This window comes from Rana temporaria, chromosome 13 (assembly GCF_905171775.1).
Source record: "Rana temporaria chromosome 13, aRanTem1.1, whole genome shotgun sequence".
In the NCBI taxonomy this organism is placed as follows: domain Eukaryota; kingdom Metazoa; phylum Chordata; class Amphibia; order Anura; family Ranidae; genus Rana; species Rana temporaria.
In genome coordinates, this window is record NC_053501.1 from 77012168 (window position 1) to 77156346 (window position 144179).

At 44.3% G+C, this 144179-nt stretch overlaps 2 protein-coding genes and 1 long non-coding RNA gene across 4 annotated transcripts in view; 1 reads left to right on the forward strand and 2 right to left on the reverse strand.

Annotated features, from left to right (window-relative positions):
• The first annotated feature begins 2370 nt into the window (after window positions 1-2370).
• VTI1B (vesicle transport through interaction with t-SNAREs 1B) lies at window positions 2371-79957 on the forward strand. Of its 2 annotated transcripts, none has more exons than XM_040333165.1 (6): window positions 2371-2597; window positions 19286-19344; window positions 29680-29868; window positions 56782-56955; window positions 72291-72368; window positions 79723-79811. In XM_040333165.1, exons 1-5 carry the CDS (start codon window positions 2501-2503, stop codon window positions 72354-72356), a joined length of 585 nt encoding a protein of 194 aa, XP_040189099.1. In that variant the 5' UTR covers window positions 2371-2500; the 3' UTR covers window positions 72357-72368; window positions 79723-79811. The 2 variants fall into 2 exon arrangements, with proteins under 2 accessions (XP_040189099.1, XP_040189098.1); XM_040333164.1 differs by having other exon boundaries at window positions 2373-2597; window positions 72291-72352; window positions 79723-79957.
• On the reverse strand, window positions 32389-39267 carry LOC120920828. The gene is made up of 2 exons (XR_005744782.1): window positions 38652-39267; window positions 32389-33798 (listed from the first exon to the last, which is right to left on the reverse strand). It is a non-coding gene; the product is annotated as an uncharacterized LOC120920828 (long non-coding RNA).
• A 21892-nt stretch (window positions 79958-101849) lies between the features above and the next one.
• The window catches only part of ARG2 (arginase 2), a 202217-nt gene continuing 159887 nt past the window's right edge, over window positions 101850-144179 (reverse strand). Inside the window, exons 4-8 of the mRNA XM_040332838.1 lie at window positions 142098-142257; window positions 130832-130926; window positions 126115-126219; window positions 104307-104443; window positions 101850-102239 (exon numbers count right to left, since the gene is read on the reverse strand). Coding sequence (XP_040188772.1) covers window positions 102034-102239; window positions 104307-104443; window positions 126115-126219; window positions 130832-130926; window positions 142098-142257 — 703 coding nt within the window. The 3' untranslated portion in view covers window positions 101850-102033. The remainder of the gene's footprint in view (window positions 102240-104306; window positions 104444-126114; window positions 126220-130831; window positions 130927-142097; window positions 142258-144179) is intronic.

Sequence of the window (144179 nt, forward strand, 5' to 3'; positions counted from 1 at the left end):
ACAACCACTTTAACCACTTAACCCCCGGACCAGAGCACTTTTTGCGATTCGTCACTGCATCGCTTTAACTGACAATTGCACGGTCGTGCGACTTGGCTCCCAAACAAATTGGCGTCCTTTTGGTGGTATTTGATCACCTCTGCGGTTTTTAGTTTTTGCACTATAAACAAAAATAGAGCGACAATTTTGAAAAAAAATAATATTTTTTACTTTTTGCTATAATAAATATCCCCAAAAAATATATATATATATATGTATATATATAAAAAAAAAATCCTCAGTTTAGGCCAATACGTATTCTTCTACCAATTTTTCGTAAAAAAAATCGCAATAAGCGTTTATTGATTGGAAAAGTTATAGCATTTACAAAATAGGGGGTAGTTTTATGGCATTTTTATTAATATTTTTTTTTACTAGTAATGGTGGCGATCAGCGATTTTTTTTCGGTACTGCGACATTGTGACACATTTTTGGGACCATTGGCATTTTTATTGCGATCAGTGCTATAAAAATGCATTGGATTACTATATAAATGCCACTGGCAGGGAAGGGGTTAAGACTAGGGGGCGGGGAAGGGGTTAAGTATGTTCCCTGGGTGTGTTCTAACTGTAGGGGGGGTGGACTCACTAGGGGAAATGACTGATCGCTGTTCATACATTGTATGAACAGACAATCAGGCATTTCTCCCCCTGACAGGACCGGGAGCTGTGTGTTTACACACAAAGCTCCCGGTCCTCGCTCTGTAACGAGCGATCGCAGGTGCTCGGCGGCGATCACGCGCACGGGAGTCGGGGGCGAGCGGGGGGCGCATGCCCCTTATGGCTGCTCGGCGAGATGACGTATAGCTACGTGATCTCGCCCAGCAGAGCCGACCTGCCGCCGTATAACTGCGGCGGCTGGTCGGCAAGCAGTTAACCTACAGGTAGTCCTAGATTAAAGCTTACCTGTAGGTACAAGAAATGTCTCCCAAACCTAAAAGGTTTAGGAGATATTTGCAAAAAATTGCAGCACCGATGTCTGCGGCGAATGCGCCACAGACATCAGGCGCAGGCGCACTGAGCATGCCGCTACTAACATACAAAGGAAAATAGCCGCTGCTCCAGGTGTATGATGATAACCTGAGGTGGAATGTCTCGTAAAGTGCCAGCCCCAGCCCGCCTCCGTGGGAAACTTGTAAGAATAAAAATGGCTGCATATCCAGGAATTCCGATTGCCTTTTATTGTTCAAAGTGATAACACCAAAGACACCAACACGAGGTCACGTAGACGTGTTTCACACAAACATCTTGTGCTTAATCATGCCGTTAGTGGCGGCTCCCGCGCGCATTCGCGGGAGTGACGCCATCGCTGCTCCGGCCAGTCACAGCGCCGGAGCAACGATACCCGGGAGTCACTCAATAATGAGGAGGCGAACAAGGGTTGCTTCGGGGGCTTCGATCTCTGGTAAGTAATTTATAATGAGCTAGTGTGCTATGCATACTAGCTCATTATACCTTTGTCGTGCAGGTTGTCTTTTTTATTTTATTTTTTGACAAGTGGGTTTATTTTCTCTTTAAGTGGTTAAAGTATGAAGCTTGGTACACACTGGTGCGATGCGGGAAACCCTACGATTCAGACTGAGATCTGCGAACCGGATTGGATTGGATTGTAGTGCGAACTGTGAAATGGTGCAGGAATCAGATCGCATAGGTATGAACACCCATGCCATCCGATTCCAGTGTGTACCAAAAAGAGGGTCCTACACCATTTTGGGGCAAATGCGATTTCAGCCATACAATTTGTATGGCTGAAATCGTATCGCATAGACATCGCATGTGATCCGCACAGCAATGCGGTGCACATCCCATGCGATGTCTGGAATTGCACTGGTGTGAACCTAGACTTATGGTACTGAAAACTGAAAACAAAAGCCTGGACAGGAAGGGGGGTTTACATGGCTATCTTCAAGTTTTCAGCCCTAAAATGTCATTATAGTATGTGAGCAAAAAAAATGGGAAAATGTCTCTAGCAGCAGCAGAAGGAATAGAATGCCTGGCATCTTCTTCAAGGGGAGGAACAAAATTGTCATCGTTAGTGATCAGCTGGAGGAAGGAATGCCTGTGATAAGTGGGAAAAAAAAGACCCGGTGTTTGATTTCAGTGGTTGGGGGAAATGTTTGGTATTAGCAGTCAGTAGGAGGATGAAAGGGTTCGGTGTCAGTCATCATCAGGAGGAAGAACATGTCCCGGTGTCAGTGGGACGAACAATATCCCCGGAGTCAGCTGACACACCAAATTGCCGCATTCAGTAATGTAATCAAGCTTCTGACAGAGAGGGGGCGCTGTGTTAAACTGGAGTTCCTAGCGTCTACTCGTTTATCTTACAGAAAAGACGCTAGTGAGCGGTCATGTGGTACAACTGAGGCACTGTCACGTGAGCGCGACATGGTCACGTGAGATTTTCGGATATCGCTGTAAGAACACAAACAAATCGATGTGTTTGATTAGACCCATTTCCTCCAATGTCTTCCGAACACTTTGAGGCCATTCACGATTCTTTTAGGGTTCATTATGAACATTTGCAGAAGTTTCCCGAGAAGCTGAAGAATCTCCATGGAGGTAAATATACATTTATTGGGAGCAATGTGTAAAGATGTCAGAGAAAACATGTCTAGGAAGTGATTGGTTACTCTCTGTGGGTGCAAATGTATTTCATACCATAATGATCGGGCTGATCGGATAGTTTCTGCTTGCTGTTTCCTTGTATTTATACTGTTTTAACATATGTGCTTACTATCTAGTGCTATTACTTCAGTGCCCCTTTATGTATTATCAGCAGGTGTCCTGTGGGTGACACAGACCTGTGATTTTTAGTTCACATGAGCTGCTGACCGCTTGGCATTCTTCCACTGCGTTTGCCTGCACTAGAAGAATGCCAGTCACTGCTAGAATATGCGCCGTTGTTTTCTGTGTGCCCTGTTCCTGCTGCAATGTAGCCCAGAGTTGCAATAATATGCAGACGTGCTACGTTTTATCTAGGGTTGTCCTGATACCACTTTTTTAAGTACTCGCCCATACCAATGCTTTTTTTTTTTTAAATCTCATGTGACAGTGGCACATGTGTCAGTAGTTCTTCCTTCCCTTTTTTTAACAGACCTCTGACCTCTCGCCTTTGAGACAGGGAAAGGGACTAGGGATACAGCTTCCCCAGTTCCTTTCTTAGCTGCGCTGAAAATGAATGGAGAGAAGACAGCGGCTCCTATCCATTCATAAACTGAAACATTGTAAACACAGTTTACAATGTTTCAGTTCTGTGAATTGACAGAGTTAATGATCACTGATTCTGTACATTCTGAACAGTAAAGGAGCCAGATTTACCAGCTCCTACCTCCGCTCTCTATCCTGACATATGGAGGGGGTGGAGGAGGAGCACAGAGGGGGAAACTGAAATCGCACCAAGTAGCTTAGGACTTTTTCAAAATTGCGCTGTGAACAGGGACCGTTGAAAGCATTGTGATTTCCATTGTCATGCAATTGTGTTCAAGTCGCATCTGAAATCTCACTAGTGTAAAACAGACCTGTAGACTCTTTTGGCTGTGAAAATGGGTCAGCATGGACACCCTGACCAGTCTGCAGCTACGCAGCCCTTTACATGACAAACTGCGAGGCCCATTTCTCCTTTCAACACATCAACTTTATAGACAATGGGGTAGATTCACGTGGAATGGCGTATGTTTGTTTGTGCGGGCGTAACGTATCCTATTTACGTTACACCTCCGCAACTTTTACAGGCAAGTGCCGTATTCTCAAAAGAAAGTTGCGGCAGCTTAGCGTAAATAGGCCGGCGTAAGCCCGCCTAATTCAAATTGTGAAGAGGTGGGCGTGTGTTATGTAAATTTACCCTGACCCGACGTGATTGACGTTTTTCACGAATGGCGCATGCGCCGTCCGTGGAATTTCCCAGTGTACATTGCTCCAAAGTACGCTGCAAGGACGTATTGGTTTCGACATGAACGTAAATGACGTCCAGCCCCATTCATGGACGACTTACGCAAACAACGTAAATTTTTCAAATTTTGTCGCGGGAACGACGGCCATACTTAACGTTGGTACGCCGCATATATGCCTCATATAGCAGGGGGAACTTTACGCCGGGAAAAGCCTAACATAAACGGCGTATCTGTACTGTGTCGGCCGGGCGTACGTTTGAATTCGTGTATCTAGCTGTTTTACATATTTCTAGGCGTAAATCGGAGTACACGCCCCTAGCGGCCAGCGTAAATATGCAGTTAAGATCCGACGGCGTAAGAGACCTACGCCGGTCGGATCTAATAGAAATCTATGCATAACTGATGCTAAGAATCGGGCGCATAGATACGACCGGCAGGACTCAGAGATACCATGGCGTATCTGGAGATACGCCATCGTATCTCCTTTGTGAATCTACCCCAATATGTTTACTTGCGTCCTACTGACTTTCAGATGTCATTGTAACAACTTACCGTATTTTCCGGCATGTAAGACAACCCTTTATCTTAAAAAATAGCCCCCAAAAATGGGGGGGCATCTTATACGCTGTTATAAAATGCCGCTGCTGGATGTGCGATAATACTGTATGTAGCTTTGGCTACATACAGTATACCGTGCTGAGCCAATCACGGCGAGCAATGTATTCTATTAATGAATACAAAGCCTGCTTGGCAGATGTTGTAACATCATTAGTCCGCACCTCTGACTCTCAAAGCCAATCCCAGCAGGCTTTGTAATCGTTAACCACTTCCCTACCGTAGGATGTCATATGAAGTCCTGTACTTTAGGGGGACATATCTGAATGATGGCAGGGCTGTGGAGTCGGAGTCGAGGAGTCGGGGGAAATTTTGGGTACCTGGAGTCGGCAAACAATGCACCGACTCCGACTCCGACTCCTACTAAATTTAGATTGTAATTAAGAAAAAAAAAAGCAAGTTTAAATGTCCCAATTCACAAAAAGTTATAATTAATGACTTCTCTACTGTAAGAATAAAGACCAATGCATGCAGTGCCTCACGTAACCGCAAAACGAACACGTTAAGTGACCGTGAAGAAGCATGCTTTTCATGTGCTTCACTATATGGCACGCAACGCACAATTAGGAGCTGCAATACTTATACTTTCCATAGTGTTGTGTTCTGCTTTTACAGGGAACGCATGTTAGAGAACCAGTAAGTGTCCAAATAAAAAAATTCCAACAGGAGTTTTATAAAGCACTAAAAGAAGTTGAAAAGTATGATCGCTCATCAAAACTTACTGTTGAAGAAGCCATCCTTGTTTATCCAGAGATCGTTAGTGATGTGGCCAGAATAGTTACTGCAATGCCACCCACCCAAGTCAGTGTCGAAAGATTATTTTCAGCCCTAAAAATAATAAAGTCTGACTTAAGAGCCTCTATGAAAGAGGATCTGGCAGAGGCAATTCTCTTCCTTAGAACTCTACATTGAATTGATTTGCATTTGCTAAGCCTATAACTACATTTCAAGATTAATATAAACCATTTCTAGGTTTTGCAGATTTTGTTTTTGGTTCATTATAGATAAGCTTTGTTTTTGTTCTAAAACAACCAAATAATGTGGTTTGTATTTTTGAACTGGTAAAGATCCTGTTCCTGATGTTTATGCCTGCTGCTACTATCCAGTCACTTGATTGTTTTCATTGTGTTTGTCTTTTGCTTAAACTGTGCAATACAGTAGACTGTTGGCTTCCCAGCCAGTAGTCCTGTGGTAGGTTGCGTTTCTTTCCCTCAAGGAATGTATGAAATACATTTGCATATTAATACAGAGGAGTCGGAGTCAGGGAGTCGGAAGTACATAAAACTGAGGAGTCGGAGTCGGAACATTTATCTACCGACTTCACAGCCCTGCCTGCAGCTACAGGCATCATTCAGATATCCTTCTTTTCAGGCGGCAATTCTGCGCACCATAAAAACTATCATATTGGCGGCTCCGCAGCTTTATCGTTCTTATAGGCCATCCGATGCGTCTCCGGGCTCTCTCGTGTCATCAAAGGCCAAGAGAACGAATCGGCCGCCACCGGATGAGGAGGATAGAGATTTCCAGTGATTAGATGGTCTCTATGACCGTCGGAGGCCCGGGCGTGACGTTATGACGTCACGCCTGGGTACCCGGAAGTAAACAAAGCTGTAGTCTAGGCTGAAAGCATAAGATCTGTGAATTATTTTTTTCACAATCCCATGCTTTCCAGCCTGGAGGAGAGATGCGGGGTCTTATTGAACCCGCATCTCTCCATAAAGAGGACCTGTCACACACTATTCCTATTACAAGGGATGTTTACATTCTTTGTAATAGGAATAAAAGTGATAAAAATAAATTAAAACACCCCTGTACCCAGTAGCTCATGCTTGGAAGCAAAAGCGCACGTAAGTACCGCCCACATATGTAAACGCCATTGAAACCACACATGTGAGGTATTGCTGCGTGCATTAGAGTGAGAGCAACAATTCTAGCACTAGACCTCCTCTGTAACTCTAAACTGGTAACCTGTAAAAAAAAAAATGAAAGCGTCACCTATGGGGATTTTTAAGTACCGAAGTTTGGCGCCATTCCACGAGTGTGCGTAATTTTAAAGTGTGACAATTTAGGTATCTATTTACTCGGCGTAACATCATCTTTCACATTATACAATTGGGCTAACTTTACTGTTTTGTTATTTTTTAATTCATGAAACCCTTTTTTTTTTTTCAAAATAAAGGCGTTTGAAAAATTATTGAGCAAATACTGTGCGAGATAAAAAGTTGCAATGACCACCACTTTATTCCCTAGAGTGTCTGCTAAAAAAAATATATATAATGTTTGGGGGTTCTGAGTAATTTTCTAGCAAAAAAATTATGATTTTTACATGAAGGAGAGAAGTGGCAGAATAGGCCCGGTATGGAAGCTGTTAATAGAATACATTGCTCGCCGTGATTGGCTCAGCGCGGTATACTGTAAAAAGTATGTTTCCCAATGCGCTGATCGCATCCATCTCGTGTGGACAAAATCATGCCTGTTCCGGCTGTTCTCACCTCCTGTTCCTTCCATGGCCATCTCGCCATCCACCACCGGAGCTTTGGTTTGAAGCACCTGACCCTCCATCTGGCTCTGCACACATTGGTTCTCCCCCTACAGTGGATTTTTTCGGGCACATGAGGTATTTACACAAAGCCGATGATCAAGTTGCACAGACTTATTATTGCTGTTTCAGTATGTTACCGAAGCTACTAGACGGACCAGTCAGAAGGGAGTCGTCTTATACGGCGAGTGTATCCCTAAACCAACATTTTAGCTGGAATGTTAGGGGGTCGTCTTATACGCCCAGTTGCCTTATACACCGGCAAATATGGTAATCAATGTTAATCACCTAACCTGTTAGTGCTCACAGTTGTTTGGTGTGCAGAAAAGCATATGGAGTGTTTTATTTTATTTTTTTAAATGTATTTTGTCTTGTTTACGTGTCTTAAAGCTGAACTCTGACCAAAACCTATGTTTACACAGTTGCACTTTAAAAATAAATGGCTCAGCAGCCCCAACATTTTCAGTAAATGCAAGGTGCCCTGTGATTGGAGGAGGGAAGATTGTGACTTTCAACCATACCTCCTTCAATCACAGAAACGTTTGTGAATGGCGGGGAGGCAAAGTGAGTGACCTGCAATGATCTTTTTCCCTGGTTCCCTGGTTCAGTTCAGTACTGACTGCTCTGTGCTTGGTTAATGAAAGTATGAGTTTTAAACAATGAAGCAGCAGCTAGACCTGGGACGAGCAGCTTTAACCACTTAAGCCCCGGACCAATATGCAGCTTAATGCCCAGAGGTGTTTTTACAATTTGGCACTGCGCTGCTTTAACTGGTAATTGCGCGGTCATGCAATATTGTACCGAAACGAAACTTGCGTCCTTTTCTTCCTACAAATAGAGCTTTCTTTTGATGGTATTTGATTGCCTCTGCGATTTTTATTGTTTGCGATATAAACGGAAAAAGACCGTCAATTTTGAAAAAAATTGATTTTTCTTAAAACAAAAAGTAAAAAATATCGAATAAACAAAATTTTAGTCAAACATTTAGGCCAAAATGTATTCAGCCACATGTCTTTAGTAAAAAAAATCGCAATAAGCGTATATTTATTGGTTTTCGCAAAAGTTATAGAGTCTACAAACTAGGGTACATTTTCTGGAATTTACACAGCTTTTATTTTATGACTGCCCATCTCATTTCTTAAGGTGCTAAAATGGCAGGGCAGTACAAAACCCCCCCAATGACCCCATTTTGGAAAGTAGACACCCCAAGGAAACTGCTGAGAGGCATGTTGAGTCCATTGAATATTTTTTTTTTTTCTCCCAAGTGATTGAATAATGACAAAAAAGTTGTCACTAAATGATATATTGCTCACACATGCCATGGTTATATGTGGAATTGCACCCCAAAATACATTCTGCTGCTTCTCCTGAGTACGGGGATACCACATGTGTGGGACTTTTTGGGAGCCTAGCCACGTACGGGGCCCCAAAAACCAAGCACCGCCTTCAGCATTTCTAAGGGCGCAAATTTTTGATTTCACTCCTCACTACCTATCAAGGTTTCGAAGGCCATAAAATGCCAAAATAGCACAAAACCCCCCCAAATGACCCCATTTTGGAAAGTAGACACCCCAAGCTATTTGCTGAGAGGCATGTCGAGTCCATGGAATATTTTCTATTTCGACACAAGTTGCGAGAATATGACAAACTGATTTTTTTTTGCACAAAGTTGTCACTAAATGATATATTGCTCACACATGCCATGGTTATATGTGGAATTGCACCCCACAATACATTCTGCTGCTTCTCCTGAGTACGGGGATACCACATGTGTGGGACTTTTTGTGAGCCTAGCCGCGTACGGGGCCCCGAAAACCAAGCACCGCCTTCAAGATTTCTAACGGCATACAATTTTGATTTCCCTCCTCACTAGCTATCACTACCTATTACTGTTTTGAAGGCCATAAAATGCCAAGATGGCACACAACCCCCCCAAATGACCCCATTTTGGAAAGAAGACACCCCAAGCTATTTGATGAGAGGCATGTTGAGTAGAGGTCGACCGATATATCGGTCGGCCGATATATCGGCCGATATTTGACCGTTTTTAAGAGATCGGCATCGGCCGATTATTGTAAAAAAATCGGCCGATTTTCGGCTGCCACACTAAGTCCCGCTCCACCTACAGCGGCACAAGAAATGAATCCCTCAGCCACGCTGCTGGTAGTCTGCGCGCCGGCCCCGCCCCCCCTTTACCTCGGCGGGCTGTAGCAGAAAGCAAACATGTCACAAGCCCGAGCAGCTGCAGTAGTTGTCTGTGCGGAGATCACACTTGTAATGCTTCCTGCATGCTGGGACGGTGGCGGGATTACTGAACATGGGCTCTAGGCTACAGCTCCAGCCGTAGCCTAGAGCCCATGTTCAGTAATCTCGCCACCGTCCCAGCATGCAGGAAGCTTTTGTGATCTCTTCGCACAGACAACTACTGCAGCTGCCGAGGTAGGGGGGCGGGGCCGGCGCGCAGGCTGAGGCTACCAGCAGCGTGGCTGAGGGATTCATTTCTCGTGCTGCTGGAGGCTGGCAGCCTGATACTGGGGTAATGTACAGTATTCATATTATCTATGATAGGTGCCTCGGCTCTCTAGTGATAGTACTCTACTCACGTGGGAGCTCACAGGTGTCATCCAATGGGCAGTGCTGGAGGGAACAGTGTGTACATGTCAGAGCACACCCCTCTCCTGTATACAAACTCATATACATACTCCTGTATACACACACATTTTATATATATCCATCCCCCACCCACGGCCAGCTCCATCCATCCATCCCCCTCTACAAAGCATCTCGCACCCACGGCCAGCTCCATCCATCCACCCCCCTCTACAAAGCATCTCCCACCCACGGCCAGCTCCATCCTTCCACCCCCCTCTACAAAGCATCTCCCACCCACGGCCAGCTCCATCCATCCACCCCCCTCTACAAAGCATCTCCCACCCACGGCCAGCTCCATCCATCCACCCCCCTCTACAAAGCATCTCCCACCCACGGCCAGCTCCATCCATCCACCCCCCTCTACAAAGCATCTCCCACCCACGGCCAGCTCCATCCATCCACCCCCCTCTACAAAGCATCTCCCACCCACGGCCAGCTCCATCCATCTCCCCCTCCACAATGCATTCCCCACCCACGGCCAGCTCCATCCATCCATCCCCCTCCACAACGCATCACTCACAGCCAGCTCCATCCATCCACAGCCAGCACCATCCATCCACCCCCCTCCCTCCATCCACAGCCAGCACCATCCATCGACCCCCCTCCCTCCATCCACAGCCAGCACCATCCATCTCTTCCCCTCCACAATGCATCCCCCACCCACGGCCAGCTCCATCCATCCATCCATCCCCCTCCACAATGCATCCCCCACCCACGGCCAGCTCCATCAATCCACCCCCTTCCCTCCATCCACAGCCAGCACCATCCATCTCTTCCCCTCCACGGCCAGCAACATCCAGCCATCCCCCTCCACAACGCATCTCCCACCCACGGCCAGCACCATCCATCTATCCCCCTCCACAACGCATCCCCCACCCACGGCCAGCATCATCCATCCCCCTCCACAACACATCCACCGCCAGCAACATCCAGCCATCCCCCTCCACAATGCATCCCCCACCCACGGCCAGCTCCATCCATCCATCCCCCTCCACAATGCATCCCCCACCCACGGCCAGCTCCATCAATCCACCCCCTTCCCCTTCCCTCCATCCACAGCCAGCACCATCCATCTCTTCCCCTCCACGGCCAGCAACATCCAGCCATCCCCCTCCACAACGCATCTCCCACCCACGGCCAGCACCATCCATCTATCCCCCTCCACAACGCATCCCCCACCCACGGCCAGCATCATCCATCCCCCTCCACAACACATCCACCGCCAGCAACATCCAGCCATCCCCCTCCACAATGCATCCCCCACGCACAGCCAGCACCATCTTTCCCCCTCCACAGCGCATCTCCCACCCACGCCCAGCACCATCCATCCTCCTCCACAATGCATCCCAATCCAAAAATCGGCCCAAAATATCGGCCGCAAAAATCGGCATCATATATCGGCCATCGGCTGCCCCGATTTCGAAATATCGGCATCGGCATCGGCCAGAGAAAAACCCATATCGGTCGACCTCTAATGTTGAGTCCATGGAATATTTAATTTTTGTTGCCCCAAGTAATTGAATAATGACAAAAAAAAATAATATATAAAATATTCCATGGACTCGACATGCCTCTCAGCAAATAGCTTGGGGTGTCTACTTTCCAAAATGGGGTCATTTGGTTTTTTTTTGTGCTATTTTGGCATTTTATGGCCTTCGAAAACTGTGATAGGTAGTGAGGAGTGAAATCAAAAATGTACACCCTTAGAAAGCCTGAAGGCGGTGATTGGTTTTTGGGGTCCCGTACGCGGCTAGGCTCCCAAAAAGTCTCACACATGTGGTATCGCCGTACTCAGGAGAAGCAGCAGAATGTATTTTGGGGTGTAATTTCACATATGCCAATGGCATGTTTGAGCAATATATCATTTAGTGACAACTTTGCGCAAAAAAATAAAATAAAAAAAAAAATATTTATTTTTCCCGCAACTTGGGTCAAAATATAAAATATTCCATGGACTCGCGATGCCTCTCAGCAAATAGCTTGGGGTGTCTACTTTCCAAAATGGGGTCATTGGGGGGGGTTTTGAATTGTCCTGGCATTTTATGCACAACATTTAGAAGCTTATGTCGCACATCACCCACCCTTCTAACCACTTAAAAAAAAAGCCCTTTCTGACACTGTTTGTTTACATAAATTTTTTATTTTTTTTGCAAGAAAGTTAAGTTGAACCCCCAAACATTATATATTTTTTTTAAAGCAAAGGCCCTACAGATTAAAATGGTGGGTGTTGCAATTTTTTTTTCCACACAGTATTTGCGCAGCGTTTTTTCAAACGCATTTTTTTGGGAAAAAATACACTTTTTTTTATTTTAAAGCACTAAAACACTATATTGCCCAAATTATTGATGAAATAAAAATGATGATCTTAGGCCGAGTACATGGATACCAAACACGACATACTTTAAAATTGCGCAGTGGCGACAAACTACATACATTTTTAAAAGCCTTTACAGGTTACCACATTAGATTTACAGAGTAGGTCTACTGCTAAAATGACTGCCCTCGATCTGCCCTTCGCGGTGATACCTCACATGCATGGTGCAATTGATGTTTACATATGACTCCAGACCGACGCTTGCGTTCGCCTTTGCGCAAAAGCAGGGGGGGGACAGGGATGCTTTTTTTTTTTTTTTTAATATAATTATTTCACTTTTTTTTATGTAAATATCCCTTATGATAGCAATAGTTAGTGACAGGTACTCTTTTAAAAAAAAAAAAAAATGGGGTCTATTAGACCCTAGATCTTTCCTCTGCCCTCAAAGCATCTGACCACACCAAGATCGGTGTGATAAAATGCTTTCCCATTTTCCCAATGGCGCTGTTTATATCCGGGGGGGGGGGGACATTCCCTCCCACTGAATGTAAAAGCAGTCTAGAGGCTAATTAGCCGCTAGGACTGCTTTTACATGAAAGCCGACCGCTGGCTGAAAAGAATGATACCAAGATGATGCCTAAACCCGCAGGCATCATTCTGGTATAACCATTCAAAGTCCAGCAACATACCAGTACGTTGATGGTTCTTGTTGGACATGTATTGTAATCTTTTTTTTCATGCAGCCTGTTGGCTGAACGAAAAAAAGATTGATCGGTTGGTATGCCCACCATTAGAATACCTCCCTTCATCCACCCACTTCTAATGATGGGCATACATGCACCATTTATATATGCCGAAGCATGGGGGGCATCCTCCCGCAAAAAAGTTATTGCCGCGTACACACGGTTGGACTTTTCTATGCCGCGTACACACGGTCTGACTTTTCTATGCCGTGTACACATGGTCAGACTTTTCCACGGGAAAGCCTCCGTAGGAATGTCAGCCGTACGTACGCGGCATTAGGAGCAAAATCGCTCCTCCGCCCCTAATGCCCCTATGCTTCGGCATATATGCTCTTTTTTTAACTGGTGGTGAAATCACCTCCTACAGCGTTGCTGTACGCAGCTTTCTATATCGTGGGAGCAAACGCTGTTGCTGTCACGCTAAATAAATCCGCGCTGAAACTGAATGGCGTACCTGCTAAGCAAATGATGGTTAACATTAAAACAAAGTAACATTACAGTATAACAGTAAGATCATACCATACCTGCAAAGCAAATGCCAAAAAAAAACATAGTAAAAAATAAAACATTTAACGCAACCTGTACCTAAAATATATATATATATATATTATATGCCGAAGCATGGGGGCATCCTCCAACAAAAAAGTTATGCCGCGTACACACGGTCGGACTTTTCCACGGGCAAGCCTCCGTCGGAATTTCGATCGTATGTACGCGGCATAAAAAGTTATGCCGCATACACACGGTCAGACTTTTCCACGGGCAAGCCTCCGTAGGAATGTCGACCGTATATACGCGGCATTAGGAGCAAAATCGCTCCTCCGCCCCTAATGCCCCCATGCTTCGGCATATATGCTCTTTTTTTAACTGTGGTGGTGAAATCACCTCCTACAGCACTGGAGTCGCGGCTTTATATATCGTGGGAGCAAACGCTGTTGCTGTCAAGATAAATAAGTCCGCGCAACAGCTGAATGGCGTACCTGAAAACAGTAAAGTAAATGACATACCTGAAAAGCAAGCATGAAAAAACATAACAATACAACTTTGCAGAATAGAATACAGTAAAAAAGAGCAGAACAATAGAGAGAGAATAGAGAGGGAGAGGACAATAAAACGACAACTATTTTTGTGTTGTTTTTATTTTTTACTTTTTTTTTTTTTTAACACTTTTTTTTGTAACTGTAACTGTTGAACTTTCTGGATCCAGGTTTGGGTCTCTCAAAATGCGATGGCATCTTGGGAGACCCTGTGTAAGTGTGCCTAGCCTGTGAAATGTTTTACCCTACGCTAATACTTCACTCGTGTGTGGAAGCGTTCAAAACATTCACCAATACAAAGACCAGGATCGGCAGGACATTGGGGACAAAAATAACGGGTGTCACGCCTAAATCCGCGCTTGGTACAGACACGACATTTTCTTTGGGGGGCTTTTTGGGTAGGGGTACTCCTGAGGGCATATACAAAATGCCTCTCATGCAGTCGGCTTACTGCATTTGGTAGGGGCTGGTGAGGTACAGTACCGCCTGGATAAAGGAGTTCTGTGACGATATCCCTCTGGAATTGAAGGAAGGATCCGTTCTGTCCTGAAGCTTTGTATAAGACAAAAGCATTCAGTAAAGTCAATTGAAATAAATATAGACACTTTTTTGTACCAGCGTCTCGCCTTACGGGCAATAGGATACGGCGCCATCATCTGGTCATTGAGGTCCACCCCTCCCATATTAACATACAAAAACATAGAATATCCAGGCTCAAACTTACCGACCAATCAGCAACCAACCAAATTCCCCTGTCTAACTGGTACGTTAAAAACAGAGGCTTAGTTGCACACATCTGCAAATGCATGTGTAAGCTGCAGGCCCCGTCAAGGCGCTCTGTGTAAACTGCAGTCCTAACTGCAACATTGCATTTTATGTCTCCTCAGTGGGAGCACATGACTGCTGATGGATAGATAAGGGGCAGGTGACTGGAGGAGCCCAGCCCTCAATAAAGGGGCAGGAACACACTGCACACTAAGCACATGGAAGCAAAGGTGCTAGTGCGTTGCCTGACCACAATGACAAAAATTCAACAAACAATAGTCACTGCCCCTACCTATGAATGGTAACCTCCCATATTAAGGTTAAATTCGTGGACACAGAGGGGTTTCTCCACAACACCAGTCGCCGTACGAATTTGTACTGTCGTGCCTGCGTGAAGGGTGGTAAGAACGAAAACATTCCTATTGTCCCGCCACTTCACAGCGAGCAAATTTTTACATCTGTAGCAGGCTCTCGCCCCCAGCCTAAGACGGGCATCTACAAGCCGCTGGGGAAAGCCTCGGCGATTAGGTCGCACGGTGCCACATGCTCCAATCTGATGATCAAACAAGTGACTAAAAAGTGGCACGCTACTGTAAAAATTGTCCACATACAAGTGGTACCCCTTTCCGAATAAGGGTGACACCAAGTCCCACACGATCTTGCCAGCGCTCCCCATGTAATCTGGGCATCCTTCCGGCTCTACCTCACTATCTTTGCCCTCATAAACCCTAAAGCTCCATGTGTAGCCTGTTGCCTGTCACAGAGCTTATAGAGCTTGACCCCGTATCTGGCACGCTTGCTGGGAAGGAACTGTTTGAAAGACAAGCGGCCAGAAAATTGAATCAGGGACTCATCAACGCATACAACCTGCTGGGGATTAAACAAGGCTGCATAACGTTCGTTGAAATGGTTTATAAGGGGCCGAATTTTGTAGAGCCGGTCATATTCAGGGTCTCCACGAGGACGACAAAGTGCATTGTCACTGAAATGCAGGAACCGCAGGATCGCCTCGTATCGTTTCCTGGCCATGTGAGCAGAGAACACGGGCATATTGTCGATGGGATGTGTGGACCAATACATCCGCAACTTCGGAAATGGGTGTATGCCCATGTTAAGGGTAAGGCCCAGAAAGGTCTTAAATTCGGAAACCTCAAGAGGTTTCCATTCTTTGGCAAGGAGAGACTGGGGATTAGCGGCGATGTAAGTACCAGCATATAAATTAGTCTGGTCCACAATTGATCTATAGAGATCTTCCGTGAAATACAGCGAATAGAAATCAAGTGGCATAAAATTCGCTGTATCCACCTGAATACTGGGTTGGCCAGTGAATGGGGGAAGTACGGGTGCTGCAGAAGTGTTGGGGACCCAATCAGGATAGGCGAATTCTGCAGGAAGGGCACTATGGGCATGACGGACCTGTCTCTGTCTTCTTCTTGGCGGCAGCGGGACACTACTTGTGCTTGCCACTTCGTCAGCTTGAACTGCACTTATGGGACTCGCCACGTCACCACGTCTTACTGCAGTGCTGGATGAACGTCCAGGGTGTACTAGGCCGCTGGTGCTTGCCAATCCACCAGAAGGAATAGCGGCGCTAGTACTTCTCTGCTCCATACAAGGGTCCTGCGGTTCTTGCTGCTCAACAACATCAGAATGGGGTCGGGTACGCCTGGCCTTAGCAGGGACCTCAACTTCGTCATCAGAGCTATCTGACATGGAGCCGCTGTCGTAAACTGGTTCATATTCTGAGCCAGATTCTGACAGATGCGTGACCTCCTCTTCACTATCCGTCAAGCTCATGAACAAGTAGGCCTGTTCATCAGTGTACGTTTGCTTTGCCATTTTGGACTCTAAATTTAGTCGTACACTGGTGATGATTCACAGGTAAAAAAAAGCACCTGACTATTGAAAAGCAAATGTAGAAAACGCTTCCAAAAAAAACTGTTGGCGATCGCAGGGATCAGGCCTGTCTCTGCGAACGCTGCAGTTATGTGTCTTGTGTTTTTGAAGTGACAGTGATCGATCGTTACTGCACTTGGGTGGGTTGGGCTGGGCAGAGGGGGAAAACGCAGTTGCTAGCAGGTATCTGGGCTGATTCCGCTTACAATGCGTTTTTGGGTACCCTAAACTGCTGGGTACGCTAGTATAGATCGGATCAGATCAAGTATCGATCCGTTCAGATACTATACCACTAAGGGGGGTGTATGCTTTGCGAGTGGGTGTAAGCGGTACTGGCACTAACCGAACGCTGCCTGGGGCGACGCAGACCCTGACTGACGCTAAAATGTAATTTATATCACCCGCCGGGCGATCAGGGGATTAAACCTTTATTGGGTTATATACGGCGGGTGCCCTGATGCTATAAACAGCAAACTAACAAACCAGCGTCAACCGTAACACTTATACGGTGATCACTGGTGAAAGGGTTAACTAGGGGGCAATCAGGGGGTTAAAACCTTTATTAGGTAATATATGGGGGTACCTGACGCTTTCTAAAAACCTGGCGGCGAACCTAAAATAACTAAATAACTAACTGGCTAACCGCGTCACCAGTGACACTTATACGGTGATCACTGGTGAAAGGGTTAACTCTAGGAGCAATCAGGGGTTAAAACCTTTATTTATGGGGGTACCTAACGCTATATAAACCTGGCAAAAAAAACTAGCTACCTAGCGGCAAAAGTGACACTAATACAGCGATCAGAAAACCGATCGCTTAGTGACACTGGCAATAGGGGGTGGAAGGGTTAATTAGGGTGGTGATCAAGGGGTTAAACCTTTATTAGGGGGGGTAGGGGGCCTAAAGTGACACTAATTGCAGTGATCAGAAAATAAATGATCACTGCAATAGTGACACTTGGATGGGGGGGGGGGGGGGGGGTGATCAGCGGTGACTGGGGGGGGGGGGGGGGGGGGGGGTTGTGTGCCTATGTGTAACGTGTCAGTGTTGTGTTTGGTGCAACTCACGTTACAGAAGTCCTCTCTCCTCCGGATCCAGACGAAAAAGACCCACACGAGGAGAGAGGACTTCACTTCCCCTTCCTGTGTTTACACTTAACACAGGAAGGGGCTGAGCAGGACGCTCATTGGCTAGGAGCAATTGAGAGGAGGCGGCTGGAATCGAATAGCCGGCCCCTCATCCCGGGACGCTCGTAACCACTTACCGACCGCCGCGGGGGGGGGGTCCCGATCGGACCCCCGACCCACGAATAGGCAGGGACGTATATATACGCCCATCTGCCTGTCCGTGCCATTCTGCGGACGTATATAGTCGTGCGGCGGGCGTTAAGTGGTTAAGGGTTATTTATTTTTAAAGTGCAAATGTATAAAAATAGGTTTTAAAGCAGAGGTTCACACAAAAAGTGAACTTCCGCTTTTTGGACCCCCCCCTACGGTGACACATTTGGCACCTTTCAGGGGAAGGGGGTGCAGATACCTGTCTGAGACAGGTATTTGCACCACTTCCGTGTTCTGATCCCCACGGGGAATCCAGCCTGTCACGTCAACCCCCCCCCCCCCCCCCCGCTGTCTTCTGGGAAACACTGTTCCCAGGAGAGAGCGGGGACCAGTCACGGCGCGCCGCGATCCTCACGCATGCGCAGTATGGAATAGTGCAGTGAAGCCGTAAGGCTTCACTGCCTGATTCCCTCACCGAGGATGGCCACGGACGCAGCCGAGGACCCGAGCGATTGCTCAGCCTCGGCTGCTGACATCCTGGGCGCGCTGGACAGTAAGTGTCCATTTTTTAAAAGTCAGCGGCTGCCGTATTCTCAGAGCCTCCTTTTTTTTTTTTTTTTTTTTTTTTCTAAACCATAAAGAAGCATGGGGGAGAAAGATGTGTCCTCAGTCCCTCTCTTTGTCTCCAAAAGTGAGATTTCAGGGGTCTGATATTTCACAAAAGTCCACCCTCCAACAGCGTTGTGGAAAAAGAATGTTAAAGTGGAGGTTTACCCAAAAAAATTATTTTTAACATTGCATTCAGCCGAGTTGTCCTAATGACAATCGGCTGTTTTTTTGGGGGGGTTTTTTCCGTACATACTGACTTTCACCGCCGCTTCCGGGTATGTCTTGTGCGAGACTGGGCGTTCCTATCGGATTGACAGGCTTCCGACCGTCGCATACTGCGCGTCACGAGTTGCCGAAAGAAGCCGAACGTCGGTGCGAAGGTGCCGTATAGAGCCGCACCGACGTTCGGCTTCTTTCGGCAACCCGTGACGCGCTGTATGCGACGGTCGGAAGCCTGTCAATCAGATAGGAATGCCCAGTCCCAAAGACGACATACCCGGAAGCGGCGGTGAAAGTCGGTATGTATGGAAAAAAAAACAGCCGATTGTCATTAGGACAACTCGGCTGAATGTAATGTTAACATTTTTTTTTGGGTGAACTCCCGCTTTAATAATTTAAAAAATTGTGAATATCTAATTTCCTTTTGTACAGGAAAGTGCCATTTAGAGAATGCTTTGCGGTTTCTGAATGAATGCAAAGCTTTTCTTAATTAGACGATGTGGAGAGTGTAACGCCACTGCCTCGCATCTCCACCTCGTCTAATAAGTTTCAATTATTTTTGAAGAGTAAGGATACTGTTTTTTAGTGAAATTTTAACTCCTGTCCAAACAAAATTGGCTATGTTAAAATGCAATTGATTTGTATCTTTTTTATATAAAACTTGACTTTATTTTTATTTTTTCCCTCTAGAGGAAAGAAAAAAGCTTCTTCAAGACTTTGATGAAAAACAATTGGAAGCAAATGAAATGGTAACTATCACAATGTGAATCCTGTTTACATTTTCTTATAGATATATAGAATCCTTTCTTTGGTTGTGGACAGTCCATGTAACTTGCACCTGCTCATTGAGGAACAAGTTTACAGCATCCTCCTTCTGCTACTGTCAGCTCACACAACTCCCGTGCGAGTTTGGTCCGAATGCGATGCAAATTCATCCATACTATCTATATGGCTGAAATCGCATTGTACAGGGATTGAATGTGATTTGCTTTGCAGTGCGGTGCGAATCACATTCGATCTCAGACATCGCACCAGTGGGAGATGTTTGGCCAACGTTTGTTTGGCTGTATTTCTCCTATGGATCACAGGAGTGCAGCTCGTTCTGCACTCCTGTGACCCGCTGTTGGCTGATGTCCCAGATCCGCCCACATGCCTGGACCAGCACCCAGCTCAGCCCAGCACTCCTAGCTCCTATTCTAACCATCCTTAATGGGGAATCTATCATCTTCGTGTTTTTTTTTTTTCCCCTGTAAACTAGACTCCTTTTAATGCCTCCTGTGGTTACATGAGCTGGTATGGGTCAATCGGAACAGGCGGTCAAGTTGGGTTTCTGAAAAATTGTGTTACAGGTCTCTCTCCCACTCTCAAAATATATAGGGCTTCACAATAGGATCCTGTGACTAAAGCAGTTTATACATTACTGTAATTGAGCAAGGTATCATGTCTCTCCCTATACAAAGTCAAAATCAAACTGAGTCCATGTAGAGCAGTGGTTCTCAACCTCTCTAGTGCCGTGACCCATTGATAAAATTTCCCAGTAAAATTATTTTCGTAGCGTGGGTTGTCGGCACCCAAGGCAAGACAAGAAATCTGCGCCCCTAACCCACGGACATTTAGCGCTCCCTAAATCTCTTCCACTCGTACAGTATTAAAACCCCTTATGGTATATTTTGGGATGTACCACTCTCTCTTGTTTCTCCTTTCTTTCCCTTTTATCTCTCTCTATCCTCATTTCTTGTTTTTGTTTCCCCCCCCCCCATCCCTCTCTCTAGCTGGTTTTCTTGTTCTTTCTCTCTCTTTTTTCTTTGTTCCTCCCCCTCTTTTCCTCTCCCTTTCATGTAGTCTCTCTATTTTTATTCCTTCTTTTACTCCTTGGTGGGGGTAATGGGATGAGTGGCAGTGCTGGCAGGAAGTTGGGATGAGTGGCAGTGCTGCTGGGGTGTGGGATCAGAGGCATGTGCTCTTTATCAAGGTCATCTGCTTATCTGAGAACTGTAGTTGGGACTTTTAATGGCAACTCTAATCACAGGTAGCGTTACTCACAGTGTCTCCAGCTTCACTGTGTCTCCAGCTTTGTGGTGTCTTGTAGCAGTGACACCTATGCCGAAATCAGGAGATAGGGTCTCATCCAGCCCCTCCCACTACACATTCCTCACAAGTCAGCTGACCTCACGTCTCTGCCCCCCACCCATGCCGTGAACTGAATGGGCGGCTGCGGGCTCCAGGGACAGCAATGCTGGGCTTCCACAAAAAGTCTGTGAGAGGGCTTCAGGAACAGCCCAGGATTCGATGAATCCTGGCAAATTGCCATTCAACCCCCGAGGGGGTTCCGACCCACAGGTTGAGAACCACTGGTGTAGAGAGGGTGGGCAAATCTTAGGGGACTGAAGCTGCACCAAGTGATGAAGCTGTATATACCTCCAAGTGTCTAGAATAAAGCGCTATCTCAGGGATTCCATGGAAAGAAGACCTTGCTCCTGAATAAATCTACCGCATCTTACCTCCCCATCAGTCTCCCAAGTTCTAAAAAGGATAAACATTCCCCTGGCTCAAACCATGGAAATCCTCCCAGGTGCCAGGGGAGAAATTTGTGCTGGGAAAAAGTCCCTGTCTATTAATGTCGTCCCACAGATGTAGAGCATGGAGGGAGGTGGGGGAGGCAGACTTGGAGAGCACTCTATGCTGTCGAGAAAGCCATGGAGACAAGTTACATCCCGCCAGAAATTTCTCCAAAAAGGCCTAAATTTAAATTTTAATATGATGATTCCAATCTAAAATTCTCTGCAATGCTACGGATTCATAATATCTGCGTATGGTCGGAATATCCAGGCCACCTAACTATTTGGGGCGCAGCAGAATGCATAGAGCCAGATGCGCCTGTTGATCTTTCCAGACGAACCATGTGAAAATGTTGTTGAGGCTCAAAGAAGGACCGGGGCAACAAAATGGGTACCATTTAAAAATAAAAAAGGATCCTGGGCAAGATAGGCAGTTATTCTTAGGATATTTACACGGCCTATCCACAAAAAAATGGGTTTGTTCCGTTAAAAAGTCCTTCCGTATGGCGTTGAGCAATGGGGTATAATTACAGGCCTATAAATTAGAACAATGTTCAGGGAGATCTACGCCCAAATATTTCAGAGGACTGGCACCATGAGAAGGAGAATGAAGTTTGCAACTGTGTACGCATTCCAGACGGGACATTGAGCACTAGAATATCTGATTTATTGTAGTTAATCTGGAAGTTAGAGAGCTGGTGGAACTCTTTCAGCTCAGCCATAATGTTAGGCAAGGATACTAGAGGGTTGGGCACGTAGAATAAGACATTGTCCATGTAGGCGGAGGGGTAAAGGGACAGCCCTGACTTGTTCATTCCTAATAGGGAATGGCCGTGAGAGGGTTCCATCAATCTTTGATGCATAGCCTGTGACCGGGCCCAGTGGATATTTTGTATCGCCTTGTTAGAATTTTCCCTGGCCTCCATTCCTACGATGAAACCCGTCTGCTCAGGGTGAACCACCTCCGGTAAAACAGGCTTCAAGTGGAATTTGTGTGAAACATGTCGTAGGCACGCTTGGAAACGTGCCTCTAAAACACTGGAGAGCTCAGAGCGAAGGGATTGAAGCATGGCCAAAGCCTTAGGGGTCGGCTTATGCTTGTGACTACTTTTTGCCTGATGGAGCCTGGATAAAAGAAGTTGGAGCTTGCTAGTGCATTCCCGTTTCAAACGAGTGCTCTGGGAGATAAGTTTTCCGCTAACGAGTGCTTTGTGACCCTTCCAAATGGGGAGGGCGGTCCCACCTCTCCCGGCGTATTCTCAACAAAATAGTACGAATTGGTGTTTGAGACCTTTTGAAACTTGACCGCAACATCTAGTACAATTGCTTTTCAGCGCCATGTCCATTGCCTAGCTTCAGGTGAGAATGGCGCCAGGGAAATAGGCGCATGGTCGGAAAGCGTAAGGGAGCCTATTGTCGCACCCCAGAGTGATTCCAAAAAATTATAATTAAAAGTATAAAAATGCATGTGTCAACATTATGAGTAGCTGTAGTCTCTTGCAGTGGGGTGCAAAACCCTCCAGCAATCTATAAGGTGGTGTGCATGTAAGGATTTCTGAAAGTGTTTCAAGAAAGAAAGAGTGAAACCGAGCGACCAGAGGAGGTGTCTATTTAAGGGTTTGGGCTCACATTGAAATCGCCTCCTAAAACCAATTGTCCTTCACGAAAGGAAGATAGGGATTCCAACATGGAAACAGGATCTGGAAAGGTCAGCTGTACTGTGTTCGGGGCGTACACAGTTGCTAGAGTAAGCTTACGATCATATACGATCATATAAGGTGCCTTCGAGAAAAAAGAACCTCCCATGTGCGTCTGCGTAATGGTCTACTGGAACAAAAGGGCAACTTTTGTGGATGGCAATAGCAACTCTGCGAATTTGGTGCGAGGGGAGTTGCTTAGAAACCGCTGACTGTATAAGTGTGTGGGTAAATTAGGAGATGGCTTTGGCTACTGCGGCGGTGGTGATAGCTGGTCTGCAAGCGCCTCCTGCCGTGGAGTAAGCCTTTTTTAATTCAAGATAGATTTTGCGATCAAGTACGTCCCAGGAAGGTAACTGCGTCTTCGATTGGGAGAGTAACGTGTCTGGCAAGTCGCATTAAAGATGAATCCACTGTCGGTGCATTAATCGGGGAATTGATTTTAGACTCTTAACGGATACAATTTTGCAAGCTTGTTGCTAAGACTAGGTCGCTTATCTGATCTCTCCCATTCATCTTTTATGAGGTCCTCCAGTTCCTCTATGAAGGGGAATGATTCAGGGTCCCTCTTTGGTTCTAGAAAATATTTCCGAACTTTCTGAGGTTCTGTTTTATCTTCCTTCCAGCCAATTGCTTCTTTGACTGACTGAGCGAGCGAACGGTTCAACTAAGCAGAAGTGGAACCCTGACGTCGCCTCGCGTTCTTCGTTTTCAGAGAGATTTTCAGAAGCCTGTGTGTAGTGACAGGGTATTGGTGATGTGCTTGGGGTAGGATCGTTCGTCAACGGAGCCGTAGTTCCCAAAATTTACTCTCGTGGCGACTCTCTTATGAGCTCTGTCGCTACTCTGACGTCCGGCTCCTTCTCTTTGGTTGCTTCGTTGAAGCAAGAACGGCAAGCCAATTTTCCTGGCAAGGCTGGATCACCGAATACCCAGCAAGCGTTTGCCGCGGGACGGGTATGGTACCTGAGAGGATGGTGATCGTCTGCGGTGAGACCGACTATGATGGGAGCGGCTGTGACGCGAGCGGCTACGTCTTGAGCGATCATAGCGGGAGGGTGACCTTGAGCGACTTCTGCGTGACCTTCTGCTTGACGCATGGCTTGATCTCCCTGTGCCGCAAACTTGCGTCTCTTGACCTGTTAGGGCTGCCAGAAACGCAGCATTAGTGGTCAGGCTCTCTTTTTCCTCTTCTCTACTTACCCATTATGGACAGCCTCTTACCTCGTTTGCTGTTGGTGGTCTGCGTGGGCAGTAGCCTCCATGAAAGGTGCAGGAGAGACAGCCTTGAAGATAATTTGGGAAAGAGAAAGGAAAATAAATGTAAAGCGTTTCCCCCCTTTTTTTTTTGTTTAATAGGAATACCTGGAGTAGAAGCAAGACTTGGGGGTCACCTACCTTAGTGCCTGATAAATTTCGCTAAGACGCTTAGCAGAGCAGTAGCCTTAAGCCCACGATGATGCGCAGAAGCGTTCTGCTCCGCCGCCGCCATTTTGGAAGAGGGCGGAGGGAACATCGGCGTCATTACACTGCTGCGCGCAGAGCGGCAAGAGGGACGCGGCGCTGCTGGGGATCACATTATGAAGCTGCCTGGAGAAGTAGAAAGCTCAGAACGAGCTACAAAATTATAAGGTACCCATTCACAGTTATATAATGTAAAATACTTTAGAGAGCAAGTAAAAGTGAGGAATGAAAAGGTGGAGGCCACTGCAAAAATTGAAGCTTCTTTAAAGCTTACTAAACAATGCCAGTTATTCCTTGTGCCCCTGAGACCACCAAAACGGGGTTCCCTTCATAGAAACTCTATTAGAGACTGTACAGGAGGGACTTCCAAACAGGAGAGGCTTGAACCTGCTAGGGCGATTTGCGGTAAGAGGTATTGCTGCATCCGTCCAATCTGTCAGGTGAGGATAAAAAAAAAGAATGGTACAGGGCGTCTCCCCTTCAAATTTATAGCTAACCAATCCTGTCAGGTTGTGGGGACGAAGTCACAACCCAGTGTGTTGCCATGAATACGTCAGGAAAGGTTTCTTCACAGTAAGAGCTGTGAAAATGTGGAATAGACTCCCTCCAGAGGTGGTTCTGGCCAGCTCAGTAAAGTGCTTTAAGAAAGGCCTGGATTCTTTCCTAAATGTACATAATATAACTGGGTACTAAGATTTATAGGTAAAGTTGATCCGGGGAAAATCCGATTGCCTCTCAGGGGATCAGGAAGGATTTTTTTCCCCTGCTGTAGCAAATTTGATCATGCTTTTCTGTTTTTTTTTTTTTTTTTTGCCTTCCTCTGGATCAACAGTGGGTATAGAATTGGGTATATGTGATTGTATATTATTATTATTATTATTATTATTATTATTATTATTGTTATTTTATTTTATTTCTTATGGTTGAACTTGGTGGACTTGTGTCTTTTTTTTTTTTCAACCGGACTATGTAACTTTGTAAACTCCAAAAATAAAAATTAAATTTTTTGTGACGACCTACTATGAAGCGTGAACTGCTGCAGCCTATAAATCTTGAAAATGTGGATTGGGTAGAAAGGTGCTGTTCGTAAAAATCAGAATTTAAAAATAAAATATTTGACAAAGCAAATGTCATATGAAAAGCGATAAAGTGCTGGTGCAAAACAAAGAAAATGTACTATTCACATAAATCAATTGTGTATATCATACTCCTGTGATAAACCCAGGAAACGTATAAGATGACCTTACAGAAAGAAATAAAGTGCTATTGGTGTAAAAATGGTGTACTGTCTCTTTAAATATAAATGACATGCACCTGTAATCAACAGTTAATACAATGTCTTGTACAAACACAAATGCTTGCGTCTTTTGGGATTGGAGGATATTACAAGACGCCAGTTTTGGAGAAACGTGTCAGGTGGCAACGCCGTGTGACGTCATTGCAACTGGTTGATGGACGATTCTACAGCCAGCTTGTTTAAAACTGAATATTTCTACCTCGTTTGTAAGTGCATCTTTTATTGTTCTGAATAAATATACTTTACTGATTCACACTATGAGGCTTCTCCCTATTTCTTATTTGTTGCCGAGTGATTCTTTCCTTGAGTGCCGGTTCACACATATGTCAGACATCACATGTGATTTGCACCACACTGCTGTGGAGATCACATGCAATATCTGTATGATGAAAATTCAGATTGTATGGCTGAATTTGCATCCCATTCGGATCAAAATCGTGCAGGACCATTTTTTTATTTTTGACCGCACCAGAATTGGGTCGAATGGGTGTGCAAACCTATGCAAGGCGATTTTCCTGTCCAAATTTACAGCTGGCGTTGCGATTGGCGAACCGATCTGGAGGTGTCAACTGCCGGCAAGTTGTATGCGATGCAGGAATGGGTACTGGTTTTACGCTGGTTGCCACATGTGCGAACCGGCAGAGTGATTTTTGTAAGGAGACATGCTTTTTGTGAAAGTTCAACATGGGCGGTTTTTGATCTCTGTAACTAAGATCCATTTGTTCTGGTAAGAGACCATCTGACTACATTTAGGAGCACTTTTACTTCACTGGAGCACCTGTGGGGTGATTTCATGGTGTACAGTACTGGACACTTTGGGCCAGATTCAGAAAAGAGATACGACGGCGTATCTCCTGATACGACAGGGTATCTCCTGATACGCCGCCGTATCTCTGAGATCCGACGGTCGTATCTATGCGCCTGATTCATAGAATCAGGTTACGCATAGATCTCCCTAAGATCCGACAGGTGTAAGTGACTTACACCGTCGGATCTTAGGCTGCAATTCTAGGCCGGCCGCTAGGTGTCGATTCCATTGCGGTCGGCGTAGAATATGCAAATGAGTCGTTACGCCGATTCACGAACGTACGCTTGCCCGTCGCAGTAAATTTACGCCGTTTCCATAAGAGATATGCGGCGTAAAGATAAAGCTGCCCCCTAGGTGGTCTAGCCAATGTTAAGTATGGCCGTCGTTCCCGCGTTGAAATTTAACGTTGTTTTCGTAAGTCGTTTTTGAATGACGCTGGACGCCATTTACGTTAACGGCGAAACCAATCCTTGCGACGTCATTTAGCACAATGCACGTCGGGAAGTTTAGGGACGGAGCATGCGCAGTACGTTCGGCGCGGGAACGCGCCTAATTTAAATGATACATGCTCCATTTGAATTAGGCGGGCTTGCGCCGGGCATATTTGCGCTACGCCGCCGCAACTTTACAGGCAAGTGCTCTGTGAATGAAGCACTTGCCCGTAAAACTTGCGGCGGTGTAACGTAAATGTGATGCGTTACGCCGCCGCAGATTTATGCGAAAATACTAGAATCTGGCTCTTTGAAATTGGCAACTCTTCCATGGATTTTTTTATTTATTTAATCTATGAATTATATGTGTATTTTGAATGTCTACACTTTTTGCACTATCAGCACTAGCACTTTCATTTGTGTTTGTGTAAGACATTGTATTTGTTGATTTATTACAGGTGCGTGCAATTTATATTTAAAGAGACAGCAAACAATTTTTACACTAGCACGTTATTGCTTTTTGTAAGGTCCTCTCCTATGTTTCCTTGTTTATTACAGGAATATGATATACTGTCAGTGTTGTCAACTGTCCGTATTTTTACGGACAGTTCGTAAAAATGGGCCCTTTTTTTCCCGTTCGTAATGTCCGTGGTTGCGGAAATGTGCCAGTAAAAAATAGCCGAGATTGGTTCGGCTTGGAACTGTGCATGGAGATTGGAGCCAGGGGGTAATTGGAGGCAGGGGGAGATTGGTGGCACCGCAGAGGGTGGGTGATGGAGACAGGCATTGTTGGTGGCACCGCAGAGGGGGATGGAGGCAGGGGACAATGGAGGCAGGGGGTGATTGGAGGCAGGGGGCCTGGGGGAGATTGGAGGCAGGGGGTGTTGGTGGCAGGGGGTGATTGGAGGCACCGCAGAGGGGGATGGTGGCATCGCAGAGGGTGGGGGTTGGAGGCAGGGGGCCTGGGGGAGATTGGAGGCAGGGGGAGATTGTAGCACCACAGAGGGGGGGGTGAAGCCAGGGAGTGTTGGTGGCAGAGGGGGGTGGAGGCAGGGCGTGATGTGACTAAATAATTTGCCCTTATTATATCTAAAATAACAAAAATATGTGTTTTTACCTTCATGTCTACCTTAAATCACATTGCTATTTGCCTAGCGTATTTGTTTGTAGCCTAAATACTGAAATTTGCACCTAAACATGTAATTTAGTAACTTTTGTGAAATGCCAGTAAAAACGTGGCTGCGCCAGTAAATTCCGGGTGTCGTGCCAGTAAATTGTAATCTGGTAGGTTGGCAACACTGTATACTGTACACAATTGATAGTGCGATTTTAAATTTTAACGCACTTTATCGCTTTCCATATGACATTTTGCTTTGTCAAATATTTTAGTTTTTTTAATTTAGATTTCTAGGAACAGCGCACCCTTTTTTTTTTTTTTTTTGCACCATTGCATAAACTCACCAATTTTTTTACAAAATTTGGACGGCATAGATAGACTCCTGGGGTACTTGATCTAGGATTCATCTTGCCAAGTATGGTGTTTTGTTTTATTTTTGTACATCTCCCATTGTGTAATGGTTTCCCCTCTCCCATTACTTCCCCTGCTACTTTCTTTATCACTTCTCTTCCCTTCTCCCTCTTCTCTTCTCTTCTCCCTGTCCTCTTATTATTCTCTTCTATCCTGGAACTATACCAATACCACCCCTTGATTTTGCTATATGTGTTACCTACTGGCGATTGCATACCTCTTGCTTTTTTTGTCTTTTTCCACCATGTGTACTGATGTCGTAGTGTCTGACCCAACACACTGTACTGATTATGGTATTTTGTTGTACATTGCTGTTCTTTGTGCCAGCTGCACCCGTTTGTATTTTTTTTTCTACCTCGATAAACCATATTTCTGAAAAAAACGTTTCAAACTAGCCACTAAAACCCCATTCCACCAGTACAAGACTCCCCGGTGGAACAGGAATGTGGCAGGGGGTCGCCCTTTTGCCACATGTAAAAGCAATCCAGCGGCTACTTGGCTACTGGGATTGCTTTTACATTATCCAGCATCACCAGCTGAAAAAAAAGATACCAGGGGCATGACTGCAGCTGAAATTATTTAATCTGGCAGATCTACTTAAACCAGTGGTCATATGGAAATGTCCATCTGGGGCCAGTGTTTAAGGTATGAAACATTAAATGAACTAAAGCACAAAATACAGCTGGGAGACCTACTAGGAAGGCCTAAACTTGGGCTTTATTCTAGATTGATGTAATTTTACTAATGGTGTGTGACAAGGCAGTTGCTTCTACCAGAGCAACTACAACTGTAAAAATAGCTTTGAAAAACGATGTAGAAGTTTTTTTACTGAGGTCCTGTTTACATCTAAACAATACAGAATTATGCGATTCTGCTAGTAATTCTAGATCGCACTAAAATCATGACAAAATGTGTTTGGGGTGCTATTCATTCTTGATGGCACCCCAAATATCGTTAGCAGACATGCGCTTTGGTGCATGACAAATGCGCAGTAAGAAAATGCAAGATGTTTCACGTCCAAAAAAGTGCGAGAGCTTTCTTGAATTGCCCTATACGCAACATGCGGGAAGGCGCTAAGATTGCGCAAAAAAAGCGAGAGGGAATGCACGTTGGACAAAGTGGGAATGGGGCCTTGGAGATTATGGACTTTGTGTAAATTTAGGTGCATAAAAGTCCAGTGAAGTCTATTTAATTTTATATATGTAGGTCAAAAAAATATGGAAAAATCTGTAGATGGACTCTTATTCAGAGCCCTGCATATGTTTTAATAATCTTGATTTACAATTTTGTTTTTTTTATAGCTTGTACAAATGGAAAAGGAATTAAAATGTGCTCCACCATCTTTTCAAAACGAGATGATAAGCAAGCTGCGTGTGTATAGACGAGTCCTTGTTAAATTTCAGACAGACACAAGAGACATCTATAGAGGTACTGGACCGCCTCATGAGAACATCAGGAAAGGATTTGCACGTGTGGAAGATGATCAAAATGTAAGTTATTTTCATATTGTATGCATCACATCTTTTGCTGCTTTTTTTTTTTTTTGTTGTACCACATACTGTATATTACTAATATAACACCTTCATCGTCTCTTTACCCTGTTTGGTGTTGCGCTGGGGGGCGCATGCGCGGCATGATGTGAATGATGTCATACGACGTCCAGTCAGAACGGCAAAGTCCCCTCCCGGCTGCCAATCTGCTATAGGCCAGGCGGCGACTTTGCCGTTCTGACTGGATGCATATAATGTTCCTCAAATCACGTTGCTCATGCCCCCCCCCCCCCCCAGTCCAACACCAATCAGGGTAAAGAGACAATGACATAGGCTCTTTACCATGTGATCAGCTGTGGCCAATCACATTTCGGTTATCAGCATTTCCTTTTGTCAGCACTTTCCAGTTACAGGGGACAATCAATCGGCTTTTCAATTTACAGGTGACATTTACTATTTACTTTACTATTTACTATACTATTACTATTTACTATTTATTATTACTATTAATTAATAATGCAGCCTCATCAGCAAAGAAGAAAAATTACTTATTTGCAAAATTGTATAACAGAAACAAAGAAAGGGGTTTTCTTTTTCCCCCCAAAATGTTCTGTCTTTTCTCAAAGGTTTAGCAAAAAAATAAAATGCCATAGAAAAATCTATATTTGATTTAAAAAATGATAAAGATTTCATATGGGTACAGTGTTGCATGATTGTTATTTAAAGTGCGACAGCGCTGAAAGCTAAAAATTGTCCCTTACATATATCTATTGATTTAGCCATAGGTGATACACAGAGATGAAAGTCCAGAATTTCTGATTGGAGGAAAGGGATACACACCCCTTCACACAGCACAGATCTAATGCTGTCAATCACAGGCTTGTGTGTTGGAGCTCTCGCCCTTCACCTTTTTTTTCTCTTGGCGTAGGGAAAACTTGTCAGAAGTTACTCAATCTGATAGCAGAGGAACAAGACCGCAGACAGAAATGAAACTTGGTGCTCTGGATTGAGGCAAGTACACACCACAGAGGGATATGCTTTGAGTTTTGCAAGCATTTTTGGCTGAGGCCATACACAGCCATATCCAGATCTGAAGCATGGGGTTGGTTTACCCCACATATAATGGGCCAGATTCACAAAGAGATACGACGGTGTATCTCCTGATACACCATCGTATCTCTGACTTACATTGGTCTTATCTATGCGCCTGATTCATAGAATCAGTTGCGCATAGATATGGCTAAGATCCGACAGGTGTAACTGTGTTACACCGTCGGATCTTATTTTCAATTTGAAAATGGCTCGGGGGGGCGTTCCCGCTGATTTACACTGAATAATATGTAAATCAGCGAGATACGCAAATTCACGAACGTACGCGGACCCAACGCAGTTTCTTACGACGTTTCCGTAGCGGTTTTCCCGGCGTATACTTACCCCTGCTTCTATGAGGCACAGCCAATGTTAAGTATAGCCGTCGTTCCCGCGTCGATTTTGAATTTTTTTATGTCATTTGCGTACGCCGATTCAGAAACCAGTGCGTCGCAAGTTACGCTCACGTCGAAACCACTGACGTCCTAGTGACGTCAGTGGGAGCAATGCACGCCGGGAAATTTCGCGGACGGCGCATGCTCATTTAAATCGGCGCGGGAACGCGCCTGATTTAAATAGTACACTCCCCCTAGCCGCGTAATTTGAATTCCGCCGGGGGATTTGCGAGACGCCGCCGCAAGTTTGGAGGTAAGTGGTTTGTGAATTACCCACTTGCCTCTCAAACTTGCGGCAGGGTATCTTAAATCAGATAGATCACGCGGATCTAAATATCCGCTGATCTACCTGAATCTGGCCCTATATGTGCATTTCAAATGTGAATTTAGCTGCTCACATATGGTTCCATCTCATAATGATAGGATTTATACGGCGCCGAATACGCCCCCTTAGGAGTGCGTAAAATGAATAAATTTAAACATTTAAAAATGTTTTACATGCAAGTCAGATTATGGACAATGGACCCTCATATGGGATTTTTTAGGACAAAGACACAGATGGGTTTAAAAATTAAAACACTGTTTTTATTAACATATATTCATGTACAAAAGACGTAGATACATCATAATTCTTGTGCGGTTTAACATAATGGTGTGGATGTGCAAACAGGGATACCCATTTTCAACTGTCAAAGATGTATAGGACATTTTTGAAATTTTAAATAATCTCGTCTTCAGGTGGCTATAGTGTGAGACTTTTCTCCCCCCCCCCCCCCGCCACTACTCGTGTCCTCCTTGTGACCATTATTCAAGGTAACATAATCTTGGGTAATGGACGAGTGGGGGACAGGGGACAAAGGGAGGGGAGGTGGGAAAAAGGTAAATATTAAACTTTTTTCATTGTATACCTAAATGCTTGTGTTATGTTACCCAATGTTTAATGATAGAGAGGGACTATACAGAAGATAGGACCTGGATAGTATTGTTAAATCCAATTTGGGGGGTCTTAATTAAGACGATCAGATAAGATGGTAGATAAAGATAATAAGGTGCTTTAATTAAGACATTGCAATGGAGAAAGACAACACAGATCTCGGCTACTATAAGCAAGTGAAAGTGTTTCTGAGCTTACAACTACAGGGGAAAACAATTTATACGTATGAATATTCATAAGATATGGGTATGTATTAACTGTATTCTAGGCATGATAAAGGTGTGATCGTATAGTTTTAGTCCAATCAAAGTCCATATCTTCTTTATAGCATGGGAACAGTTAAATGGGGGGTTACATCACGTGACTGGGAGAAAAACCTTATCCATGAGTCTTTGGTCAGTTCAAACTGGTTTAATAGAAAGTCTATTTTCAACTGGTCTTATCAGTCTTCTGTCTGATTCCCAAGGACAAAACGAAGAAGCTGTGAACATCTGTGAAAAAGCAAACAAAAGTGCATTATCAATCCTTAAAGTGAACGTCTATATTATATATCTATATCTATATTATCAGACCCCTATATTTTACTCATTTCCCTCCTCTTGACCCCCATGGCGGGGTCACTACCATATCTTCTCTACCTAGTATGACACCAAAGGGTCCACAGTACTACTTCACATCTATGTGGAGTAAAGCTCTTCTTAGGGTGTATGTGGATACATATCTTTACTCATTCGTATCACCCAACTTGGTATCATACAAATTTGCTAATCTGACAATCTGATAACACTCTATTTCTTCCTTGGGGGGTCATCTCCCTCAGATCTAACTGTCATTGTATTTCACATTTAGCGCACCTGAAAAAAACAAATAAACAAGCAATCCTATAACGATAATTACTATGAGGACAAAAACATATCTGTTGAATCCATGAAAATTTACCATATCTAAACAAAGTGTCATCTGAGTTTTTCATATTTCCTATCATAATGTCACATTGTATACCTCTTTTCCTTACTAAACAAGGAGGTATTCCAAAAGGCCTCAAGTTATATTTAGCATAAAATGTATTTTCACAATAATACAACATTTGTGATATTCTTGACATACTAGTTTGGGCAGCCTTGTATTGCTTAAACTCAAAATGAAAGTAAACGAGTACTAGGTGTGTGCCTTTTTTTTTTTCTTTCTTTTCTTCAACTGTCTAGCCTATGTGAACATATCTAGCAATTACTCAAATGGCTCCTTATGCCTGTTATCATGTGTAATTTGTACTGGTGATTTTCCTCTATAGCCTTGACTAAGATCAAGCAAAGGCATAACAGTAGTTTACTCATCTTTTGAAATTGTACTTTCTTGCAATGGCTGGCATGTATGCACATCACTTTACAGCTGTAGCAGTTGTCAGGAACACTTGGTAGGGTCCTTCAAACTTTGGTCTCAAAGGTACTTTCACATGTTCTTGTACTAGGACCCAATCATCTGGCTGTAAATCATGTGTTCCAATTTCTTGATCTATAATTGAATCAAAAACAACTTGTGCATCGCAGTTAGTTGCTTGTATTAGACAATTACATAACACAACAAAATCATTATACATTACAGCAGTCTGATGTAGAAAATACAACCCTGTCTTAGGTGGGCCCCCAAATAAAATCTCATAAGGGCTCAAATTTTCTGACCTATAAGTAGGGGTAATCCTGATGTTGTAAAGAACCAAAGGCAACAATTCTGGTCATTGTTTCCTTACTGACCTGTCTTTCCTTTCCCTGCATTAATTTGGCTAGCCTGTCTTTAATGATTCCTATATTTTTCTACCTTTCCTGAACTCTGAGGATTATAGAGGCATGAAAGGCCTGCTCAATTGCCAAGTCCCTGCATGTAATTTGCATGATCTGTCCAGTGAAATGTGTTCCTCTGTCATTCTCTAGGATTTCAGGGACTTCAAGCGGCATATTACTTCGGAAAGGAGTTTCCTTGCTGTTGTCTTGGCATTTGCTTTAGCCACCAGTCAGGCTTCTATTCAGCTTGAAAACATGTCTACGCACAACAAAACATATTGATATTGGCCTGATTTGGGCAATTAGATTTAATCAATCTGAAGTCTTTGGAAAAGGAATAGTGACTTGGCCAAATGTCTTTGTGTTACTCTGGTTGGTTTTCCTGGGTTATTTTTAGCACAGATAATGCATCCCTCAACAAAGTCTTGATATGCATTTCTGGAATATCGAATAAACCATCCAGCCTTGCTTATGTCTCTCTCCATTCCCTTAGGGCATACATGACTCTATGAGCTAGTGGCATGATCATCTTCTCCGTTTGAGACGGGACATATATTCCTTTTGCCTTGCACAAGTCCATCTTGATCCTTCTTTGTTCCGTCCCTTTACATGATTTTATTCCAATCGTCAGGTGCAGATTCTTGCAATTTCTTAATCAGTTCCTTTACTTTCAGTATTTGTTCTTTTCTTTTCCTTCAATCTGTTACGGGCTTCTTCTTATTCCTTTGCAAAATCATTGATTAGGGTCACGATTGCTTCCATTGGTGTTTCGCAAGTCTTCCTGGCAGTATGATCAGACAACTGTTTCCTTTTTCTTCCATGGGTTGTCCTTCAGTATGTGCGTTGACCTTCGGGGTGGCTACTTTCTTTGGGAGGGTGACTGGTTCAAAAATTTCTTGAACATAATTTCAGTTTTGAATTGGTTCTCTTGCAGCAGTTGTGAGTCTTCTGTTCTTCCTTATGGGTCCATAATCATGGATTACTTTGACAGCATGCTTGCTATCAGTGTAGATGTTGGCTGTTTGATCCTTTGCAGTCTCACTAGCTCTTGTGAGTGCTACCACTTTGGCAACCTGCGCTGAAAGTGATGAAGGGAGTAGTTGGATCTCAATCACTTCCTCCAATGTTGTCACCGCATATTCCATTCTTGGGACTCCAACTTGTGTACAGGCATGTACCGTCCACAAACAGGATCAGATGGATGAGGATTTTTAAGAGTAGTGTCCTTTACTGGGGAAATTTGCTGCATTTCTTCTTCCATGAGTTTTAAGCAGATCTGGTCACCCTCCTCTTTGAGGTCTTCTTCTCTCTCTAGGAAAAAGCTGGCAAGCTTGATTGTAGTACATCTTTTCACTTCCATTTCTTCTAATTTAAGCGGTATTGCTTCATAACATCCATTCCAAAGCATGTCTTCTCTTTTGTACAGCACCACTGTCACAGGTTGCAGCTGCAGTTTTCTTTTTGTGTTCTTCCCACAGCATGGATCTTGGTGCATCCACCAGCCAAATCTATTTTATACATGGCTTGAAAGGGTTTGCAGTCAACAGGGCAGGATGAAAAGGTTTTACACCATTTAAGAATGCAGGATACAGAAAACGTGACAACAATCTTCTGGAAAGTCAACCTTCAGAGAAAGACTGTTCAGACAAATTGGACATCTCTTAGTTGAACTTAATTCTAAAGTACTGGCACCAGTCCCATCTTTGCCTTCGTCACCATCTTTTTCTTCATGTTGCTGGTCTTTCAGATGAGCATAAACGCTTGCTCCTCATCCTTCCCACTAAACCTAATAATGTCATTTATCTCAGCAGGATCAGAAATTTATGCAACCATAAAATCACCATCCAAACAAAGGCTATTGTAGCTTTGATTCCTCAACTGCAATTCTGTTATTCCATCATAACGTTAGTTGAAGTGGAAAGCGTAATGTTACAAAACATTCTTTACCATCCGTCTCAGACATGCACAAATTAACTTCTGTGTGCTCAGAAAGTTCATACTGCTTTACTATTCATTCATCATCTCTCTCTTTCTTCTACTTGCGTCTGTCAGGCAATCTGCATTTTCTAGCCAATCCGGCCACAATTCTAGCATTTCCTGGTTTCTTTTTGAGAAACAGCGCCTTGACCATCATATTGGGCTACAAAAGCATTCAGCCTTTTCTCACATCCAGCAATCCTCATTAATAATTCTACAACATTCTGTCCACTTTCTTCATAATGCAATTCACTTTAATGTTCCTTTAAACCTTTTCCTCTTAGGCCCTTTTCACACTACAAAATAAATCCGTTTTAATAATCCGTTTTAAAATCCGTCAGATAATGTTAAAAAACGGAAGTTATACGTCCTTTATAAAATATCATTAAAGACCTTTCCTCTTCTTGGTCTTCCCCAGTGATGTAGCAGAGGTACGTCAGAGGGGGCAGGGTCACGTGACGGGTGGCTCTGCCTCCTCTATATAAGAAATGTCACAGCTTCAGCCGCTCATTCGCTGGGCTGTGCCCAGCGGTGAGAGGAGGTCCGGGATGCTGCTGCGCCGGATGGATGGATCTTCACATCGCTGGAGCGGAGATCACCCGACGCTGGATCTTCTCATCGCGGGAGATCACCCGCAGCCGTCGCAGGATCAGGACAACGCAGGAAGCCGGGAACGAGTGGATTTTTCAGCGCTGGAGTTTTTTATTCTTTTGTGTCAGTGTGTTTTTTTTACAATACTTTTTACTTCCTTCGTGAAATGGTAGAGGTGAAGTGTACCCCATTACCATTTCACACAGGGGGGGGGGTCAGGATCTGGGGGTCCCCTTTGTTAAAGGGGTCTTCCAGATTCTGATAAACCTCCCGCCCGCATACCCCCACAACCACCGGGCAAGGGTTGTGGGGATGAGACCCTTGTCCCCATCAACATGGGGACATCCTCCCCATGTTGAGGGCATGTGGCCTGGTGCGGTTCAGGAGAGAGGGGGGGCCGCACTCTGTCCCCCCCCTCTTTTCTGCGGCCGGCCAGGTCAACGTGCTCGGATAATGGGTCTGGTTATGGATATTTAGGGGGAACCGCACGTCATTTTTGTTTTAAATTGACGGCGGGGTTCCCCTGAATATCCATACCAGACCTGAAGGGTCTGGTTATGGATATTTACCGGGAACCGCACGTCATTTTTGTTTTAAATTGACGGCGGGGTTCCCCTGAATATCCATACGACTTCTGGAGCTGGACTTCAAGAAAGGGTGAAATGTTTTTTATTAACGGACGTTAGAAAGGAATGATATAACGGATGTATACGGATATATACGGATAAACATTATCCGTTTTCAATAAAGGAAGAATGGTAAAATATTTATCCGTATGTATCCGTTATTAAATCCGTTAATAAACGTCCGTTAATAGGTGTAATACGGATATTATAAAACGGACATACAATCCATAGTGTGAAAGAAGCCTTATAGATAAACTTGCCTTTCTCCACTTTCATGTTTACTAGCTTAGAATGGAGAGCTAAACATTTAAATATTTATCATAATCATGGATACCTTTTCTTTCTTTGTTTAAAATGAATCCAAGAGTTACATAACAAAAACTAACAATTTTAACTAGGATTCCACATTGCCACATAATTAAACATTTCTTAGATATTCAGAACTATCTGGCTCCTTTACACCAGGTATTTGAAGGGGGGAGCATCTCACTCTTTTCTTCACACACTAACCCAAGCACAAAGGAGGGGGGAGGAAACTGCAAAAAGCAGCAGGCTGGTCTCATCATTATCTTACAATCATCCAAAAGTAGCATTGATTTTCTGCTTCTCAAACATTTATATAACAATGGCATTGCCTGGTCTAATTCTCTAACTTTGACAGGCTCATAATTAGTTAGTTTTATCATGTTGCATACTTTCAAAAATACACATTGTACATTTTTAATTACCTTATTCAACGCTGTCATAAAATTAACATACACAGAAACCCAAGTTGATTATAACTCCTTCTGGTACTAGATCAGCTCTGTTTTGGTCCAGCCTATAATAGTCTTGGTGTCATCTTAACCACTGTCCACATCTGTCTGTCATGTCAGTCATAGGACTTACTTGTGCCACTTCTACCTTTCCCGGTTTGAAAGGTCCATGGGAGCACCGTACTCCCAATCTAGAGAACTCACTCTCGAGTCTCTACTTAAAAATGTATGGGTCGTCACCCAAAATTTCTCCTGGGCTACACACAGTAGCCATCAAATGGCACTTCTTTTACACTTGGCCACACAGGCCTTACTCGCCACACAGGCTCACTACTACAGTCCTCTGGTCAGACCTTTTCACAAGTCTCATAAAACTATTGACACCCCAAGCATATAAACAAAAACATTAGCGATCCACCAACAATGATTACTATAGACTCTATTATTTCTGCAACAAGTGAAGTAGAGGAGTTATTTGGGTCAAACAGTGTAGCATTAACATTACTCTGGTTTCCATTCATTTTATCTCACCATCTCATCAAAGAAAACAAACACATCAGATGTCAGCCAATAGACTTCAGACACCAACTGGTACTTGCCGTGGTGGGCAGAAAGAGTAAGAATAAAGGTTTTCTTACCGTGGCCACTGGTTCTGCCCACCATGGGTTTCCCGTCTCTTTGGTCGGAAGTCCAACGGAACTGAATCCGAGTCACAGGCACCAGCTGTTAAATCCAATTTGGGGGTCTTAATTAAGACGATCAGATTAGATGGTAGATAAAGATAATAAGGTTCTTTAATTAAGACATTGCAATGGAGAAAGACAACACAGATCTCGGCTACTATAAGCGAGTAAAAGTGAAAGTGTTTCTGAGCTTACAACTACAGGGGAAAACAATTTATACGTATGAATATTCATAAGATATGGGTATGTATCAACTGTATTCTAGGCGTGATAAAGGTGTGATCGTATAGTTTTAGTCCAATCAAAGTCCATATCTTCTTTATAGCATGGGAACAGTTAAATGGGGGGTTACATCACGTGACTGGCAGAAAAACCTTATCCATGAGTCTTTGGTCAGTTCAAACTGGTTTAATAGAAAGTCTATTTTCAACTGGTCTTATCAGTCTTCTGTCTGATTCCCAAGGACAAAACGAAGAAGCTGTGAACATTTGTGAAAAAGCAAACAAAAGTGCATTATCAATCCTTAAAGTGAACGTCTATATTATATATCTATATTATCAGACCCCTATATTTTACTTAGTATCCAGTAATAAACAAATTTACTGCTCAATAATGTTAAAAAATATAATAAGGCGACGTGTAAAATCTTGATTGGCCATAGATCGGACAACAGCATCTCTGGACCTCCCCTAATAGGGATCTTACTATAAGTAAGACAGACTTTAACCACTTAAGAACCGCCTCCTGCACATATACGTCGGCAGAATGGCACGGCTGGGCACATCCACGTACGGTGGATCGGTCCCCGGAGCTGTAAACACGTTCTTCACTGTGGCGGCTGCATCGATCGTGTCATCCCTTTTTTTTATAGGGGGAAACAATCAATGACGTCATACCTACAGCCACACCCCCCTACAGTTGTTAACACACTTCATGTCACACATAACCCCATCAGCGCCCCCTGTGGTTAACTTCCAAACTGCAATTGTAATTTTCACAATAAAAAATGCATTTTAAATGCATTTTTTGCTGTGAAAATGACAATGGTCCCAAAAATGTGTCAAAATTGTCCGAAGTGTCAGCCATAATGTCGCAGTCACGAAAACAAATCGCTGATCGCTGCCATTGGTAGTAAAAAAAAAAGAAGAAAAAAAATAATAAAAATGCAATAAAACTATCCCCTATTTTGTAAACGCTATAAATTTTGCGCTAACCAACCGATAAACGCTTATTGCGATTTTTTTACCAAAAATAGGTAGAAGACTAGGTATCGGCCTAAACTGAGGGAATTTTTTTTTTTTTTATATATTTTTGGGGGATATTTATTAAAGTAAAAAATATTGCATTTTTTTCAAAATTGTCGCTCTATTTTTGTTTATAGCGCAAAAAATAACAACCGCAGAGGTGATAAAATACCACCAAAAGAAAGCTCTATTTGTGGGGAAAAAAGGATGCCAATTTTGTTTGGGAGCCACGTCGCACGACCGCGCAATTGTCAGTTAAAGCGACGCAGTGCCGAATCGCAAAAAGGGGCCTGGTCTTTCACCTGCATTTTGGTCTGGGTCTTAAGTGGTTAAAGAAGTCAATTTATTTTTTTGTAGTGTGAGAGTAAGCTAGTTAGTTAGTGTTTTTTTTTTTTTTTTTTTTTTTTTTTGTGAATTGTGTTTTTTTTTCTCTCTTTTCCTCTCTAGTTATGGATAAGGTGAAATTGTGTTCCTTTTAATGCCAGAGGCCTGGATTCTCCCTCTAAAAAAACACAAATATATTTCATAAACAAAAGATTTGTATTATTTTGTGTCAAACACACTTTCGTTCAGATCACATCCCTAAAATAAATAATAGAAATTATCCAACATGGGTTCATAATTCATTTTTATACTCTAAATCACGAGGAGTATCTATTGCGATCCAAAAAGACAAACCCCATCAAATAACACAAACCTGGAAGGGGAAAAATGTCAGGTCTTTAATTATAAAGGTTTTACTATATGGGAAGATATTTACACTTATTCATTTTAATTTACCAAATTATGAACAAATTAAGAATGGGATAAAAGTATTTTTGGACACAATGGATAAAACAGAAGGAACGATAATAGGAGGAGATGTTAATTTCATAATGGATCCAAAGATTGACACCACTGCAACCCAATCATATAGAAATAGCCAACTAGAAGAATTTAAATATTTATTGGGAAAATATCAAATGATATATGGAGGGCTCAACATCAGACAGAAATATTCATATCATAGAATAGATTACTTTTTTATTTATTTAAACAGGTCTGATGATGATTCCCTCCATGGATATTGGAAATTTTCTCTGGTCAGATCATGCCCCGATCTATATGGATTTAGAGGTAATAGAGTATAAGAAGTCAAGAGGGATATGGCGATTGAATAATAATCTGATTAAAGATAAGACAATTGAAAAAGGAAACAGACAAACAAAGGAATACAGAATCATGAAACAGAGGAAACTTCAATCCCCATACAATGGGAGACATTAAAATCTGTAGTACGAGGACAGTTCATCAAGAATGGAGCAAGAAGGAAAAAGAACAAAAAATATCCCAACTATTGGGAGAAATTTCATTACTAGAAAATACTCATAAGCGAAGTTTTAATTCGGCGGAGGGAATAATATTAAAAGGATAAACAAAAAGAAACCACAAACCTTGCTTGATGAACAGTCCCTGCAATGGAGGGATAAAAATAGAGCTCAACAATATCACTATGGAAATAAAACTGGGAAAGTATTAGCTAGAATATTAAAACAACAATAACCCCTGACCTCTAATGACCTATGATCCTAAAGAAATAGCTGATACATTCCATACATACTACTCTTACGTTTTATACAATATATAAAGACAACAAGAAAGGGAAGAAAATGTTGAAGAAATATGGCAGTATATCAAGAAAGCAGTTACCCACTTTCTAAAAAGAAACAAAGAAAGAAACAATAGAGATTTGGCAAGAGAAATCTCACTAGAAGAGATACAACAAACCATATCTGCACTGGTCCCGGGCAAAAGCCCAGGCCCAAATGGATATACGCAGAGATTCTATAAAACATTCCAAGATATAATTACACCTATCTTAAAGACATATAATGCCATTTCGGCATTTCAAACGTTTACACTACAAAATATGGAAGCACATATTACATTAATTCCCAAACCAGAAAAAGATCATACATTATGTAGTTATTACCGTCCAATTTCCCTTACTAATATAGATATATGATTATATTCTAAAACGATTGCCAACAGATTAATGCTGCGTACACACGATAGGTTAGTCTGATGAAAACGATCTGATGGACCGTTTTCATCAGACCAAACCGATCATGTGTGGGCCCAATCGGTTATTTATCCATAGGTTATAAAAATAGGAACTTGTTTTAAAATTATCTGGTGGATAAAAAAACCTATAGAAAAAAACGATCGCCTGTGGGTATGTCCATCGGTTAAAAATCCACGCATGCTCAGAATCAAGTCGACGCATGCTTGGAAGCATTGAACTTCATTTTTTTCAGCACGTTGTTGTGTTTTACGTCACCGCGTTCTGACACGATCGTTTTTTTAACTGATGGTGTGTAGGCACAACTGATCATCAGTCAGTCAGCTTCATCGAATTTACTGATGGAAAAATTCATCAGACCGTTTTCATCAGACCAACCTATCGTGTGTACAGGGCATAACACCTATTTTGCCTAAACATATAAACTTGGATCAAACAGGATTTACTAAAGGTAGAGAGGAGAGATAACATAATAAAAACTTGTACATTGATGGCGTATGCCCAAAGAACCGTCATCCCAGCATGTCTTCTGTCAATAGATGCTGAGAAAGCATTTGATAGGGTGGGATGGCTGTTTCTGGAAGAAACTCTTAATTCGGGATGGGGATAGGACCCAGGGTGTTGAGTAGGATCATGGCGTTATACCTGAGTCCTAGAGAAAAAGTAACAACAAATTGGAATGTATTCCGAATACATAGAGATCTCAAACGGTACTCGACAGGGATGTCCCTTATCTCCACTATTAAATGTAGTTGTGATGGAATATCTCACTACAGCTATACGGGAGAATAAGAACATCCAGGGGATTAATATTAAAGGAAAAGAATATAAAATGGCAGTATATGCAGATGATTTGTTAATGTATATTACTAACCCAATTATATCAATACCAAACTTAATACAGGAACTCAAACGTTTTGGAAGATTATGTAATTTTAAAGTGAACTATGTTGAATATATCAATAACAGAAAAGCTACAGACACTTCTTCAAAAAGATTTTTCTTTCAAATGGCAAAAAGAGGCAATCAAGTAACTAATTTTAATAAGCTACAAGAAGTGAATTATTATACCTCAATAATAAGGGAAACTACAAAATCATTTCAAAAATATGATAAAACAATTCACTCATGGATGGGTAGAATTAACGTAGTGAAAATGGATATACTGCCAAAACTATTATATATATTCCAAGCCATACCTTTAATTCCTTCAAAATAAAATAATGCAATTGCGAAAAGCTATGGGAAGTTTTATCTGGGCACAAAAAACTCCACGAATAAAAAGAGAAACTTTGATTAGAACAAAACAAACGGAAGCCTTTGCGCCTCCTGACTTCTCTAAATATTTACAAGCTGCATCACTTATTAGAATAATAGATTGGTATCTTAATACAGAAAATAAGCAATGGGTCAATATAGAAGAAAATGTCATAGGAATACAACTTAAAATCCTTCCATGAATAAAACCTCAGTTCCGACCCGAGAAAAAAGGATTTAACGACTTTTGTTTCTGATACCCTTAATATATGGGATACAATAATAGAGTGGGGTTATTTACGATGGTTGGCCCAATGACTCCATTGTTCTCTAATCCTGAATTCCCTCCAGCAGAAAGGGCTAAAAAAAATTACCAATAAAATCACATCTCCTTCACCATATGATAATAGCCCATAGATGGAAGAAGACCGAAACCCCAACAATAATGGAAATGTGAAATGAACGAAATACAACATTTGGAGAGACATAAGAGGGGAAGGATTTTATAAAAAAAATTAATTGCCAAAAATGTGGCAGCAATGGGATGAATTTCGGTCCTCAGCAAACTTAAAGCATCTATAGAGGGGAAAATTAAATTTTAAATTATTACTCTTTTTTTTTTTCTCTGTGTCTGGTCAAATGAATGAATGAGAAATTTTGCTATTTTTTAAAGGGATCCTAACAATCTGATAAGGTAAAGAATAAAGAGGAATGTGAGGGATATTGGTCCAATATAAAATACGGTCCCATGTCAGCTGAATAGGATAATTGTATAGATATTGAGGAAATTGTTTGTATTTGTTTTGTGTAATATGTTTATAAAACCAATACAAATATATTGAAAACAGTTAGACAAAAAAGTAAATATAAAGGAAAAAAAAACACGCAATACAAAAAAAAAAAAAAAAATGTGTGTGTGTGTGTGTGTGTGTGTATATATATATTTAGGAAAAAACTGCTGTTTAACTTAAATGTGTAGCAAGCTGTGACTCAAAAGTGATATACACACCAACAGAATACGTAATAATAAAAAAGCTAAGCTAATATCAAATCAAATGTGTTAACCAGTGACATAAACAACTAAATAATAATGTAATTACTAAATGCAAGGTGATAAACACACCAAAGGAAATTAGGTGAAAAATTGGCAAAAAGATCATATACTGAAACCCCATATGACAGGTCCTCAATAAACCATAGTATTAAGTGACATTAAACCATATATTGATATAATAAACAAATAGCATAAAAAGTCTCTTTCATGGATGTGCAAGAAGAGTATATGCTGCAACACCCTGTGACAAGTCTTCAATAGACACTGTGAATTGGAGATCTGACAGGTCCCTTTCCGTACAGTGTGCAGAGACGGACTAGTCATCTGCCGGCTCAGCTGGGATCAACGGAGCGATCTCCGCTGAGCAAGCGGATGTCTAAAAACGGATCCGCCCGTGTGAAAGCGCCCCAATGGGAACTACCCTCATTCAGGGCCCAGCAGATAGTCAGACTGAAGCAGGGAAAAAAGCCACAGGAAACAGCCTGTATAGTCCTGACACTGAATGGTTTAAAATGTGTCTGAAAAAAAGGTAATGTATCAAATAGCTTGGCTTAAATGGTACATTTACACCAGACAAAACCAAACTGTATCTGGATCACTGACGCACGTGTGGTCCCATGGCATCCGGGACGCTGCCCGGCATGGCTGAACATGTGTGCCGGGTGGGAGAGAGTGGTTGGGCAGAGAATGTGACACCGCCTGGTAGAGGATCAAAGGAGCATGCAGAAACAACACAGAAATTATTAGTGTTCAACAATGGCAGGAATAAAGCGCACAATGTTTTGCAATGATCGTGTTAGGCCCCGTACTCACGACCAAACATGTCTGCTGAAACTGGTCCGCAGACCAGTTTCAGCAGACATGTTTGGCCGTGTGTTGGCCCGAGCGGACCATTTTCGGGCCGATCGGACAGGTTTCCAGCGGACAACTGTTTCCTGGACTTGCTTTAAAACAGTCCGCTGGAAACCTGTCTGCCCGGACATGTACGGTCGTCTGTACAGACCTACCGTACATGTCCTGCCGCCCGCCATCCCTCGCATGCGTCGAATGACTTCGACGCATGCGTGGAAGCATTTTAAAGGCGGGCCGCCCACGTCGCCGCGTCATTGTCGCGGCGACACCGCGTCATCGACGCGGCGACACCGCGGACACTCCCCGCGTATTGTTTACGCGCGGACTTCTGTTCGATGGTGTGTATAGCCATCGAACAGAAGTCCCCGGGCAGTCATGTCCGATGGAAACGGTCTGCAGACCGTTTTCATCGGACATGTCCTGCCGTGAGTACAAGGCCTTAGAGTTCATATAACATTCGGTACATTGTATATAGATAACCAAATGGATTATTGGTAAACTTTAATGAAGAAGATCAAAATACAATATTATCCCTTGCATCACAAGCACTACCGTATTAATAATATCAAAAAAGTAATAGAAGAAGCCCAAAGAGGGGCTAGAGTTAGAAAACACTTTTATGTGGGGCCATCTACACTATCATAGCAGTCCATATAGATAAAAAATTGGGGGTACTAATCTAATTCTGGGCCCCCTGATACAAAACCCTCTAGAAAGGGTTTGTATGATGTTGATTTATTGAGTCCTGGTGCATATGTTGCATTGAGCCTAAATATCCATCTTTGTTCCCGTTGTAGTAAGATTTTATTCCAATCCTCCCCACGCATCCCAGGGTGCACTCGATTTTAAGATCAAGAAAGTAATTTTGGGGAATACGTCCCCATGTACAGTGTGATAACATGTCTTCCCAAGGGGAGATTTGGACTACACGATTGCATACTCAGTATGTGATGGTATGCTCGTTGCCAGAACTCCATTTTCGTTTTCCCACATAAAAGCAGGAACAATCACAACGAAGGAGGTATAACACCCCCTTTGTTTTTCAATTAGCAAAATGTTGCTGTACAGATTTCTCCCCATTTGGTAGTATGATGATGTTTGACATATCCATGTACTCACAGTAATTGTAACCACCACATTTAAAGGTCCCTAGTCTCTTACAGGGATTACTATTGGCTCCACCTTTATATTTACTTGAAACCAATTTATCTCTTAGAGACCTAGTTCGTCTGAATGTGAATGCTGGACACTTGGGTGCTAAGGGGTCAGCTATGGGATCCATGGTTGGCACGTGCCAGTTCTTCTCAACAATTCGTCTAACAGTTGGATGTTGTCTCGAAAAATGGGTAATAATGCGTAGGGGGTTGCTTTTTGCTTGTGGGGCAGGTAGTTTATACAGCAAGTCATGATGTTTCCTAATGATGGCTCTCTTATAGCCTTTTTCAGGCACATACAGGTGTAACCACGAGAGAGGAGTTTGCCTCATTTTTTCTGCTCCCTTTTTAAAGGTATCATATGCAGTTTCATCGAATTCTAAGGTATTGACTGAACGGTATTGATCTGATAAGGGGCTGGGGGTGGAAACTACTGGTGTGTGTATAAGGTAATTGTGTGCGCATCATGTAACATATTAAAACTAAGATTGAAGGTACTGTTGATGTGTTGGATGAAGGTTTGTAGGAGGTCACTAGGGCCATCCCACACCATAAAGATATCACCAATGTATCAAAAACAGAGCACTGCATGCTCCAATAAAGAAGCTAGGTCCTCTGATGTATTGATCATGCGCTCTCATTCCCCTAGGTACGCAAAAAATGCCCAGTCATTAACCACTTGGTATCCCGGCCATAGGCAAAAGACGGCCACAAGGTGACTCTCAATTGCCGGGAGGATGTCTATAGACGTTCTCGGCTCCTCCGGCCACTGGGGGGCGAGCGAGCGCCCGCCGCATCTCTGCGGTGCCTGGTGGCCGCGATGTCCACCAGGTACCCGCGATCGGCTGTTACATAGTCAGGGACGTGGATCTGTGTGTGTGTGTAAACACACAGATCCATGTCCTGTCAGGGAGAGGAGACCGATGCTGTGTCCCTTGTACATAGGGACACAGATCGGTCACCTCCCCCAATCAGTCCTCTTCCCCCACAGTTAGAAACACTATTCAGGGCACACATTTAACCCCTTCATCGCCCCTAGTGTTAACCTCTTCCCTGCCAGTCACATTTATACAGTAATCAGTGCATATTTATAGCACTGATCGCTATATGAATGTGAATGGTCCCAAAAATGTGTCAAAAGTGTCCGCCATAATGTCGCAGTCCCAATAAAAATCGCAGATCGCCGCCATTACTAGTTTAAAAAAATCATAATTCTGTCCCCTATTTTGTAGGCGCTATAACTTTTGCGCAAACCAGTCGCTTACTGCGATATTTTTGGTAAAAAAATTTAAAATATTGTGTTTTTTTTCAAAATTGATGCCCTTTTTTTTTGTTTTATAGCGCAAAAAATAAAAACCGCAGAGGTGATCAAATACCACCAAAAGAGAGCTCTGTTTGTGGGGGAAAAAAGGACGTCAATTTGTTTGGGAGCCATGTTGCACGACCGCGCAATTGTCAGTTAAAGCGACACAAAGCCGGAAGCTGAAATTTCGCCTGGGCAGGAAGGGGGTGTATGTGCCCAGTAAGCAAGTGGTTAAGCAGACAAATCTTCCAGTGCTGAAGTGGTTAAAGTATGTCCATGGGATTGGTATATTATTTGATTTATTTTTACAGTATTTTAGGTAATGTTATAATTTTTACCAAGTTTACTTGCCAGATCCAGGAAATTGGTCTAGTTGATACACTTTCATTCAGGAGTGATATATAATTCATTTGATAAAATTGTTCCTGATATCTGAAACTGGTCTCCCGGCATAGATGTGTTGTGAGTTGTAGTCTGTGATGTCCTCATAATTTGATTCAAGGTCTATCAGCACCTACCCAGAATGTCCTGAGGAAGCTACAAAATTGCGAAACGCGTTGACAAGTAATGTGTGGAGGAGTGGTTGGATCATAATTTATTACACAGATTTATATATACATATTTAATTCTCTATCCACCCAAGATCCAAACCTTCACAATTGTTGTATTGTGTATCTTTTGACCTTGTCTAACAATAGGGTTTTGGTTAAGTGTTTTATTTAATAAAATAATTTTTATAATAATTATTTGCCTCATGATATGCCCACAAAGTCCGTCTTTTTCTTTAGGTAACATTCTCAATCCTTACATAATTCCAACAGTCTGTGCTCTGCAAAGATATAATTGATTCTAGGGTTGTCGCGTGTACAGGGGAAAAAAAATCAAATGTTTTTGGGTGTTGCACCCTCCATATATCTACTATTTGGATCCTACGTATCTGTTGGTTCTTCATCCATACACACGACATACTATCTATACTTGGGTTCACACAAGAATTAAAGTCTCCTGCCAAAATTGCATATCCGTCTTTGAATTCTATTAGTTTTCTGATGGTTTCTTCTAGGTATCTTATTGGGTTTTTATTTGGCCAGTATATATTTGCCAATGTACACTCTATATTATATAATTTTGCATTTCATGAGCAAGAATCTTCCCTCTTGGTCCACTAGTCTTTCTCGTAACGTAAATTGTGTATCCCCTGTCATCCCTATCGCCACTCCCTTTGCTTTTTTTGTTATTGTAGCCCAGTAGAACCATGTTGGATGCTCTTTTGAATATAACTTTATCTTGGACTCCTAAGTAATATGTGTTTCCTGTAGGAATATTATTCATTCTGCATATTGATTGACTTATTTTCGCCGGCGTATTCAAACCCCTAACATTATATGTAAGAAAATGTTATACCCGTTGTGACAGACTCACCCGGGACAGAGGCTTTTGGAGGGGACTGAATTGCTAGCCTCTTGCTTTGCGATTATGGGCCCTGGCATTTGGGGGAACGGTGCTCTTTGTGAGCTGTATGCCTGGGGACCCTGTATATGCCATATTAGAGTGACTGATTCATACTGTTGGGACATACAGTGTAAGTAGATGCTAATGCCGTCACCTTCAGCCATCTGTCTGTTCTCTGTGCTAATTGACCCTGCTATTGTGTGAAGATGTCCTGTGTTTACACGTATGATACTGTGTATTGTATAGCAGGTGAGCGAGGAGACGTGATGTCTGCCCTGAATGGTCATATCTATGAGTCACCTAGTCTGGGTAAATGATTAGTTAATTGGCTCATGGTAATTTATGTTCTGGTTACCTCCTCTTTAACTGTATATAAGGTTGTATTCTTGGTTCTAATAAACACTCCATGTTCAGCAGACAAACAAGTCTCGTCTTGTTGTGTGCTCATGAGCAGCTGGAATATCTGATATCTATATCCAGACTGATAGGAAGCGGTATATGACTGAAGCACTCAAGCGGAGTGTGGGACGTTCCGTTACACCTGTCATATTATATCTTCATTAAGATCTGAGGTGCCCTGGGATTGGCAAGAAGTCAGGGTTAGTAATTTAAGGATTTCACCAGGCTCATTTCTCCTGGCTCGTTGAGGGGTTATCTTTCCCATCCCCTTCTCCCCCCCCCCCCCCAAACATCGGGCTCTATATACTCTTTGAGAGATTTCAGGTCCAACATAGGTACCAACATCTTGCTTCTACCCATGAAGGACTCTCGTCCCTTAAAGGTTGGTTTCTGTCCTTGGACCTTTTCTTGTAACTCACTTTTTTCAGCGCTCCTGGTCAGCTTTCTCTTTTGCAAAATGTGGTCATTTTGTGGGCGTTTGCATTGTCCTGGTGCTCCAGGGCCTTCAAAAGTGTAATAGGTTGTCAGAAAATTTGATGTTTAATTTATGCTTCTAGAACGCCTGGAGGAGCTTCTTGGATTTTGGGCCTCTGTATGTGGCCAGGCTGTGTAAAATCTTAATTTTGCAAAGAATTGTGGGAAAAAAACTTATTAAAAAAACAAAACTCACCATGTCTCTTGCTAAATAGATTGGAATGTCTACTTTCCAAAAAGGGCTTCATTTGGGGTTATTTGTACTTTCCTGGCTTGTTAGTGTCTCAAGAAATAGGCCGTCAGTACATCGGGTGTGATCAATTTTTCATGATTAGCACCATAGCTTGTAGGGTAACTTTTTACACGGACTAAATTAATATACACTTATTTGGGTTATTTTTACCAATGCCATGTAGCAGTATGAATTTTGGCAAAAATGTATGAAGAAAAATTACTAATTTGCATTTTGTAACCAAAACTGTATTTTGTGTGTTGTTGTTTTTTTTTTTTTCTTCAGTCTTTTTTCGTTTATAGCGCAAAAACCCAGTGGTGGTTAAATACCACCAAAAGAAAGCTCTGTGTTTAAAAACGGGGTAAAACATTTCATATGGGTATAATGTTGCATGACCTGAGTAATTGTCATTCAATTTTGAGAAAAAGTTTTTTGCTTAAATGTGCATCCTCACAGGGTGACACTGTGGATGCATCGGTATACATGTGCCGACGTCCCGATATATTTGAAAATGAATACTAATTTAAACTAGAAATTTGGACTTTAAACAGCACACCGGTAATGAGTATAACAATCTATAGCTTTTTATTTGTAGAAAAATATATAAAAAAATATACATTCATAAATAACAATATAATAATCGTCAAACTATGGCCCCGAGAGGTACTTAAGTCTAGGGGTGCAACGGATCGTGACCGATCCGTGATCCGAACGGGTCGCCCTGTTCGGATTGGCACACAACGCGAGCTGCGGAGCGCTGCCTCGGCCTTAGGAAAGGCCGCGGCTTCGGCCTAGCTCCGGAGCGGTCGGCCATCTTGGTTCACCCGGGAGGCTTGTGGATCGAGGGTGCCGTTTGCGACCAGTATATAGGACCTCTGGTGCCTAATAGCCATTGAAGGCTGTTATTTAGGCACATTACCAGTCTCCATATAATTTACATTTCCTACCAGGGATGACATCCTCTGGCGTTTTTCCCTTCTCAGCACCAATACTCTCCACTTAAGATTTTTTGCCCTGTTTAGGGCTTATTTTATATTATCCTATGTCCAGCAGCCAGGACCTAGTTAATTAATCCTTTACTGGGAATTTACCCCTTCTACTCTCTGTTACCCACTATTGGATTATTAACATGCCTTAAATGCTATCTCTAACCACACTGAGACTCCGTGAGGAAGCGCTGTAACAAGCGCGAAACCGGTCGAGTCAACTAACTCTGCAAACCTCATCATCTCAGACATACCTTGTCTGCACCTCCATCATTACGCAGGACTACGAAACTATACATGGGGTGTCCTTCATGTGGTGATAGTTTTCTACTCCACTTTTGGAACCTTGTTACCCTTTACTTATGACCATTTATATTTTCCTGGTATATTTTTGGAGGTTTTGCATCGTTTAGTTGGTTTGTCAGATAGTCTTGCTGTTTTTGGCAAATTTTGTTTTTAACGTGTACTGTACTCTCTATGTCATAATAAATTTATATATTTTTTTTGAGAATTTACTCTCTGTGTGACTATACTCTGATCAGCTAATAGTGCCTGAAAAGTCCAACAACTCGCCCCTAGTTATTCTTCTACTCATATCTTGGTTCACCCGGCCAGGCCAGTAGAAGGAGCTGTGAGCCCCGAGCGCATAGCCTGTTGCACTCCTCACCTCTCGTCTGATTGCCAGCCCTGCCGTGCGATGTCACCGCCGCTTCTGCGTTACATTAGGTAGGAAGGTTATTGCTTAAACTGCAAAATTGCGCACCTCAGTGCTGTGCAATGGCATCAGTGGGGTGTTGCACACTTCGCTGCTGTATGACAGTAGGCTACTTGTGTAGCATTTTTTGTCCTAAATGCCGTTCTAGTGCTCTGCTGCGCCAAAGCTGCGTACCTTTGCGGTGCACTAAAAACAAAACCAGTCTCCTCTGTTGGTGCTATACCTCCCCCTTCTCCAAGGTGTAATGCAAAAAAACATTCCTAAAAAGGTTACCTATGGCCACCCCAGATTACAAGCTATAGTGTTCACAGCGTCACTAAAGGTTTTTTGTTTTTTTTAATTGCTGATCCGAAAAACGATCCGATCCGTGACTCCTGATCCGAGGATCGATCCGATGCGTGAGTTTTTTGATCCGTTGCACCCCTAAGTCACACTTCCACAACGTTGTAATTGTATGGGTATACTCAAATTATGAGGAATACATAACCAACAAACAATAGTGATATATATGGGGTGTGTAGCCTTGAACAGGGGTCCAATATGCAAAATTTTTATTCTTGCTCTACATGTTTTGCGTATCGGAACGCTTCCTCAGGAGCATGGTATGGTGCTGCTGTAGCACACAGGAGAGGCTCCTCATAGGACCCGTTTTTACGCCAATTCGTCAGACTTTAAGAGCCTGGTCGTTGTTTACCTTTTTGGCCAAACTTTTGGACAGATGATTCTTCTGCCCTGCCCATGCACTAGATTTATACTAGTGTGGTACCCAGGGCTGTGGAGTCGGTAGATAAATGTTCCGACTCCGACTCCTCAGTTTTATGTAACTCCGACTCCTCGACTCCGACTCCTCTGTATTAATATGCAAATGTATTTTATACATTCCTTGAGGGAAAGAAACGCAACCTACCACAGGACTACTGGCTGGGAAGCCAACAGTCTACTGTATTGCACAGTTTAAGCAAAAGACAAAGACAAAGGAAGGGGCATTTATTCTAAAACATGATTTTCCTAGGAGAATCCCATAGTCATGTTTAAAGTTTAAGCTAACAATCGGAGTTTACAAGTTTTTATAGCCTTAGCTAAATGACAGCAGTTTTTCCAATGGTTTACAGCTTCAGTCTTGAACTATTGGCCCTCCATTCCCTTCACTTATACAAGTGTCTCACTCTCTAGTCCTGCAAAAAACATATTTATTTAATCCCTTATCAGTGAGAGGCTAGGTTACACATGGATGCTGCGTTCCCTGTAAAAGCAGAACACAACACTATGGAAAGTATAAGTATTGCAGCTCCTAATTGTGCGTTGTGTGCCATATAGTGAAGCACATGAAAAGCATGCTTCTTCACGGTCACTTAACGTGTACGTTTTGCGGTTACGTGAGGCACTGCATGCATTGGTCTTTATTCTTACAGTAGAGAAGTCATTAATTATAACTTTTTGTGAATTGGGACATTTAAACTTGCTTTTTTTTTTTTTATTCCAATCTAAATTTAGTATAGGAGTCGGAGTCGGTGCATTGTTTGCCGACTCCGACTCCAGGTTCCCAAATTTTCCCTCGACTCCGACTCCACAGCCCTGGTGGTACCTGTGGCGTTTAAGGTTAGAGATACCTGGAAGGAATCCCATTTCTTTCTTCTGCTTACCAGCAGACTGTGCCTGGTTGAATATTTGGCTCCCGACCGCGTCTTGCCAACCGAATACGTCTTCGGTTGCTATGGGAGGGTCGGGCGCACGCACTGTTACGTGTGACGTGAGAGCCGCGGGTTCCGGGATCAGACTCTGCCTGGCGCGCTTTTCCCTGAGGGGGGAAGAAGAACGAGAGAGAAATAGAGGTGAAAGTATTTGTACCTGTCACTTTGAATGTGAATGTAAATAGTTTTATTGCAGGCATGGTGTGTATAAAAAAATAAAAAAAACTACATAACACTTGGCACTTTTACAGTGACTCACTTCATTGCAGGCATGGTGATTTATTTTAAATTTAATATATTTACATGGGCTATGTGGGTTATTATTGATGATAACTGTATACTTCAATACTGCAGTTTGGCCGCAGTGCAGGTGTAACGCAGTGTACCTGCGGTTTTCATGTGGTTTCTCAGACTTATATTATGTCCCTCATTTTTGGTGTGCTTTCAGAAAATGTACCAAAAATTAATAGACATAATAGAAGTTTATGAGAAACCACATGAAAACCGCTACACCTGCACTGCGGCCAAACTGCAGTATTGAAGCTCAACGAAGCTGGCCCCCCTACAATCAGCACAAATGAAAACTCAAGTGTGTTTCTTTAGTGCTACGTTTGTGCTGTTTTGTGCCGCAAAAATTTACGTTTGTGCTGCTTTTATTTTGAAGATATTAGCAATTGTTTTTTCCAGACTATGACATCACACAGCCCCCCTACAACAGCCAAATGGCACAAAACTGGTCTCGTTGGTTAGTGCTACGTTTGTGCTGTTTTGTGCTGCTATTATTTCCGTTCTATCTTTTATCGTTTTTGCGTTATTAATGATTTATTAAAGGTCACCAAAGGTCACACAGCCCCCCTACAACGCCCAAATGACACAAAACTGGTCTCGTTGGTTAGTGCTACGTTTGTGCTGCTATTATTTCCGTTCTATCTTTTATCGTTTTTGCGCTAATAATGATTTATTAAAGGTCAACAAAGGTCACACAGCCCCCCTACAACCCCAAAATGACACAAAACTGGTCTCGTTGGTTAGTGCTACGTTTGTGCTGTTTTGTGCTGCAAATTTTTTTATTTGTGCTGTTATGGTTTTAAAGATATAACAGTTTATTTTTTTCAAACCCCACCCACTTTGCCCACCTTACAATCAGCACAAATAAGAACTCAAGTGTGTTTCTTTAGTGCTATGTTTGTGCTGTTTTGTGCTGTTTAAATTTCCTTTCTATCTTTTATCGTTTTTGCGTTATTAATGATTTATTAAAGGTCACCAAAGGTCACACAGCCCCCCTACAATGCCCAAATGACACAAAACTGGTCTTGTTGGTTAGTGCTATATTTGTGCTGGTTTGTGCTGCTAAAAATGTTATTTGTGCTGTTATGGTTTTTAAGTTATAACAGTTTTTTTGTTTTTTCAAACCCCTCACTTTGTCCCCCCCTACAATCAGCACAAATAAAAACTCAAGTGTGTTTCTTTAGTGCTGCATTTGTGCTGTTTTGTGCTGTTTAAATTTTCTTTCTATCTTTTATCGTTAAGGTCACCAAAGGTCACTCAGCCCCCCACAACACCCAAATGACACAAAACTGGTCTCGTTGGTTAGTGCTACGTTTGTGCTGTTTTGTGCTGCTAAAATTTATGTTCTATCTTTTATTGTTTTTGTGTTATTAATGATGTATTAAAGGTCACTCAGCCCCACTACCACCCCGAAAGGACACAAAACTGGTCTCGTTGGTTAGTGCTACGTTTGTGCTGGTCTGTGCTGCTAACATTTTTTAGTTGTGCTGTTTTGGTTTTTAAGTTATAACAGTTTTTTTGTTCTTTTCAAACCCCACTCACTTTGCCCCCCCCTGTGCAATCTGCACAAATAAAAACTCAAATGTTTTAGTGCTATGTTTGTGCTGCTAATATTTTTATTTGTGCTGTTATGGTTTTTAAGATGTAGCAGCTTGTTTTTATTTGATAACAACCCACTCACTTTGCACCCCATGTTATTAAATCTTAAAAACAAACATACTATTTGTTAGTGCTACGTTTGTGCTTTTTTGTGCCATAAAAATACAAATTTGTGCTGCTTTTATTTTTAAGATTATAGCAATTTGTTTTTTCCCAGACAATGACATCACCCTGCCCTCCTGTCCCATACCTGGTTAGCGATCTCCTGGTTAGACAGCAGCAATTGGAGCACAGCGAGGTATGGGTGCCTGTGATCAGTCCAGTAGACTGAATGGTGGCAGCAGAACCGGCTGGTGGCATATAAGCTGGCACTGAGCTTGGCTGGCAGCAGACTGTGGGTAAGCAGCTGGAAGCAGGAGACAGGTGAGACCTTGCTGGACTGAAGAGCTGTAGCAGGCGACGCAGTGCCGAATCGCAAAACCTGGCCTGGGCATTTAGCAACAAAATGGTCCGGGGCTTAAGTGGTTAATACATCATTAATAACGCAAAAACGATAAAAGATAGAACGGAAATATTAGCAGCACAAAACAGCACAAACGTAGCACTAACCAACGAGACCAGTTGTGTGCCATTTGGCTGTTGTAGGGGGGCTGTGTGATGTCATAGTCTGGAAAAAACAATTGCTAATATCTTCAAAATAAAAGCAGCACAAACGTAAATTTTTGCGGCACAAAACAGCACAAACGTATCACTAAAGAAACACACTTGAGTTTTCATTTGTGCTGATTGTAGGGGGGGCCAGCTTCGCTGAGCTCAGTATTGAAGTATAGTTATCATTATCAATAATAACTCATCTATAATATATAAAAATATTAAATCACCATGTCTGCAATGGAATGAGTAAAAGTGTAACAAGTGTTATGTAGTTTTTTTTTTTTTTTTTTCACAAGAGCACAAAATTACAGATTTTAAATTGTTTGCCTGGGGGTTATGGCTGAAGATATCAGCCATAATAATAATACCATAACCTTGGTATTGTTTTTTTTTACAGACAGTGGCTGGCTTTCTCATTAAATCTTTCCGAGCGGCTCTTATCGCGGACGCAGCACAGAATTACATTTTTTAACAAATTCTAATGGTGGTGTGCCTCGTGATTTTTTTTTTCATGAAAAAAGTGTGCCTTTGCACAAAAAAGGTTGAAAAACACTGGTCTAGTAGACCTGGATTTTTAGACTGGCTGAACAAATGTTTTGGCAAGTAAGATACTGTATGTATTTTAGCTGCATATTTAACTTCTTTTTTTTTTTTTTGTTTCTTTTGTAGAATGCTTTTTTATCACAAAGGACACTTCTTCTTGATTGTAACAAAAGCTTGAACAGAGGTACAGACAGTATAGCTAGATCCCACCATATAGCTGCTGAAACAGATGCCATCGGACAAGATATTGTAGAAGTGCTTGGTGGTCAGAGAGAACAGCTGGAACGAACAAAAGATCGAGTAAGTAAGATGTACATTTCACAAAAAAATTGTTGTTGCACTGTTGTTTTACGATCACGCTGTGAGAGGCACAAGAAGTGAGACACGATGTGAAAGGCACAGGAAGTAAGACGTGCTGTGAGGTGCATGCTGTGTGAGAGCGAGGAGAGTGACTGGAAGCAGGAACCTGAGAGTGAGGTGCGCTGACCTGACCGGGGGAGGTGGTGGGGATTGGGAGGATGACGATGGATCGGGAGACAGGTGAGTGTGACAGCTGACTATGTGAGGCGGTGGGGACCGGGAGACCAGAGAGTGTGACAGCTGATCGGGAGAGCAGGTGGGGACAGAGAGAGGCGGCAGGCACAAGACCAGGAGTGAGATAGCCAGACCAAGAGGGGCTGCAGGAGCTGACAAGCCATAAAGGAGCAGCAAAGCACAATTAGGGGCAGATAAGAAACACAATCGGTAAGCTGTGTGTAGTGAAACTGTCAGAAGGGGGAGAAAATGGGGGCTGTGAGTATTGTGTGTTGGGAGTAACTGCGAATACCTAGAGTAACTGGGAGTTGCTGGGCGTACCTGGGAGTTGCTGGGCGTACCTGGGAGTTGCTGGGCGTACCTGGGAGTTGCTGGGCGTACCTGGGAGTTGCTGGGCGTACCTGGGAGTTGCTGGGCGTACCTGGGAGTTGCTGGGCGTACCTGGGAGTTGCTGGGCGTACCTTGGAGTTGCTGGGCGTACCTGGGAGTTGCTGGGCGTACCTGGGAGTTGCTGGGCGTACCTGGGAGTTGCTGGGCGTACCTGGGAGTTCCTAAAGTAACTGAGATCAACTGGGTGTAAATGGGAGGACTGGGAGTACCGAGGGTAACAGCCAGTACGAGCTTGAGGGCCACAAAATAAAGGGCCAGGAGGAGAGGATGCTGAGGCCGTGTAAATTAGGAATATAATAAATTAGAGTCAGGAAGTGAGTTTAACATTTATTTAGGCAGAGTATGATTCCTAATCTTCTAGGATTATCATTATTAAATTAATGGGTACGATGTCCAACAGGTATGGATATGCGGTGCACATCTTGTGACATGTATGCATTCCTTGATCATCCAATCCAGGGCGAATACTGCTGCACAAAATGTGAGCAGGTTGCTTCCTTGGAAGCCCAGGTCTTGAATCTAGGGAAGCAACTGGCAACACTGCAAAGCCTCTCCAACCTGAAAGCGTGTTTGGAACGTACCCGTTAGATGCTGCAGGGGCCAGCACAGAGGCGGGTTGAGATACAGGGGTGCAGGCACAAGAGCAGAGTAGTTGGGTGACATTTAGACGGAGTATAGGGGGAAGCATCAAAGGGGGCCATCCTGGGCTGGCACATCCCAATAAGTACGCCCTGTTGTGTAATGTTGGAGAGACCTGTCAAGGAGTGGCATTGCTGGAGCAGAATGATTACCTTAGCTGCTAGGAGAACAACTCCTCCAGCGAGAGCAAAGGTAAGGATAGACAGATTCTGGTGGTAGGGGATTCAATTGTTAGGACAGATATGGCAATCTGTCACAAAGACCATGATCACCGAACTGTTTGTTGTTTACTGGGCGCTCGGGTTCGGCACATCAAGGATCGAATGGACAGATTATTGGGTGGGGCTGGGGAGGACCCAGCTGTCATGGTACACGTTGGTACCAACGACAAAGTTAGAAGAAGATGGAGTGTCCTAAAAAAAAGATTTCGGGAAGTTAGGAGCTACATTGAAGAAGAGGTCCTCCATTGTAGTTTTCTCCGTAATACTGCCTGTACCTCGAACCACACCAGAGAGGTAGCGGGAGATTGGGGAAATTAACAAGTGGCTGAGGAGCTGGTGTAGGAAGGAGGGGTTCGGGTTCCTGGAGAACTGGGCTGACTTTTCAGTTGGTTACCGGCTCTTTAGCAGGGACAGCCTGCACCTAAATGGGGAGGGTGCAACTGTGCTAGGAGAGAAGATGGCCAAAACGTTGGAGGAGCTTTTTAACTAGGTGTTGGGGGGGGGGGGGGGGGGGGGGGCGGGGCGGGATACCAGATGAAGTCATAGCCAGCAATGAGCAAGGTGCAGCTGGTAATATTGGGTGCATTAGTGGTGGAGTGACTAGTATACTTAAACACAAGGTAAGTAAGTTGGCAAATCCAAACTACAGCCTCATAGCAACTAACAAGGAAATACAAGGCTTGTACACCAATGCTAGAAGTCTACCTAATAGGAGAACTGGAGCTGCTAATTTTTGAGGAGGGTTTTGATTTTTTGGGAATTTCAGAAACTTGGTCTGACAGCTCACATGATTAACTGTCCAGGGGTACTGTCTATATCGTAGTGACAGGGAGGGTAGGAAAGGGGGAGGGGTATGCCTGTACATCAAGAATGATTTGCATTTAATGTGAGGGATGACATTACTAATGGGTCAACTGAACCCTTGTGGGTGGAGCTACAAAGGGAGGAAAGTAATAGTGAACGTATGCTACAGGCCCCCCAACCTGAGGGAGGAGGAGTCTGACCTATCACAGCTATAAATGACAGCAGGGCAGTGTTAAAGCGGAGGTCCACCCTAAAAAAGAAATTACATTAAAAAAGGCTCCTAAAAATGTGAAAAAAAAAAAATGAAAACTATTTTCTTTTTCGTACATCACGGGACACAGAGCAGCATAGTAATTACTATGTGGGTTATAGAGCCTACCTTCAGGTGATAGACACTGGCACACCCAAGACAGGAAGTCCCCTCCCATACCGGGAGCACCTTAGTTTTTTCACCAGTGTCTAAGGTGGTGGTCACGGTTGAGATGTATTTCTGAAGCTTTGCTTATAGTTCCCTTGTGGCCTAAGCAAGCTGTTTCCGGATCAGTCCAAGATGCTTCATAGCCAAAGTGGACGGTACCCGGGCCTCGGTTAAAGAAGAACAAGGTTTTGCCTGTAATGCATCTTCTAGGAGGGCTGGATCCTGGGTTTTGGTTCTTTGGTCAGACCCAATGCCAAAAGTTTCTGGCAGGGTGCGGTACAGGTCCAGGGGTGTGGTGTTCCTGACCATGGACCCGGTCCCTGAAGGTCTGCAGACTTAACCCGCCGTGATGGGTGAAGATTGGGGTGTCTGTGTTCCAGTAGAGTCCTGCAACGGGGAAAGGTAAGCGAAGGTCTTGGCTGAACTTGGTTTAGCTAGGAGTCCTTCTATTGAGCTATTATGGCATGTCCAAATTGCCTAATTTGTTGTCTATTTACTAGTCTACCTGTCAGGTCTAAAGTGACTGTTCCCCTTTAAATTCCTGGGAAAGCCATCCTTGGTGACATATTTCACAGTCCCTAAAATAGAGGTTTGCTGTGTTGCCGAGACGTGGTAGGATAAAGGTACTTGCCTTTTCACCAAACAGCTGCATATGCTATTCATGGGCGGGGGGGCTCCTCTGGTGGTTTTTCTGTCCACAGAGCGGCTCAACAGGCTTCCCACGCTTTTTCTCCTTGCTGGAATGAAGACCACAGACAGGCAAGGAATATATGATTTTCTGCCCAGGACAAGATGCAATTCACCTCTCTTTGAGCATCCAGAGTTCTGGTGCCCCCTTGGTTATTGATATAGGCCAAAGCCGTAGCATTGCCGGACTGTATCCAAACAGGACAACCCTGCAGTCTGTAAGACCAGACTCTGAGGGCCAGATGAATTGCCCGAATCTCCAGAATGTTGATGGGTAGGAGCTTTTTGGCTCCGAACCACTTCCCCTGGGCAGATGCCTCTTCTAGAACTGCCCCCCAGCCTAGAAGGCTGGCATCTGTGATTACCAATTTCCAGGTAACCGGAGTAAAGGATCTTGCTTTTGATAGATTTTGGGGGAGAAACCACCAATTGAGGCTCTGGCAAACCTTTGGAGATAAGATCATAGGAAGGTCCAGGGCCTGAACATCTTTGTTCCAAGCAGACATATTTCTTCCCTGTAACGGCCTTGAGTAAAACTGTGCGTAAGGGACAGCCTCGAATGAGGCTACCATCTTTCCCAATAATTTCATGCATAGACGGATGGAAGGCCTTCTTTTTGCCTTTATTACTCAGACCAAGTCTCCTATGGCTTTTGCCTTTTGGCTCCTGAAGTAATGCCTTGCTTTGGGATGTGTCTATAATCATGCCCAAATATTCCAGCCTTTTTTGAGGCTGTAAGGAGGATTTTTCCAGATTGAGGACCCAACCTAGGTACACTAAATAGTCCAATGTGCTGTACACATTGTGGCCCAAGCGTGCAGCGGACTGATCTATGAGCAACAGATTGCCCAGATATGCTGTTACTGCTATGCCCCGTTCCCTCAGCCTTGCCAGGGCCGGGGCAAGTATTTTCGTGAACACTCGAGGTGCCGTAGCCAGCCCGAAAGGGAGGGCCACAAACTGAAAGTGGTGCTGATTTGCCGAAAACCTTAGAAATCTTTGGTGAGTGGGGAATATTGGCACCTCTGATGTCTATTGATGCTCTGCATAATATTTCACCTGCATCTTTAGTGACTGAGAGGTAGAAGGAATCCTCTCATCTTCTGAGTCCTCAGACTGCACCTGATCCTCATCTCCAGAAAGGTTTTTTTTTTTCACCCTTAGAATGCTCATCTGATGAGAGAGCCAGAGCAGATGAAGGGGACCATCCCCATTTTCTGCTACCGTTTTAAGGAGGTTGTGATTATAGTTGCAATCCTTCCTTCCAAGCCATCCAAAGCAACTTTTAAAGCGTCCTCAGTGACGTATACAGGAGCTGCCATAGGAGAAGCTGCATAACCAGACAGGGGCACATGATCATACTGTGAGGCTGCTACCAGACTGACAGAAGGGGATGGTAAACTACAGATAAGCTCAAAATCCTTAGCCATAAGCAGGGATTTCCTGGTGCCTCTTTTACTAGCGCCCTTGTACCTCTTCTGGGGGACATAGGGCCATATCCACAGCCAGCCGCCGTAACTTAAATATTCCCATTTAAGTTACACTGCCGCGGGGGCGTGGCCGGATGTGATCGAGGCTAGACGTGTCTTTTCAGAGCTCCGGCTGCCATCCGATACATCCATCCTGTTTATTGCGGCCAGATCGAGCGTTCAGCACCGTGGCGAGGTAGCCTGGCTGGGGGAAGCACAGGGGATTACGGGGATGTCCTCCTCGGCTGCAAAGAAGAAGGAGAAGCAGAGATCTCAGCCTCCGAAGGAGCAGCGGCAGCTACGCTATCATGGCAGCATGGCGACTGGCCCCGCCCACGCCATCTTGATCACCAGCTCCTATGCTCAGCGCGCCTCTTCTCTCCCGGGCAAGATGGCGCTGCAACAGGACGCTTCGATGCCAGCACCTGAGGGGTCATCCCCTGTCTCCCAGGAGGTTGAGGTGGACGCAGCTGCGATCACGGGTCCCTTCCTGGAAGCCATAGCGGCCTCAAAGACTGAACTGGTGAGTCGCATAGATTGTCTGGCGACCGAATGTAACCTCATCCGCCATGATCTGGACAAGATCAGGGGTAGGCTGACCGCTGCTGAGGACCGTATCTCGGGGGTAGCAAGTGGAAGGATGAAAACTGGACAGCCGCACTCCAAATCACTTAAAAATAAGTTGTCTTTATTTTTCAACCGTACACACAGTCACTGCAACCAACAAAGAACAGTATGGCCGACGCGTTTCGCACTTACATTTAGTGCTTAGTCATGGCTAAAGAAGGTTCACAGCATAATGAAATATATATAAAACCGAGGGTTAGGTTGTGATTATGATGCAGTGTTTAGACACACATAGGCGTCACTATGTATATCTTTTATGTATATTAAAAAACAAATTTACTTTATGTATTTCACATATATTCTTTATATTGTTTTTACTTACTCTTTCATTTTAAAGGGTTACATTTTGAGGGTGGTTTTGGTCCTTTTTAGTTAATTGTTTAGTTAATGATTAATTGGTTAATTGACCCTGTACCGCCATAGGCGGATGTTTTACCACATGATTGTATGGTTTTATATATATTTCATTATGCTGTGAACCTTCTTTAGCCATGACTAAGCACTAAATGTAAGTGCGTAACGCATCGGCCATACTGTTCTTTGTTGGTTGCAGTGACTGTGTGTACGGTTGAAAAATAAAGACAACTTATTTTTAAGTGATTTGGAGTGCGGCTGTCCAGTTTTCATCCTTCCACTTGCTATCATCAGCATTGCCAGCACCTTGGTGGTTCAACAGCCCCTTGATTGCCTACGGGGCTCACCTGGAGCGGTGAGAAATTTGTCTGTTTGTCGTATCTCGGGGGTAGAGGATATCTCCCACACACATGTCTCTCAACTAGCGGAGCTGCATGACATGTGCAAAAACAATAAGGATATGGACAGCCGCACTCCAGTAACTTGAAAAAGACGTGCCCTTTATTGGGTACAGGAAAAAATGCACTACAGATATCAGCACACAGTGGGATAAACAGCTGACGCGTTTCGCATTGAGTGTCAATGCTTAATCATAGCTATCACGGCTATCATAGCTAGCGGAGCTGCATGACATGGTCCGGTCCCTACAACACCGTGCGGACGACGCTGAAGACAGGCAAAGACGCAATAACATCCGCGTGGTAGGCCTGCCTGAGGGAGCAGAGGGAATGTCAACGGCCACCTTTGCTGAGGGCTTCTTCAAGTCCCTGCTCGGACTGGGGAATCTCCCTCCCACTTATGTGGTTGAACGGGCCCATAGAGTACCCACTGCGACTCGGCCATCGGGTGCCCCTCCCAGACCGTTCCTGGTCCGGTTTCTCAACTATAGAGACCGTGACATGCTGCTTGCTGAGGCGAGAAAACATAAAGAGCTGAGGTATGACAACGCTAGGATCATGCTTTTCCCAGACTTCTCGGCGGAGACGCAGAAATGCAGACGCTCCTTCACGGATGTGAAGAGACGACTTAGAGAAAGGGAGCTCAAATACAGCATGCTGTATCCCAGCCGTCTCAGTGTGCAGTTCAAGGGGTCGGTGAAATTCTTTGACAACCCGCAAGATGCCTGTGAATGGTTGGATCGGTCGCGGTGAGGTTTGCAGTGCGTCCATGATCGTTATCTCGGATAGTTTCATCGGAACCCCGGTGGGGTCTGTGTTCCTGTTTTTGCAGTTCTGCTCTACCTACGATGATGCCTCCTCATGCTGGTTTGTTGGTTCCCCCCTCTTCGTTTTTCATTTTTGATTATTAATTTTTATTTTCATTTTTCTCTAAGGGGGAGGGGAGGAGGGGGAAGATTTATTGGGAATCCTTGCTACCAGTCTTCGCTGACTTAGACCTTGGTGAGCCATGTTCTGCTGTCACGGCCTGCTGGATCTCCTGTGGGACTTGGCCACCAGGCCCTTGCTCTATTCACTTTTCCACACGGCCACAATCTAACTGAATTTGATCAGCCAATGGGGCTCTGGCGATGGGCACGAGTTTTCTTTTCCTTTTTTTATGTGCACGTCTATGCCGAACTATCGTCACATATGGTGGAACTCTGACAGGTTTGTTTGTTACAGGGATGAAGCTGCATACCGGACAGTTTTTGTTTTAGTTTCTGGTATAATGGCAGGGGGAGGGGGAGGGTTTTTGACCAACACCATGGGACCTTTTTTGTATTTTGCACCTTTGAACTCCACGGACTATTTGGCCTGTTGCAGGTTTCTCTGGCTAATTTTTCCTTATTCAATGGTCATGTCTTTGAGAATGTATTATTTTGAAATGTGTAATGGATAGTCGAATTAAGGTACTGTCATGGAATGTCAGAGGTTTGAATAATAAGTTCAAGAGGGCGGCGGTATTTCAATACCTCAAACAAGTCAAGCCACATATTGTTCTCCTTCAGGAGACCCATCTAGAGGGTAGTAAGATCCTAGCACTGCGTAAGACCTGGATACAGAGGGCGGGTCATTCCACCTATTCCACCTATTCTAGGGGGTTTCAATTCTGATTAGCAAGGCCGTGCGGTGTGTAGTTCACCAGGTATTTACTGACCCTGGGGGGCGATACATGGCACTCCTCTTGAACTTATCGGTTCATAAGCTTTTATTGGTAAATGTATATGTGCCTCCTCCCTTTCAAGCTAAATTGTTATATGACCTGTTGGTGACACTAGGCCCGTATCTGCATGTTCCAACATTGTTCATGGGAGATTTTAATGCCATCCTCGATCCGGTGCTGGACTCCTCCAATGCTGCTAGGACGGCCTCGGGGTATCTCCGTTCTTGGGTCTCGGTGGCGGGAATGACGGAACTGTGGAGGTGGAAACATCCGGGTGTCGTCTCTTACTCTCACTTATCCTCTACACATAGGTCGTTGGCTAGGATAGACTTGGCGTTTGGCAATGCCCCTATCTTACAAAATGTATGCATGATGGAGTATTTGGCCGGGGGCCCCTCGGATCACAACCCACTTATGGCCACCTTGGCCTTCCCGGACCGGGGGACGAGGGGGGGCTGGAGACTGTCACCAGGCTGGTTGGTAGAGGATCAGGTACTAGAACACCTTAAAACTTCCATGGCTACTTATTGGGAGACCAACGAGGGTTCGGCTGAACCTCCGGTGGTTTGGGATGCTTTCAAGGCAGCGACCAGGGGTGAGAGTATCTCGGCCATTAAAGCAGCCAGGGGGGACCATAATCGGGAATGTGAACTCCTGACGGCCAAAGAGCGGGAGAGTGCTAAAGCACATGCAGACTCTCCCTCGGAGGCCAACTATGTGTCCCTACTGGAGGCTAGGCGTGCAGTTGCCCTACATTTCTCGGACTTGGCACATACTGAGGTGAAAAGGAAGGCGGAGACTATCTTTGCAGAAGGGGACAAAAACGGTAAGCTTCTGACTAATCTTGCTGCGGATCCAAAAACGACGGTCAGTGTACCTGTAGTGAGGGGGAGGGGAGGGGCCTTGGTTACTGATCCCGCGGAAGTTCTAGACGAATTTGTGAGGTACTACTCGGCTCTTTACTCGCCCATCTCGGCATATGACTCTGCTGGGTTGGACGAGTTATTGAGGGGCGTAGCTTTGCCCCGTCTGTCGGACGAGGATGCTGAGTCTTTGGATAAGCCCATCTCGGTTCTAGAGATAGAGGCAGCAATGCAGGCGTTTCCTCCGCAGAAGGCGCCGGGGCCTGATGGTTTCCCGGCGGATTTCTACAGGTCTCAATTGGCTCCTAGACTGAACCGGCTCTTTAGACACTGCTGGGAGTCGGGGGGCCTTACCTGAGTCCATGATGGAGGCGTACATGGTGCTCCTATTAAAACCAGGCAAAGACCCGGTGGAGTGCTCATCCTATAGGCCGATTGCTTTGCTCAACATGGACCTCAAGATCCTTACTAAGGTCTTGGCGTCGAGATTGGCTGGAGTCATTTCGACCCTAGTGGATGTTGACCAAACAGGGTTCATGCCTGGTATGTCAACGGACACAAACTTGAGGAGGCTATTCACGCATCTCCAATTGGATAATGCTGAATGCCCGGGTAAAGTGATTGTGTCCATTGACATCGAAAAAGCTTTTGATTCCGTAGATTGGCAGTACATGCACAAAGTATTGGAGGAAATGGGGTTCGGTCCCGGTTATCGTAAGTGGATTAAGTTGCTATATGCTAACCCTTGAACGGCTGTTCGGCTGGGTTTTAAGATATCCCCATTCTTCCAAATTGGTCGGGGTACAAGACAGGGATGCCCACTCTCTCCATTCCTTTTTGCGTTAATGATGGAGCCTATAGCCAGGGCACTTAGGAAATCGGGGGAGGGGGGGGGGGTCCGAATTGGAACAATTGTAGAAAGTGTGGCGCTCTATGCAGACGACCTGCTGCTATTCCTTAGGGATCCGGGGGTGTCGCTTAAGGCAGCCTTACAGATTCTGGACACGTTTGCCTCTTTTTCGGGCCTGCGTGTGAACTGGAGCAAGTCCTCTATATTACCTCTAGGACCCGAGGCCCCGCTGCAGCGGGACGATGCGCTACCGCTGCTGTGGGTATCCTCTATTACGTATTTGGGGGTTAAAATTACTGCTGATATTACTGATTATATGACTTTAAGTCTTCTCCCGCTAGTGGTTACTCTGAAACAACGGGTCCAGGCCTGGAAGAAATTGCCCCTTTCGCTACTTGGAAGAGTTAACCTGCTTAAAATAAAATTTTTACCTGTTCTCCTGTACTATCTGCGTCACTCCCCTGTGTGGATTCCCAAATCGTTCTTTACATCATTGAATGGTATAATAGGGGCTTTTATTTGGTCGCCTCAGTCTCCCCGAATAGGTGTTAAGGTCCTCCAAGAACCTTGGGGTCAGGGGGAGCTGGCACTCCCGGATTGGCAGAAGTATTATCTGGCTGGCCAGATGGTTTTTGCCGGACGCTGGTTGCTAGCAGACGAGGGGGACACGGCCACTATTCTGGAGGCGGCACTGTTGGGGTCATATGAAAGTCTGAGGTTGGCTCTATACAGAGGCCCGAAATCTACCTTACCTTTGACTACCACTATGAGGGCTACCATTAGGGCATGGGAGGTTGCTACCACCATGGTCTCGCCTTCGTATTTGGGAGTCTCGCCCTCGGCTCTTCTGTGGTTAAACCCAAATTTACTGGACTTTTGCTCTCTTCCAGACCCAATGATCTGGGCCTGTGGGGGGGTCAAACTGCTGGAACATGTTACTAGAGAGGGAGACCTAATCTCATTTGACCAGCTAAAGACCAGGCACAACCTGCCTAACTCCTTTTTCTTTAGATAACTGCAGCTGCGCCATGCTTTTCAGGCTCAGTTCGGGAGCCGTAGGGTGGAGTCTCTTCCCTCGGCGCTGGAGAATTTATTAACTACCGGGGATTTGTCTAAAACCCTGTCCACAGTGTATAAGGCCATGTTTACCAAAACCCCTATTGGGGTGTCCAGGTGTAGAGAAAGATGGGAGAGTGAGATTCCTGACATTCAAGGGGAGGACTGGGAGCACATGTGGGACCATCCCTTCAAACATCTGGTCTCTGCTAGGGATCGTCTAATCTAATTTAAATTTTTACATCGCATTTATTATACCCCAGCCAGGTTATCGCGTATTTACCCCGCTAGTACCGGTCAGTGTTGGCGGTATAATTTTACCCCAGCGGGCTCGGAGCACATATTTTGGACATGTCCTCAAGTTCAGAACATTTGGACAGGGGTGGTTGAGTATCTGTCGGGAGTACTGAGTGTTCCAGTTCCTCTGACTGCTAGGGTCTGCCTCATCGGGTTGGTTGAGGAGGTAGTTCCCTCCTTGGCACATCGTACCCTTTTGAATATTGGGTTGTTTTATGGCAGGAAGGCTATTCTACTGAAATGGAAAAACTCCAATGCCCCTACTTTATCATTTTGGAAAGGACTGGTCAACTCTGTAATACACATGTACAAGGCCACCTATAGGTCGAGGGGTTGTGATAAGAAATTCAGGAGGGTTTGGCAGGCATGGTTAGACTCATCGGATACTGTGGGTTAGAGCTGCAGTTTGACTCTCTGAGGGCTCCGCCACTTCCTGGAGTCTACGCTAAATAATGATGTTCTACAACGATTTATACACCTCTGGCACTTATAGAAGGCTTCTGTTTTATTTTATTGTATCTCCCCTTTTTTATTTTTCTGATCTGAGTATCTGGATATGACCTGTTTCTGAATTTATTGAGCTAGGGATGCCTGCGGGCACTATACTTTATGGATCTCGCATGGTGTTTCTCTGTTGGACTGCTATGGGAGGGTGGTTGGTCAAGGTTGGGGTTGGAGTCAGGGGTGGGGGGTGGGGGGAGGGTATACGTCAGTCAATTGTAAATGCTGTTAGTGGGTGTGCCGGCCCTGCGTGGCCTGTGTCTAGGTGGGCATGTTGCCTACCTGGTGTGTGTGGCTGTTTTTTTTTGTGTTTAAAAATCAATAAAAAGAATTTTCAAAAAAAAAAAAATTACACTGCCGCAAAATTTCTACCTAAGTGCCCGATCCACAAAGCACTTACCTAGAAATTTTCGGCTGTGTAACTTAAATCCGGCCGGCGCAAGGCGTTCCTATTCAAATGGGGCGAGTCCCATTTAAATTAGGCACGCTCCCGCGCCGGCCGTACTGCGCATGCTCACGACGTCATTTTCCCGACGTGCTTAGCGCGGTTTTACGTTGCGCCGGGTTTTGTGAATCGCGACGGGCGTAAAAAAAAAAATACGAGTTGCGGCGGGAAAAAAAAAATTGAAAAAAAAAAGACGGCGATGCGGGATAGAAGGGTCTACTTTTACAAGGCCTAAACAGTTTAGGCCTTGTAAAAGCAGCCCTAATATTGCGTTTGCAAACTAATACTTACGGAGAAAAATGAAGCGTAAAAGCTTCGTGGATCTCCGTAAGTGCTAATTTGCATGCCCGAAGCGGCATTTCGACGAGAAATGCCCCCAGCGGCGGCCGAGGTACTGCATCCTAAGATCCGACAGTGTAAGGCCCCATACACACGAGAGAATTTATCCGCGGATACGGTCCAGCGGACCGTTTCCACGGATAAATCCTCTCAAAGATTTCCGCAGATTTCTATGCGATGGAGTGTACTCACCATCGCATTGAAATCCGCCCGGAAATCCTCTGGCGATGACGTGTCGCGCCGTCGCCGCGATTATGACGCGGCGACGGGCGCGACGCTGTCATATAAGGAATTCCACGCATGCGTCAAATCATTACGACGCGTGCGGGGAATCCCTTTGGACGGATGGATCCGGTGAGTCTGTACAGACGAGCGGATCCATCCGTTGGGATGGACTTCAGCAGATGGATTTGTTGAGCATGTCAGCAAATATTCATCTGCTGGAAATCCATCCCAGGGGAGATTTATCCGCGGATAAAGATCCGCTGGCGTGTACACACCATAGGATCTATCCGCAGAAACCCATTTGCTGGGATTTATCTGCGGATGGATTCTATGGTTTGTATGGGGCCTAAGTCCCTTACACATGTCGGATCTTCTCCCTATCTTTTGGAAACTGATTCTGTGGATCAGTTCCAAAGATAGAAACAGGGATACGACGGCGTATCAGTAGATACGCCGTCGTATCCCTTTTGTGGATCTGGCCCATAGTCCTTACTGCAAAGCAATGGTACTATCCACAAAATGCAATCACTGTTGTGCTATAGTCTTACAATATACAAATATTAGCTCACTGCACAATCTGACCGAGTAGGAGTCTTTAGGTTTGCCTGGTTCAATCCACAGGAATGCTTACAGCCCACTGCTGTGTCCATGCCGCTTAACAGAAGTCTCTGGCATTCTGGGCCTTTTAAACAAGCCTCTTGGCGCCTGCACACAGGTGCGCCTTGCACGGGCACAAGCAACCACGCCCCTCCCCCTCTACATTTGCCTATAGAAAGAGACAAGCGCGCTCCTGGCGCGTGCACGACCGTCATGGCGGCGCCCTAAGGCGAAGAGGAAGGAGAGCAGATCACTGGGGGGGGGGGACCCCTGTGTGTTTTTTGTGGCAGAGCCTGCAGTGGAGGAGGTGTTTAACGGACCGGCTTCACTGAGCATGTCCTGGATGGCTTTGTAAGAATACACCAGGTATGTACTTGCTCCCTCTAGTGGTGAAAACCAGGAAAGACATCCTACTCGCAGAAGATAACATTTATTTTAAAATTATCCTCTTGCCTTATCCCCGCCGCAGGAAAGCTACTAAAAAATAGTAGATCCAGCCTTCACCCATCAGGGTGGGTATCGTTGTGCCAACCTTCAGGTTTCCATGGGTTCCTACCTAAAGGAACCTCACACCTGGACCTGTAGAAGACTCTGCCAGTAACTTTTCGTGCCACAGTTGCATTAGTACACCAAAGCCTGGATCCCAGAGCCCAGACTTCGCAGAGAGACATTACAGGCAAACCTTGTTTCTTCTTTACACAAGGCCCGGGTACCACCCATCTTAGGCTTTTGATATTGGCCTGAGGTATGGATCTGGTTATAGTTCCTAGGCCTCCACAGAAGACCATCAAAATAACTTTTTCTTCTTGGCACATGTTCAACGTGACCAACCACCTTAGACACTGGTGGAAAAACAGAGGTACTCTCCATTTGGGAGGGGTTATATAGGGGAGGAACTCAATTCTAATTGGGTTTGCCAGTGTCCAATCACCTGTGGTGACTACATAACCCATTAAGTAATTAAGGCTCTGTGTCCTGTGATGTATGAGCAAGAAATAATATTTTTAACACTAGCCATCGTAATCCGATAACGTGGAAACTTAACAAAAGTCTTTTACAGGATCAGGAGGTTATGGATGACGTTAGAAGGGAGATGGCATGTTTTTTTCAGTCCAACGATACACCAGAATGTGCCCCTGGGGTGATATGGGAATCTCATAAAGCAGTGATTCGGGGTATCCTGATTAAACTTGGGGCTAGGATTAAACGTGAAAGAGAGGCAAAGTTAACATCTATATTAGCGGAAATACATAGATTAGAAACTATTCATGAACATACCTCCGCTTCAGAGATGAAACATATATTTGTTTGTACCTGCCCAGAAACAATAGTGTGCATTCAATTTTTTATGCTACCTAATTTAAAGACCAAAAACCAAATAGTATCAATACTGTTCAAAAACCCCAATCTGTTGTTCCTGTTGACTAGCCACAATGTTTGCTGGTCAGGTTGAATGCTGGTTCGTCATAATGTTCTGCAAAAACCATTAGCTATAATGGACATAGGCCATCTATCTCGTCTGCAAGGTTTACTGTATGTTTCGAACTCTAGCCACTTTAGTCCTATGTGCGTACTTGCATTAATAAGCAGGCATAACTGATATAGCTAGTGTGTGTACATGAGCAATACTTGATACGTGATGTTTACCCTTCCTCTTCTGTAACCATGCTATATAGCATCTTCTTACCATGTATTCCAAAATGTAGCTCTTTAGATTGGCTGTTCTTAAAGCGGAGTTCCACCCAAAAGTGGAACTTCCGCTTTAAGGTATTCTGACCCACTGGCATGTCATTTTTTTGGGGGGGGGAGCGGGTACCTAGTTTTGACAGCTACCCAGCTCCCTCTTCCGTCCGCACCATCTAGGCATCTCCTCCTCTCCCCCTCCCTCACTGCAATCTTATGGGACACATCAGAAGATTGCCCACCCATTCAGGACATGCAGTGTGCACCCGGCTGTGAAGCTGTCATAGCTGGGTGCCCACAATTGCAATGCTGTGGACAGGAAGGGGAGAGAACGGAGGCTTCAGACAGTCTCATTGCTGGACCGTGAGACAGGTGAGTGTCTGTTTATTAAAAGTCAGCTGCTACACTTTTTGTAGTTGCTGACTTTTGATAAACATGGGTCCAGCTGAAACTCTGCTTTAAGTTTCGTTCATGCTCTGTAAGTTGCCAGTCTTATTCAATATTTAAATACACATTTTTCTCTTCTCTAATAGCTGATAAATACAAGTGAAAATTTGAGCAAAAGTAGGAAGATCCTGCGATCCATATCTAGAAAGTAAGTTAAATAACTGGTAAGTCTAAAATGTATGCAATACCCAGTCTCCTAAAACCGATATATTTATTTTTTGTTCTTTAACCCTTTCGCTGCCTTGCCCTGCGCTGCACTTTAAAAACAGGGGTCCGCCTAAGAAAATTTTTTATTAAAAGCCTGCAGCTACAAATACTGCAGCTGCTTACTTATAATAAATGGACACTTACCTGTCCAGGGTGCCTGCAATGTCGGCAGCTGAAGCCGAGCAATCTCTCGGCTGCCCCACCACCATCCTCAGTGAGGGAATCAGGAAATGAAGCGTTGCGGCTTCACTTCCTGGTTCCCTACTGTGCATGCGCGAGCCGCGCAGCGCGTCCTAACTGGTCCCGATATCTTCTGGGACCTGTGTGTTTCCCAGAAGACAGCGGGGGACAGGAAGGGGCGTGGCCGTGGGAGTCTATGCGCGGAAGTGGGTGCAAATATGTGTATTATACAGGTATCTGCACACCTTCCCCCCAGTTTTGAAAAAAAAGAATAAAAAAACATTTTTATATTTTGCTATAATAATTTATCCCAATTATGTCCTCAGTTTAGGCCAATGTGTAATTTTCTACATAAAATCGCAATAAGCATATATTGATTGGTTTTCGCAAAAGTTATAGGGCCTGCAAAATAGAGGGCAAAACCGTATGGCATTTTTATTATTTTTTTATTTTATTTTTTTACTAGTAATGACGGCGATTTGTGATTTTTATCGTGACTGTGACATTGCGGTGGACAGATCGGACAGTTTTGACACTATTTTGGGACCATTGACATTATTACAGCGATCAGTGCTATGAATATGCACCGATTACTGTATAGATGTCGCTGGCAGGGAAGGAGTTAACACTAGGGGGGCGATCAAGTGGTTAAATCAAGGGAGTGATTCTAACTGTGGGGGGATGGGATTGACTTGGGGAGGAGAATGATCGGTGTTCCTATATACAAGGAACACACGGTCTACTTCCTCTCCCCCGACAGGACGTGAATCTGTGTGTGTAATCTGTGAAGAGCAATCACAGGTGACCGGCAGGCATAACGGCCCCTGGGCACGTGCATCGGCTCCTGAGGGATGCTGCGCGCGTACACCCTCCTATACCACCGTGGACGTTATGACTCCCGCCCAGGATTGAAGATCCCACCTGCGGACGTCATATGACTATGAGCGGGTAGGGAAGTGGTTAAGGACTGGCCCACATACATGTACTGCGGCAGGGTGGCCCTGTATGTGAGTTCTGTTGACGGCTCTGGGGTGCGTCTTGTGCACCGCCGGAGCCACGCTTACGCTGTGATTGGACACCTCGGGCCCCGTCGATTGTTCACTAGAAAGCAGAACGGCAGTCTGTCTATGTAAACAAGGCAGACGGCTATTCATTCAGAGGAAGAGAGAGGTCTTGTCTTCCTGCTAATTGGGAACGCAGAACTCTCTTCCTCTAGCTAAGCCATCCCCCACACAGTTAGAAATCACTCCCAAGAGCACAATTAACGCTTTGATCACCCCTGTTGTTAACCCCTTCCCTGCCGGTGTCATTTATACAGTGACCGTGCATTTTTTTTTTTAGCTCCGATCACTGTATTGGTGTCCCTGATCCCCAAAAAGTGTCACTTGGTGTCAGGTTTGTCTGCCGCAATGTCGCAGTCCTGCTAAAAGTTGCTAATCGCCGCCATTACTAGTAAAAAATATGAAAAATAAAGAAGTCCCTAAGAGTCGGTTCACACTAGGGCGACACGACTTCCAGCACGACTTTCAGAGGCGACTCCGACACGACTTGAGCATGAACCACAGGGCGATCTGGGGCGATTTACAACACGACTTGAAGTCGTCTCCAGAACAGGAGACTTTCCAGTGGCCAATCAAACAACAATCAGCTCTAGGGGAGGGAGAGGTTTGCCTGAGAAATGTATGTTATCTTCCTGGAAAGTCGCTTCAGTTAAGACAGTGATCAGACTTGGATCAGACTTGGAGGCGACTTCCATTGAAATCAATGGGTACAAATCGCCTACAAGTCGGATTGAAGTAGTACAGGAACTTCTTTTGAAGTCGGAGCGACTTGAGTCGTGTGTATTAACACCGCTCCCATTCACTTGCATTGTTTTTCTCGACAGCGCGACATGGGACGACTTGAGGCGGCTTCAAGTCGGATCCCAAGTCGCCCCAGTGTGAACCGGCTCTTAATCTATGCCATAATTTTGTAGACGGTATTACTTTTGCACCAACCAATATATGCTTATTGGGATTTTTTTACCAATAATATGTAGCAGAATACATATTGGACAAAATTGATGAACTAATTAGATATTTTTTATTGGATATGTTTTATAGCAGAAAGTAAAAACTATTATTTTTTGTTTTTACAAAATTGTTGGTCTTTTTTGTTTATAGCACAAACAATAAAAAACGCAGCGGTGATCAAATGCCACCAAAAGAAAGCTCTTTGTGGGGGAAAAAAAAAAACATAAATGTTATTTGAAAAAAAGAGGAGATAATTGCGCTAAACCAAAATTGTTTGATTCATGTGAAAAAACAAACGTGTGGGCATCAGCCCAAAATCGTGTATCATATATGACTGTGACAACCAGTGGCGGCCCGTCCATAGGGGCGCCCGGGCGCCGCCCCCCATCCCACAGTCAGTAAAAAAAAAAAAAAAAAAAAAAAATTTTTTAAGTCTGTCCCTTTAAGATTTTTTTTTCCCCAAAAACGGGCTTTATGTGCTTTGTGTCCGCGCGCCGGACGCCGGGAACAGTGCTGTTGGAGTAGCGCCACGTCTGTGCAATCACGGGATTGCAGACGCGGCGCTACATTGGCACAAAAAATATGCCATTGTGGCGTTCTCCATCGCGCCACTCGCTTCCGGCGCGATGGAGTGTACTGTTATGGCCGGGCGGGTGCATACACTGTCTGTGTGCACCCGCCCGTCTCTGTGCTTGTTCCGACGTCACTGGGAAAACAGGAAGTGACGTCGGGGACATCTGCGGCCGCTTCACAGCATCCAACCCCCCCCCCCGCGATTTCCACAAACTATTTTCGTATTCGGCGGGCGGCCGGCCGGGCCCCCCCCCCCCCCCCCCGCTTATTGAAACTTTTTTTTCTATTTAGTATTCGGCGGCACCATATCCCCCCCCCCCCCCCCCCCGGGTATTCAAAGTCATTTTTTGCATCTAATATTCGGCGGCGGCCCCCCCCCCCCCGCTTATTCAAACTTTTTTTTATCTAATTTTTTAATATTTTATTTTATATTAGTTAAATATATTAAGCTTATTAACAGTTTATTTTTTATATTTGATTCAATTTAGCATTAAGTATAAATTTTTTTTTTTTTTTAATAACTGGGGGGGGGAGGTGGTCTGGTGGGGTAGTGTTACCGCCCGCTGTAGTGTTATTTGTGCTGTAATGAATTTTTACATAGAAAAGAAATGTTGTTAATAAATGGGTAAATGAATTATAAAAAAAAGATTTTTCCAATAACGGTTATTAAAAAAATCTTTTTTTTATAATTAATTTACCCATTTATTAACAACATTTCTTTTCTATGTAAAAATTCATTACAGCACAAATAGCGGGCGGTAACACTACCCCACCAGACCACCCACCCCCCCCCCCCCCCCCCAGTTATTAAAAAAACAAACTTTTTTTATACTTAATGTGCAGGGAAAATATCGGCCGTCAACACCACCCCACCCCCCGCTTGCAAATTGTCCTGCGACTTGGGACTGGAAAGTTGCAGGATAAGTTGGACCCGATGATTTCCAATGAGAACTGTTCATATCTGTGCAACTTTGAAGTAGTCCCTGCATTACTTTTGTCCCACTTTGATGTGACTTGAGGTCCATAGACCTCCAGAATACATAGGCATTGCTTTAAGTCGCTGCAAAATCGCACCAAAAAATTGTGGCAGAATCTTGCGACTTTCAGGCTAATGCAGTCTGAAAGTTGCACAATTCTACTGCAATTCTGATGTGACTTAAAGGAGTTCTCTGAGCTAAAACTTTTAACCCCCGCTGTGCCCGGGCTGTAAAACTATACAAAATAAACTTTCACTTACCTGCCTACGATCCCCCGTTGTTCCGATATCGCCGTCCCGTTCTCCGGTCCCGGTCTCTTCCACTTCCTGGGGGTCGGTGACTCACAGTGCGCTCAGCCTATCAGCGGCCGCAGCAATGTCCCGTCGCGACCGCTGATAGGCTGAGCGCACTGTGAGTCACCGACCCCCAGGAAGTGGAAGAGACCGGGACCGGAGAACGGGACGGCGATATCGGAACAACGGGGGATCGTAGGCAGGTAAGTGAAAGTTTATTTTGTATAGTTTTACAGCCCGGGCACAGCGGGGGTTAAAAGTTTTAGCTCAGAGAACTCCTTTAAAGCAATGCCTGTGTATTCTCGAGGTCTACGGACCTCAAGTTGCATCAAAGTGGGACCAAAGTAATGCAGGGACTACTTTGAAGTCGCACAGATATGAACGGTTCTCATTGGAAACGACTTGTCATGCAACATTTAAGTCCCAAGTCGCAGGACAAGTAATTCCTGCAGTCTCTGGTAATCTTGTGCAGTATGTCCGCAGTCTCTGGTAATCTTGTGTAGTATGTCCGCAGTCTCTGGTAATCTTTTGCAGTATGTCTGCAGTCTCTGGTAATCTCCTGCAGTATGTCCGCAGTCTCTGGTAATCTCCTGCAGTATGTCTGCAGTCTCTGGTAATCTTGTGCAGTATGTCCGCAGTCTCTGGTAATCTTGTGCAGTATGTCCGCAGTCTCTGGTAATCTTTTGCAGTATGTCCGCAGTCTCTGGTAATCTCCTGCAGTATGTCTGCAGTCTCTGGTAATCTTGTGCAGTATGTCCGCAGTCTCTGGTAATCTTGTGCAGTATGTCCGCAGTCTCTGGTAATCTTTTGCAGTATGTCCGCAGTCTCTGGTAATCTCCTGCAGTATGTCCGCAGTCTCTGGTAATCTTCTGCAGTATGTCCGCAGTCTCTGGTACTCTTGTGCAGTATGTCCGCAGTCTCTGGTAATCTTGTGCAGTATGTCCGCAGTCTCTGGTAATCCTGTGCAGTATGTCCGCAGTCTCTGGTAATCCTGTGCAGTATGTCCGCAGTCTCTGGTAATCTTGTGCAGTATGTCCGCAGTCTCTGGTAATCCTGTGCAGTATGTCCGCAGTCTCTGGTAATCCTGTGCAGTATGTCCGCAGTCTCTGGTAATCTTGTGCAGTATGTCCGCAGTCTCTGGTAATCCTGTGCAGTATGTCCGCAGTCTCTGGTAATCTTGTGCAGTATGTCCGCAGTCTCTGGTAATCTCCTGCCCATTTCGAGTCCTTCATTACTAACAGTGTCATATTTTAGTTTGTTTGCACCGATCTGTAAGGCTGCGCTATATACCATGATTTGTGATGCTGGGGCTATATACTCTGTGCTGTGACGCTGAGCTGTATACTCCTGACATTGAGTGGAATACAGGGGACGGAGTGGTGGATTATATAAGGGGTGTGGCTTATGAGAAGTGGGAGGGACCAAATGTGGAAGGGCGGGGTATTGCGCCCCCCCATCATAAAACTTCACCAGCCGCCACTGGTGACAACACTCCAATGATACAAAACAGGTGTGCTAATGACCCAGAACCAGGAGGCCAAAACCACCCAACTCTGGGTGAATGAGGTGTTGTTGAACCCTAAGTGTCACACCACCATAAGGTTCTCATAAACCATAACAGTTATAAACAAAAACAGATATAGATATAAAGTGATTCAGACATAAAGCCCATAAAGTCCAAAACTGAGTCTGAGTAAATATAAAGTCCGTGAAGAATTCAGATGAAAGAAGACACCCGTGTAAATTCCAGGGAGCTGATCCTGAGCACCATATGTGAATCCACCACCAATTGTGAGGCTGCTTACCAGAAAAAAGGGTCCTGCCGGACCACAATCAGCATATCGCTCCACTATGGGGGCTAGATCATGTTGTAACACCACCAATGGAACTGGAGATTGATGTATCCGCGACAGAGTAAAGGATCATACAGGGCTCGGCAGCGGGTATATAAAAGAAAACAAAGCTCCACATAGCTTAAAACCAAGGTGATTTATTTAAAACTAAATGAAGCAGGTAAAAAACTCACATTTGAGTAGATAAATTGCACTCACATTTGAGTAGACATAAATTGCATTGGCCTGTAACGCCGGCCGGACGTTTCCAGGAACAAGCCACTCGTGTTGAGAGTACAGCGATGAGGGGGATGACGTCAGCACGTCGCTCGCTCCGCCCGACGCGTTTCGTGATAGGTCACTTCGTCTAGTGCCCCAAGACGAAGTGACCTATCGCGAAACGCGTCGGGCGGAGCGAGCGACGTGCTGACGTCATCCCCCTCATCGCTGTACTCTCAACACGAGTGGCTTGTTCCTGGAAACGTCCGGCCGGCGTTACAGGCCAATGCAATTTATGTCTACTCAAATGTGAGTTTTTTACCTGCTTCATTTAGTTTTAAATAAATCACCTTGGTTTTATGCTATGTGGAGCTTTGTTTTCTTTTATATACCCGCTGCTGAGCCCTGTATGATCCTTTACTCTGTCGCGGATACATCAATCTCCAGTTCCATTGGTGGTGTTACAACATGATCTAGCCCCCATAGTGGAGCGATATGCTGATTGTGGTCCGGCAGGACCCTTATTTCTGGTAAGCGGCCTCACAATTGGTGGTGGATTCACATATGGTGCTCAGGATCAGCTCCCTGGAATTTACACGGGTGTCTTCTTTCATCTGAATTCTTCACGGACTTTATATTTACTCAGACTCAGTTTTGGACTTTATGGGCTTTATGTCTGAATCACTTTATATCTATATCTGTTTTTGTTTATAACTGTTATGGTTTATGAGAACATTATGGTGTTGTGACACTTGGGGTTCAACAACGCCTCATTCACCCAGAGTTGGGTGGTTTTGGCCTCCTGGTTCTGGGTCATTAGCACACCTGTTTTGTATCATTGGAGTGTTGTCACAGTCATATATGATACACGATTTTGGGCTGATGCCCACACATGTTTGTTTTTTCACATGAATCAAACAATTTTGGTTTAGCGCAATTATCTCCTTTTTTTCATATGTTTTGTTTATATACACTTTAATTGCTGCTTATTAATCCGATCCTTGCATCTTCCTTAGCGCAGTTGTTCCCATATTATAAATGTTATTTGGGTTACAGCATCGCACAACTGCGCAATTGTCCATTAAAGTAATGCAGTGCTGTATCGCAAAAATAGCCTGGTCATTAAGGGGATAAAATCCCTTCCGGGGCTGAAGTGGTTAAAGTGTACAGAATGACTTTGAGGACATGTTTTGCTCTCTTTAAACTTTTGTGTGTTCCTTTCTAGAATTGCAACAAACAAGCTTTTGCTTTCCATCATCCTCATCTTGGAACTTGCCATTCTTGCTGGATTGGTTTATTACAAGTTTTTTAGGAAAACCTGACCCTTTGCTGCAAATGTTACTCTTCCAATGAAGACCAAAGTTAAGATGCGCCAACCAGAAATCTGCTGATTTTGTTAAATATGAAATGTACTAAAAAGTTTGATCAACATAAACAAATAAAATTTACTGAAAACATTCTTTCCAGTGTCCATTCTCATGACATCATATAATTGCAATGTATTGTTGATACTGCAACCAAATCAACCACTTCAGGCCAATTCTGACACTTCGCTCCTACATGTAAAAATCATATTTTTTTTGCTAGGAAAATTGCAACTTTTTGTCTCGCACAGCAATTTTTCAAACGCGTTTTTTTTAGGTAAAAAAACGTTTTTTGCTTTAACCACTTAAGGACCCCTTTACGCCGATATACGTCGGCAGAAGGGCACGGCTGGGCACAATCACGTACCTGTACGTCGCCTTTAAGAGCCCAACCGTGGGTCTCGCACGCGCCCTGCCGGCTGGGCGCTCGCGACCTGGTCCTGTTCTCCGTGACTGTGCCCACGGGACCCGCAGACCCGATCGCCGCCGGTGTCCTGCGATCGGGTCACAGAGCTTAAGAACGGGGGAGAGGTAAGAACGGGGAGAGGTAAGTGTAAACAAACATTTCCCCGTTCTTCCTAGTGTGGCTGTCACTGATTGTCTGTTCCCTGTTTTAGGGAATGACCATCAGTGATGTCACACGCACAGCCACGCCCCCCCACAGTAAGAACACTCCCTTAGAGCACACTTAACCCCTACAGTACCCCCTCCTGGTTAACCTCTTCACTGCCATTGTGTCATTTTCATAGTAATCAGTGCATTTTTATAGCACTTTTTGCTGTGAAAATGACAATGGTCCCAAAAATGTGTCAAAAGTATAAAACTATCCCCTATTTTGTAAACGCTATAACTTTTGCGCAAACCAATCAAACACTTATTGCGTTTTTTTTACCAAAAATATGTAAAAATACGCATCGGCCTAAACTGAGGAAAAAAACTTTTTTTATATATTTTTGGGGGATATTTATTATAGCAAAAATTAAACCGCAGAGGTGATAAAATACCACCAAAAGAAAGCTCTATTTGTGGGGAAAAAAGGATGGCAATTTTGTTTGGGGCCACAGAGACTCCGGCGACCATCTGGATGATTAGCACCCGCGGCCGGCGAATCCATTCTCCGACTCGCGGATCGCAACGGTGAGCCGGTAGAAGCACTGGAGGGCAGCGGGGGGTGGGGACGTCCTCTTTTGTCGCCCATTGGAACGATCAAGCGGTGGAACAGCCACTATGATTGTTCCTATGGTGTAGGGAATCACCGGCTGAAAATGACGATATCTGAATGATGCCTGTAGCGGCATCATTCAGATATACCACCACAAAACTCAGGACGTCATGTGATGACCTCTGGGTGCCAAGTGGTTAAACCCAGTACTTAAAGTGGAGCTTCACCCATTTTTTTTTTTTGGGGGGTTTTAACCCCAAAAATCTTAATATAAAAAAATAAATATTTTATACTCACCTGAAAGGGTGGTTGCTATGCAGAAGTATCTCTTCTGCCTCTTCCACCGCGGCGGTGCTTTGTCCTTTGTCTGGTGAATGAGCCGCGCTGCCTTCTGGGAACTGTGTGTATCCCAGGAGGCAGCCGCCCATTCACAAATCGCCGCGCATGCGCAGTAGGAAACGGGCAGTGAAGCCCTAAGGCTTCACTGCCTGTTTCCCTTAGTAAGGATGGAGGTGCCAGGACTGAGCGATCGCCGTCGGGGGACAGACATCGCGGGCGACTAGGACAGGTAAGTGTCCTTATTAAAAGTCAGCAGCTACAGCGTTGGTAGCTGCTGACTTTTCCAAAAAATAAAATCGCGGGTGGAATCCCGCTTTAATATCATACATCTGTATGTTGTTACAATGTTGGGGGGAAAAAGGGAACCCAAACGTGAACCCTTTTCGGACTTTAACTGCACAGTAAACAATAGAGATGCATAAAAAATTTTTTTATAGAAAAAGACACATACATGAAATATAAGGACAGTGCAAATGTTAAAAATAATGCATATGACTACATATTATACGATGAGAACCCAAATGCATACATTGTTACAATGTTATGATCTCTTAGAACAAATAATTTAAAATGGGTGCTTTCACAGTGTGCTCTGATCCTAGCCTGCTGTTAACCCATTCTAGCTGGAACCAAAACAATTGGGCCCCTTTCACACATCCATTCCAATCAATGCATCTCTATGGAAAAACAGATGTAAATGGATGATCATCCGCTTCTGTTTGCAAGGGATCAAAACCTTATTTCTTTATCGTACATCACGGGACACAGATCCTAGTAATTACTAAGTGGGTTATATTCCACCTTCAGGTGCTGGACACTGGTGTAATCAATTAGATAGTAAGTTTCCTCCCTATATAACCCCTCCCATACTGGGAGCACCTCAGTTGTTTTTTTTCACCAGTGTCTAAGATGTTGGTCACGAGTGAAGATGTGCTCTGAGGAGCTCCACTGGAGGGATCCATGCTAGATTTAAATAGCCTCTATAAAAACTAGATCAGTCCAATGTTCCTTGGGCCAAAGTGGATGGTACCTGGGGCCTCGTACCTCGAAGCACAAGGTTTTTGCCTGTAATGCATCTCTTCGGAGGGCTGGATCCTGGGTTTCAGTACTTTGGTTATAACCACATACCAAAAGATTTCTGGCAGGATGCGGTACAGGTTCAGGGGAGTGGAAACCCTGTCTTGGATCCCGGTCCCTGAAGGTCTGTTGACTTAACCCACGGTGATGGGTGAAGATTGGGTCTGTCTGTGCTCAGCAGTAGCCTGCAGCTTGGGATAATGCAAGTGAAGACAATCCTAGGTAAATACCTTAAGGATTGTCTTCCATGAGTAGCTCCATGTCTTATCTGTTTTCGGCCACTAGAGGCAGTAAAGAGACATACCTGGTGTTTTGCTTACCACGCTCTCCTGGAATGAAAGCTTAGTGTTAGCCGGTCTGTTAAGCGGCTCACTTCCTCCGCTTCAGGCTCTGCAACAGTTGTGTGGGAGTCCCTCGTAGTCCGGGTCCATGGCGCTCCTTGGGGATCTCTCTCTCCCCCTGCCTCCACCATTTCCCTACGCACGCGTGCACGAGGGGGCGCCATTTTGTAGGTGGGGGATGATGTGGTTGCTGCTGGCGCTCGCCGGCTCATGGTGCAGACGCAGGGCGGGTCCTTCAAAAAAGCTCAGACGTCGGAGCTCTGTAAAGCCAGAGGGACACAGCAGCTTGGGGCACGTAAGCACCTTGTGTGTGTGTGTGTGTGTGTGTTGGATACAGATATACCTAAGACTCCTACTCAGCATCTAGCTGTGCAGATTAGCAGGCATTGTTTTTTTGCTAGACTAAGTTCAGCTGTTGATGCACCTGTGTTAAGTTCCTCTGCTTTTAAGCTTAGGACTTGCGTCTCCCTGTAGAAAAGGTTCAGGGGGAGGAATATAAAAGGGCACCTGGGTATCGCCACCTGTATCTGTTGGCCCTTATCATGCCTGCATGATACCATCCTCCCCTGTAGAGATTTGAGGCAGCCCACAGGTTGAGCCATCGACCCTGTCGGGCATTGTAGCCTCCCCCAACATTGCAGCATATGTCTGTTTGGACGTTTTTTGCATTGCATTTGTTGGTCTATAAGAGGTTAACTGCTATATTCGCAGCATCCTCACAAGAAGCAGAAACCGGGGTGTGCCCCTTTCCCTGCTCTAAATCCTCAAACAAAAGGATTAAAAGACCTGAGGATGAAAGTTCACTGTCAGATGACAGGGAGCAGGTGCAGCCTAACAAGGAGGCGCTATCAGAAGCCTCACAAGTTCTGGAGTTGCAGCTGCAGTCTTTTTTGGAGATTCATACTGCATATAACTTATCCTCAGCCTAGCCAGCCAAAGCCTCTGTCTCCTCCTTTTTAGAATAAAATAAAAATTACTATAGGTTGCTAGAAAAAACCTCCATAGGGTCCTCATCCTAGTGCTGGCTTCAGGCTAACCAAACGCACAACTGTGGGATGCACAGTTGCTGGTGCACATTGCTAACACACAACAGCTATATCGCATGATTGCGGAAACACACGTCTGCAGAGGATAACTTCCTCTTTAACAGTCCACATGTTTGCATAAAATACATGAGTTTAAAATGTTCAAAATGCATGTGGGGTAAAAACAAGTAACAGAACATGTTTATTGTTGATACATGTTTCTGTTTGTATGGGTTTACATGTTTTTTACATAGTCGCATGAGGATGCTTGCTCCCATTAAAGTGCTTAAGTCGCACTGAGAGGTTTATTTGCACAGAAATGCCTAAAATTGCATAAAAATGCTTGATTGCATAAAGATGCTGGATCACACAAGGTTGTCTGATCACGCGATCCTTTGAATACCCAAGGATACTTGGTCACGCAGGGAGGCTTGTTTTCACAGAAATGCCTAAAGTCGCATAAAAATGCTTGATTGCATAAAGATGCTGGATCACACAAGGTTGCCGGATCACACAAGTCCTTGATTACCCAAGGATACTTGGTCACACAGAGAGGCTTGTTTTCACAGAAATGTCTAAAATCGCATTAAAATGCTTAATTGCATAAAGATGCTGGATCGCACAGGGGTGCTTGATCACACAAGAGTCCTTGGTCACACAAGGGTACTTGTCCACACAGTAGTGCTTATAATGCATAAGATGTTTGATCTCATGAAAATTGCTGAATCGCATAAGGAGGCATGATTGCTTAAAGTTGCATGTTTGCCTAGATTTTGCATGGTTGCATAATGAGACATGATAATTTAAGTTTCCTTAATTATGCAGGATTCCTTGTGTTTACATAGGAATAAGTGTCTGCATGGGTACATGTTGCGCAATGTTGCATAACACGTTCGTAAACGCATGCTTGCTTGCAAGATGCCCGTTCCATAGCACACATGCTATATGTATGCGTGTATACAGCGCACCTTTTTTATGTTTTGCCTAAAACATATTTGTATGAATTCATGCTTCCATGAACACACGCTTCAATAGAGGCATATGGCTTTAACACTTGCCACATACACGTATGGGGGGCCATTTGCATGTGTGTTTTATTTACATGGGGCTGCAGAGGTAGTCTGCATTTCGCAGGGGAACAGCACCTTCTCCAGTTGGTGGTCTTGCCCCTTGGGTTAGCCACCGTGCCCAGGTTTACAGGGTGCTAGGGCCCGCCTCTAGCAGGTCTAAAGGCCCAGGGTATAGCAGTAATGTCATACCGAGGCAAACTCCTGCTGATAGATCGGTCAGTAGCATGGCTGGACCCAAGTGTGCCCAGCATGGTCAAGTATCTGGAACTCCTGGGTTAGGATCCCAGTCTAAAGGTACATTCTTTCATTTGTTAAGAAGCTTAGAATGTTTGGGACACAGCCCAAAAAGGAGAGTTTTTTTTGGCCTCAGACAAGATCAGCGCTATGAGAAAGCTGGTCTACGTGGTCAAGGCAAGGAACAGTTCCTTGAATTTGCCTTTTGTTTAAGGTGCTAGGGAAGATGGTGGCTTTATTCAAAGCGGTTCCCTATGCTCAGTTTCATTCAAGGCTGATATAAACATTATTCTGTCGGCCTGGAACGAGTTGATCCTAACCTAGCATTATCCAAAGAGTCTGGTCCCAGGGATATGCTGGAGTTTAATCCTCTAGGGATGGAGGCCAGGCCTGGAAGAGACCACACTGCCCAGGGGAAGTGGTCAAGCTCCAAGTGAGCCTTATCCGTCAGCATTCTGGAGCATCTGGCTTAAGGGCCTGGACGTTTAGGTTGCAGGATTGTTCTGTCAGAGTACAATCCGACAATGCCACACTAGTGATTTACTTTGTTTACCAAGGAGGCACTAGAATTCACGCAGCCAGAGGGAAGTAAGCCATGTTCTGGTTTGGGCAGAGGAGCTTGTGCCTTGCCTATTGACAATCATCATTTCATGGAATGCAGAATTGGCAGGCGATTCTCTGGAGCTGTCAACAATTGTTCCTGGGAGAATGACCTCTACACCCCGACTTTTTTCTGACCAAATGCCAGAGAAAGGGTACCCTGTACATAAAATGTATTGGCGTCCAGGTTCAACAAGAGATTGAACAGCTTTGTGTCAAGGACAAAGGATCCACTCGCATGCGGGACAGATGTGTTAGTGACCCTTTGGGACAAGTTGTTACTGGTTTATGTGTTCTCTCCCCCAGTGCCGCGACTTTCGTGGCTTCTATGCAACATCAGAGGGGAACGGAAGCTGGCCTAATTGCTCCGGCATAACCCAGACGACCTTACTGTGCAGGAATAGTAAGGGTGGTACTAGAGGACCCAGGGTCCCTTACATCTTGTCCAGGCCTACTTCGCATGGCGGTATTCCATCCCGTCTTGCAAACATGGGAATTAATGGTCTGGCTGTTATAGCCCGCATTCTTAAAGGATCAGGGCTTTCAGAATCTGAGGCAAATTACCTTGATTCATACAGGAGAGCTGGCCTCCAGGACCAGGTATCATAGGATCTGTAAGGCACATGTTCCTGGTGTGAAACCAAGGGGTGGCATCCTTGGAAGTATGTCATAGGTAAAATTCTTGCCTTCCTACATTGGGAAAGGAGATGGAGCTAGCCTTAAGTTCCATCAAGGATCCGATCTCAGCCTTGTCAGTATTTTCAAAGGTCGCTTGCTTCGCACTCTTTGATCCGGGCCTTTATACAAGGGGTAACTGGTATAAGTCCACCAGTTAGGTTACCCTTGTGCTCGGGGGATTGAGTCTAGTTTTGTCGGCTTACAAGGTCAGCACCTTGGGTCGATGCACCATATTTCCCTTCATCCTTCTAACAAGGGAATTGGTGTTCTTGGTTGCGGTAGCCTCCGCAAGAGCGTTTCAGTATTGGCAACTTTCTTTGTATAGAGCCATACTTAATTATTCTTAAGGATAGTGTGATGTTAAATTCTCACCCAGCCTTATTTCCTAGAAGGATATAGTTTTCATTTGAATCAAGATATTCTTGCCTTTCTTTTTTCCAGAACCTTGTTCTGCGGAAGGAAAAGTTATTGCTTTTCTCTCAATATAGATGAGAGTTAAGATGAGCAGTTAAAAATCTATCTGAAGGTTTCAGATATAGGAAACTGACATTTTGTTGTGCTGCCAGAAGACCCTAGAAATGGGTGGGCAGTGTTCAGATTGGCTATTAAAATGGTTATCTCTCCTTAGGGCCCTTTCACACTGGGGCATTTTTCAAGCGCTTTAGCGTTAAAAAAAGCGCCTGTAAAACGCCTGAAAGAAGCTGCATCTGCAATCCCAATGTGAAAGCTCGAGTGCTTTCACACTAAAGCGCCTGAAAAACACCCCAGTGTGAAAGTGGTCTTAGCGTTAAAAAAAGCGCCTGAAAGAAGCTGCATCTGCAATCCCAATGTGAAAGCCTGAGTGCTTTCACACTGAGGCGCTGAGCTGGCAGGGCGTCAAAAAAAGTCCTGCATGCAGCTTCTTTGCAGCGCTTTAGGAGCGGTTAATACACCGCTCCTAAAGCCCCCTTCCCATTGAGGAAGCTTTTTTTAACGCCAAAGCGCCTCAGTGTGAAAGGGGTCTTAGCAGCGCTTTACCAGCGTTTTTCGGGCGCTGGCAGTGTGAAAGGCCTCTGAAAGCACTTGGGCTTTCACATTGGGATTGCAGATGAGGCTTCTTTCAGGCGCTTTACAGGCTTTTTTTAAACGCCAAAGCGCCTAAAAAACGCCCGAAAAACGCCCCAGTGTGAAAGGGTTCTAAGAGTAAGAAAAGTCAAGGCCTATCTAAAGCGGCTGCTCGGATATGGAAAACTGATGTTGTTGCGCTACCAGGAGGCTCCAGGAAAAGGCAGGCAGCATCTAAATCAACTGTTTTCAATGTTGATTCATCAGGTTATTATTCAGGCTTGTGGTTTAAAGAGAGTGTTTCCCCCTGTTTCTTTTAGAGTACACCCTACCCAGGATAGTAAGCGCTTCATGCGTGGTGCATTACCAAGCCTTTATGACTCAGATTCAGGTGAATGTAAGACGGCAAGAAGGTGCCGCTTTTTGGCGCAGTATGCTGCAGAACTTTTGAGTTATTACTCTTTTATGCTCGGAAAAATATAGCTATGCACTGGAAGAATCCCTCAGTGCCTTCTCTGGCTCAATGGAAGCGTCTCGTAAACGAGAGCTTTCCCCTGTATAAGGATACATATGTAAATAGAGGTTGCCCCTTGAAATATGATAACATCTGGTGTATATGGCTAGCCGAACCTACTACGGCTTGATTGTCAGGTGAAGGGGGTTACGGATTGGATTTTTATGTTTTAGCTTCTAGGTACTTCGCCAATACGGGGAAATGGAGGATTTATGTGCCTGATCACGGAATAGTTGGTTCCGATGATTGAGGAGACGGCTGACATACTGGATATAATGCTGTGTCCGAGTACGCATATCTATAGTCATGAATTGTTCATTCTACAGGCCAAGCATACGGATATTTGTTAAGCACTAACTGATATGTTGTTTATGCCCCTGTTGTTTTTCTCTTTTTTTTTTGTTGTTGTTCAAAAATGCAATAAAAAAGATAAAAATAACACATCGGACGAAAAAGCTGGCAGACGTAAAAATGGATAAAAAAAACTGATGAAAACTTCATCCAATGTTTCTTTTAAAAAATGTGACTAAACTGATCAAGCGAATGGCCTACATGTGTGAAATGAGCAAAAACAAGAAAGTGAAGGACCCAAAAAAAACTTGCCTAACCTGAACGGTCTCTTAAACTTCCATTTAGTGTTATTTAGAGTCAAACCCTGTAGAACATGCAGGCAGATCTTATATGGCCAAAGCCCAATAATAGGAGCTCTATCCCTTTTAAATGTTCACAATCCAGTTCACACTTTCTCATAGCATCATTCACATGTTATTGCCGTGAAGAGAAAACAAAGAATGAGCTACATTGTGTAATACTGCCTTAAGAAACACATTTATAATTCACAAAAAGGTGCTCACAATGTTTAAAACTAAGACAGACACAAATAGCATTGCCGCCCTCAGGGCAGCAGCACGATGATGTGATGATTGGGCTCCTCCCAATGCGCTTGCCAAGGAACATCTGTAAGGGATAGAAGTGATCCTATATAGTGCCTGCTCCCACTGGGACACCTCCACACTGCCTTAAGATACTGGGTATCATCCCCAGCATAACCCCCTTTAATAATCAACCTTGTGGTGCTCCAGACACACACCCTCTCTTCTTTGCTTCAGAAGAGGTTTCCAGAAGCTTGGTGAGCTGCAGCAGCCCCCCGACAGCAGGATCTCTTCACACAGTCAACTTAAAGCGGGGGTTCACCCTATGAACGCAAAAAAAAAAAAAAAAATTTTCTTCTACCATAAAATCAGGCATTGTAGCGCGAGCTACAGTATGCCTGTCCCGATTTTTTTACCCCCGTACTCACCTTGTACTCGTACATCGAAGATACCGGGGAATGGGCGTGCCTATGGAGACGGAGGATGATTGACGGCCGGCTCTGGCGCGTCACGCTTCTCCGGAAATAGCCGAAATAGGCTTGGCTCTTCACGGCGCCTGCGCATAGCCTGTGCGCAGGCGCCGTGAAGAGCCGAGACCTACTCCGGCTGTCTTCGGGGAGAGTGACGTGCCAGGGCCGGCCGTCAATCATCCTCCCTCTCCATAGGCACGCCCATTCCCCGCGGGAGCCAAAATCTTTAATGTACAAGTACACAGTGAGTACGGGGGTAAAAAAATCGGGACAGGCATACTGTAGCTCGCGCTACAATGCCTGTCTCGATGGAAAAATGATGTAAGTGAGGGTGAACTACCGCTTTAAGACCTGGAGAATATATTTTCAGCATTGCATGGGGCAGCAGGCACTTCTTATGCCAGCTTACTCTTTCTTCTTTGGAACCCCAGAAATACTTTAAACCTCTAAAATGTTACACCTTTCTAAACAACCTCAATTAATGATCCCAGAAAATCTTATGGCTTTCTAAAACCGAGCCAAATGACTACACAATTTGGAGGAAGTATGTATGTTAAATGCATCCCCACACCAATATACTGCTTCACCCATCTACCCACATTAACTGCTTGCCTCCCGCCCACAGTAGATTTACTGCGGGCGAATGGCACAGACGGGCTGGACAATGTTGCACCCTCCCACCATTTTATAATCCAGATTACGTAAATCCACAGCTTTGAACTAAAAGTCTAAATAATATCAAAGCCCATAATGTGTGCAATATAGTAGATAGGACATAACTGCAAATCTTTCCTGATCCATCCTGGTATAAACTGCAATAATGCAGATTACTGCAGCCTCTACTAACAACACTTTGAGAAAATCATATCAGCTACAAATGGGGTTTCCTATACAGCCTCATCACAGAATGGAAGAATCTCCATTCTTACACTAGTGCAATTTTAGATGCAACTTGAGTGGCACAGAATTGCATGGAAATCACATTGTTTTCAATGGTGCCCATTCACATCAATGCAACTCAGCATGGCACAATTTTGGAAAATATTCCTGTACTACCTTAGTGTGATTCCAGGATGATTTTGGCCCCATAAAATATGCAAACCACTTCAAAGTAATGTCAAAGTTGCACTACATAATTGCACTGAAAGTTGGATTAAAATTGGACCACACCAATGTGAACCTAGCCTTATCCTCATTCTGTAAAGACCTGTACATGACCTGTCCTCGCATCACCAAATGGGACACAATAATGACTATGCCCACAGACTTACAAATTTATGAAACTGTCACATCCATGAAAAGATTCCAACAGCACACTCATTGCCCTCTAACAACCGAGTAGATGGCAGTGACAGTTATTTGCACATCTACAACTTATCAGATTCCCCAAACTACCTAATGCACCCAACCATTCCAAAAATTGCCTTTACTCCACTTCCTGCTACATCATGGGAACTGCCATCTGAAATAGGCTTCTCTTCCTTGATATCTAAATGTTATCCTTTACTCTATGTTTAATGTAAAACATATGTGGTTTCAGGTTTCCTCATATATTTACCAACTACATTGGTTTGGAAAGGACCGGGCACAAGCAACCTGGACATCTCCAGCCATTTCACCCATCTAGGTTTCTCAATCCCCACAATTTTAGGGCCAGATTCAGGTAGAATCGTGGTGGCGTAACGTATCGTAGATACGTTACACCGCCGCAATTTTTCATCGCAAGTGCCTGATTCACCAAGCACTTGCGTGAAAAATTACGCCGGCGGCCTCTGGCGTAAGCCCGCGTAATTTAAATGGGCGTGTGCCATTTAAATTAGGCGTGCTCCCGCGCCGGACCTACTGCGCATTCTCCGTTTTGAAATTCCCACGGTGCTTTGCGCGCAGTGACGTCATTTTTCCGAACGGCGACGCGCGTAGCATAATTCCGTATTCCCGGACGGCTTACGCAAACGACATGGATTTTTAAATTTCGACGCAGGAACGACGGCCATACTTTATACAGCAATACAAAACAATATAAAAAGCCGCGCCAAATAGCAGAATAAATGTAATAGTTCAACAGTCCACAGATAGTATGAGTAGTAGTGGATATTGGATTGATTCTCCAGCAGAGACAGAAACACTGTATTGATCAGAGGCTGATTTGTATGTAAAGATGTTGATTTTTCAATGCACCAGGTGACATGCATACAGTGTGTGAGATCCCACCACCGGAATTGTATATCAGCTTACCAGATAGCAAGCCTTTGGTGCAGTTGGCTATAACCCAGCCACGGCCTTTAAATCCCCTGGGCTCAGATTTCCAATCAAAAGACAGCTGAAGTTTGAAGTTGGTGCGTATTTCCGATTTAGGACGCCCCACAATTCATCAACAACCACAGTATACCGACAAGCGTAGCCCAATCCAGCTCACATGTAGACAGGAGAATAGAAAGGGACGCAATAGCGTGATATCGTAGGTATAACAAATTTATTAATAAAGTATTGTACTTACACTTAGGCAGTATAAACACAGCATATAAACAGATAAAACAAGCCGGCCGGCTTATGGAGCCCTCCTCCTAGGCGTGGTGACGTCACTGACGCTGCCTCCAGATGCGTTTCGTCCTATTGGACATTCTCAATGGGGGTAGGGCTAGCAGCAGTGTGTCACCTTATATAAGAGCCACTCAATGCAAAGGGAGGTCCATAGAAACTGACCCCGCCATCTTTGTTGAGGGAAAATTTTCCCATACAACCGCGCGCAACCTCGCGGCCTGGGAGGGAGTGTGAGGCGTTCCCCCAACGTTGTAACGAGGGTGGGATTGCTCTCTCTCCAGAATGTAAGAATAAAAAAATATAAATTAAGCCTAAAAACGTAGTCTTAATACCTACAATATAAAGAGGACAGAGGAACCAAGGGAAAACTAAATGTCCGGCACAAGACAAGAATCCCTTGACTCACTGTGGCCATCTTGTGGATAAATTAAGAATTCTTAAAAAAGAAAAAGAAATAAAATCGTCCTGATAATACCTGGTTTAGGAGGAATCAGGTTTTAAATCGGTTCTATCGATTATTTTAGTAGGAAATTCTCAGAAGCTCATATATAATTAAATACAGTCCTCATCCAAATTCATTTAATTCTTTTTATTACAAAAAATGTATGAGGCTTTATAGTGTACTAAAAACCATTAGAAAAATGATTGTAATATAAAAAATATACAAATACTGTGTGTAAAAAGAAAAATAAACTAGATCACAGGGCCTGTTGTAATACACACCCTATGGTCTGCGTGATCCAAGGGTCCTTAATGGCCCAACGGTATAATCTTAAATAGTGTATATAAATTAATCTATTTTTAGTGCTAATTTAAATAATTAACTTATATGAAAGTGAATCCATAAATATAGTGAAAAATTACATAAATACTAAATCCACCCGATTTAACAAAAAACTCGAGGGGGAAGGGCCACAGATGGCCAAAAAACGTGTTAAAAATACATTATGAAAAATTCATATAGTGTGAAAAAAAGTTAAACTTTTTTTCACACTATATGAATTTTTCATAATGTATTTTTAACACGTTTTTTTGGCCATCTGTGGCCCTTCCCCCTCGAGTTTTTTGTTAAATCGGGTGGATTTAGTATTTATGTAATTTTTCACTATATTTATGGATTCACTTTCATATAAGTTAATTATTTAAATTAGCACTAAAAATAGATTAATTTATATACACTATTTAAGATTATACCGTTGGGCCATTAAGGACCCTTGGATCACGCAGACCATAGGGTGTGTATTACAACAGGCCCTGTGATCTAGTTTATTTTTCTTTTTACACACAGTATTTGTATATTTTTTATATTACAATCATTTTTCTAATGGTTTTTAGTACACTATAAAGCCTCATACATTTTTTGTAATAAAAAGAATTAAATGAATTTGGATGAGGACTGTATTTAATTATATATGAGCTTCTGAGAATTTCCTACTAAAATAATCGATAGAACCGATTTAAAACCTGATTCCTCCTAAACCAGGTATTATCAGGACGATTTTATTTCTTTTTCTTTTTTAAGAATTCTTAATTTATCCACAAGATGGCCACAGTGAGTCAAGGGATTCTTGTCTTGTGCCGGACATTTAGTTTTCCCTTGGTTCCTCTGTCCTCTTTATATTGTAGGTATTAAGACTACGTTTTTAGGCTTATTTTATATTTTTTTATTCTTACATTCTGGAGAGAGAGCAATCCCACCCTCGTTACAACGTTGGGGGAACGCCTCACACTCCCTCCCAGGCCGCGAGGTTGCGCGCGGTTGTATGGGAAAATTTTCCCTCAACAAAGATGGCGGGGTCAGTTTCTATGGACCTCCCTTTGCATTGAGTGGCTCTTATATAAGGTGACACACTGCTGCTAGCCCTACCCCCATTGAGAATGTCCAATAGGACGAAACGCGTCTGGAGGCAGCGTCAGTGACGTCACCACGCCTAGGAGGAGGGCTCCATAAGCCGGCCGGCTTGTTTTATCTGTTTATATGCTGTGTTTATACTGCCTAAGTGTAAGTACAATACTTTATTAATAAATTTGTTATACCTACGATATCACGCTATTGCGTCCCTTTCTATTCTCCTGTCTACATGTGAGCTGGATTGGGCTACGCTTGTCGGTATACTGTGGTTGTTGATGAATTGTGGGGCGTCCTAAATCGGAAATACGCACCAACTTCAAACTTCAGCTGTCTTTTGATTGGAAATCTGAGCCCAGGAGATTTAAAGGCCGTGGCTGGGTTATAGCCAACTGCACCAAAGGCTTGCTATCTGGTAAGCTGATATACAATTCCGGTGGTGGGATCTCACACACTGTATGCATGTCACCTGGTGCATTGAAAAATCAACATCTTTACATACAAATCAGCCTCTGATCAATACAGTGTTTCTGTCTCTGCTGGAGAATCAATCCAATATCCACTACTACTTATACTATCTGTGGACTGTTGAACTATTACATTTATTCTGCTATTTGGCGCGGCTTTTTATATTGTTTTATTTTCTTGTCATCACACGCTAGCCGCTGCCTATATTTATGGTGTTGTGTTAGCGCGGTTTTTTAGTGTATATTTATACAGCAATACGTTTGCTGTGTAAAGTTAAGGCACCCAAAACGACGACTAACTTTGCGACGGGAAACTAGACTAGCGGCAACGTAGCGAACGCGAAAAACCGTCGTGGATCACCGTAACTCCTAATTTGCATACCCGACGCTGGTTTACGACGCAAACTCCCCCCAGCAGCGGCCGCGGTACTGCATCCTAAGATCCGACAGTGTAAAGCAATTACACCTGTCGGATCTTAGGGATATCTATGCGTAACTGATTCTATGAATCAGTCGCATAGATACTCTGAGAGATACGACGGAGTATCTGAGATACTCCATCGTATCTCCGCTGTGAATCTGGCCCTTGGTTCCTTCAGATCCACTCGGAACCCATGGACCTCTGGACGATTGAGAACCCCTGACCAAGGGTCAATTCATACTATATGGAGAGCTGCAGCAGAGCTTTAGCGTTGCTGGCTGCGCAAGGTGGGCAGTGTGATGCACAATTCAGTGAACCACACAGTTTTTTTTTTGATAACTTTATGTGATGTATACAAAAACGTACTTCTTTTACTGCAATGTCAGGCAGTGCACTCGGGCAGGTGCATTGCAGTGTGAAAGGGACACGGGAAACCGTTGTTTCCTGTGTGTCCCTGCGGTGACAGATGTTTTACCATGCAGTAAAACGTCTGTCACCACACATAGATTGAGTTGGCCTAAAGAAAATGGGTTCCTAAACCCACCATTCTTCTTGCATTTTGCTCACCACTCCTAAAACTGCTTACCTTTTTTTAGTTTATAACATTCCTTACCCTCTTGACTGCAGATCGTGGATCTCCCTTATCAGCAGCAGTGGAGATCACAACTACTGTCTTCCAACTTTCTCCCACAGGATCAGGATAATGACACCTGCCACAACCTCACAGATCTGAATACGTTTAAATATAACGCCGCGTACACACAACCATTTTTTACAACGTGAAAAATTTAGAGCATGTTCTAAATTTTTAATGCCCATTTTTAACGTCGCGAAACATGCTCTGGAGCCCACACACGATCGTTTTTAATGACATTAAAAAAAATCATTTTTCACATTGCGAAAAACGGTCGTGTGTACGCGGCATTAGACTTTTATTATACAGAATATGGCTAGAGATTAGGTGACATGGTTTTCTCTGTTCCCTTGTTTAGTGTATGTATTGCACATTATTTGAGGCTTCCAACTTATGGTAACTATTTTCTTTGACCTCTGATCGGGACAAATGTTTTTACTTTTGTTTATCAAGAAAACAATAAAGATATTGAAACAAAGATAAAAATTCGTTGAATATTCTTTGATCATAAACATGGCTACCAAATTGTTCTCTCTTCATATTAAAGGGCAGACACTAGTCATACACACTATGAATTTCATATTTAAAGGACAGCCACCCGAGAGACCTTACTTTCTGCTGGAAACACTGCGCCAGCCCACTTTACATTTTTCTCCTCCCCTGCCGCAGTGGCAACTGTTTTTTTTTGGGGGGGGGGGCAAACAATCCTCCACAATCTCTAAATTGCACAACATGCACTGGGTTTGTGCATGCAGCTCTGATTCACTTCTCTCTGAATCTCTGCTGACTGTGGTATGTGAATCACTATCTATTCCCTACTTGCAGAAAGATGCAGGCTCCGCTCCACAGACTAACCTGGACAGCCAAGTGGACTTGAAGTGGGCTGAGAAGGTATAGCATGGGGAGGGAGCTGGTTAAATCATCCTCCAATGGATCAGCCCTAATGTCCTGAGTGAGAGGAAGGAAGAGCTGACACCTGGCCAGGCAGCACAGAAGAATGGGCCAGCTTGGCAGCCCCGCTCCAGTCCCTCGGAGTGTGTAATTGGTACAGGGCACATGTCAGCTGGATCCCCAACATCACTATTGGCATGAATGTCAGTCCCAGACACGCACCGATCCGGGCATGGTGTCCACACTGAGCCTTCCACCACCTGACCCCAACTAGTCACCCCATGTACCTGCTGTGTCTGCTCTTCCGTGCCCAGTCTGCTCTGCACTCCTCAGATACTCGCCCATACACAGACTGCTACAGTCCTTGGCATCCTCCTGGCAACAGCCCTGGCCACCCCGCTCCTTCTATACAAATCCATAGTGTGCAGGGGCAGGAGAGCCGACACCGCCGTCTCACTCCATCCTCGACCTCTGCCCACATCCCCGGATCCTCTGCTCGGGGCTCTACTCTGTCATCACGGCGGGCATGCGTCTCTTCCCACCTCCTATGGCAAAAGGATCGCATCTCCCTTTGGCCAATCGGGAACTGTGTCTCGGGACCCGCTTCCTGATTGGCCGGGAGGAGAATTAGTGTGACAATAGCGAAAATTCATTCACTATTGTCACATGGGCTATTCCTATGATCCAGTAGCCAGTGGAAAGCTCTCCATGTCTGTTTTCGCCCCTAGATAATCCCCCATCATGATGCAGATGCTTCCGATGGGATATGGAAGCTCACAGCGTTGGGCGCCAAGGACTAAAAATTTTTTTAAATGCATCACTGAAGCGGCCACATTCTCTACCGCTCCTCTCTTGACCAACAGAAGCCTCAAAACTAGCCTTTCAATGAGACTGTAACCTAGCAGAGTCTGGAAAGACATTACATAAACTCCTCTGCTCCCTCTGTAAAGATGAAATTAGTTCTGAGACTTTCCCCTTGGAACGGTACTCAAGGAGGGTTGCCAACCAATAGTGATCCTTCTCCTTGATGCTAAAAATTCTCGGGGTCCTTTCGCAGGCTTTGAAGAATGAGGGAGCCCATGCACCGCAAGTTTGTGGAGGCTTGAGAAGCAGAGTCTTCGGGATCACTGAGGATTACAGTATCTACTCCTTCCAGCCATGTACTACTCCCAAGGGTTCTAGGGATGGAAAACAATCCCTTAAAGTGGATGTAAACCCTCACATATACCCAGTGAAATGAACAGCCTCAGGTGATACATAGGGATAAAACTTTACATGTAGATCTGCTGTCTTCATCTTTATATAGGAGATTTTCTCTTCCTGGTTAGCACTGCAGTGGAGCCTGGTCATAAAGCCAAGACAGCTGATTGGAGGAAAGGCACACACTGCCTCTCCTCATAGGTAGGGACGTTCAGCTCGGTTCGTTGAATCATTCAGCTCTGTGTTCATCTATTTATAGCATCCTTCCCAACACAAAACTCAGGCTGCTTTTATTATTTGTGTCTGAGAACTTATCAGGAGTTATCAGGCTGATAACAGAAGAACGGAGCAGGAGACAACTATGGGACATAGTGCTTTGAAGGAGATAACAAAACACTGCAGATATATGTGCCCTGCTCAAATTTCATGAATTGGGTTTACATCCGCTTTAACCAGCTCACGGAGATATACTGTGGCAGAATGGCTCTTCTGGGCAAAGTCCCATACATATATGGCTTTGCCCAGGAGAGCCACCTGAGGGCGTGCGAGCTCGTGGCCGGAAATCTTGCCCCAGCACAGGGATTTGTGTGTGTAAACACACAAATCCCTGTGCTGTCAGAGGAGAGAAGACAGATAGTGTGTTTCTACAAAGTAGAAACAGCGATCTGTCATCTCTCCTAGTCATGCCCCTCTACACACAGTTAGAACACAGTAAGGGAACACGTTTAACCCCTTGATCGCCCCCTAGTGTTAACCCCTTCCCTGCCAATGACATTTATACAGTAATCGGTGCATATTTATAGCACTGATCGCTCTATAAATGTCAATGGTCCCAAAAATGTGTCAAAAAAGTCTCCGATCTGTTTGTTGCAATACCGCTGAAAATCGCAGATCACCGCCATTACTAGTAAAAAAATAAACGCCATTAAAATGCCATAAATCTTCCCCATAGTTTGGTTTGTGCAAAAATTATAGCATCTACAATCAATATACGCTTAATGCGTTTTTTTTTTTAACCAAAAATATGTAAAAGAATACATATTGACCTAAACTGATGAAGAAATGTGTTTTTTAAAAACATTTTTGGGGATATTTATTATAGCAAAAAGTAAAAAATATTGCTTTTTATTTCAAAATTTTCGCTCTTTTTTTGCTTAAAGTGCAAAAAATAAAAACCGCATAGGTCATCAAATAGCACCAAAAGAAAGATCTACTTGTGGGGGGAAAAAGAACACAATTTTGTTTGGGTACAGAATTGCATGACCACACAATTGTCAGTTAAAGCGACGCAATGCTAAATTGTAAAAAGTGCTCTGGTCAGAAAGGGGGTAAAATCTTCCCGGGCTGAAGTGGTTAAGGTTTGATGTATGTCTTACTCTGCTTCAATGCCTCAAAAACTGCCAGAATCCTCCTTCTCTTGTGTGTTCTCTGTCATCGCAAGAATGGTGTCTGCATAAAGTGGGCCTTGATAGGAAAGGAAATCCTCTTCTTCCTCCCACTGGTCTGCCATGAGTGCCCTGTCCATAATGCTGTTCAGAGTCTGCTGCAGCAGGAACACAACAGGGATTGTGTCACTTATGCATGAATTATCACGGCTCACCATCTTTGTAGGCGGTAACAGTACAGTGCATGCATCCTTTTATCAGCAGCAGCAGCGTGGGGGAAAAAAAAGCAGAACCAACCTCAGCATTTCGTTGTGCCATACTCAAACATACTCAAGCATTTGCAGCATTGCCAAAGTTGAGTTCCACCTGATAGGCATGTCACAAATCAGGCAGTATACGGGCAGGTGGAATGCTTGCTGAATTTCAGCCAAATTTCTTTATCGGGTATCAGGGACATGATGAGCGTCAACTATTTTCAGTTTTCTAGACATCTGCTTAGAAGAACCCATGGTGCTGATTGTTGGGGCAAGGTCAGATGAGTCTGGGCATTTAAAACCTTTGAGATTGACATCACCTGTCTTCCCAGACGATGAGAGAGAACAATCCATGACACTGGCAGGTCTCAGCTTTGCAAAGGGGGCAGTGCATGCTATAAATTCTGCAGGGTGCCCACACTTTTGCAGACGCCATTTTTTTGTTTTCTGTAATTCTGAAAGTGTAAATGATGGAAATAAAATCTAACTTTTTTTGACATATTATAAGAATGTCTTATCTGTAATTTGATGCCTTTTGGAGATTTTTCCATCTTTCCTTGGCTTCGTTATGCACATTAACACAAATTTTTACCTGGGGTGCCCAAACTTTCGATCCCCACTGTATGGCCCGTAGTTGATGATGCGTGTAAGTCAGAGCTAATGTGTAGGTGGTTAAATAAATTAGTCAGATGGGGTGCTGGGGGATTGAAGGACGTTTTATCTCACAACGCTGAGAAGACTTCAGGGCCAGGATTTTGTTTTCCATTTTAAGAGATTTTATCGCCTTGAGGACTTCTGGGGTAGGGACATCCGATTCCATTGTTTTTGACTTTTTTTTTAAAGAGGGGGAAGTTTTAACAGGTATGCCATTGAAAAATAGAAAAACTGGACCCCAGTGCCGCTGGTTACTTCTGGAGAAGTGGACAACAAATAAAAGAATCCAGCGCTCAAAAGGACCAGTGAAAGTAGAACTATTGCAATTGCTGTATTCAATCAAGTTCATTTAAAATCACAACTGTCAATGAGAATGACATAATAAAATTGATAACATGTATCTGATGAAATGAAAGGAAAACTCACAATCATTGTTGAACTTGATTGAATACAGCAATTGCAATAGTTCTACTTTCACTGATCCTTTTGAGCGCTAGATTTTTTTGTTTAGACAAAACAAAGGCAAATTTATTAATGATTGTAGAAGGGTTTGCTGTAATTGTGATGTTAGACAGGCATATGAAATGGAAGTACTATTGCAATCTTTTATAGTTATGACAAAATATGTGTTGCGTAATAATCACTGTTCTTCTATATGAATTTTCAAGCAGCAACATATGTTGAGTGTTAGTGGCCCTTAAACCCACGATTATGTAACGGGGGGATTTATTTTTAGGCTTACATGCATGTAGATATGATGTAAGATACCCATGTTTTGAGGCCTAGATGGTTTAAACCAGTTACACATAAATATGGATTTCAGAAAGCATCTCTGAGCCCTGGTTCACACTGGGTACGATTTGGAACGATTTGAGATGCGATTTGACATGTCAAATCGCATCTCAAATCGGCGGCAATTGTCGGCAATGGCACTGTCCTAATCAGTGCGACGCCACATCTGCGATTTCAAAAAGTAGTTCCTGTACTACTTTTTGCTATTTCGGGCCGCGATTTACATTAAATTGCGGCCGAAATCGCGGCAAAATCGCGGCAGCGAAATCGCGGTAAAATCACGCATTTTACCGCGATTTTGAATTCGCAGCAGTGTGAACCTAGGCTCAATTCTGTTTTTTTATCTTCATATTTTTCCAACAACCCATGTCTACAGTACACGAGAGACAAAAGCCATGTAAAAAATGTACTCTATTGATTATACAACATATTACAACTGGTAAAGTCTAGCTAGCAGCTTAAATACATTAAGGAAATACAAGCATTTTCTTGTAAAAACAAAAAAAGGAAATACAAGCATTTTAAAAACAAATCAGATATTTGTATTAGTTTGACCGTAACCCAATATGTGTGCTTACAATTGCAAGCAAAGACATCATTTAGGCTGAATTCACACTGGAGACAGCAGCGGCTCAAAGCAGGAGTCTCCAATCACCGTTTCAGGTCTGATTTCAGGTCGAATTTTGGGCTGAATTCAGACCTGAAACGGATCAAAAGATGCAATTCGCACCAGAGCCGCTGCGGAGATGTGTGAACCGGCTTCATAGAGAGCCGGTCACAATCTCCTGCTATGTAGGGTGACCACATTTCCAAACTACAATTCAGGGACACCCCCCCTTCCCAAAAATCAGCTTGTGCTTTAACGAATCACAGCACAGTGATTGGACACAAGAGGCGGGATTTATGATTTCTCCAATCACAAACGGGGGGTGGGGACTGTGCTCTTCCAGGCATTCCCGGCCAGGACAAGTATTGTCAGTAAGTAAAGTGGTGATGTGGTAGCCTTTTTTGGGGGCATCAGATTGGCCCGGGGGGTTGGCTGTGTCAGCTGCATTCCGGGACACTGTATTGTCCTGGAATGAAGGGGCCCGGGACAGACCTGCAAAATGCGGGACTGTCCCGGGCAATCCGGGACACATGGTCACCCTACTGCTATGCAAATAGGATGTGGTGGAAACCTGCGTCTAATTCGCAATAGTGTGAAACCAGCCTTAGGCTCCATTCACACCTGATCGTGGGCAGAATCACTGCGATTCTAAAATTGAAGGATGTGTTTGCGATGACATTACTCGGAAAATTGCAACACGCAACACTGTCGCCCAAAAGAAGCTCATGTTTTCTTTTTGAGTGTTACAATTGTAGCCCAATTTAATGGCAAGGCACAGCATTCAGGTGTGAATGGAGCCTTCGCAAAAGCGGATCCCGACGGACGCGGACGTTAGCGGATGCTCCATCCGCTAACGGACGCGATCCCATAGAGATTCATTATAAGTCCGTAAACGGACTTGTAATGAACGGACGAACGGTCCGCTAGTGTGAAAGGACCCTTAGTGTTGTGTTTATTTTCCTACAGTTATTGGCAAATGTATAACCAGTACTGAAAAGAAAAGTCAATTTCAACTCTATTCAAGTGATGATCGTAGGCATCCCTTCATCTTCTAAATCCTTATTTGCTCTTCTTTTTCTGTTTCAAATACTGTGGTAGGCTCAGGGAGCTCTTCTATAATGATCTGCGTGCATTCTCTTGTTTGGCCAAGACAGGAAGCAATGACATCTACTGCTAAGTTTGTTGTTGCCTTGACTTCGTCTGGGGAGGATCCTAGAGCTGGGTTAACTTCCACCAAATCTAGAGCTGACAGCATTCCTGAAAATTTCATTGGAAAACAATTTAAAAACATTAGGCGTTTGTGCATTATATAGTGGAAATGTCAAGCCAGAACAAATTATACATATTCTCCAACAAATGGACATTTTAGGAGTAATTTAAAGTTAATTGTTAGAAGGCAAAAACTATACGCTATATATTTTATCTGTGTCAACAGTCTTCGGTCATTGATCGACAAATGCAACTTGCTTTTGACATCAGTTTAAGATAGACATGTGCACTGCCAAAAAATTCGTTTTTTTCGTTTGTTTTTTTTTTTGTTTTTTTAATTTTTTCGGAAATTCGGGAAATAAAAAAAATAAAAAAATAAGTTTTTGTTTCATTCGTTTTTTTTTATTTTTTCGGAAATTCGTAAATTCGGGAAAATCGAAAACATTTTTTTTTCCGTTTTATTAGTTTTTTTCGGAAATTTGTAAATACGTAAATTCGAAAATTCAGAATTTTCGGATTTCCGAAAAAGCAAAAAAACGAAAAAAACTGAAAAACAAAATTTCCGGAACAAAAATGAATGAAACGAAAATGAAAAAAAAAAATCGGAAATTCAAAAAATTTGGAAATTTCCCATTTTCGAATTTTAGATTTTCGAACTTTAGATTTTTGAATGTTACAATTTCGAAATTTTTAATTTTTGAATTTTCGATTTTTTTAATTTCCGAATTTTCGATTTTTTAAATGAAAAATTCGAAAATGAAAAATTCGAAAATGGGAACAGCGTCGAATTTTTCACGTTTTACGTCGTTTGCGTAACTCGTCCGTGAATGGGACTGGGCGTAAGTTACGTTCACGTCGAAAGCATTGACTATTTGCGACGTGATTTGGAGCATGCGCACTGATATACGTCCATGGACGGCGCATGCACCGTTCGTTCGAAGCGTCATTTACGTGGGGTCACTATTAATTTACATAAAACACGCTCACCTCTTCCACATTTGAATTAGGCGGGCTTACGCCGGCCAATTTACGCTACGCCGGCGCAACGTACAGCGCCAGATCTTTGTGAATAATGGTCTGGGTGCCCTATTTTACGTTGGCGTAGCGCATATGAGATGCGCTACGCCGGCCAAACTATACGCTGAGCTACGTGAATCTAGCTCATTGTCTATTAGAAAATGTGAGAAGGGGGTAAGGATGAGTAGGGGAAGATTAAGGGGAAAAAAGTGGATCAATCAAAATTTCAGAGGTGTATGACAGGAAGTGATGAGGCGACATGTTGCCAGTTTTAACCCCCTAAATGCCACACTCCATCACAATCGCATGCATTGAACACAGTTTCAGAGAGGTTACGGGACCCATTGACTTGAATAGGTTGTGTTTGGAGGGTAATAGTGGGACATGTGACAGTGGATATAATTCCTGCCACAGTGGTGGCATGTGTACACCCCCTTAGCTAAAGGGGGCCATAAAAATGGGGTTCAACCTTGTGGTTTTACTGCCCCCCGACTACAAGTGTGAACAAGCCTTTATTCTGTGTTCACACTTGTGCGGTGCGGGAGGGATACCACATGTGATTTGGAGAGGAAACCCCCCCCATTCCTATTCAAATCACATGCGATTCTTTGCATTCAATTTGTATGGGCTCAATTTGCAGCCCATTGCACAAAAAATATGCAGCGTCTTTTTTTTTTTGCCGTACTGGAATCAGATTGCTTGTGTGTTTTCACACCCATGTGATCTGATTCTTGCAATATCACTGTATTTTGCAACCTGTTTTGGAGTGTCATTAATTTGGTAGATCACATGAACAGTGTGCGTTGCAAGAAAGGCTCAGGATTCGCTGGAATTCCCCCATTGCATATATGTGAACCGGGGCCAAGTCAGTTGGCTTGTGCTATTATGCTATTATGTCTATCCTTGTCTATAGAAAGGGTCGTTTTAGATTCTGGTGTGAACTGAACCAGGTTCTCTAGCACTTTTCTTTATGGTAATAAAGGGAAGATACATGGCTTTACATTCACAATGTCATTGACCACCTTAATCCAATTTTTTAAATGTTTAGCTTCTACTACCTTAATCTATGTATTTTAAGTTGAATTTATTGTAACTTACCTGTGTTGTGTATTTCTTCTGTAATATAGATTCCCTCCCTATAAGTTAACCCTCCAATTACTGGTGTTCCGGTAGCTGCTGCCAAGGATGGATCAAATGCATCTATGTCGAAGCTTAAATGAATTGGTCTTTGTCTCCTATTGAGAAGAAAACATGAACCCATAAAATAATTAGATCCAAAGAAATGCAAGAACAGTATTTAATTTATATATCTGCAAACTACAGATTTCAACTGGCAATTAGATTACTTGTTTCTAATATAGTAGATACCATGACATATTCTTTAAAGTGGTTCTAGAGGCTCAAGGTTTTTTCCTTCAAAAAACCTCCTCTGTGTAGCAGCCCCCCCCCCCAGCCCCACTAATACTTACCTGAGCCCTATCTCGATCCAGCAATGTGCACAAGAGCCTCAGCTCTCTGGGGACTCTCCCGCCTCATGGCTGAGATAGCAGCAGGAGCCATTGGCAATCACAGCCAGTGAGCCAATGAGAAGAGAGGGGACAAGCCACTGCTCTGTGTGTTACAGACACGTTAACGAGTCAGCTTGGGTTCCCATAGTGCTCTGCTCTGGGGGCACTTGGCAGGAGGGAGGGGCCAAGAGCGCCAGCGAGGGACCCGAGGAGGGGCTGCTCTGTGCAAAACCACTGTACTGAGCGGGTACGTAGGACATGTTTGTTATTTAACTTCTTCCCAGCCACGTGATCCCAATGCGCTCATGTCCCCCGGACACAGCGTATCTCCGATCGGCAGGAGGGCTCTGCGATTTGCTCTTCTGATCACATGATGGATGTGTCCAAGCCTAACCATCATGTAGTGTAAATAGAGAGCCGTTGCCAGGTGATCAGCTTTTCTTCTCCTCACACAGAGCCTGTCAGTGAGAAAAAGGAGAGTGGATCTGTGCTGCGAACCAGGGGGTCAATGTGTATGAGATGTTTTTTTACAGCTTTTTACACACTGATCCCCCAAGCTAGAGTCCCCAAAACAGTGTCCTGTCACAGTGTCCCCACACAGTAACAAAATCCTGTCACACATCTGGCCCACATCTCTGTGATGTGTCTGATCATCTGGCGCACATCTCTGATCTGTCTGTGATCATCTGGCGCACATCTGTCCCAGTGATCATCGGCCACATCTGTCCCAGTGATCATCGGCCACATCTGTCCCAGTGATCATTGGCCACATCTGTCCCAGTGATCATCTGCCACATCTGTCCCAGTGATCATCTGCCACATCTGTCCCAGTGATCATCGGCCACATCTGTCCCAGTGATCATCTGCCACATCTGAACCAAGAGGGGAGGGCAATTGGACTATTGCGGTACAAAAATGAGTAGGTAAACTCAAAAAGGTAAGCACATCAATTAAAAATGATACATTTTATTAATGTAACGTCAGATAAAAACACAAACAACAATATACAATATAAAAGAATATCGTGACAAACCATACATGTCACCAAAACTAATAATCCCCTCCAAAAAATTGTGATAAAGGTCACGGGGGGAGGTCTCTACTAGTTTTGCGGCCAATGCCGCTTCCTCAGGAGAAGTTCTGAAATTAATTGACATGCAATCAGTAGCTGTAAAAGGTTGAACAAGCATAAAAAAAAAAATCATACAGTTGAACGGAACAGCAAAATTATACAGTATCAACATTGGGGAGCAAGGTCTATGCTGCTTAGCTCAAGCGCCAAGAGCCACCAAGGGGGAGTCTCCTGTGGCGGTCAAGGGGGATGTATGTGAAGATGGACCTATCGACTGGATTTTAAAAGTAGCCATGAGTAAAATAAATAGCTAAGTCTTTAAAAATAGAACAGTGGTGTACATGCGTGATGAGTGAAGCAAACTGTGCAAAGTGAATACTGAGTGGCAAGTGAGGGAGGATGGCGAGTAAGGACAGTGGAGAGCGATGTGAAAGGGGTGGGAGAGGGGAGGAGACTGGGGGGGGAGAAGGATGTTCTATTCAACATTGATTTCTTGGATGATGATGGTACTACTACTAACAAGATTATGTGTCCTTTACTAAGAGGCTAAAATGTAATTCACATCTGCGCACATCTGTCCGTGATCATCTGCGCACATCTGTCTGTGATCATCTGCGCACATCTGTCCGTGATCATCTGCGCACATCTGTCCGTGATCATCTGCGCACATCTGTCCGTGATCATCTGCGCACATCTGTCTGTGATCATCTGCGCACATCTGTCCGTGATCATCTGCGCACATCTGTCCCATCTGACAGTGGCGGCTGGTGCTCAAATTTTGAAAAGTAACCCATCAAATGCAGCCACTTTTCCCCATCAAATACAGCCACTTGTGCCCATCATATTCATTCATTTGTGCCCATCATATGCAGAGGATGAGCTCACAGTGCCTTAATTACCTTAAAAACAATATACTGTATAATTATTTGTATATTACTTATGGTAATTAACCCCTTCCACCCAGGCACCCAGACACTTCTCTCCTACATGTAAAAATCATATTTTTTTTGCTAGAAAATTACTCCGAACCCTAGGGAATAAAATGTAGGTCGTTGCTATTTATGTCACACGGTATTTGCGCAGCAATTTTTCAAACTGTTTCATGAAGAAAGAAAAAAAACGTAGTTAGCCCGATTTTTTTGTATACTATGAAGGATGATGATACCCAACATGTCACGCTTTAAAATTGCGCACACTTGTGGAATGGCGCTAAACTTCAGTACTTAAAAATCTCCATAGGCGGCACTATTTTACAGGTATGTTTAGTTACAGAAGAGGTCTAGTCCAAGAATTATTGCTCTCGCTCTAACTATCCAATATGTAACCTGCGTGTATCTGGCTCTGATACTAGTCAGCGCCTCACCAGTCACTGACCTCACCGCACGTCCCTGACGCAAATCTTAAAAATACATTTGGACAGGGTTGTATGAATTCCGTAGCTGTGATGCTTCACTTCACAGCTGCTGCTATATCACTTGTTGAAAAGCAATCCACCACAGATCACTTTTCAGAGGGCAGTAAACATTACCGCAAATGTGAAAGAAACTTTAACACATCATCTATTTCACACTCACCACCAACCAGGTCTCTTCCCATGTTAGCTTATATCACAGGTGACCATTTCCCAACCTGCAGATGACAGACCCTACTTCAAAAAAATATCACTCCCAGTTACTCCCCCCCACCCACTGATTGATATCCCTTCATGACCACCTCACACCCCCCCTGCTGACAAACCTCTCTCCCCAGCATTGTCCCCACACACCCTCTCGCCTGTTGACCCGTGGATGGGGGAATCACTTCCGCAGTGTTATTGTGTTCTGCCAGTGGGGAGCCTTCCCTACCCACACAATACAATGATCAGTGTTGCCAACTATAGCTGGCAGCACTGACTGTTTTGGGAAAAAGCTGACGGGCTGGATGTATTTAAGTCAATTAAAAGATTGACTTGTGTATAACCAGCTAGCCCATACAGTGGGGATCGAAAGTTTGGGCACCCCAGGAAAAAATTTGTATTAATGTGCATAACGAAGCTAAGAAAAGATGGAAAAATCTCCAAAACGCATCAGATTACAGATTAGACATTCTTATAATATGTCAAAAAAGTTAGATTTTATTTCCATCATTTACACTTTCAAAATGACAGAAAACAAAACTTGTTCTGTCATTTTACTTTAACTTTAACTGCAGTTGTGGCGGCCGTCTATAGAGGGCGCTGCAGCGCCACCCTCTCTCGCAAATAACATACATTCATGTATTGCATGAATGTATGTTATTATTGTTGCCAGCTGCCTCTGGACTCTATTCATATAACCGGACCTTAGGGCGCCAATTACATGAATAACGGCAGCTGGTTGGCTGAGCGGAAGTGCCTATGAGAGCCACCGGCTCTGATAGGCTTTCCAAGTACAGCCCTCCGGCTCTCGGAAGTCTACTTGCATTCCTTAAATAAGACTGACAACCGTTTCAGCCAATCAGGTTCCCGAATTCTTGTTATTGGTAACCTGATTGGCTGAAGCGTCACCAAGGCAGGAGAAGATTGAAGACATCGCTTCCTGTTTTCTCTCTGAAGTATGAGGACGGAGCGGACCAGTGGAAGAAGACACAAGGAGCCTGGAGGACAACACACGCAGCTGAGCTAAGTGATCTATTTGTCTCTCGTTCGGCGGCACTCGCCACCCCCCCCCACCACCCCCCCACCGCTTATTAACTGTAATGTAAGGCTGCATTTGATGGGGGGAAAGGCTGCATTCGATGGGGGGAAAGGCTGCATTTGATGGGACAGGCTGCATTTGATGGGGGACAGGCTGCATTTGATGAGGGACAGGATGCATTTGATGAGGGACAGGCTGCATTTGATGAGGGACAGGCTGCATTTGATGGGGGGGGGAGGCTGCATTTGATGGGGGGGGAGGCTGCATTTGATGGGGGGGGAGGCTGCATTTGATGGGGGGGGGAGGCTGCATTTGATGGGGGGGAGGCTGCACTTGATGGGGGGGAGGCTGCACTTGATGGGGGGGAGGCTGCATTTGATTGGGGGGGGGGGGCTGCATTTGATGGATGGGGGGGGGGGGCTGCATTTGATGGGGGAAAGGCTACATTTGATGGTGGGGGAGGCTGCATTTGATGAGGGGGAGGCTGCATTTGATGGGGCGGACAGGCTGCATTTGATGGGGCGGACAGGCTGCATTTGATGGGGGCGGACAGGCTGCATTTGAGGGGGCGGACAGGCTTCATTTGATGGGGCGGACAGGCTGCATTTGATGGGGGCGGACAGGCTGCATTTGATGGGGGCGGACAGGCTGCATTTGATGGGGGCGGACAGGCTGCATTTGATGGGGCAGACAGGCTGCATTTGATGGGGCGGACAGGCTGCATTTGATGGTGGGGGAGGCTGCATTTGATGGGGGCGGACAGGCTGCATTTGATGGTGGGGGAGGCTGCATTTGATGGGGGCGGACAGGCTGCATTTGATGGGGCGGACAGGCTGCATTTGATGGGGGGGACAGGCTGCATTTGATGGGGCAGACAGGCTGCATTTGATGGGGCGGACAGGCTGCATTTGATGGGGGGGACAGGCTGCATTTGATGGGGCGGACAGGCTGCATTTGATGGGGGGGGGCGGGCTGCATTTGATGGGGGGGGGGACAGGCTGCATTTGATGGGGGGGGAGGCTGCATTTGATGGGGGGGGGGCTGCACTTGATGGGGGGGAGGCTGCACTTGATGGGGGGGAGGCTGCACTTGATGGGGGGGGCTGCATTTGATGGATGGGGGGGCTGCATTTGATGGGGGAAAGGCTACATTTGATGGTGGGGGAGGCTGCATTTGATGGGGGCGGACAGGCTGCATTTGATGGGGCGGACAGGCTGCATTTGATGGGGCGGACAGGCTGCATTTGATGGGGCGGACAGGCTGCATTTGATGGGGGGGACAGGCTGCATTTGATGGGGCGGACAGGCTGCATTTGATGGGGCGGACAGGCTGCATTTGATGGGGCGGACAGGCTGCATTTGACGGGGCGGACAGGCTGCATTTGATGGGGCGGACAGGCTGCATTTGATGGGGCGGACAGGCTGCATTTGATGGGGGGGACATGCTGCATTTGATGGGGGGGACAGGCTGCATTTGATGGGGGGGGGGCGGGCTGCATTTGATGGGGGGGGGGGGACAGGCTGCATTTGATGGGGCAGACAGGCTGCATTTTGATGGGGGGGGGGGGGGGACAGGCTGCATTTGATGGGGGGGGGGAGGCTGCATTTAATGGGGGGGGGGGCTGCATTTGATGTGACACAGGGCTGCATTTGATGTGACACAGGGCTGTATGTAAGGAGGGACTCCGCTGTGGGCACCTGATGGCAGGCTCGGGGCTCCCACTGATTCTGCATTATGGTGAGTTGAATGATTTCATTTTATATTACAATGTAATAATTGAAATAATGTGCTTCAATCATCCTGACACCATAACAACCATGGTGCCGGGATGATTGAAGTATCTTTATGTTCTGAATGTTAAACTTTCTAGAATACACACATATATATATATATATATATATATATATATATATATATATATATATATATATATATATATATATATATATATATATAATATATATATTATATATATATATATATATATATATATATATATATATATAAAATCTCTCTTTCTCCACACCACCTTAGAGCTACGCCCACTATTTTGCTGAACCACACCCATTTTCACCAAGTGGGAGGGGTCAAAAAGGAAGGATGGGGTCTGGCGCCCCCCCATCCTAAAACTTCACCAGCCGCCACTTTTCTCCTTTAAGGGTGTGTGGCAGGGATCATGTCCTATGCCTACATACATTTTGCTAGTAGGTGTCCCTCATTCCCATCTCAAAATGTTGGGAGGTATGCTACTGCATAGGACTTTGCTCAGTTTCTGCTACTTTTGGACTGTCAAACGCAGGAGCAGTCTGCCGTAACTGGCTTGTGTCTTGAGGAGTTTTGTCCAGCAACTACTGCTACTAGAGGACTGATTTAATCCTGAAATTACTTTGTTGCTACTGCCAAGGAGAAGTCTATCTGCTTTCAGCAAGGACTACACAATAATTCTGTTTGTGGAGTATCCCAGTATCCCTATTGAAGTTCTCCAAAAATAAAACAAAACCCCTAGACAGATCATTGAGGAAAATGAGAGGAAGTGCGTGTCTGCACATGGCTGTGTGAATCTACCTGTGCCTGGCTGCGTGTCAAAAAGGGGAAAGACCTGGGCAAAATACCAGCGGCTCATACAGGTGTAGCGCTACAATTTTATATGTGTTAGTCTTTATTTCAGGTGGGGTTTACATTGTATTTGATTTCTCTACTATTGGAATAGTATGTCATTTGTTGTTCCTTTGGTCAATAGTAGCTAAATAGTTTTGTCTTTAGCCATTAACCACATAAGCCCCGGACCAAAATGCAGGTAAAGGACCAGGCCCCTTTTTGTGATTCGGCACTGCGTCGCTTTAACCGACAATTGCGCGGTCGTGCAACGTGGCTCCCAAACAAAATTAGCGTCCTTTTTTTCCCACAAATAGAGCTTTCTTTTGGTGGTATTTGATCACCTCTGCGGTTTTTATTTTTTGTGCTATAAACAAAAATAGAGCGACAATTTAGAAAAAAATGCAATATTTTTTACTTTTTGCTATAATAAATATCCCCCAAAAATATATAAAAAATATATATTTTTCCTCAGTTTAGGCCGATACGTATTCTTCTACATATTTTTGGTTGGTTTGCGCAAAATTTATAGCGTTTACAAAATAGGGGATAGTTGTATTTTTTTTTACTACTAATGGCGGCGATCAGCGATTTCTTTTCGTGACTGCGACATTATGGCGGACACTTCGGACAATTTTGACACATTTTTGGGACCACTGTCATTTTCACAGCAAAAAATGCATTTAAAATGCAATGTTTATTGTGGAAATGACAGTTGCAGTTTGGGAGTTAACCACAGGGGGGGCTGAAGGGGTTATGTTTCATCTAGTGTGTGTTTACAACTGTAGGGGGGTGTGGCTGTAGGAGTGACGTCATCGATTGTGTCTCCCTATAAAGGGGATGACACAAACGATGCAGCCGCCACAGTGAAGCACGGGGAAGCCGTGTTTACACGCGGCTCTCCCCGTTCTTCAGTTCCGGGGACCGATCGCAGGACCCCAGCGGTGATCGGGTCCGCGGGTCCCGCGGTCCCGTTGCTTCGGACCGGGTCGCGAGCGCGCGCCCGCGACCCACGGCTGGGTAGATGTACAGGACGTGCCGGTACGTCCATCTGCCCAGCCGTGCCATTCTGCCGACGTATATTTACAGGCGACGGTCCTTAAGTGGTTAAATATTGTACAAGAAGCCAGGGATAGGTCCTGAAAGAGATACGTATCCCCACTATTTGGATTTTGGTCCCTTTTAGAGGGGACAATGGGAACACATTTTGAGTACTTGGGTTCTCACCCATGCAGGGTGAAGGGTTTTGGGGTAGTGTCATGATAGAAGATCCAGCAATTCTGCCATCAGTGGCAACGTCAGGAGAATCCAGTCCCGATGCATGCGCATGCGCGCTGACGGCGTTTTGGCGCCAAGGAGTGCTATTTAAACTGTCTGGTCCCTCATCATTTTGCTGACCAGTCTACAGCGTTTCCTGAAAGAACCTGCACCTGCTACCTGTCTGATTACTGTTTACCTGACCCGGCTTCCTGTGACCTACCTCTACCTGCAGCCTGCCCTTGACCCCGGCTTGATCTGACCACCGATTCTGCTTAAGCCCTGGCTCTGTCATCTGCCCGCTTGATACACCGACCCGGCCTGGACTTGATTAACCCTTTCGGATCTGCTCCGTTCTCCTAATCTGCTGCCTGATCCAGTGTGTGCCTATCACTTGGCTCTTCATCAGCAAGCGCTACATCACTGTTCCTGTGGTTTCCTGCCAGGACCCCGTCAACACCTGTCTACTTCCTCTTCCGGTCCGCTACCAGCTTACCACCAGGCGCTTGTGCCCCTCTAGACTCTTGACCCTCTGTCTGCTCTACCAAGGGCTCCTGAGTCAGAGGCTTACGAGAGGCCGCTCCCTGCACGTTGGGCTCCACAACCAGGTACGTGACAGGTAGTCTGGCTAGAGAGGAGAGGACTGATTTACAGTGCTCATTGTATTGATAAATCCTCATTTGGGACCCAGAATTCAAAGGCTTGAAGACACTTGGGTAGGAAAGAGCCCCCAATAGTAATTACGTGGACTTTGGTCCTGAAAAGGTTAGCCCGCCTACAGGGAAGGCCTGAAAAGGAGCAGGAAGGAGTCAGCAGCTGTTGGTGGAGTGGAGTCAAGTGTAGACAGTCTTGTGACTGACATTTATTTGCCGAGCTCCTGTAGTCTTTGTGGTACACCCAAAGCAGACAGGAACCCTAAATCCTGGTGTGGGACTGGTATACTGGTGGTGAAACAGGAAAGTGACCGCAGAAAATAAAGGTTAAGTGGTCCATTGAGTCTGCCTCCTCCGTGGGATGAGGACGAGAGGACGTCCACGATAGGCAGAACACTGAACACAGGCTCTGCTGGGAAACAGTGTTCTGACTTTAAAATCACGAAACAGGACGGAGGAACAGGACGAGGGAAAGGAGGCAGGGCAGCTTTTTTTTTTTACACTGGACGCGCGCCGTCTGACTGCATGTCACTGGCTAATGCAGGTATGCAGATTGGCAGAGTGCTTGCAAAATGACATTTATCCAACAAGGTACAGTGTAAATTATAAGACATACAGTATGACACAAAATTTAAGCCTCAGTCAGCTATGCTTTAATGAAGTAGAAAACATTACTAAACAATCATGGATGATATGCTTAGAATTGCAAGCAGGCTTTTTATTCCCACTTTGACACTGGAATAACAAAGTGCAGTAACCCTTAGGCCCCATACTCACGACCAAACATGTCTGCTGAAACTGGCCCGCAGGCCAGTTTCAGCAGACATGTTTGGTCGTGTGTGGGCGCGAGCGGGCCGAATTCCAGCAAACATTTGCCCGCCGGGCCTTTTCCCAGCAGACAAATATTCCTGGACTTGTTTTAAAACAGCCCGCTGGAATTCAGCCCGCTCGGACATGTACGGTCGTCAGTACAGACCTACCGTACATGTCCAGGCGCCCGCCGTCCCTCGCATGCGTCGAATGACTTCGACGCATGCGTGGAAGCATTTTAAAGGCGGGCCGCCCACGTCGCCGCGTCATTGTCGCGGCGACACCGCGTCATCGACGCGGCGACACCGCGGACACGCCCCGCGTATTGTTTACGCGCGGACTTCTGTACGATGGTGTGTACAACCATCGTACAGAAGCCCTCTGGCAGACATGTATGGTGAAAACGGTCCGACGGACCGCTTTCACCATACATGTTTGTCCGTGTGTACCCGGCCTTAGAAGCAATTATATTTTACTACTGCAACTACCCCTAAATGATAAAAAGTAGTCTGATTTTTTTATTACATAGTGTATTGAACAGCATCATTGCTCTTCTCAATGCATTAAGTCGCATGGTCTTAAAAACAACAAATATGTGTGTAGAGGAGTAGCTGCACAGGGCCTAGTTGTGAAATCACAAGCAATGGGCACAGTGAGGCATGCAAATGGGCACAGTAAGGCGTGCAAATGGGCATTGTTGACCCTCTTTTCCACTTACAGTAGCTGCTGCATTCTCACCCTAGGCTTATACTTGAGTCAATACGTTTTCCCATTTTTTTGTGGTAAAATTAGGTGCCTCGGGTTATATTCGGGTCGACTTATACTCGAGTATATACGGTACTTTGTAAAACAGAAAAAAATGCGCTAACCAAATGTGATAAAAAATTATTAAATAAAATAATATAGAAGGCAGCGATCACGTGACCTAACACAAGCATAAATAGAAAAAAGAAAAAATTGCGCCAACATAAGTGCCAATGAAGTCCTTAATGAATGAACATAAGCAGAAATTAATGATAAAAAATCTCCATACGATGAAATCCAGGACAAACAATCACCCAGTGCACTGATGATAATGTGAGCCGCCACCACATGGACTGAGGCTTACCAGAGGGTAATGAAATAACAGCGTTATTTAGAATCCACGGCAGGATACTCCAGAGTGTAAGATCACAGCATAAGATGGACCAGGGGTATACCGCAAAACACAGCTGATAGGGAATCCACGGCGAGATATAACCAGATCTAGTGTGAAGTACTCCTCCTTAAACCGTCTCATGCAGCCCAACGATATGTAACATGTAGGGAAGGAGACCGCAACATGGTGTAGTAGGTACAAACTGGTTTATTTTAAAAAGGTAAAATGCTACTTACAACATAGAAGTGCAGTACGAGCAATAAAACAAATGCCGGCCGGCATGTAACAGGAGCCCTTCCTCCTCGTGTGAACACGATGACGTCACTGCACGGTACGGTACCTTGCCCAACAAACCTTTAGTTACAGTATATCACTTACATATAGATTAAATAGAACAGGACCTAGTACAGAGCCTTGTGGTACACCAATAGTGACTGGTCTCCATTTACAACCACACTCTGGTATCTATCCTTTAGCCAACTACATATCCACTGAACCACCCTCTACAACTGGAAGGTTCTTGTGACAGACGCACATTTTGTGAGCTGGGGAGGAGTCTTCCAATCCAAGGTTCAAGGATTCTCCCCATCAATGACTTGGCGCTCGCTTGGAGCTGTCAGGCTGTCCCTCCAGCACTGAACCTTAATTTAAAAAGGCAAACTTAAGTCAGGTTCAGTAAGACAATGTCACGACAGTGGCAAATATCAGCATCAAAGGGCCCAAGGAGTTTGGCTGTCTTCAGGATGCGAACCAGATTCTCTCATGGACAGAAATTCACTGTCCAGTGATTTCTGCAATCAACATGACAGGATTGGGCAGTTAGCAGCTGGATTATCTCAGCCAACATTTCCTGGACCAAGGAAAATGGTCTCTTCATCCAGCTGTGTTTAATCTAAAATGCCAAAATGAGAGACTTCCGATATGGGCATCCTAGCCTAGCCTGCAGATACAAGAAGATACCTCTGTTTGTATCCAGAACTAAGGATCCTCTAATTATCCCTTGCTCTGGGTTCAGGCTAGTTTGTCTTCCTTCCACTGAGCATTCTACTTTACCTACTCCTCAAAATAGAGTAAGAACCAAAAGTGATTCTTCTGGCACCAAATTGTCCCAGAAGAACCTGGTACCTATAGACTCCATGCAGAAAATCCCTGGCTTCTTCCCAAGTAGACTTGATCTGCTGTTTCAAGGCCTCTATTCCGCCTTGTTTCACAGACTCTGGCTTTAACCACTTCATCCCAGGAAAGGTTTGACCCCCTTAATGACTAGGCCATTTTTTGCGATACAGCACTGCGTTACTTTAACTGACAATTGCGCGGTAGTGCGCTTTACCCAAATAAAATGTATGTCCTTTTTTTCCCCACAAATAGAACTCTCTTTTGGTGGTATTTGATCACCTCTGCAATTTTTATTTTTTGCACTATAAACAAAAAAAGACCAACAAATTTGAAAAAAAAACAATACTTTTTACTTTCTGCTATAATACGAATATACAAAAAAATCTAAATTTCTTCATCAATTTACGCAATTTATGTATTCTTCTACATATCTTTGATAAAAACAAATCTCAATAAGCGTATATCGATTGGTGTGTGCAAAAGTTATAGCGTCTACAAACTATGGGATAGATTTATTGGGCCAGATTCACGTAGATCAGCGGATCTATAGATCCGCTCGATCTACGTGATTTAAGATCCGCTCCCGCAAGTTTAAGAGGCAAGTGGCTAATTCACAAACCACTTACCTCCAAACTTGCGATGGCGGATCCTAAATCCCCCGGCGGAATTCAAATTCCGCGGCTAGGGGGAGTGTACTATTTAAATCAGGCGCGTTCCCGCGCCGATTTAAATGCGCATGCGCCGTCCGGGGAATTTCCCGGCGTGCATTGCTCCCACTGACGTCACTAGGACGTCAGTGGTTTCGACGTGAGCGTGACTTGCGACGCGCGTGTTTGTGAATCGGCGTACGCAAACGACGTTAGAAAATTCAAATTCGACGCGGGAACGCCGGCTATACTTAACATTGGCTGCGCCTGATAAAAGCAGGGGTAAGTATACGACGGGTACGCCGCTACGGAAACGTCGTAAGAAGACTGCGTCGGGTCCGCGTACGTTCGTGAATTTGCGTATCTTGCTGATTTACATATTATTTATCGTAAATCAGCGGGAACGCCCCTGGCGCCATTTTTAAATTGAAAAAAAGATCCGACAGTGTAACACAGTGTAACACTGTCAGATCTTAGCCCTATCTATGCGTATCTGATTCTATGAATCAGGCGCATAGATAGGACCAGTGTAAGTCAGAGATACGATGGTGTATCTGTAGATACACCGTCGTATCTCTTTGTGAATCTGGCCCATTGACTTTTATTTTTTTATTGTTTTTACTGGTCATGGCGGCGATCAGCAATTTGACTGCGACATTGCGGCGGACAAATCTGACACCAAGTGACACTTTTTGGGGACCAGTGACACCAATACGGTGATCAGTGCTAAAAACAATGCACGGTATAAAAGACACTGGCAGGGAATGGAGTTATCTGGGGCGATCAAAGGGTTAAGTGTGTTTCCTGGTAGTGTTTTCTAACTGTGTGGGGGATGGACGACAGGAAGAACAGAGATCTGTGTTCCTGCTTACAAGCAACAGAAGATCTCGGTGTACTTCCCTGCCTCTCTGTGGAGCGATCATAGGTGGCTAGTGGACATCAGGTCAGCTGGACCCGCTGATTGGCTCCCCTTCTGTGCAGTGTATGCATGCGCACGCGTTCGGTGGCACGCACACACTATCCATTGCACTAAATGACGTACAGGTACATTGTTACGCGCAATAGAGCCGCCCTAAGGGGACTGGCAGGACAGAAGAAGGCAGCAGGTGCAGTCCCCCCCTTTTTTTTTGCTGCTCAAGATGGAGGACCCTGACAAACTTCTGGTGCAGCTGTGCTCAGCAACCCTGGCAAATGTCCCTCAGTGGCTTTATTCACAGCTTTCTGCTGTGCTTCAGGGGTCGAGGCAGGGTCCTGTCACTCCTGCCCCTGTTTCTTTATGTGCAAGGAGGTTCCCGGCCTCCTGCGTGCTTCTGCCCCGCTTCTACCTCTAAGGTGAACCGCCACACAGGGAGCCCAATCTTGGCTCTTCCAGCCCCTTGGGCAAAGATACCTGCCCCTCTTCCCTCAGCAGGGGCTGGGAGGAATCCCCAACATTGGTGGGATCTGGCTCGTTGGGTGCATCCCCATCCCTCTCAAGGTCTTCTGTATCTGTGGATCAGGACCCGGCGGGCCTTCACCCGCCTGTGGCGTGGACGGACAGCTGCTGCTGGCGAAGGCCCCTCCTCCAGGATGGCCACGGCCATGGATAGGGGAAGCGGAGGTGGTGAAGGTGACGATCCTGGCGCGGCAGCTGCAGCAGGTGTAGGTCCGGACATTGTTTGCCTGTTGGGTTGCCATAGGGAAGGGAACTATTTTGTTGACCAGTGTTTGCCAATGGGTTCCACTATTTCCTGGTTCATATTTTGAGATGTTAAGCTCTTTTCTCGAATGGGTCATCAAGGACTTGTCGGGCCTTGGATCTATTTTACACTTTACGGAAGGTTTCTTGGTGTTGGGCCCTCCAGGGGATTGGTACTGTCTCATATTGTTGGCCACGTTACAGCATATTTTTTGGGTTCCGTTGGCACAGGGTAAAGACGGAGGGTAAGACGGAGGGTCCCACTACGGAGTAGAAGTTATTGGAGATCATAATTGATAACAACTTGATGGAATGTCAGTTGCCGAGTGATAAACTCAAAGACCTTCGGGGTTCAGTGGCAGGGGTTGTTCGTCAATCCAAGGTGCAGTTGCGGGAGTTGCAGTCCTTGTTGGGTAAACTAAATTTTGCATGTCGAATTATGCCCATGGGGCAGGTGTTTTGCCGGCGGCTGCCACTGCTGGGGTCAAGGCACCACATAATTTTGTGCATATTCAACAGGAGCACTGGAAGGACTTGCAGGTGTGGGATATGTTTTTGGAACAGTACAACGGTATGTCCTTCTGGATGGGGCCCAGCCATGGAATTGGATCTATTCCCGGACGCGGCGGGGTCAGTGGGTTATGCGGCTTACTTTCAAGGCCGGTGGAGTGGGGGGTCATGGCCTGACGGGTTGAAGGGGTCTGATCTTATTCGTAACCTGACACTTTTGGAATTTTTTCCGATAGTGTTAGCCGTGGAGCTCTGGGGTCGGAATTTAGGAATCGGCAGGTGTGCTTTCACTGTGACAATTTGGGTGTGGTGCATTCCATTAGCTCATTGTCAGCTTCCTCCTTTTCTGTGGTTCTCTTGCGTCATTTGGTGTTGTGTTTGCAATTTAATGTCTTTGTTTGCTGTTCGTGTCCGGTAGGGTTGAGAATGAGGTGGCTAATGTGCTTTCTCACCTACAGTGAGACAGATTCTGTCGGTTGGCAGCGGGGGCGGAGCAGCTTGGGATCCCGTGTCCCAGACGTTTGTGGAATCTTCTTTTTCCACGATAACTGGATTGATTCGGAATTCAGTAGCTGATTTTACGTAGCAGGCCTATGAGCAGGTTTGGCGAGAGTGGCATGATCTGGTAAGTAACGCTGGGGTTTGTTTTAACGACAAGGATAGATTACATGTGTTGCTGTATTTTCTGGGTAAGAACTGCAAGAAGTGTGAGTCTGTCGCTTCAGTTAACCGGAAGATGTCACGCCTGGCTTTTTTGTTCAAAATGGTGGGGGTGGAGGATGTTACCAAAGCTTTTACGGTGTGTATGGCTCTGAGGGGTTAAAGGAAGGGTAGGTGTAGGCCGGATTCCCAGCATCCTGTGTCATTGGGTATACTGGGTGTGTTGGAGTTCTCCCCAGTGTCTGTTTTACGTCCTTTGAGGTTCAATTGTTTATGACGGCTTTTGTCTTGGCCTTTTTTGGAGCTTTGCGGGTGGGTGAATTGGTTAGTCCCTCCAAGGCAGTGGTTGGGGGTTGGATGTGGCGGATGTGTCAGTTCCAGGGGCGACACTGTTAGGCTGCTTATTCGCAAATCAAAAACCGACCAGCTGGGTAAAGGGACTAGGCTGTGTGGCAGGCTTGACCCTATGCCCGATCATTGTAATAAGGAATTGGTTGTCGTTGCGACCTGCTGGGCATGGTCCTTTCCTGACTCACGAGGATGTGCCGGCATTGTCACGGTACCAGTTTGTGTCTGTGTTCAAGAAGTGTTTGGTGGCGGGGGATTTTTCGCAAAGGGAATATTCCTTGCATTCTTTTTATTATTGGGGCTACGGAGGCAGTGCGATGGGGTTTGAGCAACCAGATCTTGCAGCGGATTGGGAATCCCACTGCTTTCACTTGTATGGGCGGCCACAGCTTTTTAAGGTGGGGTGAAGCTCCTTAGAGGAGTCTTTTCTTCTCAGTGGTGGAATGAGGGAGGCATCTTTTGTCTTGTGTTGTCCGTTTGTGTGTTTGTGTTTTCTGTGGCCTTGTTGGGCCGGTAGGTTAACTGTGGGGATCTAAGTGTGTGGAGGGGGTGTTCATGGTTTCACTTTGTCTTTTGCACTTTATGCTTTTCAGACCCGGTGTGCTTGATGTGGATTCTGGGCCACTTCTATGTTCACTGGGGGGCTAAGAGGGCATTGGTTAGGCCGGATGGCAGACAGTTGGGATCCCCGGTATGCTGTGGTCCTGGGTGTTACCGGAAATTCAGCATTATGCCAGGAAGGACAGGCTACCCGATGTGCTACTACTGCATGTCGGCGGCAATGACCTATTTATTAGGGCTTCCAGAGAGCTTATTCGGGATGTCGAGTGAGATTTTCTCTGCATGCGGTCAGCCTTTTCAGACATTACCCTAGATATCATTGGCAGGGCAGCTTGGAGGGGGGCCCGGTCAGTAGATCAGATTAACAAGGCCAGGATCAAGGTCAATAAAGCAGTGGCCAAATTTGTGGTACATAATGGTGGGCTGGTTGTTTGCCATGGGGAGTTGGAGGGAAACAATGGACTGTAATTGAGGGGTGATGGGGTACACCTGTCAGCGGTGGGCATAGACATGTGGTTTCTGGGACTCAGCGGGTCTTGAGGCTGCGGTGGGTCGCCCACGCGTGAGGCTTCACTGCTGGGCAGGGGTCTCGGGTTCCTTGAAAGTTGGAATGGTGGAAAGAATACAGTATGTGGTGTTGAATGGGTTGAGCCCATCTCGATATGGGTACCTTCCCTACCATGGAAATAATGGGCTATCGGGAGAAAAATAAAAAAAATATTGTCCCTGAGCTGGTGAAACTGCGGCTAGGGGCCAGGACGCGGAGGTGGTGGCGATACAACCGATGCGATAGAGATACCTTCCTTCATCAACATGAGTGAGTGAATAACTTGTATAGTGCTACAAATGCGAACTGAAATCGCCTCAAGGCGATTGGAATCCATTTACTTCTATTTAGCCTTCAGAATAGGTGGGTCTTGAGTTTTTTCCTAAAGGCCTGGTGATTCCCTTCCATTCGGATATTAGTTGGTAATGCGTTCCACAGTCGCGGTCCTTGGACTGCAAATCTTCGTTCTCCTTTGGTCTTGTAGCAGGCCTTGGGAATTTGTAGTAGATTTTGATTATTTAATCGAAGAACGCGATTGGGGTTTTGATATTTTATTTTCTCACATAAATATTGGGAAGCGATTCCTTGTACACATTTGTGTGTCAGGCAGAGAGCCTTGAATGTGACTCGGTCCTTTACGGCCAGCCAGTGGAGGGACCTCAGGGAGGGAGCAATTGATTACCAGGGTGTTTTCCCTGTTACCAGTCGTGCCGCCGTGTTCTGGACAAACATGAGACATAGTCTGTTAAGTTGGGTAAAAAAGTTGAGTTATAAAATTGAATATGTTAATAAAGGGGCCGCTACGGCCATTTAACATCCAGAGAGTGTTTTGTGTTTCTTTCAAATGGTATTGCTGGGGCCAAGAAAAGGGGTTGTGGTAGTAGGTGGTGTAAGACTTTACATCAGCCATATACCAGTCATGTGTTTTTTTTAACATTCTGCTAAAACTTTTGTGAATCGGTACTGCTGGGACCTTGAGGAAGGGGACATACCCCTAAAGCTTGTCCTAAAAAATAGTATGTTAGTGCAAATAAAAAAAAATATCACAGACAGTACTCAATTGTCCTAGGAGATAAGAGGAAATCAACAGCCCTGTCATTAAAAGGGTTAAAAACCATTCTATGCATTAAGGTGAAAGACCTTCTGTGGTGCTGCAGCCCCTCCGAGCCCCCGCATTACTTTCCTGACCTGATCTTTCTCTAGCCGGGAACGAGCTGTCTTGATTGGATAGATTAATAGCAGCACAGCCATTGGCTCCCGCTGCTGTCAATCAAATCCAATGACGTGGGCGCCGGGGCCAAGTCCTGCATTCTGTCTAATAGACACAGAAGCAGGACTTGTCCAACTTTGGGTAGAGTCTTTCAGGCGTAGAGTCTTTCAGGTAAACTCAAAATAGCATCAGTGCCTTGTGCATGTGCAGCAGCACACTATGTGGCTACAATGTATTCACGGTAGCATTGAAATGTAAATGTAGACCAGCACCATCTACAACAGCCATACTTAGCCGAGAGTGGTACATGTAGCAGGGGAAGTGTTACAATAGCACATTGCTTTTTAATTTCTGGCACTGTTCATTTACAGTCCCTTCTGACCTCTGACTTCTGCTGGAGCTTACACTGGCACTGTAATCTTTGGACTAGCAGCTCACTCTACCAAACCCCCACCTGACCTCTATTGTTGGCCAGTGGCACTGCATTTGGAGTTACATCTTTTCACAGAAGCGCCACTCACCACAATGCCTGCAACCAACCCCTCATCACCGCTGCACCAGAAACTTCCCATGCCTGCATCCCCCTTCTCACCACCATGCCTGAAACCTTTCCAACACTGCATCCTCACACCAATCATCCACTACTCTTATCACTGGAGATGACCCTGGGCCACACCCGATACAAACCTCCATTCTTACCACTGCACCTGACCTTCATTCTTCCCTCCACTCCCTTCTTTCTTGACACCTCTCCCATATTGCCAATGTGTGGCAAATGCTAATAATAAGTTTACCACTACACGTGTACTACATTAATATTTTATGACTTCTAATGTGAATAAATTTCCCAGCCAAGGGGTATCTATAGGTGTATAGTCATTCAAAAACATACCTTCCCGCCCCGAAATTTGCTCCCATATCCTTGCGCACCCGTCACAATTCCCTCACGGGCAACCCTCAGCGGATCTTGGACGAATTCCGTTACCGCCTTGCTAAACTCTATTCCGTTCCTGCTCACTCTTCTACTCAGGGCTTGGATGCCATTTTGAGGTATTTACCCTTACCCTCCCTTTCCGATACTCAAATGTCTCTTATGGACCGTGACATACAGGTCTTGGAAGTTCTCCAGTGTATCAAGGCACTGAAAATAGGTAAGAGACCGGGTCCGGACAGCTTTTCGGCCTTGTATTACCGGAAAATAGCAGACAATTCTTGCCCTGCATTTGGCGGCTATGTTTAATTCGGTAAAGGGGGGTCAGTCATTCACACAAAATCTGCTGACCGCCAACATTGTAATGATTCCTAAGCCAGACAAGGATCATTCCTCTTGGGCTAATTTCCGGCCAATCTCCCTAATTAATATCGACATGAAAATTCTCACCTAAATTTGGGCCAATCGCCTGAATTCCTTTCTCCCACGTCTGATAAAGAAGGATCAGGTGGGATTTGTTCCTCATAGACAGGCAGGAGATGCTATTAGGCGCCTTCTTCAAATTCAACATATAGTACACAATAGATCCCTGGAAACAATGTTTTTGTCTTTGGATGTTAAGAAGGCATTCGACACGTTGTCTTGGCCTTATTTGATGCAGGTCCTTCACCACTTTGGTTTTGGGGCCTCTTTTTTGTGCTGGGTTTCAGGCAACTCGCATAAATTATCATTGTTCGCGGATGATATCCTGTTGACTGTCACCAAGCCCAGAATTTCTCTCCTCAATCTGATGTCTTTTCGATTCTTTTGCTACGTTTTCGGGCCTATTTATCAATCTGGCAAAATCGAAGGCAATGTCTGTTAATCTTCGCCCTTCGGAATTGGAATCCCTACAAGCTCTGTTCTCTTTCCAATGGTTAACTTCATTACCCTACTTGGGGATCAAGCTTACTCCAAGGTATTCGGACTTATACCACGCCAATTTCCCCCCACTTTTTGGGAAGCTGGCGGCCATGCTAGCTTCATGGTCTACTCTTCCGCTATCCTGGGTTGGCAGAATAGCGGCAGTGTGCATGACTTACCTCGCAAAATTCCTCTACTATTTTTAAGTTCTGCCGGTCCAGATACCCTCTCACATCCTCCGAATACATCAACGTATGCATTTTGTCTGGGACTTAACGAGACCCAGGATCAAAAGGCAAGTTCTTTATGCTTGCACAATCAATGGTGGCCTTTCGGTCCCCAATTTGCAAGCTTACTACACAGCAGTAGGCATTGCCCCGCTATCTCAGCTTCATGAGAAACAACAGATGCCACTGTGGACCACTATTGATTTAGTGGACTCTCATACGACACCACTAGCCTCCCTCCCCCAGACACATCGCCCGCCCACCGTGGGTCCGTGCCTCGCCCATTCCCTTTGGTTATGGGATACGGTCAAATATTCAGCAGGTCTGATTTCCCCTCACCTTCCGTTACTCCGCCTCCTTCATTGCCCATTATTCCCACCAGGTTGTGACAATCCGTTACAGTTCACTTGGTGGACGTCCATTCTATGCTCACCCCTACTAAAATAATCCCGTTTGCCACCTTGCGTTCCTCTCACGACATCCCCCTTATGGAGCATTATAGTTATCTGCAACTTCGACATTTTCTACAGCACCTTATAAGATCTCAACCCACCGATTATACTATGACCATCTTTGAAAGTTTATGTAGATTGCGTCCCCACTCTCCGGGTCTCATATCTCTCATTTATGCTGCTATAATCGGCTCCAAGAGACCGCCACTGAGGCCTTATCACCTCCAGTGGGAAGCCGAGCTTGGGAAGCAGCTTGACCCGGAGGACTGGCAGATCATGACTGTTGCACTGTCAAAGTGCTTGAAGAATGTCCTCTTTCTGGAAAACTCCTATAAGGTGTTTTATAGATGGAAGTACACCCCGGCCAGATTGGCGAGCTTTATTCCATCCTATTCCCCCTTATGCTTCCGTGGATGCTCTCAGGAGGGTACAATGGCGCACATCTGGTGGACTTGTCCCAGGGTATGCAGATTGTGGGTTAGAATTTATGCGCTACTCCGTAACCTTTTTAACACCACTATAAAGAGAAACCCTTTTGAGGCCCTCTTGTGGAAACCAATTTCAATACTCCGTCCTAAATTCCAACTGGCAGAACATGTTTTTACGGCAACTAAATTGACTATAGCACAGGCCTGGAAAAGCCTGCACCTTAGCTTTGAAGCAGTCAAAAATTGTGTGAATGACATTTTGGTTAACGAGAAGCTCACTGCCATATTATTGGATACTCAAGATAGGTTCCTTCGGGTATGGCAACCCTGGGTGACTTATAACCACTCTTCACGATTTGACCCTACGCTTCTCTCCCTTTAATAAGCCTCTGTCCCGCCCCACCCCATGGTCCCTCCTTCCTCTCTATTCCCCCCGTCTCTTTTTTTTTTTTTTACTTTCTCCTCCTACCTTTCTTCTTCTCTCTTCTCTCTCTTTTTGGTTCTATGTTTACGCTATTTTTCCTCCTGGCTCTTTCTCTTCTCTCTGCTTCTTTTCTCTGTTGTTCTGGCCCACAGGCTCGGTCCTGCTGGTATTGGACACAAGATGTGACGTTGTTTATTCTTTCATATTGGTGGAGGTTACCTCCCTTTTATGTAATTCATTCAGTTTGTTTTCTTTATTTATGGCCAAGCGTGATGATGTTTTTTTTTTTGTGTCATGGGTTCCATATGGGTCCCCGTGTATTAACCAGTTTATAATCCCAGACCCCTATAATGCCTCTTTACCGGGACTTAAGTGGAGTGGACTTCCTCTCGCTGGTCACTCATGCTCGCTCCTGGTCCTCTAATGGCTGGCTTGAATTTCAGTTTCCCAACCTAACGTTCCTGATGCCTGAAGTTTTATACCTGTTAGTCCATTATTTGTTTATCGCTGTTTTTGTACTTTTTTCTGATGTTGTGCATTTTTTTTTCAATAAAACCCTTTGTACAAGAAAACATACCTTCCCAATAGCTGTTCAAAGGACCTTTCCATAACTTTCTGTATTCCAATGCAATCAATTTGCCTCATCGAATAGTATGGGATGTCATATTTCTTCAGAATAAATCTGAAACAGCAAGTTCATAATATTATTAGAGATCTACGACATATAATAATGTGAAAATTCTTTAGCTTTATTAATATGGAATTGCTATTCCATATAGATAGCCTTGATTTTGATTAAGTGAGGTTTGCCTCCTGCTTGTTCTCGTGTCACAATGTTGATCTAAAAGAGACGAATACTCATTTAATGACTGATTGTTGTATGTTGTGAGGAAAATGATACAGGAGGACATAGAAGACAGATTAAATGAGTCCTAGGGTCCTTTTCACAGGCTTTCTGATCAGGTCCGCCTGTCTGTTTTTCAGGCAGCCCTGATTGGAAGCTGCATAAAGCTCTATGGGCAGTATGATGTAAACAAATTTTGTGTCCGTTTACACCCACCTGCCTCCGAATACGTCTAGGTCCCAAAAAAACAAACAGAGAAAAGGACTGTGTTCTTTTCTGTTTCTCCAGACCCAATTGTGATGGATTGTGCACAAGTACATTTACACCCATAGATATTAAAAAACTGACCTCTATCCTGCTCATAGATCTGCTGCTGAATGGAGCAGAGCAACTCAGCAGGGAAGGGAAGGGGAAAACTTTTAGTGGATTAAACAAGCACATGCTTGGTGTTTTTTTTTATGTGGAATTATGCAGCTTTTTTAAACTATACTATATGACATGCTTTAAAATGTATCCCTGGGCAAAAAAATTATAAAAAAAAAATGAAGTGCAGGTCTGCAATATACTGTATGTACATTTTCCCAACTCTTTATAAACACTGCAAGTATAAAAAATATGTGTTGATCTGTCAAAAAAACAGTGTATACCTAATTTCTTGTTTGGAGTTGACAACCTAGTGCGTCTGTTCCATTGAAATCACAAGCAAAGTAATCAATCCAGCTTAGCTTCCATGCTGTAAAACATCCCCACCCCTATGTCCATAATATGTGATGTTGGAGGTATTCTGTAATCCAAGGGGAAAAACACACAGGGAATTAAGTGCAGCAGAGTGCACATGAAGTTAAAAGCTCGCTGGGTTTCAGACAGGAATGGTTATTTTTGTGTACTTTTTAATACAAAATGCACCATGTTATTTACAGTATTATTTCATTCATTACATTTATATACAGTATCTCACAAAAGTTAGTACACCCCTCACATTTTTGTAAATATTTTATTCTATATTTTCATGTGACAACACTGAAGAAATTACACTTTACTACAATGTAAAGTAGTGAGTGTACAGCTTGTATAACAGTGTAAATTTGCTGTCCCCTCAAAATAACAACACACAGTCATTAATGTCTAAACTGCTGGCAACAAAAGTGAGTACACCCCTAAGTAAATGTCCAAATTAGGCCCAATTAGCCATTTTCCCTCCCCGGTGTCATGCCACTCGTTAGTGTTACACGGTCTCATGTGTGAATGGGGAGCAGGTGTGTTAAATTTGGTGTTATCGCTCTCACTCTCTCATGCTGGTCACTGGAAGTTCAACATGGCACCTCATGGCAATGAACAAACCGAGGATCTGAAAAAAAGAATTGTTGCTCTACATAAAGATGGCCTAGGCTATAAGAAAATTTCCAAGACCCTGAAACTGAGGTGCAGCATGGTGGCCAAGACCCTATAGCGGTTTAACAGGACAAGTTCCACTCAGAACAGGCCTCGCCATGGTCAAAGAAGTTGAATGCACATGCTCAGCATCATATCCAGGTGTTGTCTTTGAGTAATAGATGTATGAATGCTGCCAGCATGGCTGCAGAGGTTGAAAGGGTCGGGGGTCAGACTGTCAGTGTTCAGACCATACACAGCACACTGCATCAAATTGGTCTGCATGGCTGTGGTCCCAGAAGGAAGCCTCTTCTTAAGATGATGCACAAAAAAAAACGCAAACAGCTTCCTGAAGACAAGCAAACTAAGGACATGGATTACTGGAACCATGTAATGTGGTCTAATGAGACCAAGATACACTTATTTGGTTCAGATGGTGTCACGTGTGTGTGGCTGCAACCAGGTGAGGAGTACAAAGACAAGTGTGTCTTGCCTACAGTCAAGCATGGTGGTGGGAGTGTCATGGTCTGGGGCTGCATGAGTGCTCTTGGAAATGGGGAGCTACAATTCATTGAGGGAACCATGAATGCCAACATGTACTGTGATATACTGAAGCAGAGCATGATCTCCTCCCTTCAGAGACTGGGCCGCAGGGCAATATTCCAACATAACGACCCCAAACACACCTCCAAGATGGTCACTGCCTTGCTAAAGAAGCTGGGGGTAAGGGTGATGGCCTGGCCAAGCATGTCTCCAGACCTAAACCCTATTGAGCATCCGTGGGGCATCCTCAAATGGAAGGTGGAGGAGCGCAAGGTCTCTAACATCCACCAGCTCCGTGATGTCGTCATGGAAGAGGACTCCAGTGGTAACCTGTGCAGCTCTGGTGAACTCCATGCCCAAGTGGGTTAAAGCAGAGCAGGAAAATAATGGTGGCCACACAAAATATTGACACTTTGGGCCCAATTTGGACATTTTCACTTTTGTTGCCAGCGGTTTAGACATTAATGGCTGTGTGCTGAGTTATTTTGAGGAGACAGTAATAGTTACAAAAATGTGAGGGGTGTACTCACATTTGTGAGATACTGTAAATTACCTATATTCAAAATAACAACATAATATTTCTTTGCCATCCTTTGAGGGCACTGGGCTCTGCTTCTGGTGCTTTCTAAACTTCTGTGTACTGTGTTAGCTAAAGAGAACTCTCCTGGATCAGAGCTGTGGCGCTGCCTCTGGTGTAATCCAACCTCTGAACACTGAGTAAGCTTATAGTGTTGGTGAGGCTAACCTGGAATGTGACATTCAGCACAGGCCTCTGCATTGTGGTGCTCCCTGCAACTTTGCATCCCACATTGGTTGTTCTCCCTTCCAGTACACTTCTACCAACTCAAGAAGACATTGCTCAGAGTTCAGTTGCCCAAGCAATGCGGCCACACATTGGGCTTCTCAGGGTGCCTGTGTATGGGTGCAAAGCTGAGGGGTGCCTGTGCATGGGGTGCGGGCTGAGGGGTGCCTGTGCATGGGGTGCCGGGCTGAGAGGTGCCTGTGCATGAGGTGCCGGGCTGAGGGGTGCCTGTACATGGGGTGCCGGGCTGAGGGATGCCTGTGCATGGGGTGCCTGTGTATGGGGTGAGGGGCTGAGGGGTGCCTGTACATGGGGTGAGGGGCTGAGGGGTGCCTGTACATGGGGTAAGGGGCTGAGGGGTGCCTGTACATGGGTGCAAAGCTGAGGGGTGCCTGTGTATGGGGTATTGGGCTGAGGGGTGCCTGTGTATGGGGTGTCAGGCTGAGGGGTGTACATTCCCCCCCCCCCCCTCAGTACAAAGTCTTCCCCAGTCCAGAGCTCCCACCAGTTTCTCTCTCACCACCTAGAACATTTCAGAGAGTGGGGCTGTAGAGGAGTACTCACACAGTATGTCTGTGCAGGCTGCCAGTCAGGAGGAGCGTCTCTCTGTGTAGAATACCCGCCTCCTCTCCTCGTCTATAGATTTTGGCGCTGGTGTCGGACATCCGCCCCCTCCCTCCTCTGCTCTCCAATAGAGATCGATGTATAGAGGAGGGAGAGGTTTGAGCGGCAGAGAGGAGCGCTGTCACTTGTAAATACAAAGGCAGCGCTTCTGTTGTCACAAGTGACGGAACTGAGCAGGGCCGTAGGTGGCTGAACTCGGGCTGAAATAAAACACTGGTGGGCATCGCGGGTATAAAGAGGCAGCTGCTTTGGGCCCCCCAACAATGACTGGGCCCTGGGCAACTTTCCCTTTTGCCCTGCGGTAAAGATGGCAATGCCTGTTCAGACTAATGACATTTACATCTACACAGATATGAAATATAAACTACTTAAAGCAGACCATCAGTAATTTTTTCAACTTTCCATCTATTAAATCTTCTGCCCTTGTCGTTTTAACTTTAGATCGTAAAACATTTATTTTTTGCCAGTAAATACCTTATACAGCCCACTTCCCGTTTCTTGTCTGGTAAAAAGCCTAGGCTTATGACATCATGCACAGCTCTATCTCTCACTCTCGTGACAGTTTGTCAGAAAGGGAGAGGGGATGAGTCATAAGAGGGCCAAAGATAGCTGCAGGGCATCAGAGCTGGAGGTGTGTGTGTGTAAATCCAGGAAGTGAACAGGCAGCAGCTTCAGCTGCCCACAGTTAAAATGGATGCAGTCAGACTCGTGGAGGGGGATTTCTGCAGCATATTTGGCTAGTACAGAATCGCAGTATATATCAAATAATATGCAAAGTGGTTGGAGGAAAGCTTCAGAATGGCAAATATGTTTTATTACAATTTATGTGAGCAGACTGCAGTTCCTCTTTAAGAAATGGAATAAGAAAATCGTATAATGTATGGCCAGCCTATGTTCAGGGAGTTCCCAGAACTTAGGCTGACCATACATTATACAATTTTCCTTTAGATTTACCAAAACCGTGTAATATGAGGTCAGTCCTAAACACTTTCAATTTGTATGCAATCAGGCAGGCCCTTGCACTACATAGTTGAAGGTAAATCTAAAGAAATGGAATAAGAAAATTGTATAATGTATGGTCAAATGATAGCATATTACTATCAAACTTACTGTTCAGCTGCATCAAGATCTCGCAAACCAATATATACAATATCCAATGTGGAAATGCATGGTTTTATCCAAGAAAACCCAGGGATAAGAGGAACCTACAAAAAAAAAAGTACTCTTTCTAGATTTGCAACACGACAAAGGCATTTGCTTATTACAACTTGACGGTTATAAAATAAGTTGCCCTAAGCATGAAATAATTTTTCCCTTGTGTATATTGCTTTAAAAAACAAAAAAAGGTCACTTGAGCAGACAGGTCAAGCAGGAATTTTTCATTCCATTTTTAAAGTGGAAATTATAATCATTATTATACAGGATTTGCTGTATATAGTGGCAACAGTTTTTGCAGTGCTTTAAATATAAAAGAGTACAATTACAATACAATTTGATACAAGAGGATTAGAAGGACTTGGGGCCAGATTCACAGAGGAAATACGCCAGAGTATCTACTGAAACGACGTAACGCACGTCGCCGTTCAAAAAATACGTTGGGGCGCCGTAATTTCGCGCAAAGCACGTCGGGAAATTTCCTAACGGAGCATGCGCAGAACGTTCTGCGCGGGACCGCGCCTAATTTAAATGGTACACGCCCCATTTGAATTAGGCGGGCTTGCGCCGGACGGCTTTACGTTACACCGCCGTAAGTTTACACGCAAGTGCTTGGTGAATCAGGCACTTGCGCTGAAAACTTGCGGCGGTGTAACGTAAAGACGATACGTTACGCCGCCGCAGATATATGTGAATCTGGCCCTTGGTTCTTAGGAGTAGGGATGAGCTTTATATTCGAGTTGAACATGAGTTCGACTCAAACATTGGCTGTTCGCCCGTTCGGCAAACAACAAACAATTTGGGGTGATTGCGGCAAATTCGAAAAGCCACGGAATACCCTTTAAAAGTCTATGAGTGAAATCTAAAGTGCACATTGTAAAGGTTAATATTCAAGTTATTGTCATAAAAAGTGTTTGGAGACCTGGGTCCTGCCCCAGGGGACATGTACCAATGCAAAAAAAAAGTTTTAAAAACAGCCGTTTTTTCGGGAGCAGCGATTTTATTAATGCTTAAAGTGAAACAACAAAAGTGAGATATTCCTTTAAAATTTGGTGCATGGGTGGTGTGTATAGTATGTCTGTAGTAAAGTAGCGCATGTTTCCCGTGTTTATAACAGTCCATGTAATTTCTAAAAAGGAAAAAGCAATTTAAAACTACTCGCGGCTATTCATGAATTGTCGGGTCCCGGCAATACAGATCAAAGTCATTGAAACCCCCCCCCAGTCCATTACCAGGCTATTAAGGGGAACCCCAAACCGCTAATTCCATATCAGGCCCTTCGGGTCTAAGGGGAACCCTGCACCAAAATAAAAAAAAATGGCGTGGGGTCCCCCTAAAAATCCATACCAGACCCTTATGCGAGCACGCAACCTGGCAGGCCGCAGGAAAAGAGGGGGGGTGAGTGCCCCCCTCCTGAACCATACCAGTCCACATGCCCTCAACATGGGGAGGATGTCCCCATGTTGATGGGGAAAAGGGCCTCATCCCCACAACCCTTGCCCGGTGGTTGTGGGGGTCTGTTGGTGGGGGCGGCTTATCGGAAACTGGAAGCCCCCTTTAACAAAGGGGACCCCCCAATTCTGCCCCCTATGAATTGGTAACGGGGTATCCCTACCATTTCACTAAGAAAGTGTAAAAAAATAAATAAAATAAAAAAACACACAGACAGTTGGGATAAGTCCTTTATTAAAAAAAAAAAAAAAAACATTCCAGCGATGTAATCCAGTCTGTCCAGCGTTGTAATCCTATGTCCCGCGGTGATCCGGTGTCCAGCGATGCTCCAGTCTCCACTCCACACGAAACCCCCATGACACATTTCTTAAATAACAATGAGGCGTGGCAATCGGATTATGTCATCCAGAGGCTACGCCCCTTGTGATGTCACAGACCCATCATGCCCCGGATAGTGAAGTCACAAGGGGCGTGGCCTCTGAGTGACGTAATCTGATTGCCACGCCCCCATCATTATTTAAGAAATGCAGGACATGGGCGCCGACAGATCAGCGGGACGCAGCATCGGAGGAGGGTTGGCGGCGGGATCGGCTGCAGAGGATGAAGAACACCGGACAAAGAAGACAGTAGTAGATGGAGGACTTGGTTGCCATTGCTAGGAAATCGTCTGAAAAATGTAATCAGTTATGGTCGCCCTGGGTGGTTTTCCGGTACTCTGACCAGTACTTACAACTGGATACGGGATGAAGCTGCTGTTCTGGCTTAAATCTCTATCTCTTAAACCCCTGTAAGATGAGACCACGGACAGTATGTCCTTTACTGTGGACTATTGATGTTTGTTCTTTTTTGGAACGTAGCGACTTCCTCTACTTGCCTCATTAGAAGAATCAGTCATTTGACCCACTCACTGAAGATCATTCTTACTCTTACCCCCCCCTTTTTTTTTCATCCTGGCTATGATTGGGTAGTAGTTTAGGTTGTGCTGTTTCCCTTTCCTTTGTTTTATAATATAAAAATTGTCTGTTTTCGGAGTATGTAATGACATGTTCTCAATGTGTGTTAATTTGCGGTACTCAAGTACCCTTGTTGTATTTTGCACTCTGATTTTTCCTTTTTAATAAAAACTTTTATTGTAAAAAAAAAAACACAGAAGAAGAGCGGAAGAAGCAGAGGGAGAAGGGGAAGACCGGAGGATGAAGATGCTGGACAAGATGGAGGAAGAAAGGAGGAAGAAGCGGAGAAGATTTTTAATAAAAGACTTGTCAAAAACTGGCTACTGTATTTTTTAACACTACTTTTTTTAGTGAATGGGTAGTGGTCCAATGTACCCCATATTCGTTCACATAGGGAGGGCCGGGATCTGGGGGCCCCCTTGTTAAAAGGAGCCTTCCAGATTCCGATAAGCCCCCCCCCGCCCGCAGACCCAGACAACCACCGGGACCCCACGCCGCTGTTTTTTTTCACAATTTGTTTTTTGCAAAAATGCATTGATGTGAACATGTTTCATAGGAACCCATGTTAAAACATGTCCCTGTATTTCTGCAAAATGCATCAAAAAATGCAATATAGTGTGAATAGAACCTTTTTATCTAATTTAGGACCTCTATGAACTGTACCATAAAATTGTCTTCTAATGGGTTTAAAAAGTGTAGGTGAGTGAAGGGGATACACAGCGGACCATTTGAATTTGAGGAGCGGAGGTTACAAGTGATTAAGTTGATAAAAGGTCAGACAGATAATGGGATGCCAAGCCATGAAAAGCTTTATAGGTGAGCAAGAGGATCTTAACTACTTAATGACCAGGCCATTGTTTGCCAAACCGCAAGGACTGTGTGCAAGGACTAGGTAGGTGTAATATGATCACTTGTACCAGACCTAGTCAGAATTCTGGCTGCCTAATTTTGTACATTTTGTAGTCAATTAATAGTGGATTTAGATACACCAGCGAGTAGAGCATTGCAGTAGTCAAGACTGGAGAACACAAATGTATGGATCAGCTTTTCAGATACAGATATAGCATAGGACGCAGCCCAGCAATGTTTCTCAAGTGCAAAAGTTTGTACATGTGGCTCAAAAGGTTAAACTACCATCAAATATCACCCCTAGATTTTATTATTTAGACTAAAGCTCAAGTACAGTGCCATCTATAGATCAGGACTGGCCTTGTATAATTAATGAGGAGGGGGGTGGGGGGGGGGGCTCCAATAAATATGACTTTAGTCTTGTCACAGTTTAAAAGAAGGAAATTTTGAAATTTGGGACATACAAGTCATATCACAAATGCAGTTAGATAGGATTGAATTAGCCAAAGTAGAATCCAGTTTAGTGTAGCTGCAGGGCTGGAGCTACCGCTGGGCAAACTACGCAGCCGCCTAGGGCGGACTGCTGCCTAGTGCGCCCAGCCACTGGTATTCCTAATCTACTTTTAGGGAGTGGAGTAAGCAACTAATGCTGCGTACACACGATCGGAAATTCCGACAAGAAAAGTTTGATGTGAGCCTTTGGTCTGAAATTCCGACCGTGTGTAGGCTCCATCTGACTTTTTCTGTCGGAATTTCCGCCAACAAAAATTTTAGTGCTGGTTCTCAAATTTTCAGACAAAAAAAGTTCTGCTCGGAAATTCCGATCGTCTGTATGCAATTCCGAAGCACAAAAAAAAGCACAAGTTTTTGCCAAAATTCCGTCGGAAAAAACCCCATGGTTTTCTTGTCAGATTTTCCGATCGTGTGTATGAGGCATAAGTCTCAGCATTACGAAGATGCTGAAATACGGTCACAGTCTGAATTTGCATTATAACAGATTTGCATGTAAATTTATTTGGTGTATAAACACTGATCTGTCCATGTTTACAAGGGGCCGGGTCCCCCCTCCTCCCCCCTGGTAGGCTGCATTGATGGGCGCTGATGAGGCTGCATTTGATGGGAGCTGGTGAGGCTGCATTTGATGGGCGCTGGTGAGGCTGCATTTGATGGGCGCATTATTAAAAACGTGGGGTAAAACTGGGCAGGGCAAAGGGGGTGGGGTCAGGGGTGGGGCCAAGGGGGCGGCAAAATTAAGTTTCATCTAGGGTATAAAAAATCGTTGCACCAGCCCTGTGTGGGTGTATGTCTGAGTGTCGTCAGCATAGAAGTGATAATTGAGCCCATGAGATCTAAGCAGTTGGCTGAGTAAAAAACATGTACAGTAAATGCTAAAAAGTAAGCAACCCAAGATTAAGCCCTGAGGGACACTGTACTTGACCAACTTCAGACTGGAATCCACCAGGAGAAACAAAGTGACAGCGATCAGTAAGATCTGACTTAATCCATTTCAGAGCCAATTCTGAGACTCCAAATATGGTTTCAAGGCGAGAAAGTAAAAAGATTGTGGTCTATAGTATCAAAGGCAAAACTAAGATCAGTAGTATAAAAATGGTTAGCGAGCCAGAATCAGAAGCCAACAGAAAGTCGATAGTGGCTTTAACCAAGGCAGTTTCTGCGCTTTGAAATTGCTGAAAACCAGATTTGAGGGGTGTAAATATGTTATTTCGAGTAAGGTGATTATGTAGTTGAGATATCACAACACGCTCAAAGATCTTGGCAAGGGTAAATTAGATATTGGGCGAAATTTGTTTACATTGTCCATAGCCATGCTGGGTTTTTTTTTGGTACTGGGGCAATAGCGGCAGTTTTGAGGATTGTTGGTACAAAACCAGTGTTAAGGGAATCATTTATAATATTGAGAATAATGGGGCATAGAGAACTAAAGCAAGATTTAAATAAACGGGTGGGAATAGGGTCAAGTATGCAGGTGGAGGATTTCATATTAGAGACCAATTTAATCAGGGATGCAGGGTCAAGTAGAGAGCAATGGGAGAGAGAGAAGAACCTGTAAAACTGGATGGGTCAGGAAGTAATGTGGAAGAAATGTCTGCTGTGGTGAGAATGTAAAACCTTATTTTGTAAATTTTGAAGGAGAAAAAATCTAGGAATGTGTTACAGAGCCCTGTTGAGGCGGGTAATGTGGAGGGACTGCGAGATTTTAATAATTTGTCGATGGTGCAGAAGAGTTGCCTAGGGTTGCTAAGATTTTTCTCGATGGTCTGGGAAAAATAGTTTGATTTGGCAGTCTCAATTTGACCCTTATAGACACCCAAATGATATTTCCAAACCTGATAATGAACAGTCAGGCCAGAACGGTGTCACGTACGATCAAGTCTCAGCGAGACTGCCTTCATTGAACGTAGGTGAGAATTATACCAGTGAGACGAACAGGAGAATGAGACGGTTCACATTTTCACACACTTTCATTTTATCCTGTCTCTCCGAAACAGAGCATAGCCAGGATTAATAATAACCCAGAATGAAGACAACCACAAAAACAATACAGGATCAGCGCCAATTCTACTTGGATGAGCTAGCAATTGAGGAAAAACACAACACATTCTAGTGAAAAAATTGCAGCGTTAATAGACTACACACAAAACAATTGTTGATCAATACAGTGCAGAAAAAGTCCTCTTTAGGGTCATAATACTCTTATGAAAGCAATCAAACTGGTATAACCATGGAATAGTCCCTGAAGTAATGAGTGCTAAAAGTCCTTAGGTCAAAGTATAGTAGAAATGGGCACTCAGACAGAAGAAAACAGCTTGCATGTAAAACACACAGAAAGCCCCTATGTGGATCTTCAGAGGGAGCTCACTGTTCTTTAATGTGTGATTGCATCACATTTTCTCCATAGAGTAAAATAAAAAAAAAACTGTAGACAAGACATCACTAGTTCTGCAGCTGATCAATTTAAATTGCCCATCTGGAGCCAGCATCAGTAATAGGCGTAAGCACACATATGTACCTCGCCTATTTGAGCATGTACACAGCTATTAGCCAACCTTTGCTGCGTATGGATATTTGCGATATGCACCATTCTGCATATTGGCATGATCTTACTGACCTTCCTGACATTAAACGAAATGGAGACTAAGCCTCCTTAACTTCAGCAATTTTAAGTGGGCGGAGCGTAGCGCCCATTTACTCAACATGCTCTAGTAGCTCAGGCCCCATTAACTTATTTTCCCACAACACCCTGGAAACATCCAGGGAGTATAAATTCCACAGCTTCCCTTTCTCAGAAGCTCAAAAAAGCCATATCTGATGAGACAGAGGTAGCTGGAAAAGTGATCTTAAGTCAGGTGAGTGATTCTCCACCATCAGAACAGTGTGTAACCAACCGAGCTGGAGCCAGGAGACCCAGCTACTGTGTGCGGAGCCCTTTTCTGATTGCTACCAAAGTTTCCTAGTTCCAGTGGAGTGGTGCCTTGATCCCTCAAGGGTTTCATACAGAGGGGGAAAAAAATGAAATTCTATATAGTATAAAAATAGTAGGTGATCTGAATATATGCACCCTTCTGATCATCCACTGTTGCGCTGATGGAAATAAGAATAAACCTAGCTGCTGCTTAAAAAAAATATATAATGTGAACAAATAAATATAGTGACACCACCCCTTAAAGTGTATCAAAACAATATTAACAGCACTTAAAGAATATGTGTATATTCTCCTAAATGTGAATCAATAAGATATAAGTGACCTAAAATTAAAATATCACTAAATTACAAATTGATGACTAGAAAAATCTAACCGAATCCGTGAAAACTAAATAATGTGACAAGCAAAATAGTTCATAAAAATGAGCAATCCAATGGTCTTCAAAGTCTTCCACCACACCACAAGTGTTCAGCGATTCCCTCACTCACCAAAACTATATGCCTCACACTCTTGTGCTTTGGCAGACAAGCTTAAATCAAAATCACTCCAAAAGTGTTGGGTAAGATTCAATATCCGATAATGCGATCCAAATGGTTCAACATAAGCGATGAGAAAAAGGAAAAAAAGTGCACAATAGTGTGATACTGTATACCAGTTTTAATAAATACCATGCACAAACTATAATAGTTGCACTCACAAACAAACTTGAAATTCCAGCATTTAATCACAGCAACACTTCTTTATATTTCCTCAACTGGTATGAAAGATGGTCACGGCGGACCCACGATCAGCCAGGGGTTCTCATCACTCCATGACACTGCAATCCACTGAAATCTAATCTAGTATTGTGTAGAGGCAAAGATGCTCCAAAATGACCGTCAAACTTAAAATGCTGCACGACTCAAACGTCACGTTCAGTTCAAAAAATGTTCAGAGACTGACTATGTGGCCACGCCCCGACATGTTATGTCACATCCGACTTATTCATGGGGTTGGCCGCATAGTCATTGATCCCTCTCTAAGATTACTCCTGCTTCCAGAAGATATGTGAACGCCCAATGCAACGACGTGTGCGTGCCGCCATAACTGCGGGCGGAAGCGCTGCACATAGCCGCATCAACATAGGGCAGAAAGCACAGAGGCTAGCGTGTAGCTCCGTCACCCGATCCAACCGGAAGTTCAATTGACGGGCTAACACAGTGGGCGGACTAAAGAGGCAAAGTAATGCTATTTAGCAGACGGCCTCTCGAGTGTCCCCGTGACCATAATTCACCCATATACACGCTGTTTTCGTTTCACATCTTCATTGATCAGAGTAACTGACCTCTCAATAGGAGCTAGTACATGAATAATATATATTTAAAATATTTAAAATACAAAGATCAAAATTAAAAAATTGTTTTAAAACTAAACCTTAAAACATGAATGAATGGCTAAAATAGTGAAATTAGATTGTGCAATCTATATATATGCTACAATCACCGTAAATGTAAATACATATACATAATGCATAAGTAAACCAATTACCCCAGATAAATGAATAACTGACTCATTACATATAATAGTGATAATACTAGTAGTGATCGGTCCTGCTGCCCGCCCCTGCATATTAACTCATAACTGGCTGGTAATTTGCATAAGCATATTGCAAGGCGTTGCAGTCTCCCAAACTCCCCATCACTAAATAGGTGGTTAATATTCTAAAAACAACAACACAGAAGTGATAGTAGACTATTAGGAATTATTGATAAAGCAATTTAAATCCACCTCTATGTTTAATCCCCTTGGGAAGAGGCATTTTAATGAAAAAATCCATTGAGTTTCACGCTGTGAGAGGTCCCTAACCCTATTGGAACCCCTCCAGGATGGATAAACACAATCTATGCCACAGAATTGAGCAAGAGTAGGATCTTGGTTATGTTTCTGCTTAAAGTGCATAGAGACGCTGTGGAACTCAAAACCCTTTTTAAAGCGGATCTCCACCCTCGATTCCACTGCAGCTCCATATTCATCCTGCTCCTAAACAATGATGAATCGGCTATTGTAATTAAATTTGGTATTCGTCTACCTTATTAATCAGGCAGGCTTCCGGTCTGCCCCCCCCTCGGGTTTTTAACGGGTTTTCTCCTGTTTCCTGTGCCGCGCTGTGTCTGCTGGGAGCCTGTCTGTGTTCTAATATTCGGCTCACATCGCGCGACTTACAACGGGGCGGGAACTTATGATTCATACGCCTGCCGTTGCAATGACAACAGACGCTCACACCGCCAGTCAAGATAGCCAGTGTGCATGAGCGAGGTTCGAGCGGTGGATGCTGGGACAGCATCCACCGCAACTAGGAAGTGCCTGCCTATGGGAATCGAACGCCCATAGCTAAGATGGCAACGAAAAAGGAAAAGACAGAATATAACTATTTATTGGGGACAACATTACAGCGGAGCCGCGGGGGGACACCGGAAACGTGAGTTTAGCACAGCAGTGCTATTACACATTTAAAAAGACCATTTAAAAATAAAAGATTTTGCGTGGGAGATCCGCTTTAATATTAGCTAAATGTTCAGCAATTCGAATTCTTAAAAGTCTCTTTGTTCCTCCAACATTTAATAACCCGCATGGGCACCACAGCAAGTAAACAATGTAGGAGGAATTACATGTGCTGAATTCTTTTATTTCAAATGTTTTCCCATCCGTGCCTGTCACTTCACTCTTCCTTTTATTATGCACCTTTACCGTTCGACAACAAATGCATTTTCTGCATGGATAGAATCCTTTGAGATCTATTCTAATTTGATGGTCTGGTGGGTCTAGAATTTTGCGGACAACCTGATCACCAAAGTTCGGTGCCCTTCTATAGATAAAACAAGGCTGTTTGGGGAGTACCTCCCCTAGGTGCCTATCTCTACTACCCTGTTTCCCCGGTAAGAATATGCCAATGGTTCCTAAAAATGGTTTCAATTTCTTTATATTGTGTGTGGAAACCTGTCAAAAACCCCAATTGATGTTGATTGGTGGGTTGCTCAATCTCATTTTTCTTAAAGCACTGTTCTCTCAGTAGATCTGCCACTTTTTGAATAATCTCGTCCAAATTGGGTTCATCATACCCCTTCTGTATGAATTTTCTTTTCAGCTTATCTGCTTGTTCGACATAATCCGTACTTTCTGTGCAGTTGCGTCGTACTCGTAAAAATTGACCTTTCGGTAAAATTTTGATCCAGGCGGGGTGGTGACCACTTTTAATTGACAAATAACTATTACGGTCCGTGGTTTTAAAGAACACTTTTGTTTTAAATTTTCCGTCACGTTGTTCTATTGTGACATCCAGGAAATTGACAGAGCAGTGGCTTATGACATACTCAAATTTAATGTTATTGACATTATCATTGAGGCCTCCCAAAAAAGCTCTTATTTCTATTTCGGGTCCTTCCCAGATGAATAGGAGATCATCAATAAATCTTCGATAAAAAATTAGCTGAGGTTTTCTGTTTTTGAAAATATGTTTGTCTTCCCACTCTGCCATGAACAGGTTGGCTAGGCTGGGAGCAAATTTGTCTCCCATAGCCACACCAACCTGTTGGGAAAAAAAGAAACCATCGAACTAAAAATAATTGTGCGACATACAGAACTCCAACGCCTGTCCCAAGAATTGTTTTTGTATATGTGGGATGTCAACTCTCTTACTCAATGCCCAGTTTAGTGCCAAAGCAGCATTCTCATGTTGTATAATTGTGTACAGGGATGCTACGTCCACTGTTACTAAAAAGATTTCTGAATTAGGATATTCTATATACCCTAAATATCTCTCTAGGTGTATGTCTGTGTTACAAGTGCTACAGTGGAAGCTAAAGTACTGGCTTTAATAAACAGAGCAGCTGGATGGGAGTGTGCCAAGTGCTCCATGGCAAATGGTGATAAAATGGTCCTGACAGTGGGAAGGGCTTAAAACCTAAGTCTACATACAAAGCCATGAAATTAGTGCAGGTGTCAGGTGTATGTAATTTACACAGTGCAGGGGTCACAAGTATACGCAGCCCAGCACACCTTATGATTATTTTAACCACCACCTTATGCATACTGCGGTAATATCGCCTATTTACCTATACTGTATGTGCACACATACTGTACATAAACACTGTTCTACTCATACACACACAAACTGATATACCTACATACATGTATACAGAGATGCATACAGTATATAAACACACAGTTACTTACTCTTTTCACTTTGGTTGTACCTGTCCCCAGAGACAACGTGTTAAGCAGCAAAAGGCAACAAAGAGACATGACTGACACCCAAAGCACTAGGCAATAGATGCAAGGTGGTTGCCTGGCCTGACACCCATGCCAGGGACACTCTGGATTTAACTCCCAATATGTAGGTCTCTGTATTTTTACGTCCATTAGATGGGGCGCCATGTACCACAGCTTAAGCTACTTTACACCTTGCCTCAATGTATTCTACCTTATAAACCTACCCACCCCAACAAAGTAATGAAAAATGTATCTTGCAATCATCCAGCTTTACCTTGTCTTGGAGCTCTCTCAAGAGAAAGGACACTGGCTGTCCATGGAGATTTCCTGATGAAGTAGTCAGTGGGGTGTTGATGTCCGCATGTGCATCGACCCAAATTACACATAGATCTGAACAGTGTTGGGCATGACCGCTAATAGTGCCAAGTGCCAAGCTGCAATATTAACACAGATTAAAATCAATTTAGAACAGAACACTGCAATTAAGTTCCAATTAAGTACACAATCTCACATATCAATATTGTACACATCAGTCTCTGTACAGAGGAGCTTACACTCTAATGTCCCCTCCCCCCCCAGTCACATCAGTCTCTGTACAGAGGAGCTTACACTCTAATGTCCCCCCCCCCAGTCACATCAGTCTCTGTACAGAGGAGCTTACACTCTAATGTCCCCTCCCCCCACAGTCACACACTATTATGTCACTCCTGTATAATATATCTTGTATCTGAAGAAGCGGTGATATCATAGTGGTATAGTGATGTCATAGTGGTATAGTGATGTCATAGTGATATAGTGATATCATAGTGGTGTGATGTCATAGTGGTATAGTGATGTCATAGTGGTGTGATGTCATAGTGGTATAGTGATGTCATAGTGGTGGGATGTCATAGTGGTATAGTGATGTCATAGTGGTATAGTGATGTCATAGTGGTATAGTGATGTCATGGTGGTATAGTGATGTCATAGTGGTGTGATGTCATAGTGGTATAGTGATGTCATAGATCCTCCCCGAGGTGCGGGGGATGGGGATCACGGTGTGGGTGATGGGCCCCGGAGATAACCCCGATGATGTCATCAACCTCCAGGCTCTGATGTGATGTCATAGTAATATAGTGATGTGATCATGGTATAGTGATGTCATCGTGGTATAGTGATGTCATAGTGATATAGTGATGTCATAGTGGTATAGTGATGGTCATAGTGGTGTGATGTCATAGGGGTATAGTGATGTCATAGTGATGTCATAGTGGTATTGTGATGTCATAGTGGTATAGTGATGGTCATAGTGGTGTGATGTCATAGTGATGTCATAGTGATATTGTGATGTCATAGTGGTATAGTGATGTCATAGTGGTATAGTGATGGTCATAGTGGTGTGATGTCATAGTGGTATAGTGATGTCATAGTGGTGTGATGTCATAGTGATATTGTGATGTCATAGTGGTATAGTGATGTCATAGTAGTATAGTGATGGTCATAGTGGTGTGATGTCATAGTGGTATAGTGATGTCATAGTGGTATAGTGATGGTCATAGTGGTGTGATGTCATAGTGGTATAGTGATGTCATAGTGGTGTGATGTCATAGTGATATTGTGATGTCATAGTGGTATAGTGATGGTCATAGTGGTGTGATGTCATAGTGGTATAGTGATGTCATAGTGGTGTGATGTCATAGTGATGTCATAGTGGTATTGTGATGTCATAGTGGTATAGTGATGGTCATAGTGGTGTGATGTCATAGTGATGTCATAGTGGTATTGTGATGTCATAGTGGTATAGTGATGTCATAGTGGTATAGTGATGGTCATAGTGGTGTGATGTCATAGTGGTATAGTGATGTCATAGTGGTGTGATGTCATAGTGATATTGTGATGTCATAGTGGTATAGTGATGGTCATAGTGGTGTGATGTCATAGTGGTATAGTGATGTCATAGTGGTGTGATGTCATAGTGGTATAGTGATGGTCATAGTGGTGTGATGTCATAGTGGTATTGTGATGTCATAGTGGTATAGTGATGGTCATAGTGGTGTGATGTCATAGTGGTATAGTGATGTCATAGTGGTATAGTGATGTCATAGTGGTATAGTGATGGTCATAGTGGTGTGATGTCATAGTGGTATAGTGATGTCATAGTGATATTGTGATGTCGTAGTGGTATAGTGATGTCATAGTGGTGTGATGTCAGTGATGTCATAGTGGTATTGTGATGTCATAGTGGTATAGTGATGTCATAGTGGTATAGTGATGGTCATAGTGGTGTGATGTCATAGTGGTATAGTGATGTCATAGTGGTGTGATGTCATAGTGGTATAGTGATGTCATAGTGGTATAGTGATGTCATAGTGGTATA

Coding starts and splice junctions, on each gene's coding strand:
- VTI1B (XM_040333164.1), top strand. CDS start 2,501: ATGTCTTCCGAACACTTTGAGGCCATTCACGATTCTTTTAGGGTTCAT. Junction 2,598..19,285: donor GCTGAAGAATCTCCATGGAG/GTAAATATACAT, acceptor TTTTCCCTCTAG/AGGAAAGAAAAAAGCTTCTT. Junction 56,956..72,290: donor TGGAACGAACAAAAGATCGA/GTAAGTAAGATG, acceptor CTTCTCTAATAG/CTGATAAATACAAGTGAAAA.